This window comes from Thalassophryne amazonica, chromosome 3, assembly GCF_902500255.1.
Source record: "Thalassophryne amazonica chromosome 3, fThaAma1.1, whole genome shotgun sequence".
NCBI lineage: Eukaryota > Metazoa > Chordata > Actinopteri > Batrachoidiformes > Batrachoididae > Thalassophryne > Thalassophryne amazonica.
This window is the reverse complement of record NC_047105.1, coordinates 99842894-99987072: the sequence shown is the minus strand read 5'-3', so window position 1 is coordinate 99987072 and position 144179 is coordinate 99842894. Positions and strand designations below refer to the sequence as shown.

The 144179-nt window shown below is 42.3% G+C and overlaps 1 protein-coding gene and 1 long non-coding RNA gene across 2 annotated transcripts; both read right to left on the bottom strand.

Annotated features, from left to right (window-relative positions):
• Window positions 1-41142: 41142 nt before the first annotated feature.
• Window positions 41143-134955, bottom strand: LOC117507327 (monocarboxylate transporter 2-like). The gene is given in 6 exon segments (XM_034167171.1): window positions 41143-45600; window positions 73477-74286; window positions 78991-79080; window positions 79083-79135; window positions 113394-113610; window positions 134849-134955. Coding segments are annotated over 5 exon segments (1422 nt in total). The 5' UTR covers window positions 113606-113610; window positions 134849-134955; the 3' UTR covers window positions 41143-45343.
• LOC117507328 lies at window positions 50522-55264 on the bottom strand. Its single transcript, XR_004559683.1, has 2 exons — window positions 54758-55264; window positions 50522-50823 (listed from the first exon to the last, which is right to left on the bottom strand). It is a non-coding gene; the product is annotated as an uncharacterized LOC117507328 (long non-coding RNA).
• Window positions 134956-144179: the final 9224 nt, after the last annotated feature.

The window sequence follows — 144179 nt, the reverse complement described above, 5'->3', positions numbered from 1 at the left end:
TAAATTAAGCAAGAATGGGAAAGAATTCCACCTACACAGCTTCAACAATTAGTGTCCTCAGTTCCCAAACGCTTATTGAGTGTTGTTAGAAGGAAAGGTGATGTAACACAGTGGTAAACATACCACTGTCCTAGCTTTTTGAAATGTGTTGCAGGCATCCATTTCAAAATGAGCAAATATTTGCACAAAAACAATAAAGTTTATTGTTAAATATAGTTAAATTTCTTGTCTTTGTGGTGTATTCAATTGAATATAGGATGAAGAGGATTTGCAAATCATTGTGTTCTGTTTCTGATCTGGGTCTTCCCCGGGGCCTCCTCCCGATGGGACGTGCCCGGAACACCTCTCCAGCAAGGCATCCAGGGGGCATCCGGAAAAGATGCCTGAGCCACCTCAGCTGGCTCCTTTCGGCGTGGAGGAGCGGCAGCTCGACTCCGAGCTCCTCCCAAGTGACAGAGCTCCTTACCCTATCTCTAAGGGAGCGCCCAGCCACCCTGCGGAGGAAACTCATCTCGGCCACTTGTACTCACGATCTTGTTCTTTCGGTCATGAGCCAAATCTCATGACCATAGGTGAGGGTCGGAACGTAGATTGATTGGTAAATCGAGAGCTTGCCCCCCTACTCAGCTCTCTTTTTACCACGATGGTCCGATACAGTGACCGCATCACTGCAGACACTGCACCGATCCATCTATCGATCTCACACTCCATCCGTCCCTCACTCGTGAACAAGACCCCGAGATACTTAACTCCTCCACCTGAGGCAAGGACACCCCACTGACATGAAGAGGGCAAGGCACCTTTTTCCGGTCGAGAACCATGGCCTTGGATTTGGAGGTGCTGATCCTCATCCCGGACGCTTCACACTCGGCTGCAAACCACCCCAGTGCACGCTGTAGGTCCTGGTTTTGACGACGCCAACAGGACCACATCATCCGCAACAGCAAAATGAGATTCTGTGGTTCCCAAACCAGACCCCCTCTACACCCTGGCTGCACCTAGAAATTCTGTCCATAAAGGTAATGAACAGAACCGGTGACAAAGGGCAGCCCTGGCGGAGGCCAACGTGCACTGGAAACAGGTTTGTCTTACTATCGGCAATGCGAACCAAGCTCCTGCTGCGGGTCGTACAGGGACCGGATAGCCCTTAGCAAAGGACCCTGGACCCCGTACTCCCGGAGCACCCCCCACAGGGTGCCTCAAGGGACACGGTCAAACACCTTCTCCAGAATCCACAAAGCACATGTGGACTGGTTGTTGAACCCTCAAGCACCCGATGGAGGGTGTGGAGCTGGCCCAGTGTGCCGCGACCCGGATGGAAAACCACACTGCTCCTCCTGAATCCGAAGTTCGACTATCGGTCAAATTCTCCTCTTCAGCACCCTGGAATAGACCTTACCGGGGAGGCTGAGGAGTGTGATCCCCCTGTAGTTGGAACACACCCCCCAGTCCCCCTTCTTAAACAGAGGGACCACCACCCCGGTCTGCCAATCCAGAGGTACTGTCCCCGACTGCCATGCGATGTTGCAGAGACGTGTCAACCAAGACAGTCCCACAACATCCAGAGACTTAAGGTACTCAGGACGGATTTCGTCCACCCCAGGAGCCTTTCCACCAAGGAGCTTTCTGACCACCTCGGTGACTTCGGCCTGGGTGATGGATGAATTCGCCTCTGAGTCCCCAGTCTCTGCTTCCTCTTCGGAAGACGTGACGATGGGATTGAGGAGATCCTCGAAGTATTCCTTCCACCGCCCAACAACATCTCCAGTCAGGGTCAACAGCTCCCCACCCGCACTATAGACAGTGTTGGCGGAACCCTGCTTCCACCTCCTGAGGCATCGGACGGTTTGCCAGAATTTCTTAGAGGCCGACCGATAATCATCCTCCATGGCCTGTCCGAACTCCTCCCAGACCTGAGTTTTTGCCTCTGCGACCGCGCAGGCTGCAGCACGCTTGGCCTGCCGGTACCTGTCAGCTACCTCCGGGGTCCCACCTACCAACAAAGACAAGTAGGACTTCTTCTTCAGCTTGACGGCATCCCTTACCTCCAGCAGACCCTCATGATACGTTTGGGCCTGCCAGGTCTGACCGGCTTCCCAGGAGAACAATGGAGTCCCCGGTTGGAGCACTATTTAGTACCCCTCCCAGAGACTCCAAGAAGGTTGGGTACTCTGCACTGCCGCTTGGCCCATAGGCCGAGACAACAGTGAGAGACCTGTCCCCAATGGACACGCTCGTTCACCGGGGTGAACTCCAACACATGGTGACTGAGCTGGGGAGCAATAAGCAATGCTACCCCAGCTCGCCGCCTCTCCCCGTGAGCAACGCCAGAAAAGTGGAGCATCCAGCCCATCTCCAGGAGTTGGGTACCAGATCCCAAGCTGTGCGAGGAGGTGAGTCCACTATCTCTAGTCGGTACCTGTCAACCTCCCGCACAAGTTCAGGCTCCTTCCCCCCCAGCCTTCCCCCTCATTGTGTTGTTTTTCATTACATTTTACACAATGTCCCAACTTCATTGGAACTGGGGTTGCAAGTTTATCTTATTCTGATATAATTAATGTGTCCACTGGACTACACAAGGCCAATATTTGACAAAGTCATTGTCATTACAAGATCTAGGCACACTGGTGGCATGATTGTTGTGAAACTCATCATGGGGTTCAAACAGTAATATTCTAACGCTTTCATTTGGAGTCCGTCAATAATGCACTAGCCATTGTTCCTGAAGGGTGGGGATGGTTCAAGAAAGATGATGTCTGGCAGATATTCTGGACTGAACTTTCACCATTCGATGGAATCAAGATGAAATACCGTGGAAGGTGTAAAGATTTCCTATTTGTGCTTAACTGTATGTGTCCTGTAGTTGCAAATGCCTGGAATAGAGACTCTTTCACTGTAGTCTGGTTTAAAAGTCACATGTATGATGCTTAGTTGCACAGATCTTAGAAATTGTGTTGGATGTTACAAACAGATGAGAATAGTCCTGCAATATCTTCTGCCAGAAAGGAACATGCTTTATGGATTACTGGAACTTGATCTAATATGCTCCTATGTGAAGTCTCAAAATTGATAATTATCCTATTCCAAGGATAAGGAAATATGGATTTTTGTGTTTGGTAACCCAATATTCCCCAGTAAAATCTTTCAAAATGATCCAGTGTTCCTTGTTTATTCACTATATTATTGAGAAATACTTAATATTTTGAATACAAACCCATAAGCAATCCTCAATTCCTTTTAGAGTTAGAGAACGGGCTTTTCCAATCCCAAAAAAAAATAAAAAAACATGTTGATTTAAAAATGAGTAAAATCTGTCCAAAAACCAAGAAAATATAAAAATAATTTTTGGGGGGATCGGATATGATGACCATGTTGGAAATTGTGCCAAATTAAACTTTCTCATGCCTATGGCATTTTTTTTTCTTGCACATTCACTCTTGATGAGATTTACGCTGCGTTGCAGTTTCAGTCGTTCCCTCACAGGTTAAAGCAGCTCACAGGTTGGAAAACAATGCCAAAAACGGAGCCTAAGATTTGTGTTTGTGCAGTGAGCTGTCCTCTGATCCGGTCCGCTGTGGGAGAGCGGGGTCACCACCACAGACGCCTCAGCACCTGGCAGCGTCTGACTCCCGCTCGATCAGTCACCTCCTCCATATGCTGCCCATTAAAATCTGACACATGGGCACTTGGCTGGCAAAGTCCAAACACCTGGCAACCCTCTTCACATCTGCTGACGGACCCTTAAACGCACCCCGCTCAGAAAAGGAGGCGGTTCATCCAGGCCCGAGGCATCGGTGGCGGCGATACATCCAGGCCCGATGCGTCGGCTACATCTGAGGCTAACAGCGGCTACATCCGGGGCTGGCGGCGGCGGCAACCGAGGCTGGCGGCGGTAACATCTGAGGCCGCCTACGGCTACATTCCTGGCTGATGGCGGCTACATCCGTGGCTAGCAGCGGCTACGACCGAGGCTGGGGGCGCCTGTGAACAGGTTAGCAACGGGGAGGGTTGGTGTGCGGTGACCGGACCTGTGGTGGTGGAGGTTACGGGTGAAAATTGTTTTTTGCAATTAACAGTGGCCATACTAAGCCACGATAGTTAACATGGCACCACCCAAGAAAACGGAGAAACTTGAGGAAAATATAGAGGAGATAAAGACCTCAATAAACCAGATATTAAAAGACATGTCTAATTTAGACAAGCTGACGGTGGAGATTAAAGAACTCCAAAAACTGGTTAAAGAGAAGGACAAGATCATCAAGAAACTTGAACAACGTGTAGATGAACTTGAACAATTCACTAGAAAAGATGATGTTATAATATCTGGACTAGAAACAAGGCATCGGACATATGCAAGGGTGGTGGATTCTGGTGGAACCAGTGGGGAGAATGCACCACCTGAAGAACGACAATCATTGGAACAGCAAGTTACAAACTTTTATATCAAAATGGTGTTGACATCCATCAAGACACAATATCAGACTGCTATACTGTTCCAACTAAAGATAGAAAAATAAACTGTCTAACATTGTTATACGATTTACAAGCAGAAAATATAAAAATGAAGTATTAAGACAGGCAAAGAATTTGAAAGGAACAAGTGTCTATATAAATGAGCATTTAACAAAAAAAAAATGCAGATATTGCTAGGGAAGCAAGACTATTAAAAAAACAGAAGCACATTGTTGCTACATGGGTCTGGAATTGTAGGGTGTGGATTAGAGTAAAAGAAGGAACAAACGGTATACAAATCAAAAACATGGAGGACCTTACAAAATACAGACCTGAATAGACAATCAAATATGACATCTGTTGGTAATTGGACCAACAAAAAAAACTGATCAAACATGGAAACAGATGATAAAATATATGACATAGACACTAATATTGATGAAAGTATATTTGACTTAAAAACGATTGGTTGCGAGTATTATACGGTAGAACAGCTAAATAGTGAAAAAATTGCAGAAGATACCCTGTCACTCTTACATATAAACAGTCGAAGCTTGTATTGTAAAATGTTGCAAATAAAATTATTTAAATCAGTTTAAAAATAAATTTAATATTGTTGCAATCACTGAATCTTGGCTTAATGATGATCTCATGACTGATGTTCAAATAGAGGGATATGAGCTGTATTTTGTGAACAGAAGAGATAAAAGGGGCGGTGGTGTTGCTCTGTACATAAAGGCAGATCTGATATGTACAATTGTAGAAGAAATGACAACTGTGGATGACATCATAGAAATTGTAACAGTGGAACTTGTACATGAAACATCTAAAAATATTTTAATCAGTTGTGTATACAGAGCACCAGACACTTGTGTTGTGAAATTTACAGATAGAATAATAGAGCTATTCCATCAAATTAAAAACAAAACGCTTTTTATATGTGGAGACTTTAACATTAACATAGAGAGCTCCAGTTGCCAAAGAATAAGTGATTTGTGAATTCAGTGTATAGTTTGGGGTTATTCCACTTGATAACAAAACCAACCAGAATCACATTGCAAAGTGCAACGTAATCGACAATATATTTACAAATAGAACAGATGAAATTATCAGGAATGGGATCTTGATGACAGATGTTAGTGATCATTTACCAGTCTTTTCAATATTTAAATATAAAAATAGGTACAAGAAAAAAACTGTTATAAACTTTAAAAGAGACAAGTCAGTAAAAGCCTTAGAGGCATTAAAATGATCTTAAAAATCAAAATTGGGAAGAAGTTTATGTCAGTGATGTTAATGTAGCATATAACTCGTTTATGAAAATACTGATGAAATCATATAATAAAAACTGTAAATTAATAGAAATTAGTAAGAAAAGAGTAAATAAACCATGGCTGACAAAGGGAATAAAAAATGCTTGTGCAAAGAAAACTATTTATACAGGTGCTTTTTAAAAATGCAAACAAAGGAAACAGAACACAGATACAAAAAATAAAAATAAACTATTGACAATAATTAGGAAACAAAAAAATTATTATAGTGAACAATTAAATAAGAATAAAGATAATATGAGGGCAACATGGGGAATTATAAAAAGTGTGATGGAGCGAAAGCAACTTTTCCAAATTACTTTGTCAGAAAATAAAGAGATATATGACATAAAAGAAGTGGCAAATGAGTTTAATGATTATTTTTAAAATGTAGGATCAAGTCTGGTGGGAAATAAACCAGTAGTAGAAGATACATTACATACACTTGTAAATACGGTCAATAGTATTTTCCTGGACAATGTGGAAAAAGATGAAATAAGAAATATTGTAAAAAACTGTGTAAGCAAAAGATCAACTGACCATGAAGATTTAGACATGATGACTGTAAAAAGTATAATAGAAACTGTTATTGAACCATTTACTTATATTTGCAATCTGTCTCTGTCAACAGGGATTTTTCCAGATGAAATGAAAATTGCCAAGGTAGTCCCATTATATAAAAATGGAGACAAACATAAATTCTCTAATTACAGGCCAGTATCATTGCTTCCACAGTTTTCTAAAATTATGGAAAAAGTTTTTGTGACAAGGTTGGATAAATTCACTGAGAAACATCATATTTTAAATAATGCTCAGTATGGATTCAGAACAAAACATTCGACAGCTATGGCAATTATGGAATTAATAGAGAAAATATAAACAACAATAGAAAATAAGGATTATTTTGTAAGTATTTTTATTGACTTGAAAAAAGCTTTTGATGTTATTGACCACTCAAGATTGCTTCACAAGTTACAAAAATATGGAATTAGAGGTATTGCGCATCAGTGGGTAAAAAGCTACTTGGAGAACAGAAAACAGTTTGTTCAGATAAATAATATCAAATCAGAATTGTGTAATATTGTTTATGGAGTACCACAAGGATCAGTACTTGGACCCAAACTGTTTATTTTGTATATCAATGATTTTGTGAATGTATCTAATGTGCTTGGTAGCATTTTATTTGCTGATGATACAACGCTGTTTTACTCTGGATCAGATCTACAGGAAGTAGCACAAGTGATAAAAACAGAATTGGAAAAGGTTAAGCATTGGTTTGATATAAACAGACTGTCACTAAATATTAATAAGACAAATTTCATATTGTTTAATGACAGAGCAAAAAAAAAAAAAAAAGTGTCATTACAAATAGATGGAATGGTATACAAAGGGGGTCATAATTGATGAAGATCTTACATGGAAGTCACACATAAATTACATAAAAGGAAAAATAGCGAAAGCCATTGCTGTTTTGCATAAAGTAAAATATTATTAAATAGTTATGGTTTATTAACATTGTACAATTCATTGATTTTCCCATATTTAACTTATTGTGTAGAAATCTGGGGATCAACATATACAACTTATATACAACCTTTGTTTATTCTGCAGAAAAGGGCTTTAAGGGTGATTAGCAACAGTGGTTTTAGAGATCCATCTAATCCATTGTTCATTAAGTACAGGGTACTTAAATTTCGTGATTTGGTCGATTTGAAAATATTACAAACAATGTACCAAGCAAATAAAAATACTTTACCAACAAACATTCAAAATATGTTTGAGAAAAGAGTAAGTAGTTATAAAATGAAAGGAATAGAAGTCTTTAGAAAACCAAGATACAGAACCAGAGTAAAAGAACTATTGCAGTAAATGGTGTAAAATTATGGAACAATCTCAACAAAGAAATTAAAGAATTAAGGTCGCTTAAATTATTTAAAAAATGTATTAAACTAGATGTATTAAGTAAGTATGAAACTATAAAATAAGTTAGTGGGCTGTAAGGAAGTTAAAAAAAAACAATGTAGTTTGTTAATAATGTATAAAATGTTTTAAGTTTAAAAATGTAACCTGTCAGAGATGTAATCTATTTAATAATGGTCATAATTATGAAATAAGTCAGTGGTATGTGACAAGTTAAAGAAATACAATCTGTTAAATAATGTTGAAAAATGACACTGGATATTGAAAGATTGTATTGTAAAAAGGGGCAGAAAATATAAGACTTGTTCTTCTCTCTGCTCCTTTTCATTCTGGTAATGGAGATGCTTTATTTCTGCTTTTCTGTTTTTTTTTTTTTTCTTTTAAATGAATGAAATAAATAAGACCTCAAAAAGGGAAAGGACGGTCGGCACGCCGAGTTCAACCAGGTGAAGAACAGCACAGACGGAGGTTATTTTCTTAGTGTGTTAGCTTTAAGAAGAAACACAGAAGTTGTCATTTGCTGTGTTCACGCGAGTTCAACAATGACTTGTTTTAGAAACTTAAACCGCATGCCTGCAACACTGAATAACCACAAACTATAACAAGGATTTTGTCTCCAGCATGGAAAATAACATAAATGTAATACAAAAACAATCACGCATAATAACGCAACCTGAATTTATTCTGTTCTTTAGCACACCCTCTTCTCTTACTGCAGTCCAGCATGAGAGCTTTCCAACTGGCAGTGTTGCCAACTCCTCAGTAAGAAGTAAGAAGTAGCTATTTGCTGTCCAAAAAGTCACTAGAACTCATTAAATGATGCCATCATCTAATTTGCATATTATTTTCATAGTATGATGCTGTAGGAAAAAAAAACATAGGCGAGATCATTGAATACATCATTAGCCTTTTAAGATTGTCTGGTAAATTCCATATTCATGAATGCAGAGTATTGAAAAAGAATTTACACAGACTTCTGGCTGAATTTGAACAATATAATACGCGTGTCCTGTGGGCAGCACACCGCAAGACAGAGATTGCGTCATGTGGAACAGAGCTCACGTTAAATAAAACATGAATGCCACTTGCGGGATTCGAACCTGCAATTTACAAAAGCTGTGATTAACAGACGGAAACTTTACCACTGCGCTACCAACGCTGTCTTATAACTTGTTGTTCATTCGGCTGCTCCCAGTTTTTGTTCGGGATCGCCACAGCAGATACAGCTAGATCCGCATTGGTAATTGGTACAAGTTTTATGCCGGATGCCCTTCCTGACGCAACTCCAGTTTCACCTGGAGAAACACACACAGCCGCTGGTGTTCCAAAGAGGTCTCCCATCCAAGTACTAACCAGATCCTGCTCTGCTTAGCTTCTGAGATCTGACGGGATCAGGCTGACACAGAGCAGACCGGCTGCCAACGCTGTCTTATAACACAAGCCTAAAATGCCTAAAATCAACAATGACATAAACGTATTTAAAAAAAGAGGAATTAGATGATGTAGACGAAGAAGAAGTTTGTCTTTAATTATGGTGAAAAAAACACCATAATAACTGTCAAAACAGTGCTTGTTGCAGCTTGTTTTTAATGATACATGACCGAAAGTGGCATATTTGTGGCACTGTTGGGTTGTAGTCCTGCGGCGCACAGCTTACAGCACACGCGTGTCCTGTCAGACAGATGTGAGATTCAGATCGCCCTGCGTATTCACATGATCTGACGGTCCTTTTCACCTGAGACAGCCTGTCAATGGGCCTCATGTATCAACGTTGCGTACGGCGATATTTGAGCGTATATGGGGTGTAAGCCAAAATGGCTGCACTACTTGGCATTTATCAGTGTGGTCGTTGGCGTACGCTGCGCTGAAAATATACACCAGGTCGAGAGGTGGTGTAAATTATACGCCAAAATGAACCAGCATTGGAATTCACATAAAATGAAAATACACATGATAAACAGTGCCATTATACAAATCAATGCATATGTTAAATAAATAACACTTTCATGATTATACTACATAATAATTAATACAAATCCCGCTTTTGCGGGATTGTTGGTCTATCGAGCATGATCTGTGGTCACAGCGCTGACTGCAAAGAAAGCACTGCTCGCCTTTTTCTCCAGACGTCGAGCCTGGAGCCAGAGCAGCACTGAACTTAACTTTATGTGGTGTGATCGTTTTAGACAATGAAATTGATAATTACAACTGTAGTGGTTGTCCATTCCCTTCGCCCGTGCTGCAATCAGGTATTTGTCTTCTCCATTCGTTGTTACACATAAAATAAATAAAAAAAAAAAACAAAAAAAAGAATAAGATTAAAAATAAAGAAATCTGGAAAAATTAGGTGTGTCTATTATTGAGCTAGCAAATATCCACATGTCAAGTATTATTGACATGTGAAAGAAGAGAATACAGTGGGTCCCTCGCTATAACGCGGTTCACCTTTCGCGGCCTCGGCAGTTTTCGCGGAGTTTTTAGTCCAATTTTGCATGCTTTTTTTTTACAGTGACATTGTGGTCTGCGTGTCTGTTTATAGGAGAATCTCTTCTCGCCCAGACGAAAAAAGACACCATGCAGCGAGGTTTGACTCGGTAGAAAATGGCGGCGGCGTCAGGACGAAGAGGCGCGATCAGAGGAACTGTGAAATACTGGTCAGTCATTAATAATTTCTTATGTGTCCAACCTCGTACGTTGATCGTTAAAATTAATTCGTTAGTTCTAAAAGCCATCATAATTATTTATAGGAAAATGTTCTATTTTATTTCTCAAACAAATGTTTGGGCCTGAAAACAGGTTGGTCTTATTTCTCTACTGAGGTTTGAACTTTGAGAGTGTTTACACACGAGAGAAAAGTGAGAAAATGTTCATGCCTGATTGAGTAAGTGTATAAAGTGTGTAGTGAGGGGTTTACAGCTTTAAAACATCTATAATAATTAGAAAAAATAACGCTGACTACGTCGCGGATTTTGCGTATTACGCGCTATTTTAAGAACCACTGTAACACTTTTTGATTATACTATAAAACAACTGATACGACGGCCGCTTTTGACGCTCTATTGGCACGCGTTGTAATTGGTGGAGTTCCTTTTTCTTTGCTTCCTGGCTTCCATGTCGTAAAGTGAGGTGTGTCTAAAGCGCAGTCTGAATATTTATGGGCGTGTTTATTATAATTACGATTGTTTTCACCCACCGCATTTATCAAGGTCACGTCAGGCGTATGCCAGAATGGGCAGGTGCGCACTGCTTGATACATGTCACGGCAACTTTGGTGTACTTTAAATTTACACCGTAAATTTATGCCACAAGTGCACAACTTTGATACATGATGCCCAATGTGCGTGCCGTGCACTTGCTCTCTGTGTATTTCCACGTGAGGACAGCAAACAGACACGCGCGTCACAGTGGACAGTTGTAAGGCCATATCCATCAAAACACAGTACGTGTTCCCCAACTGTGACATCCAGAACCAGAGATCTCAACAGCTGCTGCTGTTGGCGGCCACACCCCCTGTCCTTTCAGCACACACCACTCTGTTCTGTGTTATGTGATCACTTTTTCAGTTATGTGTTATGTAATTGTGTACGTACGTTATTGTAGTACTTATTAATATACCTGTCCTGGCTGTGGCTTCTGTGTTTTAATGCAACACGTCGTGTGGACTGTCATGTTACTGTCATTTCCAGCTGTCAATGAGTCTCTGGTCAGTGATCAGATGGGAGGCTGCTCGCTGTGATGTGTGCGCTCAGACATGGCTGGCCACTCCCTATCTGTACATACATATCAGCAGTTCATGCAAGTCACCCCCACCCCCCCCGGCACAGCACGTGTTGCAGATAGGGAGAACGGGGGTGGGGTTGCAACACACACGCGACACACATGTACGCATGGCACATGTGCTGAGGGGGGGATCCGACACTCTGGCACGCCACGTGTGTTGCTTTGCAACGCCACAGTCGTGGGGGCACTTAGACAAATTTCACATCCAGATCGAAAGCGATCATCTGCTCACTATTTTTGTGCTGACAGCGTGAATGGCCACACATTTTCTAAGTGGCAAGCGAGCGGTGTTGGATCTTCGTGTATGTCACTTGGAATTTGGCCAACACCTGCCATGAGAGGGATCGAATGGGCTCTTCACAGGGCACTCTGTCTTTTGGCTGCTGGTGTGTGTGAATAATTGTAGTGACAGGTGTATGAGGCAGCTCCAAATTTCACGAATGGCATGCAATTTCTCCTTCATGCACAAGTCGGCTTCAATCGTGTTATGTGTGAAGGGGCCCTACAGAATCCTTTTAAATTTTAACAAAACAAAATACTTATCAATATATAATCGAAAGAATTAATACAAAATCTTTATCCAAAAAAAGTTATGTGAACTTAACCGAAGCTATATCTAACCTTGGCAGTAACTACGTTTTACAGACCTATGAGACAGCGGTCTCACTATAGGTTGCTTAAACTAAAGTCATCAAAACATATGAACTTATTTTCTTGAAATTCTACAATATTCTTAACATTTTAGTCCTGTCTCAGCTCAGACAGTGCCATATGGTAGAGGTGCAATGTATTTCATTGCGAGAAGCCTGCTTGCATCAACTCTATTCTCAGATAGGAGATCAACATTGAAGACCTAATCCTGCTGAAGGTTCTATTTCCATACCACCAGTGGCAGGCACGTTTCCGATAATCCGATAACAGATAATTACGAAGGTAATGTTTTCATTATCGGATTATCACTTTAGATAACTTTAAAAACCATTATCAGACTAATTATCTTCAGATAAATTTTTGTCTGATAACCTTTAGGCCGATAACGTAGTAAACAAAGCTGAACAGCGACAAATATTTTTAAAATTTAAAATTATTGAGCACCTACCTGTTAAAAGTTTCCTAACAGATGTATAATCTACCCTCTGCAAATAGAAGAGAGCTGCTTCTATGAGAAACCGCTCTATCCTCTGCAGGCAAAGGAGAACCGGTCACAAAAAAAAAATATATATATATATTTTAACACCAAACTGATATGCTGGCAATATCACCCAAGTCATCCAGAGGCATACATTTTTAACTTATGGTTCAAATTTTAACCAAACTAATTTCGGACAAGTTATTTAAAATTACTGTCACATCTGAAGTTTTATGAAGTGAAAATATCAGATATATGTTTTAGTTTTAAAGTAATGTGCTAATTTTTAAGGTTTAAGTGAGCACATGCTGTGCCCAGCAGTGTATTATGGGTAGGATAGGATAGTACGTTCACGACAGGACAAATGCATTTCAGACACTCTGTTCAGGCTCCACGGACAACAGCATTAAAATCTAGTGTCTAAACTCTTGTGAATTATTCTCTGGGTTTATAGACATTGTTATTGTCAACGAAAATGATCAACATGATAAACAGTGCCATTATACAAATCAATGCATATGTTAAATAAATAACACTTCTTGATTAAATTAAATGTAAATGTAGCAGACACGGATTATCTGGAATTTTGTTTAGGGCAAGTTTTCACGGTCTCTACTGCCAGCTACTGGCCAGTAATGTTCATGGCAGTTCATGGCAGTATTCGTCCTGAAGCTGGGCAGACACCGTATGATATTTTTAATCACTGTACTCTCGGTTTCAGTTCAAACTGTACCACAGAACCGCACGGTGTAATAGTTCAGAGTGCCCAATTTATGTTCTCACACACATTGTATGTTCAAAAACCACAGGTCAGACTCATGTTTCCAGAAGCAAAACATAAGCTTTTTTTTTTTCAAACTTAATTTACAAAAACACTCGATGGGAGACATCAAAGTTTAAAAACAAAACAACAACAAAAAAACATTACAAGATAGCTCTGCGGTGTTTGCCACATGCACAGTGCGAGCGGTTGGATGCTCTTCAGCAGCAGGATACCCTCGCGACGGCCGACCAGAATAATATCAAACAGGTTTGATTTTCAGTCGACCATATGATCGGCGATCAGGAGGTGGTCGTGAGATGTTAAACGCAGCTTGTTACTCCATGTACACTACATGATGCAGGACGCGCGATTAACCTGAAACTCGGTCCAAAAAATTCTCGCATGAATGAAAAATCATCTGAAAAGGGCCAAAACTCGCACAGTGTAAAGCCAACAATTATGTGTCAAGACAATATTGAGTGCATGTTTTTACAATATAATAAAACATGTGCACAATTATATAATAAAATGTGCACACAACATCATAAAACGTGCGCATCACACAATATAATAAAATGAGCGCACATTGTCTCCACATGCAAAACATTTTGCGATGACACTTCCAGGGCTTCGTAAAAATGCCTGTTTTCCCAAATAAAAAAACTGAATATTTTACAAAAGCACATTTATCTGTAAACACCAACACACGGCACACGTCACATTAACGTGTTGGTTTACATAATGAATGACTGAACCAATCAGTGTTTAGCAGAGGCACATTTTACCCAGAATCCTTTGCGATCTGTCTGTGTTGTTACAAAACCTCAGAATTAGTGCATTATTCAACATTAAAAGATATATGTTATATTTTAAATTTGTACAATGACAGAATTGACATTAACAGAGTTATTCTATCGGTATTAATGTTATTTATAAATCAAACCATAAGTCAGCACTGCTTTATTTTCCAAGACCTCCGCCTGACTGCAGCGTTGTGATTGGTAGAGCTGGGCTTTGGCTGCTTTCAGCTTGCTTCTGTGCTGGAAGCCATGTAGTAAACAAGAGCTTCCAGCAGGGAGCAAGATGTTCAAAGACAGAAGTGTCACACAGATTAAGGAGTGCTCCAGCCGGTTTAAAGACCGCCCACAGCGTCTGAGAGCGTGGCGCACTCTGAGCGCCGATCGACAGGCTCAAACCCCACTGAAACAACCAGATCATTTCCAAAGTGAAGTGTTGTGTGTGGGCCGCCAGAAGAGGAGGTACTGCTGGCCCACCACCAGTGGGCGCCCTGCCTGAAGTGCGGGCTTCAGGCACGAGAGGGCGCTGCCGCCACGGACACAGCCGGGGGTGACAGCTGGCACTCATTATCTCTTGACAGCTGTCACCCATCTACTCAACATCATCTCACTCCATAAAGACCAGACGTCATCTCCACCTCGTTGCCGAGATATCGTACTTCATTGGAGGTAATATACTCAGCTGTTTGTGTTTTACACATCAATCTGTATATTATGAGTGTTTGCAGGAGTACCTGTTATCCTCTGTCTGCGGGAGCTGATTGAGTGCTGGACTGCACTCTTTTCCCCTGAGGAATCACTGCGGTACTCTGCAGCATATTGAGTGAGAGGTGGAGGTGGCATTCCCACCGTTGTTGTTACGGGGTGTACACACACCCACACTTGACTGTCTTTGTTCTCGCCAGCAGTACCAGATCCGACAGTCGGGGACGGTGATCACCTGGGAATTCGGGACTTGGCGGCTCCAGTATTCACCAGTTTCGGTGGCGGCGGAAATCGTGTGGTTCCGGCTCTTCTCAGGACAGACATCTTCTATCCTCGAGCCTGCCCACACGTCACCTTTGTGGATTGACTGTAATCATATTCTGAGATTGTCTGTATGTTCGTTGTGCTCCTTCACAACATTAAATTGTTAATTTTTTGGCTCATCTATTGACCGTTCATTTGCGCCCCCTGTTGTGGGTCCGTGTCACTACACTTTCACAACAGGATATCTCGGCCAGCGTCATGGACTCCGAGGGGCGTCACCCGGCTGTTGAACGACCAATGGGAGAGCAGGGAGCGCAGGCGTCTGCAGGAGGCATGATTGGTGAGCTGCAGCACATTCTCACCGCCTTTACGGCTCGGTTGGATCAAATGACCGAGCAAAACATCCTCCTGAAACCGCAGGGTGGAGGCTCTCTCCGCGCAGGTGGCGGCGAGCGCTCAGGGCGCTGCTGCAGCTCCTCCTCCTGCCGACCCTGGAGAGACTGCTTCAACAATGCTGCTGTCAATGCGACAGGGGCGCCGGTGTGCAGCCGAATATGCAGTCGACTTCCGCATCGCGGCCTGCGAGGTCCGGCTGGAATAACGTTGTGCTCCGCGCCGCCTTCATAAACGGACTGTCATTGGTCCTGAAGGAGCATCTGGTAGCTAAGGAGGAACCGCGGGATTTAGATGGGTTTATCGATCTCGTTATACGGTTAGACAATCGGTTGGAGGAAAGCCGTCGGGAGCGAGGTGAAGGATGTGGCCGGATACGCGCCAGTCCCTCTCCCTTCCGGTTCGAAAAGGGGCCGCCCTCCCCACGCTCCACAGCCGCAGCGCTCCGTGGGGCAACAGCTCCCCCTGCTGACGTTGTTAGGGAAACGCACAGGGCCAAAATGAGGAGGCTGATCCGCGGGGAGTGTTTTCTCTGCAGCTCAAAGGAGCACACACAGAAAACTGCCCCAAACGGCCACAGCAACAACCGCCCTCAGAGAGTGGGCTAAGGGGGGGTCAAAACATTCACGTGAGACCACAACAGATTGCAACACGACTCCCAGTTACAATCCTGAGCGGGAATTTAACCCTTCAAGCCCCAGCACTGGTGGACACGGGGTCAGAAGGGAATTTGCTAGACAGCAGATGGGCAAGGGAGGTAGGGCTCCCTCTGGTGGCGCTTCCTTCGCCATTGCAGGTGTGGGCACTAGATGGCACCCTCCTCCCTTTAATCACACACAAGACACAACCAGTAACTCTGGTTGGTGTCTGGAAACCATCGGGAGGAGATTGAGTTTTTTGTAACTCCTTCTACCTCCCGCGTGATTTTGGGCTTCCCATGGATGTTGAAGCACAATCCCGGATTGATTGGCCGTCTGGGGTGGTGGTTCAGTGGAGCGAAACCTGCCATCGGGTGTGTTTAGGATCCTCGGTTCCTCCCGGTTTACAGGCTAAGGAGGAGGTCAAAGTCCCTCCCAATCTGACGGCAGTGCCGGTTGAGTACCACGATCTTGCTGACGTCTTCAGCAAGGATCTGGCACTCACCCTTCCCCCTTCACCGTCCGTACGATTGTGCCATTGATTTGGTTCCAGGCGCTGAGTTCCCGTCCAGCAGGCTGTACAACCTCTCACGACCTGAGCGCGAATCAATGGAGACCTACATCCGGGACTCATTAGCTGCCGGGCTGATCCGGAACTCCACCTCCCCGATGGGGGCAGGTTTCTTTTTTGTGGGCAAGAAAGATGGCGGACTCCGTCCATGCATTGATTACAGGGGGCTGAATGAGATTACGGTTCGCAACCGATACCCGGTGCCATTGTTGGATTCCGTGTTCACCCCCCTGCATGGAGCCAAAATCTTTACTAAGCTGGATCTTAGAAATTGCGTATCACCTGGTTCGGATCCGGAAGGGAGACGAATGGAAGACGGCATTTAACACCCCGTTAGGTCACTTTGAGTACCTGGTCATGCCGTTCGGCCTCACCAACGCCCCCGCGACGTTCCAAGCCTTGGTTAACAACGTCTTGCGGGACTTCCTGCACCGATTCGTCTTCGTATATCTGGATGATATCTCATCTTTTCTCCGATCCTGGGACCCATGTCCAGCATGTACGTCAGGTCCTGCAGCGGTTGTTAGAGAACCGACTGTTTGTGAAGGGCGAGAAGTGCGAGTTTCACCGCACGTCTTTGTCCTTCCTGGGGTTTATCATCTCCTCTAACTCCGTCGCCCCTGATCCGGCCAAGGTTGCGGCGGTGAGAGATTGGCCCCAACCAACAAGCTGTAGGAAGCTGCAACAGTTCCTCGGCTTCGCTAATTTCTATAGGAGGTTCATTAAGGGCTACAGTCAGGTAGTTAGCCCCCTGACAGCCCTGACCTCTCCAAAAGTCCCCTTCACCTGGTCGGATCGGTGCGAAGCCGCGTTCAAGGAGTTGAAACACGGTTCTCTACTGCGCCAGTTTGGTGCAGCCCGACCCTAGCTGCCAGTTCATGGTTGAAGTGACGCCTCTGACTCAGGGATAGGAGCCGTGCTATCCCAGAGCGGAGAGACTGATAAGGTTCTTCACCCGTGTGCCTACTTTTCACGCAGGTTGACCCCAGCTGAACGGAACTATGATGTCGGCAATCGAGAACTCCTTGCGGTGAAAGAGGCTCTTGAGGTGTGGAGACACCTGTTGCAGGGAGCGTCTGTGCCGTTCACGGTTTTCACTGACCATCGGAACCTGGAGTATATCAGGACCGCCAAGCGGCTGAACCCCAGGCAAGCCCGCTGGTCACTGTTCTTCGGGCGTTTTGACTTCCGGATCACCTATCGCCCCGTGACCAAGAACCAGAGGTCGGATGCCTTGTCCCGGGTACACGAAGAGGAGGTCAAAACTGCACTGTCGATCCACCGGAGCCCATCCTGCCTATCGTGGCCACCCTCACCTGGACGTGGAGAAGATCGTCCGGGAGGCCCTGGCACGGAGCCCGGACCCAGGAACAGGTCCGAAGAACCGGTTGTACTTCCCACCAGAGGCCAGAGCTGCAGTCTTGGACGTCTGTCACGGTTCCAAGCTCTCCTGTCATCCAGGGGTGCGAAGGACCGTGGCAGTTGTCCGGCAGCGCTTCTGGTGGGCGTCTATGGAGGCCGACGTCCGGGAGTACATTCCAGGCCTGCCACCACCTGTGCCAGGGGCAAGGCAGACCATAAAAGGTCCCAAGGACTTCTCCAGCCGTTACCTGTGCCTCATCGCGCCTGGTCCCACATCGGCCTGGATTTCGTCATGGGCCTCCCGCCGTCCCAGGGCAACACCACCATCTTCACGATAGTGGACCGATTCTCCAAGGCGGCCCACTTCGTGGCCCTCCCGAAGCTCCCAACAGCCCAGGAGACAGCAGACCTCCTGATCCACCACGTCGTCCGTCTGCATGGGATACCCACCGACATCGTCTCAGATCGTGGTCCCCAGTTCTCCTCACACGTCTGGAGGAGCTTCTGCCAGGAACTGGGGGCTACTGTGAGCCTTCTCGTCCGGGTATCATCCGCAGACCAATGGACAGGCAGAACGGGCCAATCAGGAATTGGAGCAAGCTCTACGCTGTGTGACATCCGCACACCCGACGTCCTGGAGTAAACATCTGGCCTGGATCGAGTATGCGCATAACAGCCAGGTGTCCTCTGCCACCGGCCTCTCCCCATTTGAGGTGTGTTTGGGGTATCAGCCCCCGTTGTTTCCCGTGGTGGAGGGAGAGGTCAGTGTGCCCTTGGTCCAGGCCCACCTGCGGAAGTGCCGTCAGGTGTGGCGCTCCGCCCGTTCTGCCTTGTTGAAGGCCCGGACGAGGGCGAAGACCCATGCAGACCGCCGGCGATCCCCGGCCCCTGCTTACCAGCCCGGGCAGGAGGTGTGGCTTTCCACGAAGGACATCCCCCTCCAGGTGGACTCCCCGAAACTTCAGGACAGATATATCAGACCATTCAAGATCCTCAAAGTCCTCAGTCCTGCCGCAGTGAAGCTCCAACTCCCGGCTTCACTGCGGATCCATCTGTTTTTTCACGTGTCACGAATCAAACCTCACCACACCTCACCCCTCTGTGCTCCCGGACCGGCGCCGCCTCCTGCTCAGATCATCGACGGGGAGCCGGCCTGGACGGTGCGCCGGCTCCTGGACTTCCGTCGGATGGGCCGGGGGTTTCCAGTACTTGGTGGACTGGGAGGGGTATGGACCCGAAGAACGCTCCTGGGTGAAGAGGAGCTTCATCCTGGATCCGGCCCTCCTGGCCGACTTCTACCACCGTCACCCGAACAAGCCAGGAGGCGCCCGTTGAGGGGGGGGATCCTGTTGTGTGTGGGCCGCCAGAAGAGGAGGTACTGCTGGCCCACCACCAGTGGGCGTCCTGCCTGAAGTGCGGGCTTCAGGCACGAGAGGGCGCTGCCGCCACGGACACAGCCGGGAGTGACAGCTGTCACTCATTATCTCTTGACAGCTGTCACCCATCTATTCAACATCATCTCACTCCATAAAGACCAGACGTCATCTCACCTCGTTGCCGAGATATCGTACTCATTGGAGGTAATATACTCAGCCGTTTGTGTTTTACACATCAATCTGTATATTGTGAGTCTTTGCAGGAGTACCTGTTATCCTCTGTCGGCGGGAGCTGATTGAGTGCTGGACTGCACTCTTTTCCCCTGAGGAATCACTGCGGTACTCTGCAGCATATTGAGTGAGAGGTGGAGGTGGCATTCCCACCGTTGTTGTTACGGGGTGTACACACACCCACACTTGACTGTCTTTGTTCTCGCCAGCAGTACCAGATCCGACAGTCGGGGACGGTGATCACCTGGGAATTCGGGACTTGGCGGCTCCAGTATTCACCAGGTTCGGTGGCGGCGGAAATCGTGTGGTTCCGGCTCTTCTCAGGACAGACGTCTTCTATCCTCGAGCCTGCCCACACGTCACCTTTGTGGATTGACTGTAATCATATTCTGAGATTGTCTGTATGTTCGTTGTGCTCCTTCACAACATTAAATTGTTAATTTTTGGCTCATCTATTGACCGTTCATTTGCGCCCCCTGTTGTGGGTCCGTGTCACTACACTTTCACAACAGTGAAGGCTTTGTTGATCCGGGACGTCCTCTGACTACCACAGAACTAGGAAGAAGACGTGGACATCAGCACTTTTTCGGCACATTCCACTGTTACAGGAGTTTGGCGCACGGTGCGTCACGCTCCGAGCTGCCATTGAGAGGCAGAAACCACCACATCATTTCTAAATGGATCGCTGTGTGGAGCCGGGACCATCGTGTGCAATTTCTCTGGTTATCACAAGAGCTGGACATCAGCCATTTTCCGGCAGATTTCACTTTTAGCAAGAGAGGACAAGTTGGGACACGCCTATCTCGGCTTTCAGTGCTTACCAGTCGAGTGAGTATAAGAGAAATTGTGGAGAGCTGGGCATGTCCCAACTTGTCCTCTGGCACTCCGAAACGGAGGTGTTCCTTTGTCTCACTTCATCAGCGAATCGGTCGTGACGCGCGAAGCCTCTGCGCAGCTTTCCATGACAAAATCTCTTGTTAAAAGTGAAATCTGCCGGAAAATGTTTTGAAAACAATGTGTAATGTTTTTTATGTTCTCCTTTCTACATTTGTATTTTGTTTTGTTATAATAATTTCTGTCATTGTTAGAATAGCCTAAGCAGTGGGTCACCCCTCTGAGTCAGGTCTACTTGAGGGTTCTTCCTTACCACTGATTCCAGTGTGCTTGGTCAAGGGGTTGCAAATGTTAGACCTTATCCATGTGAATCACCTTGTGGTGACTTTATTGTGATCTGGTGCTATATAAATAAAATGAATTGAACTGAATTAATAATCATTTATGGTTTTGCTATTTCCATTGAAACAGAAAAAGTGGTTACAGTGGTTACATTTATCAAATTCACCAGCATTACCATTATTGAAAGCTAGCAGTACAGTACAGCTAGCCAAATATTAAGTCAAAGCCTCCTTTGAAATGATGTGGCGCACTACTACCATCGTGAGAGAACATCAGCTGTGACACAATGGCCATCCGGTGAGCTTCCATGAGCATAATCAGTGTTGAGGAACCTTGAAACCAGAAAAGGCCAATACAACGTTGACTTAGTGGCTTCCAACCAGGACTCAGGGTTGTTCAGTAGTGGACACCAGGGGCTGAAGATCGCCACCAGGATGCCCATGTTTCAGCTGGCTAAGGCAGAAAAAAGGTTACTTTCCAGAGGTGAGGATGGATTGGTTGTCTACCTGGGTGTTTGCCATCTAGGATTCAGGGCAGGTCCGTGGTGTGGTGGATGCAGCAACGCACACCAACAGGCACAAGTGCTTATACTTATTTAGTTTTAGTTGCGCAGTCGTCTTGGGAAAATTTTTGTTGATGGACATTTTTCATTTTAGTTTTTGATGTTAAATGATTAAGTTAAATGGTGTTGGTTTATAAAAATATACCTCAAACTGTTTTTGCCTCCCAAACACCCCTTTCATATAAGAAACAAGGAAAATGTCCAATGAACACATTCAGATCAGAATACTGGGCATTCCTTAAACTACACAAACATGGCAGACAGGTCACAGTCACTGCAGGGCCTGTATGTGCATGAGCATGTACATCGTTTGTAGCTATTCATCATCATTCAGAGGGAAATCAGAGAGCAAATAGTGAACAAAAACCTACTGCATCTGAAAGGGATATTTATGTTCATTCAGAGTATGCTTATCATGACTCATTTTCTTTTTAAATATGGAAAACTGACATTCTGATGGAAAGCTGTCAGTATTTAATGAAAGTTGATGACAATCAATTTAAATATTTATGAACAAACCAATAAAACATTTTAAAGCGTGAATGACTAAAACTGCACTAAATGCAACAAAACTTTCACAGAGGAAAGATAGACATTATCTCAAACGTTCATCGACTAAAACAACAGTTGTAATGATTGTCCCCTAATGGGAGGCTCCTGAGCAGAAAACAATGTTCATGCTGCCAGCTGGACTCCTTCTTGGGAACTTCAATTACGTTCAACAAAGCTCTTATACACATAAAATATACATACACCATCTACACACACTCAACTGTCGCCAAATACCTCAGTTTATAAGCGCTCCCTCTGGAAAATGCAGGTTATAAAATTTAGTTCCATCAGGAATTCATGTGAGATGGAGGCAGATGGGCCATCATATGAAAGGTGGACAAAACCAACAATAAATGTATGATATTGCAGTTGTAATCACAATTACTTGCAAAGTGCTGCACCATCAACGATTGCTAGTTGTGGCAATACTGCAAAGTCACTGCAATAAATATAGACAAGTATCACATCATTTTTGTCGCATGTGTGAGAGAGGCATAAGATGAAAAATGGGTCAAAAATTAACAATGAATGGTTGTTTTGATGACCTCCAACCAGGGGTGTCATGTTGGATCAATGGCGTATAGCACAGCAGATAGTTGCAAATATCACGGGAATTGTTCATTTCCAAATACAAGCAACAAATTTGATATGTGTTCCTTAGGCCCAACACTTCTCAAAAACACCATTAGCCAACCTGAAATTCAAGACAATGAATGTTTCTGGGAAGGAAATCTTTGTTTTCCCATAAATCTATCAATATTTATCCTATCTGGATGATTTTTTTTGTCATATCCTATGTTTATGAACATGAACTATATGAATTCATAGCACTGATATTGCTAAAAGGCTTCCTAAAACCTAATTTGTAAATATCATAAATAAAGTAACCAGTTATTCCAGCTAACAATATGTGGTGAGTGTGCTTGATGTATATAAGGTGTATATGTAGTAATTGTGGTAGATTTTTTTAAAAACTTATATCCTACTGGACTACTGCTTAGCCAGCAATCATCAATCTCTAGAAACACATACTTGTACATGATGGTTTATGCATATCAACAGCCACAGACCAGTGTATGTGCGCCAGTGGTGGGCACAGTTCCGCTAATCCACTAACTGCTAATTTGCGAAGTTAACTTTCTGTGCGCGAATTAGCTTTTCAGATGTTTTTTTTTTTTTTTTGAATGAATGAATGAAGGGTTTATTCAGCACGCACGAACAAAATCTCTCATTTACAAAACAAGTCAAGAGAAAACAAAAATTAAAACTTTTAGAACAAAACTCAAACAATTTACCAATTTAGTGCGGCTGAAAGGGTGTGGGCAGAAGCAGAAGCTTATAAACGTCCACCCCATTGTACAAACAAAAAATAAACACAAAAAACATTTTTAACTTTATACATTATCTATAATGTAAAATAATCAACCAAGTCATAAAATTTCAAAAACTGAAGATGAACAAACAATGAATTTGTTGGTTCAAGATATGGTTTTTTACTTATCACTCTTATATCTTTTTTTTTTTTTTTTTGTAACAGAAATATTGGATTAGTATTTGTTTTATATGTATTTCCCCAAACTTCAATGCAGTAAGTCATATAAGGAACAAGTAATGAGTGATACAATTAAACCAACAGATGCTTTGTACAAGATACCAGTAACTTTTGATATTTTGGACTCAATATGTTTTATATGAGTTTTCCAACTGAGCTTATCATCAAGAAAAACTCCAAGAAATTTATTTTGAGATACATTACAATTTCAATGCCATTCAATGATAATTTACTGCTTAAATTTCTAGGCTTATTTCCAAATATAATACACTTACTTTTACCGAAATGAAGTGATAATTTATTAGAGTCAAACCAATATTTAAATTTTTGCAGTTCCCTTTCCACTGAGTCCAAGAGCTTGAAAACCATCAGCGGACCAATTAGCTTCCACTAAATTTAGTTCCACTAACTTCCAGTCTGCTAACTTTTTTTTTTTTTTTTTTTTTTGCTGGCACAGTGAGTAAAACTTAACAGTCAAAAACATTTGTAAATCCTAAAATCATACATGTTAGTTCCTGTCTGTTGCGTGTTCACTCATGTTTTCACTTATAAACAACTAATTCCGGACAGTTTATCGACATTAAAGATAGCTCTGTCATTTTTACAAAGTAAAATATCGCACATATCTTTTTTTTATTCTGAAGGTTTGAGCATTAACAGACACATGCGCCAACAGGCAGTATAGGAAATTCAAATGAGTCTCTTTCAATCATCCCCCCGTCAAAATGCATAGAACATTGCCATAGCAACCAACAGTGAATAGCGACCAATGTTGATCAGAATTCATTGTGAATTACACTTCACAAACAGAATTTTCAGTTTTGCAAATGCCTTTTTTTTTTTTTTATAAATTAAGCAGCGGGCAGGGTGCATAAAGACAGAAGCTCTGACTCATTTGTTTTGTGATCGCCTTTGATTTAACTCAGAAGCCTCGGCGTTGCTTAAACTCAAAACTGGGTTATTAGTAGCCGACAGTGTACTGAGCTAGTACTAAAAGTTAGCGGTTACCTGTAATGTGCGTTAAATTTGTTAGTGCTTTTTCGGTTTAGCAGCATAAAAGTTAACTTTTCAGTTAGCGGATTAGTGGTTATTGTGCCCACCACTGATGTGCGCTGCCTCACAGGGTAGATAAGGTGAAGTAGCACACAGACCTGTGTGTCTTACAACCCCAATTCCAATGAAGTTGGGATGTTGTGTAAAATGTAAATAAAAACAGAACACAATGATTTGCAAATCCTCTTCAACCTATATTCAATTGAATACACCACAAAGACAAGATATTTAATGTTTAAACTGATAAACTTTGTTGTTTTTGTCCAAATATTTGATCATTTTGAAATGGATGCCTGCAACACATTTCAAAAAAGTTGGGATAGGCCAAGAAAAGACAGGGAAAGTTGATGAATGTTCAAAGAACACTTAACTGGAAACGTGAATGTCATGATTGGGTATAAAAGGTGTATCCCAAAAGGCTCAGCCATTCACAAGCAAAGACGGGGTGAGGATCACCACTTTGTGAACAACTGCATGAAAAAATAGTCCAGCAGTTTAAGAACAATGTTTCTCAACATTCAATTGCAAGGAATTTAGGGATTCCATCATCCACAGTCCATAATATAATCAGATGATTCAGAGAATCTGGAGAACTTTCTACACGTAAACGGCAAGGCCGACAACTAACATTGAATGCCCGTGACCTTCGATCCCTCAGGCAGCACTGCATTAAAAACCGACATCATTGTGTAAAGGATCTTACTGTGTGGGCTCAGGAACATTTCAGAAAACCACTGTCAGTTAACACAGTTCGTTGCTACATCTACAAGTGGAAGTTAAAACTCTACCATGCAAAGCGAAAGCCATACATCAACATCCAGAAACGCTGCCGCCTTCTCTGGGCCCAAGCTCATTTGAAATGGACAGACGTGAAGTCCATGTTTCAAATTGTTTTTGGAAATCATGAACGTCGTGTCCTCCGGACAAAAAAGGAGAAAGACCATCCAGATTGTTACCAGCGCAAAGTTCAAAAGCCAGCATCTGTGATGGTATGGGGGTGTGCTAGTGCCCATGACATGGCCAATGTACACATCTGTGGTGGCACCATCAATGCTGAAAGGTACGTACATCTAGGTTTTGGAGCAACACATGCTGCACGTGTTACAACAGCATGCCTGCAGTTCAGACCTGTTGGCCATTGATAATTGTGTGGCGCATTATGAAGCACAAAATGCGAAAACGGAGACCTCGGACTGTTGAAGAACTGAAGTCATAAATTAAGCAAGAATGGGAAAGAATTCCACCTACACAGCTTCAACAATTAGTGTCCTCAGTTCCCAAACGCTTATTGAGTGTTGTTAGAAGGAAAGGTGATGTAACACAGTGGTAAACATACCACTGTCCTAGCTTTTTTGAAATGTGTTGCAGGCATCCATTTCAAAATGAGCAAATATTTGCACAAAAACAATAAAGTTTATTGTTAAATATAGTTAAATTTCTTGTCTTTGTGGTGTATTCAATTGAATATAGGATGAAGAGGATTTGCAAATCATTGTGTTCTGTTTCTGATCTGGGTCTTCCCCGGGGCCTCCTCCCGATGGGACGTGCCCGGAACACCTCTCCAGCAAGGCATCCAGGGGGCATCCGGAAAAGATGCCTGAGCCACCTCAGCTGGCTCCTTTCGGCGTGGAGGAGCGGCAGCTCGACTCCGAGCTCCTCCCAAGTGACAGAGCTCCTTACCCTATCTCTAAGGGAGCGCCCAGCCACCCTGCGGAGGAAACTCATCTCGGCCACTTGTACTCACGATCTTGTTCTTTCGGTCATGAGCCAAATCTCATGACCATAGGTGAGGGTCGGAACGTAGATTGATTGGTAAATCGAGAGCTTTGCCCCCCTACTCAGCTCTCTTTTTACCACGATGGTCCGATACAGTGACCGCATCACTGCAGACACTGCACCGATCCATCTATCGATCTCACACTCCATCCGTCCCTCACTCGTGAACAAGACCCCGAGATACTTAAACTCCTCCACCTGAGGCAAGGACACCCCACTGACATGAAGAGGGCAAGGCACCTTTTTCCGGTCGAGAACCATGGCCTTGGATTTGGAGGTGCTGATCCTCATCCCGGACGCTTCACACTCGGCTGCAAACCACCCCAGTGCACGCTGTAGGTCCTGGTTTGACGACGCCAACAGGACCACATCATCCGCAAACAGCAAAATGAGATTCTGTGGTTCCCAAACCAGACCCCCTCTACACCCTGGCTGCACCTAGAAATTCTGTCCATAAAGGTAATGAACAGAACCGGTGACAAAGGGCAGCCCTGGCGGAGGCCAACGTGCACTGGAAACAGGTTTGTCTTACTATCGGCAATGCGAACCAAGCTCCTGCTGCGGTCGTACAGGGACCGGATAGCCCTTAGCAAAGGACCCTGGACCCCGTACTCCCGGAGCACCCCCCACAGGGTGCCTCAAGGGACACGGTCAAACACCTTCTCCAGATCCACAAAGCACATGTGGACTGGTTGTTGAACCCTCAAGCACCCGATGGAGGGTGTGGAGCTGGCCCAGTGTGCCGCGACCCGGATGAAAACCACACTGCTCCTCCTGAATCCGAAGTTCGACTATCGGTCAAATTCTCCTCTTCAGCACCCTGGAATAGACCTTACCGGGGAGGCTGAGGAGTGTGATCCCCCTGTAGTTGGAACACACCCCCCAGTCCCCCTTCTTAAACAGAGGGACCACCACCCCGGTCTGCCAATCCAGAGGTACTGTCCCCGACTGCCATGCGATGTTGCAGAGACGTGTCAACCAAGACAGTCCCACAACATCCAGAGACTTAAGGTACTCAGGACGGATTTCGTCCACCCCAGGAGCCTTTCCACCAAGGAGCTTTCTGACCACCTCGGTGACTTCGGCCTGGGTGATGGATGAATTCGCCTCTGAGTCCCCAGTCTCTGCTTCCTCTTCGGAAGACGTGACGATGGGATTGAGGAGATCCTCGAAGTATTCCTTCCACCGCCCAACAACATCTCCAGTCAGGGTCAACAGCTCCCCACCCGCACTATAGACAGTGTTGGCGGAACCCTGCTTCCACCTCCTGAGGCATCGGACGGTTTGCCAGAATTTCTTAGAGGCCGACCGATAATCATCCTCCATGGCCTGTCCGAACTCCTCCCAGACCTGAGTTTTTGCCTCTGCGACCGCGCAGGCTGCAGCACGCTTGGCCTGCCGGTACCTGTCAGCTACCTCCGGGGTCCCACCTACCAACAAAGACAAGTAGGACTTCTTCTTCAGCTTGACGGCATCCCTTACCTCCAGCAGACCCTCATGATACGTTTGGGCCTGCCAGGTCTGACCGGCTTCCCAGGAGAACAATGGAGTCCCCGGTTGGAGCACTATTTAGTACCCCTCCCAGAGACTCCAAGAAGGTTGGGTACTCTGCACTGCCGCTTGGCCCATAGGCCGAGACAACAGTGAGAGACCTGTCCCCAATGGACACGACTCTCGTTCACCGGGGTGAACTCCAACACATGGTGACTGAGCTGGGGAGCAATAAGCAATGCTACCCCAGCTCGCCGCCTCTCCCCGTGAGCAACGCCAGAAAAGTGGAGCATCCAGCCCATCTCCAGGAGTTGGGTACCAGATCCCAAGCTGTGCGAGGAGGTGAGTCCACTATCTCTAGTCGGTACCTGTCAACCTCCCGCACAAGTTCAGGCTCCTTCCCCCCCAGCCTTCCCCCTCATTGTGTTGTTTTTCATTACATTTTACACAATGTCCCAACTTCATTGGAACTGGGGTTGCAAGTTTATCTTATTCTGATATAATTAATGTGTCCACTGGACTACACAAGGCCAATATTTGACAAAGTCATTGTCATTACAAGATCTAGGCACACTGGTGGCATGATTGTTGTGAAACTCATCATGGGGTTCAAACAGTAATATTCTAACGCTTTCATTTGGAGTCCGTCAATAATGCACTAGCCATTGTTCCTGAAGGGTGGGGATGGTTCAAGAAAGATGATGTCTGGCAGATATTCTGGACTGAACTTTCACCATTCGATGGAATCAAGATGAAATACCGTGGAAGGTGTAAAGATTTCCTATTTGTGCTTAACTGTAATGTGTCCTGTAGTTGCAAATGCCTGGAATAGAGACTCTTTCACTGTAGTCTGGTTTAAAAGTCACATGTATGATGCTTAGTTGCACAGATCTTAGAAATTGTGTTGGATGTTACAAACAGATGAGAATAGTCCTGCAATATCTTCTGCCAGAAAGGAACATGCTTTATGGATTACTGGAACTTGATCTAATATGCTCCTATGTGAAGTCTCAAAATTGATAATTATCCTATTCCAAGGATAAGGAAATATGGATTTTTGTGTTTGGTATAACCCAATATTCCCCAGTAAAATCTTTCAAAATGATCCAGTGTTCCTTGTTTATTCACTATATTATTGAGAAATACTGTATTTATATTTTGAATACAAACCCATAAGCAATCCTCAATTCCTTTTAGAGTTAGAGAACGGGCTTTTCCAATCCCCAAAAAAAAATAAAAAAACATGTTGATTTAAAAATGAGTAAAATCTGTCCAAAAACCAAGAAAATATAAAAAATAATTTTTGGGGGGGATCGGATATGATGACCATGTTGGAAATTGTGCCAAATTAAACATTTCTCATGGCCTATGGCATTTTTCAATAAAGGGGCCACAAATTGATGTACACGACCAGTCAAAAGTTTGGACACACTTAGTATCCAAACTTTTGACTGGTACTGTACATGCAATATAGGGTGTTTACATCCACAAGTGAACAATTCTTCTGTTACCTGCTAAGCTATAATGGAAAGTCACAGCCTCTTTTCTCTCAGAGCTCGGGCTCATCCTCCTCGACCTCATTGCAACACTTTTGACATTTGGGGAATTGTGCTGTGCTTGGTGGTGGAAATGCCTGTTATTCTGCTGTGAATCTCACTAAAAATAACCACAGACAGAAAATGCAACATCCTGCCTGTCGCTATACAACTGTCAAAGAGTACCTGGGTCATTTCAAAGTAACGGATTATTTTGTGTCCTGAGTCATAGAACCTTCAAAGGTGAGGGCACTTTTTCATTCTTCAGCTCAGTAATCAATATAAACAGTATCCTGAAGAATTAACCCAACAACGTCCCCTGTTCATGATTAGCAGTATTAATACGATGAAATAAATGAAGGTTGAATGAAAAATGGCAGTATCCCTAAGCCTTGGTCGAAAATGAAGTACTACTATAGAGTTCTCACTCACTCACTCACTCACTCATCTTCTACTGCTTACTCCAATTAAGGGCCACAGGGGGCTGAAGCCTATCCCAGAAGTCATAGGGCGTGAGGCAGGGTACACCCTGGACAGGATGCCAGTCTGTCACAGGGACACATATACGTAGACAAACACATTCACACCCACATGCACACGCACACCTACAGACAATTTAAAGTTTCCAGTTCATCTAACCTGCATGTCTTTGGAAGTGGGAGGAAGCCGGAGCACCCGGAGAGAACCCAAGCAAACATGGAGAGAACATGCAAACTCTACACAGAGAGCCACAAGAGGGGATCAAACCCATGACCTTCTTACTGTAAAGCAACAGTGTTAACTGCTAAGTCAGCATGCTGGCATTATAGAGTTCTATTTGGAGTAAATTCTTATATTTTCTGAAAATAATAATATTTATTGATTGAATAATGATGTTAATTCACAAAACTCTACAATAAGTATGCAGTTCCCCAATGAGATATACTTTTTCTATTGTTACCAATGTCCCCGAAGACATTGCGTCAGTGCTGTTATCAAATAATAGGTTTCCCATTGCTGAAAGAGTCCTATTCTCTTCGAACTTGGAGGGAGGATCAAAATGGTGTCCAGGAGAGTGTAATCTGTTGAATGTGGTTAGTTTCTGAGAAATTTTGACCAGTATGTTTAATGTGAGTCAGTACATTACAGAGATATTAAATTTACTGACATCCTGAAGTGCTGAAAAAAAAAATCAGATATCAGAGCATAGCGGCACAAATAATGTCCAGTTGTTAGCAAAAATCTACACACTAAAGCATATGGCTTATGTATGTTAAGAGCAAGGTTGGGTAAGATTACTTTGAAAGAATACATGTGGATTACATGTATGTATGTACATGCATTTGGATTACTTGTAATCTGATTACTTTTTAATTACATTTCAAAGTAATCCTACCCAACCTTGGTTAAGAGTTTTTCTAAGTTTTTGTCAGTGCTGTTACCATTAGTGTTGTTATGAGAATTCTATGTGATCATGATATATACAAATCTGCTAAAGGTACAATTTTCAAGTAAGTGCACTGTTTAGCTGTGGAATATTATAAATGTATTCCCTACATCAAAATCCCTACATGAATTGATTTTATATTCATGGACAGGAAACATGCCTGTATATAGAGGGGGTTCAGGGGGTTCAACCAACCCCCCCCCCCCCCCCCCCCCCCCCGCCCCGAGAATTCTGCTGATTTTTTTCAGCTGATTTTTTTCTGATCTGGATATCAACGTTATGTATTTTCTTTTCATTGATAATAAGCAACAAGCACTAACTGTTACACAGCTATTATCACACACCCTCAAGTTTCAGTTTCCTCTGCCAGAGTAATCCCTTAAGTGATGAAAGGGGAAACTGCAAGATAAACTTTTCCCATGGGGGTTGAGAATTTTTGCTCCCTGGTCCCTATCCTCCTCTGATATCAAACAGATTAGTAGGCTTGTAAATAACCATGTAGACACACAATTACACTTGTCTGGTTTGTAAAAACATGTTTGTATGTATAAGCTGAGAAATGAAGGGAGATTCTCCTTCCTGTTGCAAATACTGTAAAGGTGCAAATATTCGCGTGGGATTTATTATGCAAATTTCGCGAGTTAAACAAGGTCGCCAAATTAAAGATCGCTATTTTAATACATAACGTACATATACGTACATATTCATAATGTAAAAGCGAATATTAATATCATTAAATACAAGGTCTGTATCCGACCTTTTTATTTTTTGCAAAAACTATATGGATTTGAATCATGTGCGCTTGCATCAGCCAAGCTTGAACCTTCGTGCACATGCGTGTTTTTTCATGCCTGTCGGTTGCATCATTCACAACCGACAGGCAGGTATAAAGTTTGCATTAATGTTATCTTGGTTCTTCCTGGGTGGTTCTTATGGTAACTGATCCAATCCCAAGCAAGGACTATTTGTATATAAAAATGTATTTCCTAAAATGATACATTTTGGGTTTCAAATGAAATTTATGTAGCTTTTTACCCCTCGAAATCCTTAAAAAGCTTCTGCTTCGGGGAGCTTCGCCCCCCTGAGCCCCCCACAAGGGCGTCGCCCCTCGACCCCATCGGGGGCCCTGCGGTCCACTGGACCCCAAACTCAAGGATTTGAATCCCCCTTTCACATTCCTTCATGTGAATGTGAAATTCACATTTCACATTCAATGCGCATATTAAGCAAAAGTATAGGACTGCTTTTTTGCATTTGTGCAATATTATTATTCTAACTAAAATTAGAAAGGTCTTGTCTCAGAGTGATGCTGAAAAACTAATTCATGCATTTATTTCCTCTAGGCTGGACTATTGTAATTCATTATTATCAGGTTGTCCTAAAAGTTCCCTGAAAAGCCTTCAGTTAATTCAAAATGCTGCAGCTAGAGTACTGACGGGGACTAGAAGGAGAGAGCATATTTCACCCATATTGGCCTCTCTTCATTGGCTTCCTGTTAATTCTAGAATAGAATTTAAAATTCTTCTTCTTACTTATAAGGTTTTGAATAATCAGGTCCCATCTTGTCTTAGGGACCTCATAGTACCATGTCACCCCAATAGAGCGCTTTGCTCTCAGACTGCAGGCTTACTTGTAGTTCCTAGGGTTTTTAAAAGTAGAATGGGAGGCAGAGCCTTCAGCTTTCAGGCTCCTCTCCTCTGGAACCAGCTCCCAATTTGGATCAGGGAGACAGTTACCCTCTCTACTTTTAAGATTAAGCTTAAAACTTTCCTTTTTGCTAAAGCTTATAGATGGGGCTGGATCAGGTGACCCTGAACCACCCCGTAGTTATGCTGCTATAGACTTAGACTGCTGGGGGGTTCCCATGATGCACTGAGTGTTTCTTTCTCTTTTTGCTCTGTATGCACCACTCTGCATTTAATCATTAGTGATTGATCTCTGCTCCCCTCCACAGCATGTCTTTTTCCTGATTCTCTCCCCTCAGCCCCAACCAGTCCCAGCAGAAGACTGCCCCTCCCTGAGCCTGGTTCTGCTGGAGGTTTCTTCCTGTTAAAAGGGAGTTTTTCCTTCCCACTGTCACCAAGTGTTTGCTCACAGGGGGTCGTTTTGACCGTTGGGGTTTTTCTGTAATTATTGTATGGCTTTTGCCTTACAATATAAAGCGCCTTGGGGGGACTGTTTGTTGTGATTTGGTGCTATATAAATAAAATTGATTTGATTTGATTTGATTCCTATATACGGCCCTGGGAAAGCTCTCAGTTACTGTGAAATGTCCCACCTTCAGTGTTCACAAAGTGACGAAATGTCAAAATCACCGAAGGCCATATGATTAGAATCTGACCTGGTACACGTCTACATACGTAATGCAACCTGATCTCACACCAGTTCATGATAGCATCATGAAAAGTGATTTAATCTACTAGTTCATGACACTCATTTCATGATGGTATCACAAAATAATACATGATGGTAGCATGAGATTTGGGGTGAAGCTGGTGGTGGGGGGGGGGGGGTATGCTTAGAGATAGGGTTAAAAATAGTGAACTAAACGTGATGCATTTTGTGAAGGTATCATGAAAAAAATAGCATGGGACTGGGCTGAAATAATGATACTTTGTGAATGATAAATATAAGCAGCATGAGCAGCTCAGCCACTAGTAACCATTTGCCACAGACGGAAGTACAGCCAGAGGTTGGATGTGCAAGACAAATTCTCTCCCTTAAGCCAGTGACATTGCTGGAATATGAAGCGTGTGTGGGTGCATGTTTTTTTAGTGCAACTGTGTGTGTGTGTGTGTGTGTGTGTGTGTGTGTGTGTGTGTGTGTGTGTGTGTGTGTGTGTGTGTGTGTGTGTGTGTGTGTGTGCACTCATCATTTGCAGCATGTGTGCATAGTTGCAAGAGTATTTCTACATAAGCGTGTGAGTGTGGTGGAGTAAAAGCGAGGCAGAGGGCAGCATCTTCAAACGGTCTGTATTCAAAGAGCAGGGAGCTTCAAAAGGAGACAGCACTGAGGGCAATGCAGTTTGAACTCTGTTTGTGCAAAGCACTTTGCCTTTTAAAGAAGATGATAAAGGAATTCCTGATGTGCATTCAAGAGAGCTTTTTCTTTTATTTTATTTTTGGAGCAGGAGAGAATATTTGGAGATAGAAAGAGATGGAGCGAGACAGACTGGGAGAGAGGGAGTTGACTAACTGACCAAAGCAAAGTGAAAGAGAGAGAAAATCGTGACAAGCCAAAGAAAGAAGCAGAGAGAAAGGAAGAAGCAGAGAGAAAGGGCAGGACACATGGAGGGAGAACACTGGCCTGGGGCGCTTTTATGTGCCGCGTGTACTCTCTTAGCTCATCTTCAGGAGACTTGGAGAGAAAGGAGGAGAAAGAAGATAGAGAACAAAAACCTGCTTTCCTTCCTCAGCTATCGGAGCTGGTGAAATCATCTGACCTCGTCTCCTGCCGGAGCGATGGCGAGCGAATTACCACGTCTGCCGCTCGCTGCCCCATCACTCACACATAATAAACACACTCCATCACAAATTCAGCCCAACCACAACCACCCAAAGAGGGCATATTAATTATAGATGTACGTTAAATTACTTTCATTACCTCCCTGCTCAAGTGGACGGGGCACAAACAGGGATGATGGATGGGAAGGGGTTCGATATACCTCGCCAAGTACTAAACGCTTCTCTCCTGGCTTTCGTTAACTCTATTTTTGCCCTTTACTAGTTTTCCTCTTCTTCATCTGGATGTGGCTCCTGCTTCATCACAGCATGAACAAGAGAATTAGTGTCTCATTTTTCTTAACGGTGCCAAGAAGCACGTGTTGAGGTGTCACCTCTGCTGCTTCACCCTGCCTCCTGGCACAGATAAACAGGCCGATAAACATTTATTGGTTTGTCTTCACTGCTTAAAGTCAGCAGTATACTACAGATGTATGGTGTCATAAAGTAAACTGCAGGCTGCCTGCGTTTAATAGCTACACGTTTACAACATTCCAAGAACGCTTGAGTATTGTCGGGGATGTGTAACACTCCTGGAATTTTGCATTGTTATTAACATTATTATGACATGTTTGGAGACCTGTTTCATGCAATACAGCAACTTCTTTTAAACGGTTATGCTGTGCAAAATCAGTTTTATTGCACTTTTACAGTTAAGTATGGTTGGAGTTTCATTTAAACACCCTTAAAGTCCAACAATTCTTTGTTTATGGAGAAACTGCCCTGCCGTAAGTGAAATATTTCCCTTCAGTGGCATTTGTCACAGAACTCAATATACTGCCTTTATTTGGCTGCAACAGTTCTGATTCTTTATGTTGATCTGCAGTATATTTCAGGTGTTGACAAGCTTCATTTGTGGATGAAAGGTTTCATTAAGATCAGTGGTTTAGTTTTTAGGGAAAGAGATAATCAGTCACCATCATCAGAGCCACCTATCCCAAACTGCAGGTGTGGCCCTACAGACAAGCAGGGGGTCCCGCACCCACAGCAAGCACCACTGAGCGACCACAGGGACCACAGTAGCCACCCACCTACAGGGTGCATCCATCTACCCCACAGGCAGACGTGAAGCAAACTGTGGGAATGAGATGTAGGATGCAGGCCCACAGTTCCAACACAAGATAGGATTTGAAATCCCAAAAACAGAATGAGCATATGGCCCATGTGGGACTGCCCACTGGAGTGCGAGCCAGAGGTATCTTCAGGTACCACCACACCACCGAGGGATGAGATCCATCCTCCAGAGCCAATGGCGGAAAACTCCCTGTCTTGTATTGTAAAAGAAAGTCAGGTCAGGTCTCGGACCAGGAATCTGTGTGGTTCTGTAGGGTGGTGGATGACACCACCCTACAGAACCACACAGGGTCTCAATTTACATCCATACAGGCTGACCAACAATCCACTCCAATTCCTGAAAAATAGCTACATATAGTCAGATAAGTATTTGAATAATGACATAATTTTTGTAATTTTCTCTCTGTATGCTATGGAGATCAACAATGAAGTTGAAATAGAAAAAAAAAACCTGGATTCACTGGTTTTCAGTGTAATTATTATTATTTTGTTAATTACAACAGCTTTAGACTATGACATTTACAGGTTGTTCTCTAAAGGTATTTACATTTTTTTTTTTTTTTTTACTGTATTTGTTGAAGAATCATTCTGGCAACCACAGCTGCTAGCTTTTCCAACTATTTTTTAACAGTGTATGTCCATCAGCCATCCATATCTAACGGTATCTCCACTCTCCCATCCATATCTAAACATATTGCCACCCCATTTATATCAAACCATGTCATCACCTCCATCCATATATAACATGATCTCCACCCCGTCCATATCTAACCATATCTCCACTTTTATCCATATCTAACAATATCACCACCCCTATTCATATCAAGCAATATCACCATCCCTCCATCATTGCATTTCACTTTACCAGTTATCCAGCTTCATGAAATGGTATGGAGGATTTTCTTAAAAAGAATTGAAAGTTCAGCTACAGTTTGGCAGGAGGCACATGAGATATTCAAGCCTAGATTTGATGTTTTGTTGTATAAAAATCCGTCTCTGCTCAGCTCCGCTATGAAGCTGTGAGTGGTGCACTATACACAATTTCTCCACTTACATGCACAGAAGCTGATAATGTTGTATTGGGTGTCTCCCTTTACTAGTCACCTTCTTGCACAGTCACTCAGTTTTTGGGAACAGTCGCTTCCACACACATGTACCATAGTAAGTCCTTTTGGCTTCTCCCTGTTTTTTACTTGGGATCGCCACAGCAGATTGTGGTGGATCTGCATGATTTAGCACAGGTTTCACACCGGATACCCTTCCTGACTCAACTCCACATTACATGGAAAATGGGTAGGGGTGGCCTTGAAGTGGGAACCTTCCGCAGTGCAAGCAAGCACACTGAACCGCTTGGCCATCACCATTGCCCATTTACCATATAGCACCACTGTATTTCTTAATAAATGTAAAGACAAAAATCAGTGTCTTGAAAATGTTTATGCATTTATTCTCACCACCATTTTGGCTTTTAGATTTTTATTTCTTTCAATGCATAATGTAGAGATTATTTTTTACTGTGAGTTTAAAAGGCATCATTTTAGAATTTTAACTATAAAAAGCCAGATTTTTTTTCCCCCAACATTCAAACACGTAAAAGCTCAAGGGTGCACAAGCGTTTTCACATCACTGTGTGTGTGTGTATCTATCTATCTATCTACGAGGTCTGTCAATAAAGTATAGGTCCTTTTTATTTTTTTCAAAAACTATATGGATTTCATTCATATGTTTTTATGTCAGACATGCTTGAACCCTCGTGCGCATGCGTGAGTTTTTCCACGCCTGTCGGCGACGTCATTCACCTGTGAGCACTCCTTGTGGGAGGAGTCGTCCAGCCCCTCGTCGGAATTCCTTTGTCTGAGAAGTTGCTGAGAGACTGGCGCTTTGTTTGATCAAAATTTTTTCTAAACCTGTGAGACACATCGAAGTGGACACAGTTCGAAAAATTAAGCTGGTTTTTGGTGAAAATTTTAACAGCTGATGAGAGATTTTGAGGTGATACTGTCGCTTTAAGGGCTTCCCACGGTGCGAGACGTCGCGCAGCGCTCTCAGGCGCCGTCGTCAGCCTGTCTCAAGCTGAAAACCTCCACATTTCAGGCTCTATTGATCCATGACGCCGTGAGAGAACAGAGAAGTTTCAGAAGAAGTCGGTTTCAGCATTTTATCCGGATATTCCACTGTTAAAGGAGATTTTTTTAATGAAAGATGTGCGGATGGATTGCAGCGTTGGCTTGCAGCCGCTGCGACGCTCCGCCACAGGAAAAACACCTCCGTTGGAAGCCTTAAGGACAAGTTGGAACATGTCCAGCTGTTAAACAATTTCTCATATACTCACTCCACTGAAAGCCATCAAAAGCCGCCTGGATTTTACAAATGGTTATCAACACGGAGGTGTTTTTCCTGTGCCGCCGCACCGCGCCGGCTGCGTCCCGACGTGCAGACGGGTCCGCACGTCTTTCATTAAAAAAAATCTCCTTTAACAGTGGAATATCTGGATAAAATGCTGAAACCGACTTCTTCTGAAACTTCTCTGTTCTCTCACGACGTCCTGGATCAATAGAGCCTGAAATGTGGAGGTTTTCAGCTTGAAACAGGCTGACGATGGCACCTGAGAGTTAAAATCACACTGCACGACGTCTCGCTCCGTGGGAAGTCCTTAAAGCGACAGTATCACCTCAAAATCTCTCATCAGCCGTTAAAATTTTCACCGAAAACCAGCTTAATTTTTCGAACCGTGACAAAGGAATTCCGACGAGGGGCTGGACGACTCCTCCCACAAGGAGTGCTCACAGGCGAATGACGTCACCGACAGGCGTGGAAAAACTCACGCATGCGCACGAGGGTTCAGGCATGTCTGACGTAAAAACATATGAATGAAATGCATATAGTTTTTGAAAAAAATAAAAAGGACCTATACTTTATTGACAGCCCTCATATATATATATATATATATATATATGTGTGTGTGTGTGTGTGTGTGAAAAACTAAAAACTTACATTATTAAATTCTTTGTGAAATAAAAATATCACTGCCTGCATCTTGTGGTATTCTGAACTGTTTTGCAAGTTATTTAATGCCCTCGTGTGGGGATCGGCTGGTTCCCGATGAGGATGTGGCTAGTTTGTAAAGGATCCAGTCTTAGTACACATCCATATTCATCAGTGCCCCCACTGCACATGGGAAAACATCACATCTCTACATTAAACCAAAAGCTCATTCTCGGATGCTGAGTGTACATGTATGCCTCGAACACTCCATGTTTGGTAAGTTTGATCCCACTGTGGAGTGCACAGCTTTATGTGCACAGCCTGTGCTTGCTCAACAGCCTCGGCCTATCTAATCTCTGCTGCTCTGAAACATCCCGTTCAATTTTGCCTGCTGATAGATGCCAGCACTCTTTGAGCCCTCTGGGGGCACATTCTTGCTTTCCCGCTCGCCTCACACTCTTTGCTTGTGTAAGACCGCTCCAGATTTGCCAGGTCAGCTCACTATTGCAAACAACCAAATCTGATATTCACACAGATGCAAAGGTCGGGGAGAAGGGCTGACAGTCAACATTTATATGGTAGTTCATCATCACCGCTCTCTCCATTCATGCAGCTAGATGTTGAAGAACACATTTGCACCAGCAGGCAGGATGTTTTCATGAAGATTGATACCTAATTACTATGACACACTCCCAAGTTAGCCACTTGTTTAATGAGAACTGACAGCTAACTGAGAACTGTCAATTAGAGCGACTATATGGTGATATATTCTAATTGTAATTCTCATTAAGAGATAAGAGAACCTGCAGTGTCTCAGCGCCTCATCTTGTTTATGAGCTGACTTTTTAAATTTACAGACACAGATTCCACTTAGAGTATTCAATGCTGTTTTACAAATTAATTAGAATTTTGAAGTGCAGTCAGGAGACCAACTTTCAATTAAGCAAGCGCCCACTGCAAAACCTGGTCTGTAACAGCTGGTCTGATCTCCGAAATGTCAGAATTTTAAAACTGATGAGTTTCAAACAAGCCTCAAATACATATATACAGTGGGGGGAATAAGTACTTGATACACTGTTGATTTTGCAAGTTTTCCCACCTACAAAGAATGGAGAGGTCTGTAATTTGTATCGTAGGTACACTTCACTGTGAGAGTTAAAATCACACTGTATGATATTTTAAATAATTAATTTGCATTTTCTTGCATGAAATAAGTATTTGATCCCCTACCAACCAGCAAGAATTCTGGCTATCACAGACCTGTTAATTTTTCTTTAAAAAGACCTCTTATTCTGCACTCTTTACCTGTATTAATTGCACCTGTTTGAACTTGTTACCTATATAAAAGACACCTGTTCACACACTCAGTCAATTACACTCCAACATATCCACCATGGCCAAGACCAAAGAGCTGTCTAAAGACACCAGGGACAAAACTGTAGACCTGCACAAGGCTGGCATGGGTTACAGGACAACACGCAAGAAGCTTGGTGAGAAGGCAATTATTAGAAAATGGAAGAAACAAAAGCTTTCTTGCTCTGGGTCTCCATGCAAGATCTCGCCTCATGGGTAAGGATGATTCTGAGAAAGCCCAGAACTACACAGGAGGAACTATTCAATGACCTGAAGAGAGCTTGGTCAAGAACTACAGGAAATGTCTGACCTCTATAATTGCAAACAAAGATTTCTGTACCAAATATTAAGGTCTGTTTTTCTATCGTATCAAATACTTACTCCATGCAATAAAATCCAAATTAATTATTTAAAATCATACAATGTGATTTTCTGTATTTTATTTTTTTAGATTCTGTCTCTCACAGTTGAAGTGTACCTCAATAAAAATTACAGACCTCTCCATTCTTTGTAGGTAGGAAAACTTTGCCCCACTGTGTGTGTATATATATATATATATATATATACATACACATATACACACACACCAACAAACACAAAAACTACCTGAAGGCATATTATCCATAATTCTTTTTTTGCATTGTGTCGTCACCTGACTAAGCTACTCTGGAGACCTAAAAATCTGTAAACCGTTAAACATGGAGGACAACAGGCATGATGCATGTGTGAGGACGGGCATTACAGGAGGGTCAGTGGGCCAGAGAGGAGGAGGTGAGAGGAAATATAATAATGATAAACAGATTCCTGGCCACAACACCCTTTTTATGATCTCTGGGGTACCTTTCCACCTTGTCATGTCCAAAGTCCTTGCAAAATACTCAGCAAAGGAACAAGAGATGACATAGATGTGTGTTTCCCCATGCATTTCTAATTTATGGGCCCAATGATCTGCTGATGTAGGCAGCCACATGCAGCTCAGTGCACCAGCTCAGAACACCCGGGCTGCGCTTCATTAGGTGCTCACGCCCTTAAGTTGCTGACATTTCCATGCTTACACCCCAGTCTTCTAATTGTTGTAAAAAAAACAAAAACAAAAAAAACCTCAGATTCAGCCACAAACACTGAAAATCTCCATGATAGAGCTTGATTTAATCTTTCCACACTACAATCTTTAAAAATGGCATTCGTTTGTATGTTATCCTCTTCGTCCCAGTCCCCACCCAAAAAATTCATCATGTCCAACATGTCACATTGTATGTATGGTGCAAGACAAACACAGAGACAAGATCATTTAAAAAATCTATAATAAATCAAACTGCAGTAACGTACAACAAGAGCTGTTTGAAGTTTAACTATAATTCGAAGACATCATTCAGTCAGTGACATAATTAACATAAAAAGCTGCCATTAGTTTTTCACACAAATGTAAAAAGTGAAAATTCTATTTAATAAAACACATTCTGTGCATTTGCCTCTGACGTTCCTCATTCATACAAACATCCTGATGCAAAAGCACAAAGTCTTCACACTGCATTTAAATCAATTCACATTGGATGAAAATATGTTCTTGACAGATTCACAAACGTCACTGTTAAATGTCAGCAACTGATTAAAAGAAGTCTGCATTTCTGCAAACGTGTTCAAGTCAGTATTACACTTCAGGCATATAACATGTTCTTTAGATTATTCTTCTGGAATGTTTCTGAATATTCCATTTAACATTTGACCAAAAACATGATCAGATCATCATCAAGGTCATAAAACTAGATTAAAAAAAAAATCATCTAATTAAAGAGATAACATAAAAAATAGTTTTAATGCAGTTTTGAGTAAAATGATCCAATATTGATCACGTTGTTGGAAAAAGTACACGAACTCCTTGAAATACCAGTTCGTATAAAGTAGTACGGTAATTATCGTCGGGTCTTTTGATCAAAGGTGTGAATATGGGAGGCCTGGCCCTCTATGAAGAGCACAAACCTTCCTCTTCAATATTAAAATGTGACCTTCATCAAGCAGGCTTGTGAATGTGTGTCTCAATCAAGACATTCCTGAGCTCAAAAATTTGTGATCTTTATCAGACTGTGAAAGGTTATGCAACCAGTTAAAAAAATTAACTTTGGAAGTTTTCACCAAGTACTGTTGGCCGATCATGCGCAAATCTGAGAAATTGATCGCATTTATTACTGTCCACAGGAGTGGGGGTCCAACAAAAACCTCTCTACACTGTTCTCTGTCGATGTGTTCATGAGTTTACCATCTGATCAACACAGAACAACAATATCCATGGTCGAATGTCCACTGCTCTCCAAGAACATTTATATGTGAGTGAGGTTTGAAAAAAAAAGCCATGTGGATAAACCATAAGGCTACTGGAAGTATTTTCACTGGACAGGCGAGCCCAAAATTTAATTACATCAAAATTATTACATTCAGAAAAATTATGACACTCCAGCACTTGCCACCATTGATGGAACTACCAAATTAGCACGAGACCATCAACTACTACAGGAAAATCTCAGGGTTTATGTTCAGACACAAAAGCTCAGGAGAAAGGTGGTTATATAATAAGACAATGACCCTAAACACACAGGCCTGTTTACATGGAATGGTTAAAGGGGAAGTAACTGTGTTTTGAAACGGCAGAGTCAAAGTCTAGACATCAACCCTCCAGAAATGTAACTCAATGATCCCAACTGAGTACTTCATGCAAGGAAACCTACAACTATCAGAGTTGAAGCAGTTTTGTAAAGAGGAATTTGACAAAATTATTCCAAGTGAATGTACTGAAGAAATACATTAGAGGTAAGTCCTTTACAGGCCCTGAGGCCCATTGGCACCTATTCCCAAACTCCATAACGTGAAGCGAATGAGAGTCTAATACTTTCAATGGGTGGAAAAACAGTCTGATTAAAGTTGCTTCCACAGCCAAGGTCGGCATTCATTTCCAGCAAGGTGGACTTGGCCAATGTAGACAAACTGTTTTGTCCAATGGCACAGATGGACAGTATGAACAGGAATTGAACCCAGGTCTACATATTGATAGTCCAACTCCTTGCCACTGAGCTACCTGCTCCACAAACACAGGAAATGGTAATTTTCCCCAAAAAACACTTTCTTTTGGATAATTTTCCCTGTGATTAACAGCATAAGTATCAGATTAAAGGAGTAGGTCATTCAGTGAAATTTTACTCCATAAATACAAATTCAGGTGGCACGATGGCTTAGTGAATAGCACTGTTGCCTCACACCAAGAAGATCCTGAGATCGCTTCCCGCGTGGTCCTTCCTGTGTAGACTTTGAATGTTCTCCCCGTGTTTGAGTGGGTTCCCTCCAAGTGATCTGGTTTCTTCCCACTTCCAAAGACATGCTAGCTGAAGTGGAAACTTTAAATTGACTGTAGGTATGTGAATGTGTTTGTCTGTCTACATGCGGCCCTGTGATAGAATGCCGTCCTGTCTAAGGTGTACCCTGCCTCTTGCCCAATGACTGCTGGGATGGGCTTAAGCTACCCCACCCCTGTGACCACTGATTGTCATAAGCCAGATATTGAAAATTAATGAAGAATGACTGCATATTCAGCTCTGAAATTTTGGGTTCTAACAGATAATGGTGAGGAAAAGTGAACCTCCCATTTTGGGACAAGATGGTATATTTTACCATGAAAAATAAGTATAACATAAAATAAATAAAGACAGGCTGACCTATCAAGTTGAAACCTTGTTAATAACTGTACTGTCTTGGTTGCTAGCAAGGCCACTGGTGCTTGTTCTGTAACATAACTAAAACATAAAAATAAAAAATAACGGTGATATTTGTTTTAAATGGGGCATCTTTAGCAAGATTTACGACTTTGACATGTTCATGTTTTAAGTCAAATACACAGTACAAACAGTATGTAGAAACAGCAGAATTCTAAAGAACTCTAAATACTTGGTAGCACCACTGCATTGTATATTGTCTGCTCATTTAAAATGTAAAAAGATTACAGTTAAGTTCATATATATTTTGAGACGGCCAAAGTTTTGGGTTATTTCACTTTACACAGTATATTGTTTAATGCAAATCATGTAAACTCTCTGGGGCTTTCAAATCAGATAAACTGGAATGTGCAGCTACATTTACAGAAACAATGCCAATGTCCAAATATATATGGACCTAACTAAATATTAAAAACTAAGATGCAAAGATGTCTGATAGTTCACAGTAACAAAGAAATACACAAGTCAAGTGATTCATTAATACAGATTGATAAAATAAGCAATAGCAAGCATTTTAATTTCACATTCATTGTCTTAGTAAAGTTGTATTTAGTTTTCATTAAAGCTGAGTTGTTTTGTTTGACAATTACATCCTTCTGCTTTTATGGATAGAAAACTGCATCTGTAAGTTGTATAATTTATTTACAAATTGTCACATACATAGAGGTGACTACTGCAATTGATCATGGACCCGACTGTTATTGAAGATCGCAGTGTTTCACACCATATAAACGGTTTTAAAATAAGAGATCTTGATGAACATAAATTGTTTCATAGTATTCCTCAGCACACTACAGTACATTATCTGAAGAACATTAAATTACCACAAGATGTCGTGTTTATCAAGAAATATTTGTGCATGAAAATGTGACAAAAAAAGCCAAAGGAACAAATCTTTTAAGTGAGCAGATCTTAAAGACCCAGCTCCATAAAACAAATGACTTCTGTCAACAACAGCTGACACCAGAAAATTTAAAAGTATCTTTGGTGGTAACCACAGTGGCCCTGACTGTGCTGTGCCACATGAACCAATTAAGAATAAAATAAACTGACCAGTTTTGTAACAGTTATTCTTTTCTGTGTGGGAAAAAAAATGATGGTGTGTGCTTACAAATGTTTTTGTTCTTTATCTGTTTTCATAAACTGGATCAAACTCATTCCTCTCACTGATGTCTCTTCTGTGTTTTGTCACTGGGTGACCTGGAAACAGATCAAATCCAGCATTTCGACGGATTTTCTAATTTTGGCTCAAAGGAGGGAGGAAATTCAGTTTTTTCTAAACTCGCAGTGAGTGAGTGAAATAAAACCCTGCCAGTCAGACAAATCACCTTCACCCGTTTATCCCATTGGGTGCTACTGGAATTAGATTGATACAAAAATCACTAAATCCAGAAGCAAGTCTAGAATAAACTGCTAACTGCTAAATCAGTTTCTTCTGGTGTCTGATCCAGCTGGATGTGATTTGAATAAAGGGGAAACCCGCACAGCGTGACGTCGCACTTTCTGTTTCATCGTGTCAGTGTATCTTTAAAACAAAGTAATGATGCTGCAGTAAGTGTGTTCTATGATTTTTTAGATCAGGTGTCTAATCGGGATGACTCACCGTTGTCAGTAAGTGACGGTGATAAGGGGATTAGAAGGTGTCCCGTGTTCTCAGCTTTTCTTGCATCTCTTTCTTGTGAGTTTAGTAGGAGGAAATAAGATGCAATGGAAATACAAAAAAGTGTGGGACGCAATTAAGAGAAATACTTTAAGATCCATCCACTGTCTCCTAACGGCCCCTAGAGGGCAGACAAACTGACAGAGTGAGTCAGTCACTGGACACACAGACTCATCAAACACACTTTCTTAAAAGACTACACTACGTTATCTTCATCCGGACTCTTTGCTGGCTCCAGATCTTTTAGCATCTCCACCCCTGAGCCCTTCGCCTGGTCTTGGATGTCCATGGTTTTGTGGTTGTGGGTTCCTCCTCCCTTCACTGCCTTCTCCTTATTCAGCTTGTGGTAGTTGTAGATGTTCATGATGAAGAGAAAGACACCGCCAGTAGCAATCACAGAACCACACATGAAGTAGAGGTATTTATAGGATCCGAAGACATCCACCAGTAACCCTGAGTGGAGACAAAAACTGCTTACAAAGGTTGTGACTTCAGAAACCACAAATACAAACCACACAGTAAATTTTATAACATTTGGTCCCAGTCCAAATCACATTTTTCAACTCCAATAAGAGTCATTCACAGCATGATAGAGTTGATTTTATCCTGCGATAGAACTGATTGATTTAGCACTGTGATAGAGCACATTTAACTCTGTTTGGACTGGAACCAAATGTTATCCTGACAGAGTATATTTTACTCTACAAAATTTACTGTGTAGTATATTTTTTGTACCTTAGAATATTATTATCAACATTTTATGTTGAATGTTGACTATGTAACCCATGTTGCCACAGCTACTTTGAAAAAGTAATCCAATTACTGATGACTCCTTGAAAAAGTAACTTAGTTACTTTACTGATTACTCAATTTTAAAAGTAACTAAATTAGATTATTCGTTACTTTCAGCAGCTGCTGACAACACCACCCCACGCCACCTCAACATGACAATAACCAATTTTGCCAATACTCACTTTATAGTCACCCTTTCTTGACTTCAATGAACATACTTGTTTTATAAAAGAATAAAATAGAGACATCTTTCTTGACCTCATATTTAACTGTTGACAGCACTGTAACAATAAAACTTACAATTTCTAACCTACATTGTTTATAAATGTAATTGTTAAACTCTTTGTAACATTTAAATTCTTTCTAAACATGTTAGTTGTTGAAATTATTGTTATTCTAAGTAGTACTAGTATGAAAAAATGTCTTCAAAAGTGGACATTTAATCTAGGGCTGTTGTGGGGAGCCACGCCCCCCCTGTTAACCCCCAAAACATGAATCAGCTGCAAATCATGAATTATCCTCAAACTGTTAACTGCAAAACGTGAGTACTGAAAAAATATCTCCAAAATGTGAACGCGGGTCTCGCAAAACGTGAATATCATTCGTAATATACATATATATATATATACGTATATATGTGTGTGTGTGTGTGTGTGTTTTTTCAGTTTTTAAGTAGTTTATGGATTTCAGTTTATGGGTCAATTACTGCAGGAAATCTTGATCGCAAACCCTGTGACCGCAAATATTATTATTTTTTTTTTTTCTTGTGGGGGTCACTACAGCCTGAGGAGATGATCTGAGCAGCTTCCGCTTCTGGGGTCAAGTGCCCGGTCCCGCTGGGTGTGTCCTGCTCTGGGGACAGTGTCAAGTGAGGAATGTGACTGGGACGGTCCACCTGTCAAACTCTGGTTATACTACAGCACTCAGTTTAGAAAAATGTGCAAAAATTGAATTTTAGTCAATTTTATTGCTCATTTTATGACTTATTTTAATGATAAAAAAAATCACTAAAATTCAACTTTTGCACATTTTTCCAAACTGAGTGCTGTAGTACAGAGGTATGAAGTCACCATCAAGTTAAGTCTCAAGTCATAATGACCATCAACTGTTTGCAAGCTGACTTGAGACTTTGACATGGGGCTTGCAGGCTGATGACTTGAAAATGACTTGACAGTGACTTCGTCCCTCCCCTGCTGTAGTATAACCAGCAGGATCACACTGATGTGTGCAGTAAATTTTGTGTCACTACAACATATAACATTGACACTACTGAAAATTTAAACAATAAAAAATTCTCCAAAGTTTTTCACAATGACATTTTTTCAAACTGTGTGCTGTAGTATAACCAGCAGGAGACTGCTGATGTGTGCAGTGAATTTGGTGACACCACAACTGAATTTATTGAATGTTTCTGGTGTCTTGTTTTTGCACTTTGTAGAGTTTGTAGGTCCCTAAGCTTCCGTTCCTCCGCCGCCTGCTCGTTCAGATCAGTATTATTTTTCCAGCTCAGATGATGGCTCATATGGATAAAAATAAGGTTGTAGCTCGTTGTCTACCTTCCTGAGGTTAGAAACTAGTGCTGTTTGTTTTTCTACTGTACAACGTTTCTCTGAAGATCACTGAGGCGTTTACCGGAGGGGGAGGTTTCTGTCCTCTGTGAGTTTGACAGGTGGACCGTCCCAGTCAAACTCCTCACCTGACACTGTCACCGGAGTGGGACACGCCCAGTGGGGCCGGGCGCTTGACACCAGAAGTGACAGCTGCTCGGATCACCTCCTCAGGCTGTAGTGCCCCACCCCCCCATAAAAGAAAAATTATTTTTGCGGTCATAGGGTTTGCGAATAACATTTCCTGCAGTAATTGACCCGTAAACTGAAATCCATGAACTACTTAAACTGAAAAAAAACATATATATTATGAATGATATTCACATTTTGTGAGACCCACGCTCACGTTTTGGGAGACATTTTTTTCAGTATTCACACTTTGCAATTAACAGTTTGTGGATAATTCATGATTTGCAGCTGATTCACGTTTTGGAGGTTAACCCCCCTCCCCCCCAGCGCCCACATTGCCTTCCGCATGGATTCGCCCCTGGCTTGCTCTTTGAACACAAGAATGGATAACATTTATTTATGCAGAAAGCATGACCAGACTGACAATTAAAGTTTTTATCAACATTTTTACATCATGTCGTCCTCAGAAAGAGACTTGGGTGCATTTGGGTGGAAAAAAAGCGTTAGCATTTGTGCGTAACAGATCAGCTGTTTTTAACGAGGACACACAGAGCGGCACAGAGTTTTAAAGGGAAAAAAAAAAGCGTAAAAATGTGTTTGTAAAACCATAGCTCTGAGCGTCACCATGCTTTAGACAACTGTTTTTCACCTTGGAGCTGAGCAGCAAAGCGGGTGCGGCTCTGTGCAGCAGCTCGCTGAAAGTGGGCAGTTCAGACCTCCACATGTATCTCATTGGGACACCTGTTTTAAAGCTGCAATCAACCCACAATACAAAAGTAAAAGTAACGCAGAGTGACTTGGAGAAGTAACTTTAATTTGATTACTGATTTGGAAACATTAATGCGTTAGATTACTCACTACTGAAAAAAGCAGTCAGACTAAAGTAACACGTTACTAAGTAACACGTTACCGGCATCACTGTATGTAACACAAAAATGCACTGAGAAGCCAAACATTTTAGTTAAGAGTATGTTCATTCCATCACTATGTATTTGAAGGTGAAGAACAGCAAACTCAATTATGATGCATTTTAAGAGAGAGAGGGAGAGAGAGACAGAGATGATTTTGAGAAAAGTCCTGTCAGAAAAGACAAAGGTCATTCTGGATCTCTGTACGTCTACAAAAGCAATTTGGACATGTGCTACCCAGGGTGTTGTCTAGAACATGAGAAAAAGATGTTGTACAACCAAGCAGTGCAAGTTCCTAAATGTGCACCCAGTATAGGAGTGATGTGTCTATTTGGGGGTTCTGAGGACACGCGAAAACTGAAAATATTGAAGCAAATTTGGGGCCATCTGGTGCAATCTACAATATATGGAGAAACATACATATGCCTCAGTCAAGATCAGGGGTCAAACTTTCTCATTTTGTTGAAATAAAGCACAAATCATTCTAGATGCAAGTATTTGCATATTGTGAGCCTCAAGTTGTTACAGCATGTCACATTCCCCATGTCGAACTTTTTCAGGGTCAAATATCTTATTTCCATCATGAAATACATACCCAACTGCACTCACAAATGCAGGTAAAATTTACGTTATGGTGTCTCATTGGGAAACTGCAGGTTTTTGATGTTGACACTGTAATGTCTTGTTAAAGTAGATATTAGATTTGTAGACTGTGCTTTGTAGCAAATATTCTCCTCTTTCCTTTGCAGTTTACTAGATCCAGAAAGAGAAAAATTAAACATGATCCAAAGAAGAGGAAGGCGAGCTCAAAGAAGAATACTGAATGCTTACTCTGGGAAAAGTAACTAAGATTTCAATATATATTTTAACATATTCCTTGTTGAACAATTCTAACAATTCCATCTGTAGTCTGCGACACTGTAAATGCCCTCTAAAATAACAACAAAAGTAGTTTATTCAACAAAATTTTGCACAAACATTCCCTACATTGTGACCAAGTTGCATGAAAAAATCAGAACAATACAATGATTTTGGAATTTTCCCAAAAGTGAGACACAATTTGACCCCCTGATCTTGTCTGAGGCCATCGCTCAGACAAGATCAGGTCTTCTTAAGAGCCAGATTTTATAAGAATCAGGTAGGTTTCTATTAGTGGGTGATACATGACTCCTTCAGATTCGTTCCAACTTTTTTATGGGTAGATATATGTTAGAAATTAACAAAAATCACATCCAGTGTAAAATGCACCAAAATTAAAGATGCAGATATCAAATCGAACTTCCATACCGGATCGGTCGAGGCCCGGGTTAACAATGACCATCACCGGTGCTATTGCCCAACAGGGTGACGGTGTAAATTGGGATACTGGTGGGCAAAGAAGAAGAGGAGGGGAATGTGTCCACAGACAGCGGGAGAAGAAAACTAGAAGGGTGGAAGTGAGAGTCTGGACTTTGAATGTTGGCAGTATGACCGGTAAAGGGAGAGACCTGGCTGATATGATGGAGAGGAGAAAGGTAGACATATTGTGTGTACAAGAGACCAATTGAATGGGAAGTAAGAGCAGGAGCATAGGCAGTGGGTTCAAGATGTTGTATCATGGTGTGACTAGGAAAAGAAATGGTGTTGAGGTTATTTTAAAGAAAGGGTATGTTAAGAGTGTGTTGGAGGTTAAGCCAGTGTCTGACAGGGTGATGAGTGTGAAGTTGGAAACTGAAGGGGTGATGATGAATATCATCAGTGCATAAGCCCCACAGGTAGGCTGTGAGATGAAGGACAAAAAAGATTTCTGGAGTGTGTTAGATGAGGTGGTGGAGAGTGTACCCAAGCAAGAAAGAGTGGTGACAGAGTGGACTTCAGTGGGCATGGTGGCAAAGGGAGCAGAGGTGATGAGGAAGTAATGGGTAGATACAAATGGACTGCATTTATATATCACTTTTCCATCTGCATCAGACGCTCAAAGCACTTCACAATAGTGCCTCACATTCACCCCAGATGTGAGGGTGCTGCCATACAAGGTACTCACTACACACCAGGAGCAACTAAGGGGTTAAGGACCTTATTCAAGGGCCCGTAGTGATTGTCTGAACAGGCTGGGATTTGAACCAAGGATCCTCTGGTCTCAAGCCCAATGCTTAATCACTAGACCATCACCTCCCCAGATACGGTATCAAGGACAGCAATGTGTAAGGACAGATGGTAGTTGATTTTGCAAAAAGGATGGAAATGGCTGTGATGAACACCTACTTTACATCTCACCAAACGGAATGCCGACATCGCCAGGAAAGCACGCTTCTTAAAGAAACAGGGAAAAATCCAGCACACATGGACTTCAAACTGTAAAATATTCATCAAACTGAACGGATCACCAGAACAAGCAAAGGTTATGGCAATAAGGAACATCGAGGAGCTGGACAAATATGAACAATAGGTATGAGGACTCAAACACATCACAGCACCATGATGCAGACTGGAGCAACCCACTCATCCACATCATCTACACCCAGAGACAAGAGAGACATAATGACTAAGGATAATGATCCGTTTATTTCTGCCCAGGAGCTCTGTCTAGATACATTTAATTATAATAACTCTGCTAACCACCCCTTCGAATCTGAAAATGATCCTGATACCTTTTTCAGTGAGAATATTGTGAGACAGTGCAAATATTTTACAGAAGAACAATTCAAAAATTATAAAATCAATGATGAAAATTTTTCAATTATACATTTCAACAGCAGAAGTCTTTCTCGTAATCTGTCCACTATTAATGATTGTTTGAAAACATCCAAAAAACGTTTTTCAGTTATTGCAATTTCAGAAACATGGTTAAATGAGGATAATAAAGATCTGGTATATCTTGATGGTTATGAATTGTTCCTGGTTAATAGGCAGACGAGAAGGGGCGGAGGCGTTGCATTGTTTGTAAGGTCAGATTATAACTGTAAACTCATTAACAACATGTCATTTACAGTGGACAACATCATGGAATGTGTTACCATAGAAATTACATCTATAAACTCCAAAAACATAGTTGTTAGTTGCATTTACAGAGCTCCTGGGACAAATATTGACACCTTTGAAGACATTATCTTAGGAATGTACAACAAAATCAACAGAAATAAGCATTTATTTGTCTGTGGAGATTTCAATATAGATTTTTTAAACCCTCACAATCATCCACAAATTACCTCATTTATAAACACCTTGTACTGTTTAGGACTGTTTCCAACCATCATTCATCCTAGCAGAATAACTATGGATACAACAATCTCATTGACAATATTTTAACTAACGTTATATCCGGTAATCTTAGTGGGGGACTACTGGTCAGTGATATCAGTGATCACTTGCCAGTTTTCTCAGTCTTTGCATTGGAGGGTTGTTGCATGTATCGAAGCAATATCAAATTCATGAGTAGAAAAGTAACACCTGAAACAATTGATAATTTAAGGGAGGATTTATCAAGTCAGAATTGGTCAGATGTTTTTGTTGATGATGTTGACAGGTCATATGATGCTTTAATTTCCATTTTTTCCAGTTTGTATAATAAACACTGTCCATTTGTTGACAAAATATATAGAAATCAATATAGCAACAAACCATGGATAACTAAGGGACTTCAGAGGGCATGTAAAAAGAAAAACGTACTATATAAACAATTCATAAAACTACGAACTAAGGAAGCTGAAAGTAAGTATAAAACATATAAGAATAAGTTAATCAATATCATGAGACTCAGTAAAAAAACATATTATAATGAGTTACTTGTCAAAAATAGAAATAACATCAAAAACACATGGAACATATTAAATGAAATAGTAAAAAAGAATAGAGTAACTAGAGATTATCCTTCATTTTTTCAGAGTAACAACTACATCACGATTGATAACGACGAGTCTATTGCTGAACACTTTAATGAATACTTCGTTAATGTGGGTAAAAATCTTGCCAGTAAGATTGACTCATCAACTAATAACTTCTGGGTAAATAATTCAACGTTTAACAAATCTGTTTCAATGTTCATTGGTGGTACTCATGAAAGGGAAATACTTGATCTGGTTCATGGTTCAAAAAGTAAGAAATCGACTGATTTAATAATTTGGATATGGCTTTATTAAAAAAAGTTATTGATTGTATAGTAAAACCGTTCAATTATATTTGCAATATGTCACTAAGTACTGGTAAATTTCCTTCTCAAATGAAAATAGCCAAAGTAATTCCTCTGTTTAAAATTGGTGACAAACACACACATTTTCTAATTATAGACCTATATCACTCCTGCCACAATTTTCCAAAATTTTGGAAAAAATATTTGCTAAAAGATTAAATGATTATTTACTGAAGCATAACATCATTTGTGAAGAACAATATGGATTCAGAAGGTCTCGAACTACATCACATGCTTTGATGGACTTTGTGGAAAGTATAGCAACTGCAATTGATAATAAACAATACACAATAGGTGTTTTTTTTTATTTACAGAAAGCGTTTGACACAGTTAACCATGGAATACTATTAAGTAAACTGCAGAAATATGGAATCAGAGGTCTGGCATATGAATGGATAGCTAGTTATTTACAAGGCAGATTTCAGTATGTTCAATTCAATAATACAAATTCTGAACTCAGGGATGTCACATGTGGGGTGCCGCAGGGCTCAGTGCTGGGTCCTTTGTTGTTTATAATCTATATAAATGATATAAGTTGGGTGTCGAGTTCACTGAGATGTGTCCTTTTTGCGGATGATACAACTGTGTTCTGTAGCGGTGAAAATCTTGAACAGCTTCTGGACATAGTGGAGAAAGAACTGGAAAAATTTAAGGTTTGGTTTGACGCTAATAAGTTGTCACTCAACCTTGGGAAAACTAAATGTATTATATTTGGAAATAAACAGGCACCCAAATGTAAAAATTTAACTATAAACAATAAGGAAATTGAGTTAGTAACAGAGAATAAATTTTTAGGTGTTATAATTGATAATAAACTTAGCTGGAAACCACATATAAATTATGTGAAATCAAAATTGTCAAAAACTATAGCCATTTTGTATAAAGCCAAAGACCTACTGCCGCAAGAAGGGTTACTTACTTTATATCATTCTCTGATGGTACCATATATGACATATTGTGTTGAGTCATGGGGAAACACTTACAAATCAAATACCAATCCAATATTCCTTTTGCAAAAACGAGCCATACGAATCATCTGCAATAAACAATATCGTGAACCAACTCATTCTCTATTTGTGTCTTTAAATTTATTAAAATTCATTGATTTGGTCTATTACATTACAATTCAAACTTTATTTCGAGCGAAAAACCAAGCCTTACCGAGACATGTCCAGAGTCTGTTCCGATTGAGGGAATCCAGATATAGTTTAAGAGGTTGTGCAATTTTTATGAAACCACCAGTAAGAACAAATGTAAAGGGTTTTTGTGTGTCTGTGGTTGGGGTGAGGAAATGGAACAAATGTTCAACAGAGGTTAGAATGAGTAGTACCTTAGTGAGATTTAAGAAACTACTCAAAAAGAACATTATGTCTAACTATCATAAAGAAGCAAATATAATTTGATTTATATGGAATGTTCAATTTATAAGTGGGACTTATTGTATATTTGAATGTGTGGGTATGTATATGCGTATGCAGATATATAGATATGGGTAGGTGTATATGTATATAAGTGACTGTGTATTTGTATGTATATATTTATGTTTGTAAAGTATATACGTATGTATATAGGTATATATGGCACAGCCCAAGCAGAGGGTCACCCCCAAGAGCCTGGTCTGCTTGAGGTTTCTTCCTTATAGGGAGTTTTTCCTCACCACAGTTGCCTAATGCTTGCTCTGGGGGTTGGTAAGGTTAGTCCTTACTGGCGTAAAGTGCCTTGATTCGACTTTCTTATGATCTGGTACTATATAAATATAATTATAAGTGAATAGTATATTGATGTGTATGTCTGTGTGTCGACATGTAGTAGTGAATTTATATTTATGTAAATATGACTGATTAGAATTGTTGGACTTGTACTAGCAGGGGTGGGCGCTAATAAGCTTTGCTTCAGCCCACACCCTTTCAGACTCACTAGTTTTGTCTGTGTTTGTTTGTGGAATTGTTCATTTTTTTCTATTTGAATATTTTGTGTGCCGAATTAAAAACTTTGTCACTTGTCACTTACTTTAAGGAAAGGGAGGAGCACTGGGTAACATATAAGAGTAGAGGAAGATGCATCCAGGTGGACTACATCCTGTGTAGGAGATACAAGCTAAAATAAGTTAGAGACTGTAAGTTGGTGGCAGGAATGAGTGTATCTAGGCAGCATAGGATGGTGGTTTGTAGGATGACTATAGAGGTGAAGATGAAGAAGAGAGTGAGAGCTCAACAAAGGATCAGATGATGGAAGCTGAAGGAGGTAGACTTGTGTGAAATGCAGTGAACTGGTGAGAGAGGCACTGGATGGAGGGGAAGCAATTTTGGACAACTGGAAGAGTACTGCAGATGTGGTGAGGGAGACAGCTAGGAAGGTACTGGCTGTGACATTTGGACAGCGGAAGGAAGACAAGGAGACTTGGTGGTGGAACAAAGATGTCCACGAAAGCATAAGAAGAAAAAGGTTGGCAAAAAAAAAAAAGGGATAGTCAGAGAGATGAAGAAAGTAGACAGGCGTACAAGGAGATGCAGTGTAAGGAGAAAAGAGAAGTGGCAAAGCTTAGGAAAAGGCATTTAGTGAGCTGTACAATAAGGCTGAATCTCAATTCTACCCCTCAGCCATTCCCCTCCATTTTGCACGGGCATGAGAGACAGAGGGGTGTCTCAATTCTCTTTTGGAGCGAGGCGGAGTGGTAGGCGGAGGGCTACAAACCCCTTAAAACTGAGTGAATCTGGATGCACACACTGTTTAGAGGGGTAGGAGGAGCTTACTGTTGTCTCCAAAGAAACAAACATGGCGCCCAGAGCTGCACAAATGAAAGCAGCTTTCATTACAAATTACGCTGTTTAGAAAGTTATAGCTTGCCAAAAAACTTTACAGGCAATTGCCTATGATAGCAACGTCTATGCTGCTGGATGCATATTGTGTATATATATATATATACATATATATATATATATATATATATATATATATTGTCGTTCTGAAGAATATCGTAACTTCGCTTGTGCGCTGAGGCTTATAATGCATATACACACGAACGCTACGATAAGACACTTTTATATCTCACAATGGAGAAAATCATGATAAAGGATAAGCACATTAATTTGTATGTTCATAAATCTTTGGATAATAGCGATCCCTGCTGTTGGATTTCAAGGTCTGTAACGTGTATTTTGTAAACAAACAGGAAGCCCTGAGCACACTCTTCTAATAAGCGTCTCCTCATGAGGAGAAGTTTCATCAATGAGTAAGTTGGAAAATATACACACACACATGTATATGTGTAACACATAACCTCACGCCCTAATAGACTGCAATTATTTGTCAAGGAAATTTCTAAAAGAAATAGGGCTGGATGCAAAAAATTAATAATTAATTATTATCAGTATTATTAACATTAATTAATTATTAATACTATTAATTATTGCCGATTTTGCTCTGTGTAAGATCAGATCTCAGAAGCTAAGCAGTGCGGGACCTGGTTAGTACTTGGATGGGAGACCTCTTTGGAACACCAGCGGCTGTGTGTGTTTCTCTAGGTAACACTGGAGTTGCGTCAGGAAGGGCATCTGGTGTAAAACCTGTGCCAAATATAAATGCGGATCTGGTTGTATCCGCTGTGGTGACCCCGGACACAAAACAGGAGCAGCCGAATGGGCAACCAACCACAAATTAATTAAATGAATTATTAATACCACAAAATTCTCCGATGTGTCGAAGAAATCTGCGACTTCTTCTATTTCTTTGCATTTACGCAGAAAGGCGAGAAAATAAAAAGAGCAAACAGGCTACTGCAACAAGTTTTGCTTCGGTTGCAATGTTGACAAACACTGAAGACAGCAGTTTGAGACGGGCAGTTTTTTCCCCTAAGGCGGAATTCATAGGGCTACAGGCATACCCCTCGCTTTACCCCTTGTTTTAAAGGGGTAGGCGTAGGGGTAGGGCCAAGGGGAAGGGGTACAAAAGAGAATTGAGATTGGGCCTAAGACGAGGGGGTGGGACCACTCCTTCCACAAGGCGTGCTCACAGGCGAATGACATCACCGACAGGCGTGGAAAAACTCACACATGCGCACGAGGGTTCAAGTATGTCTGACGTAAAAACATATGAATGAAATCCATATAGTTTTTGAAAAAAATAAAAAGGACCGTTACTTTATTGACAGACCTCGTATACCCCATGTCATGCCCAATGAGTGCTCCAGTCCCACTGACCTTAACTGTAATAAGTATGTACGTATATAAATTGAAGATGGTAATATGCTGACGAGCTGACAAGAGTTCATTAATTTTGTGTACAAAGGATGAAAGAGTTATGTTTTTTCATTAGAGTTCTAAAGCCATTGTATGCACAATCAGCAATTATAACTCTCAATCACTGTGAAACTGTGTGCACATTCACAAACTGGGTTTCCACTCCCGTCTTTAGCCATGAATGAATGCAGCCAAACCCTGAAGCACTGTATTTTCTGGAGCATAAATCACACCGGAGTATAACATCCCCAGATTCCCAGACAACCCTAAGGCCAGATGCGGTATTGTGGTCTGAAGAGCCAAAAAAGATGATCCTCATAGCACTTAGTTTCATGGGAAGAGGGGTGTGAACAGGCCTTTGAAAGGAAGAGTGCCAAATATCAAGACCTTCTGCATGTTTGCAGGGGGAAAGGATGGCAGGCGTGGCCGTTCCTGGTTCAGGTCGGCTGTAGAGGATTCCCTGCTCAGTCATTGTGGAAAATGCTCACAGCCATTGGAATGACAGGGAAGGAAAGAAAGACAGCAGCTCATGTGATGGGGAGGCAGCAGAAAGAGCCTCTTGCTGGTTATGGAACAAGAGAGAGGAGTTATGTTGAAAGCCAGGAGGGGAAGATGGGCAGTGACTTGGCCACCACTGCTGACCCACCATCAGGAGGGTGTTGGGGATGAGGGTCGAAACACCCAATGAACGATGGGTACCGTTTGTTGACACTGACCCCTACTGGCCAAGGCTACATTCACCTATGGTGAGAAGCATCTTCAGATGTATTTGTAATCTAGTCGCACCTGTCCAAAAATGGCTCTTTAAGAGGAAAAAGTATATATAGCACCAGAGTATGTCTCATTTACCACTTCACGCAAGAAACGGCAAAATTAATTTAATCATCAATTTATTTATTTGTAAGGCACACACGGGCCTGTGTACAGTTGCATATAGTGCGTATCTAATAATGCAGGAATGTCTGCGCCAGTTGCACACAGCACTGGGGGAGAAGCCTGAGGAAATGAAAGCGCCGAGGAGCTGCAGGCAGACTGTAATGAGCAGGTGTGCGCTCCGATTTCTCTTGTACGTTATCTTTCTTCTTGTGCAGCGCTGCAGGTGTGTGCTCTGATTTCTCTTCTAGTTTCTTCCTGTGACCGCGGAGCTGCAGCCAGCGACTGCGCACACACGTGATCCGTCCGTAAGTGAACGTGGAGATGATCTCAAATTATGAGTAAAATTATGAGTAAAGCGGTCTGTAGAGTGGAGGACACGGCCCGCTTCAGGCGGTAGAACAGCTGGAAGCCACAGCGAGAACTGGACCAGGAGGGGAGCCGGCACCAGGTGGCCGCAGCGGAGTTGAGTTTCTGAGGAGGAGGAGAGGCTGAGGTGAGTCCAAACAATTTATAACGTAGACCGTTATTTTAAGAGTGTTCACAGTCAGATTTACACAGCAAATACTTCCAGGCTGAGTTTAGGATCAAACACTTCACCGGCAGGTGCAGAACAGAGAAAGTTCCAGATGCAAACTGTGGGTAAAAGCTGATCAAACAAATTGGCATAGCAGCTCAAACAGGGAGACGCGAGGGAACGCCAAAATTGCAGGCTCTATAACGAGAAATATAGAACCTGGATTACCTCAGGAAGTGTGCTGTCTGAAGGCTGAACAGTAGTCATCCTCAGCAAATCCTCCTCTTCACCAGAAACATGATCATCAAACACAAGTCGGCTTCAGCATCAATGTAACATCATCAAATGTCAAGTCTCTGGCAATGAACAACTGCATCACCAGGCTTTAAATGCAGCAGCTCCTGATCAGGTGGAAACGAGCTGCAGCTGAGGTTCCTGATCAGGTGGAAACGAGCTGCAGCTGAGGTCTCCAGATGCTCAGTTCTGCTTGCGCGCCACCTGGTGGGAAATAAAGAAAACAACAGCCAGACAAACAGCCCAGTCCATGACAGTACCCCCCCCTCACGGGGAGCCTCCCGGCGACCATACAGACCCGAAACAGGAAGCGGCACATCCCTCCAGGGTCCATGGCAGAGACAAGGGCGGAGCCAAGGGCTGAGCCATGCGGCCCGACGGTCCACGGCCAAGAACATGCGGTGCGACCATCCAGGGTCCATGGCGGAGCCAGGGGCGGAGCCATGCAGCCCGACGGTCCACGGCGGAGAACATGCGTTGCGACCATCCAGGGTCCATGGCGGAGACAGGGGCGTATCCATGCAGCCCGACGGTCCACGGTGGAGAAAATGCGATGCGACCATCCAGGGTCCATGGCGGAGCCAGGGGCGGAGCCATGCGGCCCAATGGGAAAGGCACATCCCAGAAACATAGGTCAGGCCAGCGAGGAGACAATAAGACATGGCTGTGGAGCGTTTGCTGAGAGGAAAAAAAAAAAAAATGCAGTCCAAACACCCAAAAGAGTCCCGTAAACCAGTTCAAAAATAAACCAACAAAAAGTAATCCAACGCCACTGGACAACATGCATGGTCCAACACCCCCCAGAGGACATTCACAATCAAACCCTGGGAGTAATAACCACAGCCGAGGAACAACTGAGGTCCAAAGTCACTTGTGGGAGCATCCAACGCCTCCCAGAGGACATCACAATCAAACTTCAGGAGACACCCCCACGACTAAGTCAGACCAAGCCCCGGCCACCCACAGCTAGAAGGACCAAACAGTCTTTTCCCCCTCCAGAGGACATTTACAATCAAACCCTGGGGGTGAAAACTGGGAGAAAAAAAAAATGAAAAAAAATGCCCCATAGCTCCCCCAGAGGACATTCACAATCAAACCCTGCGGGGAAAACAAAAAAACGAAAAAACGACCCATTGCCCCCCAGAGGCCATTTACAATCAAACCCTGGGGGGAAAATTGGGAGAAAACAAAAAATGATCCAACACCCCCCAGAGGACATTTACAATCAAACCCTGGAAGGAGAGACCAAAAAAAAAAAATCTTACAAGAAATAATCATGAGTACCCCTGAGTCCAAAGAGCTGCGTTTCCACCAGCCTGTGTCCACTCAAACAGACCACTAAACATGCTACAAAACTACACAAAAAGAACAACAAAGAATTCAACCCCTAAACCCCAAAATAACCCACACTAAAAAAACAGACAACAGACCAATGAAAAACTAGGTGATAATAGGTCTACATCGTCAAGTTCAGAAAAGGAATCTTTTTTTTTTTTGGAACGTTGACGATAATTTGGCCCTGATGAGCTGCTTAGGCTCGTCAGCAGGGGGAGCCAGAGTGCCGGATGGGGGAATACCTGTGGAGCCCGGGAAAAAAATCAATGTACACTGCATCAAAAATGATGAGCAGGTTTCTATGCTATCAGCATATGCTCTAAGTGACTAATTAAAGGTTCAGGAGCTGGAACTACGGATGTGGAATCTACCTGCATGGGAGGAGGCGGGGCCGCAGCTGGAACGGCAGGGAGCGGCACGACCCGAGCTGCGAGCTCCGAGCTCCACCATGCGAGCGCTGGCACATTCAACCTGGGCAGAGAGCGTTTGCAATTGATCCCAGATTGAATCCAACACCTGTTGCATCTTTCCCTGAAACCGGACCAACTCTGCTTCCGCTGGGTCCATTTTATGGCCAGAGACTTCTGTTACGGATTGGGTGCGGGACTGAAGCTGACCCAGGGTTTCATCTGGACCCAAATGTAAGGAGCAGAGAAGGAAAGAAGGAATGAATAACTGATATTTAATTTCACACAAGTCAACAGAACAAATTATAAATAAAGCGGTCTGTAGAGTGGAGGACAGGGCCCGCTCCAGGCGGTAGAACAGCTGGAAGCCACAGCGAGAACTGGACCAGGAGGGGAGCCGGCACCAGGTAGCCGCAACGGAGTTGAGTTTCTGAGGAGTAGGAGAGGCTGAGGTGAGTCCAAACAATTTATAACGCAAACCGTTATTTTAAGAGTGTTCACAGTCATATTTACACAGCAAATACTTCCAGGCTGAGTTTAGGATCAAACACTTCACCGACAGGTGCAGAACAGAGAAAGTTCCAGATGCAAACTGCAGGTAGAAGCTGATCAAACAAATTGGCATAGCAGCTCAAACAGGGAAGCACAAAGGAACGCCAAAGTTGCAGGCTCTATAGCGAGAAATAGAGAACCTGAATTACCTCAGGAAGTGTGCTGTCTGACGGCTGAACAGTAGTCATCCTCAGCAAATCCTCCTCTTCACCAGAAACATGATCATCAAACACAAGTCGGCTTCAGCATCAATGTAATATCATCAAATGTCAAGTCTCTGGCAATGAACAACTGCATCACCAGGCTTTAAATGCAGCAGCTCCTGATCAGGTGGAAAGGAGCTGCAGGTGAGGTTCCTGATCAGGTGGAAACGAGCTGCAGGTGAGGTTCCTGATCAGGTGGAAACGAGCTGCAGGTGAGGTTCCTGATCAGGTGGAAACGAGCTGCAGCTGAGGTCTCCAGATGCTCAGCTCAGCTTGCGCGCCACCTGGTGGGAAATAAAGAAAACAACAGCCAGACAAACAGCCCTGTCCATGACAGTTAGGCTGCAAAACTCTGCGGTGTCATGACGTCACATGATGCAACTCTATGCCCCGTGTGAAAGGGGCTATAAGGATCACAGCTAACAAGTTAATTAATGCCAAAACACAAAATTAGAGTAAACTGATTCTTTAAGTCACAGTACAGGTGATCATATGTGTATTTATACATGCAACTCAATGAAACGGTTTAAAAAAATGTATGTTTGAAAACTTTTCAGAATAATTTGTAAAAATTAATAAACTAACCATTCATTTTCTTGATATTCTCAAAAGAGCAAACAAGTCCAACTAAGGATTCTTCCAAATAGAAAATAAAACAAAAACCTGTGGTATTCCAGTTAAAATGCCCGGTTAAAAACAAAGAAAGATAGTTGTGTTTTTTTCTCTCTCTCTTTCTAACAGAGGTATAAAATGACCTGAATCAAGCTTGAATGTACTTGCAGCAGGACATGTTCCGGTATAGAATGCCAGCATAGAGCTGTGAAACTTCGAGAATGGTAACATAAAACTGTAAAATGTATATATAACCCAATATGTCCCAATATGAGCCATTTAACAGATTAAGACAAAACTACAGTACAAATGGATGCCAAGTATTCAATCAAATACTTTCAGGTGTTAATTAAGAATTTTAAGTATACTAATTGTAGGTGTAATGTAACAAAGTTGCTGTAACAAAGACAATGATGTTTGTGTTTACTGATTTTGAAATAAGGAAGGGTCACTGTGCATTTAGACCAGTTTCACCTGTGTTGGTGTCGGCTGCTTCATATGATTGATAGCACTCGTCTGCTGAGTGTACACCAGCCACCATCGCCCTCATTAAAACAGTCGATTGCCTGATAATTAAGTCCATCTGGTACAGTAACCTTTTTTATATATATTGCAGTTTAATTATGGCTCAGGTACAGGACTTTAGTGACAGGAGTTTGAACTGAGCGTCATTAAACACCCAAAGCAAAAGGCTAATTACGCCCACTTACTTCACTTCCTCCTAATTGGACTGACCTGAAGGTTTTGGGGAGCAGTAATGAGCAAAGTAGTTAGGGGTGACATAGTGATTGTGCCCTCTGGAGGAGAGCACTAGATATGCAGGAAGGCATTTATTTATCCTTTTAAATGAGAGCCTCAGAACAGGGTCACACCAGACAAACTGGGGGTCCTACAAATGTTCACCTCATTAAAACTCAGGTTGGAGCCACAAGGAACGTTTGTGAGAGGGGACTGGAGTGCACAGTGGGTTCTGCTGTGCAGCTACATGATTATCTCTGTGTCTTAAACACAATAAACAGACCTGCTAAGTGAACTTTGAAGTTGACATATTGATCAATACACATGTGAACACTGAATAAAAACTCAATATACTTAGTTCATTGGCTCAGTTGTCACCCATTAAAGGAGTGGGAGTATTTAGAGGCCAGAAAAAAGAGGAAGGGGGGAGCTAACACGTTACTGTCAAACATTGGACAAATACAAGTTACAATATGGAGAAACTGCTGATGTCAAGTCAAGTCTGGGAGAATGAGCTGCTGCTTCGCTTTTCTATATCCATGACACGATGGAACCGCCTTGGGTCCTTGATTGCAACCACCCAGGCAGACAACTGGTCCATTCCCACAACTCTAAAATTAACAGTTTATATGTTACAGCCAGGTGAAATGTCCATCTCCTTCGTCTACTCCAACTACTGGGGTCCTCAACACTCAGGCACGTGCCTGAGTGTCTACCACATTCCCAAAATGTGGTAGATGATGCTCACAATGCAAGTGATACTTCTCATCTTAGTCTCTCTTTTTAACTTCTCGTTTGATACAAAGTTATTCTAGCAGTGCCCAAGGATCGTGCGAAGTGGCATTGTATCAAAGACAATGGTTACTGGTTAGCCTCCAAGTGTCACAACCATACAGCAAGACAGGCAGCACCAGGACCCTAAAGACTTGGACCTTTCTTCGCCTGCAAAGATATCAGCATCGCCAAACACCTTTGTCCAGCGACCTTATGACTCCATAAGCTCTTCCTAGGTGCCTCTCAATCTCAAAGCCCAAGGACCCAGAAACATGAATGTCACAGTTGAGATAAGTGAAAGTCTCTCCAAGTTCAACACTTTAACCACATACAGATACACTTCTGATGGCTAAATCCAGGAAGTCGTTAAGTCTTGATGCAGGACAATCACAAACCCAGACACTCCGATTCCTCACTCAGCTTCTCAAGTACTCCAGTCAGAGTATCCATTGATTGCACAAAGATCACAACACTGTCTGTGAAGTCAAGGTCAGTAAACCTTTCCTCGCCAACAACAGCACCCATGTCACTGGTTTAAACAGCACTACCCAACACCCAGCTTACGAAAGCACTGAAGAGTGTAGGAGCCAAAACACACCCCTGATGAACACCAGTTTTCACTTGGAAAAACCCAGAGTCTTTGCCTCCATTCCATACAGTACTCATAGTGCCTGTGTATAGGCTGGCTATGATAATACAATAACATGCTTTTGGAGGGCGGTATGCATTTTCAAGAGGCTCGACGTCCATGCCCAGTCACCCAAAATGACAGCTATTCACCCGAGTTAGACGTAACGCGTACATAAACAGTTGGCTCACTTTAACTTTTGTCGTGTCGGCTGGCGCGCGCTGCTCTCCAAATTCGGCAATGCGTCCTCATCAAGCTGGCTGCTTTGAGTGCTGTTCACTGTCGTACTATCCATGAGAAAATCATCCAGAATATCCATATTGGGACCAACGCACACTTCTCGCCTTTTTATCTTTTCCTCTGCGGACAGTTTTTTTCCCCCTCTGCGGACAGTTCTTGGGCTGCGTGCTATGACATAATTTGTTTACGCACAGCGGGCGGGTATAGCCAGATAGCGTCGATGTAAATCTATGATACCAGCCCAGCAACGCCCCGATAAAGTGATAATAATGTCCAGTAGCTTCCCATGAATCCTCAGGATGTCCCAGAGAGCAGTCTAATTGACTGAATTAAACACTTTGCAAAAATCAAAACAGGCTGCAAAGAAGCACTGCTGATATTCGTGCTCATGTTCTATGAGTACTACCATAAGGCAGGTTTCACTGCATTTTGGTTTGGCCGGCAAAGAACTGTCCATCTTGTACTTCACATTTTGAATCAATGTCTTCAACCTGTGTACTGACAGCATATGATCTAAAAAGCTCTGAAGAAGACAGAGTAGACAGAGTAGCTCCATGACAAAAATAAAAGTACATACAAAAGCATGACTTATGCCCAGACAGTTTACCACCAGAAATGTGATCAAATTTAAGCGAAGCTTTGGTACTTTTCGTCTGGCATACAAAAAAAAAAAAAAAAAAGCTGTTAGATTTTCTCCAGGGTAAATGTGGCACTCAGCAGTATAGGTCTCAATGTTAAAAAATGTTTCTGCTCACGACTGTGGCAGCTGTTACAGGTTGTGACGTCGGTGGCAGAAAATGCAAGTGCATTAGTTCTCTGGGAGACAAAATTTACTGTGGCTCCTTCAAAAGTGTACCAGATTTAAAAACGTCAAGGAAGTATAGAGGACAAGCAATCTCTCTCTGATTTCACAGTTATTTGGCCAGTGCAAAGAAGTGCAAAACTTCAATTGAAGAACTATTGCAAAAATGCTGCTGTTGGAAGTCTTCAGATGAAAAAGAGTTTTATCCTGTGTGATAGTTGGCAAAGAACAAAAGTACAGTACAAGAATTAAAAGAGAAATGATGGAGAAGTCTGAGCAAAGAGGATTTGATAAAGACAGAGGAACAGCAGTAAACCAAAACAGAATTTCACTCTAATACAGTTTACTGTTTGTAAGTCCCTTCAGCTGCTCCCTTCATTCACGGTCACCACAGAAGAGGTGGATTTGTATGTTGGTTTGGCAAAAGTTTTATGCCCGTGTTGCCAACCGAAAGGTCCCGTCTAAAAATCGCCCCCCTCCTGCCTTCAGTGCGCATGCATAATTTCAGAGGGTTGCAGAAATTCACTGATTATTTCCTCGTTTCTGCTTCAAACTTCACTCCAGTCATCATCTATCTCAGCGACAGATATCTGATGCTTTTCTACAACAATCATTTCCACATAAATTCAGCATTATTTCATAATAAAAGATGGGAGAGTGATCACACTGCCAGAGCAGCGCATCGGTGACTGACTCACTCAGTTTGACTCACCCAAAGCAATCAAAGGGAATAATGTGATTATTAACCATCAGATGACAAATGAAAACCCCTTAAATCATTCTAAAGTCAGTTTTAAGCAGATACAAGTCCGTTTTAAGCACAAAAGAGGCGATAATTGGTGAGTCACTATTAATGCTCTGAAATGACGTAGGCGCAGCAGCATGTCATACTCAGACATGCTGTTGTGGTGCTCTGATCAGACCCCCCGTTTTTTATTATGAAATAATGCTGAATTTATGTGGAAATGATTGTTGTACAAAAGCTTTAGATATCTGTCTCTGAGATAGATGATGACTATAGTGCAGTTTGAAGAAGAAACAAGGTGATAATCTGTGAATCGCTGCAGACGCTCCAAAATGCTGCATGCACAGTGGAGGCAGGGCGGACCAATTTTAAGGGGAACAGTTCTGTTACCGACACCAGATGTCCTTCTTGATGCGACTCCACATTACATGGAGAACGTGCATGTGTGGGGTTTGAACCAGGAACCTTCCACGCTGGAAACAAACACACCAATACTGCTGTTTGCCATTTGTAAAAACAGCAAAACCTGAACTGAATATTTATTTGTGCTGTAACAGAGGACTGAATTCCAAGTGTGTGCTCATGCACTGCGTTCATTTTCATTGTTGTACAAAAGGCAACAGATGTCCCACACAGGGGTTGTTTTTTTTTTTTTGGCTTCATACCCCCAATCTTAGTAATTTAACACACCTACAATCAGCACTCTTTCTTAAAGTGTGTATCTTTGGTAAATGAAATACCAAATTAGCTGACTATTCTAAAAAAATAAATAATATTAAAATATTGCTGTACTGCGTTTTATTTTTTGGTGCCACATGCTCTGAGAAATTAAACCGTCCCCCTCAGACCCATTTGCTATTTTCATTTAAATGAATGGGAAAACTGGAATTTTTTGCAGTTCGAAATCTGTTTTTTGTGCATTTGGTGTGTGCATGACGGTGAATATGTCAAAATGGTGAAAGAGGTGTGTTTTTATAAAGGCCCAGCACCAGTTGTGATTTTATTACTTGTCCAGTGTTCCCATGGGTAAGATTTTTGAAGTTGAAGTGAAGGAGAAACTGCAAACAGAAGTGTGTGATCCGACCCACTGTGGAGATCTGTGGGCACGTCATGGGTCCACCTGCTCTGGTTCCTCGTCCAGAACAACAGAGGGATCATCTCCTTCATCAGAATCCTCACTGTCTGACAACATTGTCTGAGGACACGGTGCAAGCTCGGTCTTGCTCCAGCTGCAGCTGATCCACAATGTGAATTCTGCCTTCCAGAACAGCTCTTATATAATTAGGGATGGGTACTGATAACATTTTATCGATATCGATGCCATTATCGATTCTGCTTATCGATCCGATTCCTTATCGATTCCCTTATCGATACCTCTTGTGAATTTTGTACTAAAAGTAGGCTTTACAGTTTTTCTATGTATTTCATTGAGTCTTAAAGTAAATAAATATGAAATTGGTCACTGTATCCTTGATCTCTGGACATAAATAAAAATAAACAAAACGGTGTTTCGCTTTGAAGTTATTAATTCCGACTGGATTCTATCATTCAAACTTGACTCGTCAGAGAGCCGCACAGCATTTGGAGCTGTGTGAACAGAACGGAGGACGATTCTCGTTTCTTTCTCGCAACAAGACAGGAGTCCCAGTTAGTAACTTTAATCTGCACAAAAAGTGACTCACGATTGACATATTCAGGGATGAAAGTGGTGAAAAACAAAAAAAAGCTGAAACCCAAAATCCCCCCCCCCAACACCACCTGCATGAAAATGTTTGAATTCTAGAAGCTCTGAAATGCAGTCTGGGACTATTCCAGACGATAAACTGGAGTGAGTGCAGCATCCATTTAGGTGAGAGAGAGAGAAAAAAAAAACTTTCCTTATTCAAATTCATTCCAGTAGTAGTCTGCTCTTACTAGGATGCAGCAGTTTTCTAGTTTGGCAGATAGTTCTGGAGGAAATCACTGAAGAAATTAACAAACTGAAAATATGGTTTGACTGAAACAAACTGTCAGTAACTTAAATAAAACAGGGATGAAATGGAGGTGTAAGAGTCACTAGGTGTTCACAGGAAACATTGATTTCTGTATGTATGTATTTATTTATTTATGTATGTTCATTGTTACTTGGTTTTATATTTTCTGTTGTGTTTCTATTCAGGTTCTTTTTGTCTCTTTCTCTAAAACTGTATATAATAACTAATCATTAGATTATTAATATAGAAACAAAAATAAATTTAAAAAATATTACAATTTGTAATACATTTGACTCTTTTACGACAACAAACGCTTGACAGCTGCAACTGCTTAATGCTAACTTTATCACTGAAAATGCCACAGACATGCTAACGTGTTAGCATCGGTCCCGTTTTTAAGTTATAAAATACACCTATTAACTGTTTCAGAAGACCATAACAGGTCGCTTTAACATAAAAAAGGTAAATAATACTCACAGCCATATGCTCTTTAGGGTTTTAGCGGGGGAAAATTAAGATAAGCGAAAGAAAAAAATGAAACAAAGCAATGATCGAAGCACTGCTTCAATCTGTGAATCACTGCTTCGATCAGTTCAAGGTTCAAAGCAAAGCCGCGCTGCAGAAAAGTTGATTACAGACCCGCTGCTGGGTCTGTAATCAATGTACAGAAATTATAATTTTCCTGACAAACACCCCCAAAACAACAGCAACTCTGAAGGACCGATAAGGGAATCGTTAAGTAAAAAGGTTATTGATGTCGGTGGATCGAATCATTTCATAAACGATACCCGAAAGGAACCGGTTCTCAATACCCATCCCTGTTGCTACATGTACAGAAGAGTTGTCATTCCTACACTCATATTGTTATAGTTAATAAAAAATAAGCGAATGCAACAGGCGATGGCCGCTGCCGCTGCTGCTGCATTCAAGTACCGTCAGACATTACTTTTTTGTTGTTTCAAATGGAGAGTGGTTTTAATCTTATTTTGGTAAAATAATTAATTGTATCCACACAAAAGATTAATTCTGGCCTATATAAGGTGCCTGAGCCCAGTGAAGCTGACCCCCCCCACCCAGATAAAAAAAATCCAAGCAGGCTGAATTTGCCCTGTAATTTCCGACGGTGCCTGAACGCAGCAGCAGCGCCCACAAAACGGCTTCTGCACTGTATGAAAACATTCAGCTGGTTCAACGAAGTCAAACTAAACTCCAGTGTTACAAAAACTAAGCAAACGATAAAAAAAAAGTCAAGAACTACAGCAAAACGAAATACAGATGAATTGAGGTTTTCGGTGTCATTCATTCAAATTTTTCAACAGTTAAAAATCCTGACGAAGTGCCAGCTGCTGGAACAAAACTGCGCATGCCATGCAAAAAAACGATGCCAATGAAAGTCCAGATTTCTTGTTTTGTTAGGGCTTCGTTGTCCTTCGTTAAGTGCCGTGTGACTGGGCCATTACTGGATCAAAAACTGTGGATGACTGGCAACTGGATCTTTATGACAGTCACGTGTTCATACAATTTGGAGGTTTTGAAAGGAGATAATTTTGTTTTCATACAGAGCTGTGTGGAACTGGAGCAGGAACAATATTCTACATGCAGGAATGAGAATGGGAAAATAAAAAAACTATGAAAATGGGCGGGGGTCTGGGGGCCGCAATAGAACCCCAGCGGACTTCACAGGGGATTGCCCCTTGTGGGGGCCCAGGGGGTAAAGCCCCCTGCAGCTCGCAGGTTTTGAGCATTTTAGAGGCATTTTGTGCCCTCTGCAGAGGCCTAATTTCATGAATTTCCATTTTTTGTATGTTGGGGTACTTTACTTTAATAAAGAATCTGTCTATGTAGTAGGACTGCCAAAACTAGTTGACTAGATGAGTCAGATGGTCAAATGGTCAGATATCCTTATAAAAATCCTTAAAAAATGAGAATATATAAATGAACTGAGCAAACATTATGCATACTCAGGTTAAAAAACCCTGATGTGGAGAGGCTGTGCAGTGATGTTCAGAGGCACAGATCACAAAAAGCAGGTGAGAACTCTGAACTTTAACAGCTGTTATTTTCCAAAGGTATTTATTTGTTCAATCTTGCGCTTAATGTAGTGTTCAAGCACAAAACGTGACTGATGACAAAAAAAAGGATGACTTCATCACACTAAAATGAACTGGAGTCAGAATAAAAATACAAGCTGCTGATTTTTGTTATTTTTTAAAGTTATTAAGCTGCAGCTATATGTTTGATTCATTTCAAAGTGAGTTACCTCTTATTTTATTCTGATTTATTTATAGAAAAAACATGGGGAGTCAATTCAGCCTGCATTGTTCTGTTCAGTTTATATCAAAGATTGCCTGCACGTGTCCATGTAAGAGCAGATGTTTGTGTGCAAAAAACAAACAAACAAACAAACAAACAAAAAAAAACATACATGCTGAGGTGCTCTCTGGAGTTTGGCATGTTCTCCCCGGGTTCCCTCCAGGTGCTCCGTTTGCTTCCACTTCCAAAGACATGCAGGTTAGATGAACTGGTAACTAACTGTGTGTGAGCAAGAGTTTAAATGAGTTTGTCTGTGTGTGTGTGTGTGTGTGTGTGTGTGTGTGTGTGTGTGTGTGTGTGTGTGTGTGTGTGTGTGTGTGTGTGTGTGTGTGTGTTGGCCCTGTGATAGACTTAACTGGAATAAGTGCGTTCTGAAAATAGATGGATGGATAAATGCTGAGGTGATATATTCTAACAAACTTTGTCACTGCAAATCATGATACTTCTCGTGACATCATGAATCTGGTCATGTGGGTTTGTTGACTAGCGTGGTTGACAAAGAGCCACAGCACGACAGGAGTTTTTAACAGTTGTCGTAGGGTTGCCTATGGCATTCCATAATAATGCCAGTCAGTTGCTGTGTTATTAACTGCACCAATCGTTTGTGAAGGGTTCAGAGATATACTTCCTGAGGATTCCTGATCGGGAACCGAAAAGATCTGCATGGGTTAATATAATTCGACATAAGAACTGGGTGCCGTCGGCTCACTCACGTGTTTGCAGTATCCACTTCCTGTCGGGTAAATTGTAAGCAAATTTAAAACATTTCTTTGTCCTATATTTCTTTATTTTACTGCTCAGAAATATCAATAATTAAATAATTTTCTATTTTTGTTTTGCACGCCAAATGAGGCAAATTAACCTTCCATTGTCAGCTCAATTTAAAATCCTTAGACTGATCAATTCCCCAGTTCTCATAATGATAATTTACTAATTCATCAGTTAGCTTGACAATTGCTGAAAGGAAAAAAATGCACTCTGATCACTTGTGGTGAGTAAGTTACTGTAAAGTGGTTAGGAAGCATTCAAAATATTTTTCTTTCAAGTTTAATATGGCTTTCAGACATGAGATATTATAGCCAGTCAGAAGTAAAATTACACTTACCCTGCCATACATGTGCAGTGAGCACAGTAAACAAAAGCATTACATTTGTGTAAGCAGACCCAAGGATCATGTGGTCGGTCATTTATCCTCTGTGAAGGAATCATTTTCCCCTTCAGGAAACAGAACGAGCTGTTTTCTCCAAAAGGATGGTACCACAGGACTTTAACATGGCCACTTACAAAGAACTGGTACGCTTCAAGTGACTTAAAAGCTTTAAGTGACTCCTTTACGTACCATCCCACCGTCTTAACCAAGTACGTGTAAGTATCACCAAAGGTCAAGTCGGGCCAAATAGACAGGTCATTCTTCCAACCACTGAACGCATACGGATCTGGAAGCCTACAAAGACCTTCGTTATAGGTTAGCTTAGAGAAATACCTTGCTTTTGCGGTATTAACTAGGTTTCGAACATATTCAGAGACTGCTGAATTGCTTCCTAAAATTGAAATAAGCATTTACTTTTACCATAAATAGCTTGTCAGCACATGCCATCATTTAATAAAAGGGGTTTCACAATGTATGGATTAATAACTACGATGTTTTGAAAACACCATTTATTAACACAGGGACGTCGGTCTAACAGCAGTCAATGCCAAGCCTTGAACTTGTGCCCAGCATGTGACCTGATGCTTCTCTCTCATTGGCTGCCTCAATTTTGCTTTCAGGGTGCACAGAACTGCAACCTGGACACTTCCATTGTTTACTGACAATGGATTTTATTGTTTAAATGTTTTTTTTTCTCATGAGACTGGACAACTAATGCTATCAATCATAGACACGTCATCACCGCAGCAGGTCATTTCCTCATGTGCAATGATCGTACGTGCCAGCTGGTGGCAGTAATTCACCATCTTGGTTTGCAAACCGCCAATAAGTATGACAGAAGAAGTCCTTTCTCTCTCCTACTGGTGTCCACCAGTGGAGCCGCAGAAAACGTGGTTATTTCATTACAAAATAAACAGTTCTCAAAACGTTCACTGGAAGAGAAAACGAAGATAAAATGAACCTGACTGACCCGACTTACAGATACAGCAGCAGGCAAGTTATCAGTGGCGAGCTTACACCCAGGGCTTCTATACTATACTAAGCTGAGTTGAGACTTAGGAGGTAAAATGAACTGAGAAGTTCTTCCTGCAAGTTTTAAATCGCATCATGCCACATGTGGACCTCGTCACTACAAAAGAAAACCATTGATTCGGTCCATGTCAATGGCTGCAGATCCAATTAACAGGATATCCAATTGATCAGGTTATTATGATTATTATAAATTTTCTTCTTCTTATTATTATTATTCACTTTCTGCCTTTATTATTAATCCTCATTTTTGTTATTTTTGTAAATATTTTGTCATCTGTAAGCAGTTTGGAGAGCAGCAGCTCCCATCTAACAAAAAAGACATCAGGTCCTGAGTCCAGAGAACCATTAGAGGATCGCAGAAAAGGTGAGATTGTATTAAATAAATATTTTTGTTGTGAGAACAGGTCTGTTGGTGTGAGTCTGCCTTTTTGTGATGCATGATTGTAAATTTTTTTTTCTTTGTTTTTGTTTTGTTTGTACTTTTTTTTTTTTTTACTGTAAATCTATACAAAAAATGGATTGCATAGTTTTACCTTTAGGTTTAAAGCATTGTTTTAATTGTAGATAAGATTATATTTGTGCTTAGAATCTTAATCCATGAGACATCAAAATAGGACACTGTTCAGTTGGAACAAGAAATGTTTTTAAAATGGTGAAAATGACAAAATAAAGCTTTATTTTATGGGAGGAGGTTAAACTTTGGTTGTTTTGGTACTAAAAGCTGCTCTACTCTTTACACAGTTTGCTTTTTAAATTCTTCTCTGAGAGGTGCTTCTCCACCTTGAAAACTTTTCTCAAAAACACCATAAACCAGGACAGGCTGAATGCACTGACCGTCAATGGAAAAGAAACTGGTGACGTAGTTGATGGGCAGCAGTAAAGTAGGTTATATTGTGATTTTTATTTGTCTTTAGTTTGTTCTTTTGTCACTCCTGTATGAAGTGCTTTTTTATTTTTTGTCATCCAAGGGTGCGCCCCTGCTTAAAATTTTTAGCACCAGCTGCCAATCCTGTGAATACTTATGCACATATGATTTCTTAGTTTTTTATTCTTAATATATTAGCAAAAATGTAAAAAACAAAACAAAAAAACTTTTTTCAAACTGTCATTATGAGGTACTGTGTATAGAATTTTGAGGAAAAATTAATTTAATCCATTTTAGCATAAGGCTGTAACATAAAAAATATGTGGAAGAAGTAAAGTGCTGTGAATACTTTCCAAAGGATCAACTTTGCCTCATACTGTCTCTGTAAAAGTGATTGTCAGAATGGATGTGTCAGCAAAAGGAAGGTTTGTTACCTGCAGCAGGTGGTCCCAGCAGCATTGGGAAGCACTCAATGATGGTGACCAGTCCAACTGCACTGGGGAAATGCTGACTTCCCATGAGGTCCATGAGGCATTCAAATATGAGAGCGAATACCATGCCAAAGCTAATGCCAAAAAATACAGCATAGGTCACAAGGAGGGTGTAGCCCTTGGCCAGAGGGCACAATAAATGGCATAAGCCATTAAAAAGCACAGCAAAGCTGAAGAAGTACTGGATTCTGGGTCTAATCCACTTGCAGTTGGCTACTAGGCCAGAGCCAGGACGAGCAAACATATCCACAAAGCCCATGATGGACAACAGATAGGCAGCATAGTATTCATCTACACCTTGATTGACAGCATAAGCTGTCAGGAAGACGATGGGTGCATAGGCACCAAAAATGAACATCACACTACCTATGAGGTAAATCACAAAACCTCTGTCCTTGAAGAAGGAAAAGTCCAAGGGTGTAGTAACATTACACTTGCAGCTTCGTTTCAGCATGGTGTTGTAGTTATTTGGCTTTTCCTCCACCTTCTTTTGTGCTACATGAATTGACGTATTTGTCAAAATGGGCCTCATCAAGGATCCAGCAACACAGCAGTTAAGCATCAAAGCGCCGAGGATAAAAAGACTTCCTCTCCAGCCGAAGTTGTCAATTAAGTATTGGTTGAGAGGAGCCAGGAAACAGAGGAATACTGGACTCCCAGCCATCGCCAGTCCATTGGCTAAAGGACGCTGAGCCAGAAAGTACTTGCTGATGATGGTGAGGGAAGCATTGAGATTGAAGGCAAGCCCAAAACCTGTGTAGAATAAAAGAACATGTCACATTCCCAAACTCTCACATACAGTAAAATTAAAGACACCTTGACACTTGCACAAATTTGATCTCCGAACTGCCGCCCAATTTGTTGTGCCAATGTGTCCCGCTTTGTCCCGCAGGATGCCACGCTATACAAAATATTTTGTAACCGATGACGCATTTGCTCTCTGAACTTGGCTGATGAAACCATTCTCTCATCACTCCCAGAATCACAAAGGTATTATCTACAGCTACAGGTTGTCTCGTGCTCGTCGCGCGGTGGAGAACGCATTTGGAATCTTTTCTCAAAGGTAATTTATAATATATATATATATATATATATATATATATATATATATATATATATATATATATATATATATATATATATATATATATATATATATATATATATATATATATATATATATATATATATATATATATATATATATATATATAGTAATGGATTGGTAAAACATTTGCATTTTCATTCCTTCTTATGAGTTAGATAATGTATCTGTAAAATTATGTTTATTATAGATGTAACATCTTATCTAATTGTTCGGATGCCCTGTGCGCAATGACACGTAATGACATGTAGTGACATGCAGTGTTTTCAAAGAGGTTGTGCAATGTTCACTAAATTAATGCATGTCAGAAGTTTTGAACATTTCTAAATATTCTTTGCACACTGGCACACAGCCGCGCAGTTTACTGCATTTTACAACAGGTTTACTCATTGATACGCCAGACTGCGTGCCAGTGTGGGGATCAAATTTGTGCAAATTTGTGCCTTAACCTTCAGAATTTATAAAGTCCAAATGTTATACATTTCAAATTTCACAAGTAAACTATCATTGCAGATTATGAAACATTTCCAAGAAAAACATATATTTTTCAGTGATTTAAAAATGAATTCCAAGGGAATTGGTAATATATCTACGTATGTCGTGATAAGACAAGTGTGGGACATTCAGTGGTGTCATGTGTCGCTGCATCCACAACACCACAAAACCACCTTGGGTCCTGGATGGCAACCACACAGGCAGACAACCGACCCATCCCCACCTCTCAAAACTAACAATCTCTCTGTTGCAGCCAGGTGAAACACAGGTGTCTCCTTACCCAACTCCAACCACTGGGGTGCTCAACACTAAGACAACTCCGTGTTGGGTCACACACAGCAAAACATACCACATGTCCAAAATGTTGAAGATGACGCTCCTTCACAATGGAAGGGATCCTCCTTATTTGAGTGTCACTCAGTAACCGCTCATTTAACACAAATCATTCCAGTGGTAGGTCAAAAGGATTGGAAACGTGGCTAAAAGATATGCTATGCTTGGCAGAGGAATGCACTCCACTCATTGGACCTGTTTTTTTAACCATTTGTGAACCTGATCATCCAATACAAGGGCCACTCTGCCTTAAATTAATGAGCTCCTTGTACGCAGTATGAAGACAGTAAAATTCACTTTGACTGTTCACTACTACTTAAAACTGATATACCCTTACAAAAGACATTCAGAGAGACAAAAACAGGTAAGATCTTGTCACAGCGTTTGCACAATTAAGAGCCTAGTTACTCGCTGAAAGAGACTGACAAAGACAGAGATTGCTTATCTATGTACTGTAATTGTGTGCACGCACATACATACTATATCTGTATGTGAACTCGGTAAAAGTGCCTGATGACTAAGTGTCAGCGTACCAGAGCACAGGGGAGCAGAGTATGACGCACACATGCCTCAAGCACCACACGTGAAATAGACACTTGTCGGGCTTATTAATCCTTCACAGCAGTCCTTGGTAGGGTAATGAGCCTCAGAGGGTGGCAGCGTGCCCCATGCGAGAGTTGTGATGGGAGCCTACGGGAGAGTACAGAGGTGCACAGACCATGCTCTCTGGGATAAGAGACAGTTCTGTGTTAATTACAGTCCTGGTCCTGGTCCCTGTGGTGCTCTAACTGCACCCCAGAAGCAGGGACAGATGCCCTGGACCCAGACAAATTGCACTGCATTGCATTGCCAGACAAATTCCTCTGTAAGAGGAAGCAGATCTGGTGGCCTTCATATTCTGAAAGGAACATCCTTTCAGAATATGAAGGCCACCAGAGCTGCTTCCTTGCAGAGCTGCAAACTCCAAAGTTGGCAACTGTCAACTATGGCCCCTCCAGAGGGATATTAAGTGGACAAGCTTGATAAACAAGAGTGGCTAAAGTCTGTTTCATAAATAGACTTTAATGGCCTGAGCTTACACCTGGTGCAAAAGGGCACACAGCACAATGCAAGTATCATTGCTAGTGGCCAATCAACACAGTAGTCATTTTCACACCCAGTGCCCGCATTCATTAAATAGCAGGTGCACTTGTGCTTATCTATGCATCCATGGGCGGGTTGGTCATAAAATTAATTGTTTTCGGGTTAAGTGCTGGTGTGTCGCTATCGTGAGGCAGCTTAATGCAATTGTGCCAAAGATCACCAAAAACATGATCTAAGGTTGGGTACAGAGTTTTCCTGCTATAAATACGGTGCAATATTCAGGTATGGGCGGCATGGTGACTTAGTGGTTAGCACTGTTGCTTCACAGCAAGAAGGTCCTGGGATCGCTTCCCACTTGGTCCTTTCTGTGTGGAGTTTGCATGTTCTTCCTGTGTTTGTGTGGGTTCCCTCTGGGTGATACGGCTTCCTCCCCCTTCCAAAGACGTACAGATTAGGCAAAGTGGTGACTCTAAATTCTTTGTAGGTGTGAGTGAGAGTTTAAATGTGTTTGTCTATGTGTCGGCCCTGTGACAGACTGGAGGACTGTTCAGGGTTGAACCCTGCCTCTCGCTCTGTGACCGCTGAGATAGACTCCAGCTCCCCTGTGACCCTTAACTAGAATAAGCAGGTATGGAAAATGAATGAATGAAATGAACACATGATATCTGATATCCCTTCACAGGCAGGTACACTACGAGTGTACAGGCTGTTTGTGTACACAACAAATTAAAGTGAAAACATAAACACTAATGAAAAAATACAAAACTTCAGCTCACTGTTTTGCTTACTGCTTACAGTTTTGGTTTTCTTGCGCTTTGACTTGAAGTATGCACATCCATTAACAAATCCCTCTTGAGTCTACTGTAAATAGGTCTGCACAAGGTTCCAGCACACCCTGGCTCTTAATAGGGATAACAGATTACAATTTGACTAGTTTATTTCATGTTGTGCCTAAAACACACCTATGACTCATTAACTAAACACAACCCATTTACACCCAGTGCCAGACACTGCCCTCAGATTATGTACCGTGTAAATAAAGTTGATTTGGACATGCCCCAAACACACTTGCTATGTTCAAAATTATGATAGACCTTTGTGTTGTCAGGATAATTTTTAACCTCACAATCTACAACATCAGGTAAGTCATTTCTAAATAGTAAGAACAGGAGTGGGCCAAGAATACTCCCTTGTGGTAATGAAATTCTATGAACCACATCATGCTTTATAGTGGTGCAGCTTAGCTAAAACTTCCGTAACAATTGCGCATTTTGTGATAAAAGCATAGAATTTGGTACATATATACTGAAGCTAAATGTATCCCAAATAAAACTGGATATTGGGCCATTATGAATTTTCAGTGTCACCAATGGCAGCTTTTTACAAAATGGAAATTGAAATCGCATTGAAAAATATACCACATTACTTGTCTGATCATAAAGGTTCTAAAAATGTATAGTTTGGACTATCTATAAGTGAATGTTATGGATTTATGAAAACAGTAAAAAGGATGACAAAGGTCAATTTCCATTTGTACAGGGGTCAAAAGTTAAAAGTGCTCAAATTTTGGTAAAAGGTGATGCAAACTGTTTTAGTTAATATGGTTTTTAAAAGGGATATTTTGCACCATCTGTCATGCTTACCCCCCTTTACACAGGATGATGGCAGTTGTTAGTCCACAATGAAATCAATGTACATACTTGTATATTAAAACATTCCACGTGAGGTATTTCAGGCAAGTGAGACCAACATGCTTATGTTGTTGTTGTCCATTTGGCTGCTCCCCTTTTCATTCGGGGTCACCACAGTGGATACAGCCAGATCCACATTGGTATGTGGCACAAGTTTTACGCCGGATGCCCTTCCTGACACAACTCCAGTTTTACCTGGAGAAACACACACAGCCGCTGGTGTTCCAAAGAGGTCTCCCATCCAAGCACTAACCAGATCCTGCACTGCTTAGCTTCTGAGATCTGACGGCATCAGGCTCACACAGAGCAGACCGGCTGCTGAGACTAAAATGCCTATGAGTACCTTGCCTATAAGAGCAAGCAAATTGCTGTTTAAAAAAACATAGGTGCATGTGATGGACTGCTGTCGCAATCAAAGGGAGTTGTAGACATCAATGTGCTCCACAGTACAGTATCTGGGGAAAAGCACTGGTACTAGCGGGCTAGGTGCCAGGTGTAAAAATGACAACTGCTGGAGCAGAAACGCCTGGTGGAAGTCTTTGAAGACACTTCAAAAAGAAACATGGTACAATAATATCTGTCTCTTTCTCATCCATTGTCATGCTTTATTTACATCTGCCTTAGACTTCAGCACATGGTAAACCTACACCTTTGCATTGGGGAGTTTCATGTCAAAACCATATAAACACAGGTTTCATATGTGGCTGACTTAAAGAGGATGTAAATACAAAAAAACAATACAAAACGTACCTCCAACAACACCAATGCAAAAGTAGAGGTAAATGATGGAAGTCCCAAAAGAAGCGCGGACCATTGAAAAGCCAAACATCAGCCCACCACGATGACGACTGGCCGGCTTCCAAAGCGACTGACCAACATGCTGCTAATCGGGGTCCTGCACAGAGGAAGAGAAAGCCAATGCAAAATCATAATCTGAATAATGGAATGTTTCATCTCAACATGAACTGGTTTAGTAATTAACTACTCTGAGTGATCAAGCATTTTCTGAAGCACACACAACAGCACCAGAAAGTCTTAATGAAAGCAACAAAAAAACAAACAAACAAACAAACTGCACAGCAGGTGACTGAAATGTCTCCACTTTTGCGTCCACTGAGATTCGTCATACACTCCATGGAAAATGTAAAATACAACACTTGGTGATCAATTACCAATTAAACCATGTGTTTCCACATCCACCACACCACAGAAACGCCTTGGGTTCTCGATGGCAAGCAGTTAAGCAAGTAACCAGTTCATCCCCACCTTGTGAAAGTAGTCTTCCATCCACTGCAATCAGATGAAATTTGGGTATCCCCTTGGCCTTCTCCAGCTGCTAAGATCCTCATCACTGAGGCACAGGTGTACTAGATCACTCACAGAGATGCTGCCAAAATGTCACAGCTGAAGTACCCTCAAAATGCAAGGGACACTCTTCAACACAGTAAACCTATGTAACCACTTATTAGGGTCATTCCAAGTGCATGCAAAGATCTTCTGAAGGGACCTAGTGCCAAAGGCATCCAATCATCCTCACTCACTCTCACAACCATACAGTAGACCTATTATCGGGCTCATATGTGTGGATGATGTGTGTTGATTTTAAGTCTGCATTAACCGCCATCATCCCCAGCAGAATGGTGTCCAACTTTACAAATTGTCTGTCAGACAAGACACATGCAGATGGATCAAGGACTTTTAAATAGACATCTGCGTTCAGTGAGGACACTCTATACACCCAAGACTGTAAGTACACCAACCCACATTAAGAAAACACTCATTCAGTTTGCGCATGACATATCTGATACAAATGATACAATCTGATACAAATCGATGAATCTGCTGACAGGGGTGCAATTCGAAAACTAACTGCGTAGTACCAGGTTAAACGACATGTCTCATATTGTTTGATGTTCCATACAAAATGAGACTGGATTAGATTCCACTTTATTGTTATTGTGCAGAGCATAGGTAGGTACAGGGCTAATGAAATGCAGTTGACATCCAACCAGAAGTGGAAACAAGCATTAAATACCAAGTTCCAAAACAAATATGTACAGTTAAGCGTGAGGTAGACACATGGGAGATGAATAGTATACAGATGGATCAGGACCATAATGTATAAATAGAAATACAGGATTACAGATGTCTACACTCACTCATTCATCTTCAACTGCTTACTCCAATTAAGGATCATGGGGGGCTGGAGCCTATCCCAGCAGTCATAGGGCATGAGGCAGGGCACACCCTGGACAGGACACCAGTCTGTCACAGATGACTACAGTGGCATACAGATAAGCAGTATATACAATTAGGGAATAACCCCATTGCGTCTGATGATTTGCGGGTGTTCATGCTGGTTATACGGTCGCAAATTGACCTTTAAAAAGGAGTTTTACGGCATGAACATCTGTAAATCATCAGACACAAAGGGGTTATTCTCATTCTAATCCAATTCCATCGTTTGCACGTTTTTTTTCTGTAGGTAATTCGGCCAGCGAGGCTTACTGTGAAGCAGCGTCACTCCAACAGCGGTCAGGGCGCGGAGTAATCCATCAAATCCATCAAATGTGAAACGGTAATTTTGTGTCAGAATCCACATCAGTACTTTCGTATGGTAGCTTAATTCACCCATTTCGGCGGTGGCGGTGTACAGGACTTTCGCTCACTCTCAGCTAACAGTGCCATTATGGCATCTGCGTATGACAGCACGCGCAGCCGCTGTTCTGTCGAACTGTGTGTCTCGTCACATAAACTGCAGTTGTGCGGAGGGCTGACCTGTCGACAGGAATGACATCTCATCACAACACCAGTCAGGGCGCAGAGTAATACATCCAAATGTGAAATGTGAATGGTGGCAAAATATTTTGCCACCATTACCCCAATATTATAAGGTCTGAAATCTCAAACGATTAACCAATCAAATTTGTGGAAAAAAATGTAACTGGATTGGAATAGTGTGTGAATAGACATTTACAGGAGTGCAGAGGAATATAGTGAGGTAACTACAGGATAAATTAAATATATTGCATAGGATTTGTGTAAAGGACTTCAAGGTGTGCAGAAACAGATGATGGACAGAGGTACATATACTGTGACAGTGCAATGAAAGTGTGACAAGCACTGCACGGAAAGTGTATGTGCTACACAGGAGGTGGAGTTTTGTTCCGCAGTGTAACAGCCTCTCGGAAGAAGCTGTTCCTGAGCCTGCTTGTACGGGTGGACAGGTACCTCTATCTCCTGTCAGATGGGAGGAGGGTGAAGAGACTGGATACAGTGAGGGGCATCCTTAATAATGGATCTGCATTTATGGTAAGTGTTATGGATGGAGGGGAACTGGGTGCCAATGGTCCTTTGGGCAGATTTTACAACCCTTTTTAGTGCTTTGCATTTGGCAGCAGTGCAGTTGCCATACCACACAGAAATACAGTCAGTAAGAATACTCTCAATGGTACAGCGACAGAAGTTAGTCAGGATCCTAGGACACAGACAGGCTTTCTTTAGAGTCCATAGAGAGTGCAGGGCGCGGAGGAGTTGAGCGACCAAGATAGATCTTCTGTGATGTATTTCCCAAGGGACTTGAAGCTTGGCGTGCACTCCACTACAGCTCAATTGATGTGAATGGGTGTGCGTGCTTTGCTTTTGGTCTGCCTGAAGTCCACAATGATCTCCTTGGTCATCTGGTGTGTTATTGTCTGAACATCATCCCTGTATGCTGTCACATCCTCCCCTCTAATCAGACCCAGCTCTGTGGAATCATCTGCGAACTTGACTATGGAATTACAGCCATTAACAGGGGACAGTCATGGATGAAAAGAGAGTACAGCAAACACAGCACACAGCCTTTTGGCACGCCAGTGTTCAGTGAAATTGTGGAAGAGGAGATGCTTCCCAATTTAACGGCCTGGGGTCTGCTAGTTAGAAAGTCCAGAGTCGAGTTACAGAGTCGCTTGCTGATGCCAAGCTGTCCGAGCTTGGAGATCAGCTTGGAGGGGATAACAGCTTAAATGCTGAACTGAAATCAAAGAAATGCTTCCTAATGTATGTGTTAGGGCTGTCCAGGTGGGTGAGGGCAAGGTGGAGTGCTGTTGAGATGGCATTCTCAGTTGCTCTGCTGGGAAGATAGGCAAACTGACATGGGTCCAGGGAAGCAGGCAGGCAGGATTTCAGTTGTGAGAGGAGCAGACTCTCAAAATATTTCAAAATGATGGGGGTCAGGTCAACAGGATGGAAGTTGTTCATTTCTTTAGCTGTGGAGTGTTTGGGCACTGGAACAATGGTGGCAGAGTTAAATTTGGAGGCAACTGTAATTTGGGCTGGAGACCTGTTGAAGATGTCAGTAAAGACACCAGCCAAGCACAGACCCTGAGCACACATCCAGGAATACCATCAAGGCCTGCCGCCTTCTGCACATTCACCCTGCACATGATGTCTGAGACATCAGAGTTGGACAATTGGAGAGTGACCTCGTCCACTGAAGCGGCTGTCTTGGTGGCTCCCTCATTTTCCCGGTCAAAACAAGCATAGAAGTAGCTCTGCTCATCCGGGAGGGAAGTGCCTCTCGCTCTGTGACCGCTGAGATAGACTCCAGCTCCCCTGTGACCCTTAACTAGAATAAGCAGGTATGGAAAATGAATGAATGAAATGAACACATGATATCTGATATCCCTTCACAGGCAGGTACACTACGAGTGTACAGGCTGTTTGTGTACACAACAAATTAAAGTGAAAACATAAACACTAATGAAAAAATACAAAACTTCAGCTCACTGTTTTGCTTACTGCTTACAGTTTTGGTTTTCTTGCGCTTTGACTTGAAGTATGCACATCCATTAACAAACCCCTCTTGAGTCTACTGTAAATAGGTCTGCACAAGGTTCCAGCACACCCTGGCTCTTAATAGGGATAACAGATTACAATTTGACTAGTTTATTTCATGTTGTGCCTAAAACACACCTATGACTCATTAACTAAACACAACCCATTTACACCCAGTGCCAGACACTGCCCTCAGATTATGTACCGTGTAAATAAAGTTGATTTGGACATGCCCCAAACACACTTGCTATGTTCAAAATTATGATAGACCTTTGTGTTGTCAGGATAATTTTTAACCTCACAATCTACAACATCAGGTAAGTCATTTCTAAATAGTAAGAACAGGAGTGGGCCAAGAATACTCCCTTGTGGTAATGAAATTCTATGAACCACATCATGCTTTATAGTGGTGCAGCTTAGCTAAAACTTCCGTAACAATTGCGCATTTTGTGATAAAAGCATAGAATTTGGTACATATATACTGAAGCTAAATGTATCCCAAATAAAACTGGATATTGGGCCATTATGAATTTTCAGTGTCACCAATGGCAGCTTTTTACAAAATGGAAATTGAAATCGCATTGAAAAATATACCACATTACTTGTGTGATCATAAAGGTTCTAAAAATGTATAGTTTGGACTATCTATAAGTGAATGTTATGGATTTATGAAAACAGTAAAAAGGATGACAAAGGTCAATTTCCATTTGTACAGGGGTCACCTTAAAAAGCCAGGGGTTCGGGGGCCACCTAGATGGCACCCCGGTGGGAGGTGACGCTCCCTCTGAAATCTTTGCAATATGGGCTTATAAAGGGCCTTCCTTGTCTGTCTAAATATATCAAATACAGTAGCTCTGGAATTAATTAGACTATGATATTTTTTCCTTTTACATACCATGTTTCCAAAATATTGGACAATGCGGTACTTAAGCTTACAATAACACCCAAATCACGAGCTCACAACATTTATTGAAACGAAAACAGTTACATGCACATTTCTACCATAGATTTGACTAAACAATGTCCAGGCAGTAACGCCACTTCTTCTTTTATTCATCTTGGCCCAGTTGTTGGAAGCTGACTCAAAGCTGAATATTTCTGCCTCATCTCCTTCAATAGAAATCATAAGGAAGTTGTCCAGGGTTTCTTCTTTCTGTCTGTTTTGGAGGGGGGTCTTGACCCTCCATAGTGGAAAAGCCCCTTTCACAGTCTGAAAATATAAATTACTTGAAACCTCAGCCTTGGGCTGACAGTCTCATCACAATGCATGTGTATTGAGGTACTACAAATACAACGTAAATGCATTTAATAATTTTTGTTTCAAGATATAATCATGTCTACAATCGAAATTTCTTCAAATTAATAGTATACAAACACCAGGTATAATATAATACCAGGGTAAATAAAAAAAAATTATATATGAAACTCCCAAACAAAAGAAGCCGGTGTGATGTCATCGTTGCATGATTGTCATGGTAACAGCGGCGCCATTTCTGCATTGGTGAATGTGTGTGTTTCATACGTTTTCACATGGTCGGGGAGTTTTTGCAAATTTCAAATTGAGAGTTTTCAGTTGAAAAATGAGCTACTAGTACCAGCATAATTTCGTTGGTGAGGAGTTAGCAAACAGCATGTTGTCACGATCACGTAACTGTTGTTTTCTCATAGTAAGAGCGTTTGTATTTGTTAGTGATTTCCTATGGCAATCTTCAAACATGCTCCAGCAGATGGCCAGAAGCAAACAAACACTTGGACAATTGGAACTGGGCGAGAAGAGCAGCAGGAGCGAGTAGAGTGGAGAGGGAGCATCTCATCGGTCAAGCCTGCAAGCTGCGTGAAGGAGATCACTGCCCCGGGCAGGAGCGGAAACGCGCAACTGGTAGCAAATGGTGACAGCAGCAGAGAGCAGTAGCATTTGGAGGAAAACTGCTTAATCAATGAAGTCCCACAAAAGCAACACACAAAGGATATTATTATTGTTTTTCCCTTACACGAGGGACCGTAACTTCAGCTTGCTGGCGAGCAGGTAACAGAGGCAACATTTCCTTTACATAAGGGACAGTAACTTCAGTTTACGAACCGGCGAAGCAGGAGATATTAATGGTCCAGTCCACACCTGAGTACCGCTGTGGCCTGCCCCACAAAAAGGCATGTGAATGAGGAAGGAATAAAAACTGTCCATTGTGAAATGGCAAACGATTCTCGTTGCTTGCCCGCAACAATAGACAAGATTCCCAGTTAGCAACTTTTATCAACAGAAAGGTGAGTCAGGATTGATATCTTTAAAGGGCTTTGACTAATGTTGATGAATGAAGTGACAACAGAGCTATGAGAGCATTGCAATGTAGAGACACGCATGACGAAGCTGATCCCGGGCTGCCATTTGTTATAAATGAACCTAGATAACCCACATAGGAAGCAAACAAACACACACACAAGGACAGATGTCAAAACAAGCCAAAGCTCGCATCGCCGCTTGCTGTTAAGTATTTGCCTGAATACATGAAAGTTAGCCAGGTATAATCAACATAAAGAAATGATCATTTTCCTGCTACACACCCTCAAAAACAAGGTAATGGCCCAATTTGCAGCATAGCTTTTTCAGGCAGAAACGTAACGGCAATTACTATGTTATAATGCTGCAGAGAATTATGCACTAACAGCATAATAGCAGTCCAGAGCCATTATTACCACTTTGTTCACAAACGTGGACAGAGAACCATCTCAAGTTCTTGAAAGTAACCGATCTATCTGCTGCAGCCAGGTGAAAAGTGGGCAAACCTTGATGTTCATCAGCCTCTAAGGTCCTCAACACTGAGGCACCTGTATGCTGGATCAGGCCCAGAGAAATGTGCCATGTGGCTAAAATGTCACAGCCAACACAATGCAAGTCAGGGGTGGGCACCGAGGACCAAGAGAGTGCAGGTTGTCCTTCCAACTAGTCACCTCAGCAGATGGGTTTACTGATGAGCTTCTCCACTGAACATAAACACCTGTCCGTCAATGAAATCACCTGCTGAGGTGATTGGTAGGAAGGAACCCTGCACTGTCTTGACCTTTCATGGAACAGTAAAAGGGTCCCTTTATTCAGAGTAGCATCTACTGAGAACATGGTGCCATTTTGGGGCCAACTAGCCAAGCTATTGAACGAACCTTTTATGTTTCCAACCTTCTTTTTTTTTTAATCATTTAACCAGATACAGCAACACATCCAGGTACAGGTACCCTGAAAATAATATAAAAATTCATCATTTTCCAACTCCTTTTCTGCCAAACATACAACCCCAATTCCAATGAAGTTGGGACATTGCGTAAAATGTAAATTAAAACACAACACGATTTGCAAATCCTCTTCAACCTATATTCAATTGAATACACCACAAAGACAAGATATTTAATGTTCAAACTGATAAACTTTATTGTTTTGTGCAAATATTTACTCATTTTGAAATGGATGCCTGTAACACGTTTCAAAAAAGCTGGGACAGTGGTATGTTTACCACTGTGTAACATCACCTTTCCTTTTACCAACACTCAATAAGCGTTTGGGAACTGAGGACAGTAATTGTTGAAGCTTTGTAGGTGGAATTCTTTCCCATTCTTGCTTGATGTACGACTTCAGTTGTTCAACAGTCCGGGGTCTCTATTGTCATATTTTGCGTTGGGTGACAGGTCTGGACTGCAGGCAGGCCAGTCTAGTACCTGCACTCTTTTACTACGAAGCCATGCTATTGTAACACGTGCAGAATGTGGCCTGACATTGCTTTTGAACTTTGCGCTGGAAACAATCTGGAAGGTCTTTCTCCTCTTTTGTCCGGAGGACATGACGTCCATGATTTCCAAAAACAATTTGAAATGTGGACTCATTAGACCACAGCACACTTTTCCACTTTGCTTCTGTCTATTTCACATGAGCCCGGGCCCAGTGATGGTGGCAGCGTTTCTGGATGTTGTTGATGTATGGCTTTCACTTTGCATGGTAGAGTTTTAACTTGCACTTGTAGATGTAGCGACGAACTGTGTTAACTGACAATGGTTTTCTGAAGTGTTCCTGGGCCCACCCAGTAAGATCCTTTACACAATGTTGTCAGTTTTTAATGCAGTGTCGCCTGAGGGATCGAAGGTCACAGGCATTCAATGTTGGTTTTCGGCCTTGCCGCTTACGTGTAGAAAGTTCTCCAGATTCTCTGAATCTTCTGATTGTGTTATAGACTATAGATGATGGAATCCCTAAATTCCTTACAATTGAATATTGAGAAACATTGTTCTTAAACTGTTGGACTATTTTTTCACACAGTTGTTCACAAAGTAGTGATCCTCACCCCATCTTTGCTTGTGAATGGCTGAGCCTTTTGGAGATGCTCCTTTTATACCCAATCATGACACTCACCTGTTTCCAATTAACCTGTTCACCTGTGGAATGTTCCAAACAGGTGTTCTTTGAGTATTCATCAACTTTCCCAGTCTTTTGTTGCCACTGTCCCAGCTTTTTTGAAACATGTTGAAGGCATCCATTTCAAAATGAGCAAATATTTGCACAAAATAAATAAATAAATAAAGTTTATCAGTTTGAACATTAAACATCTTGTCTTTGTGGTGTATTCAACAGAATATAGGTTGAAGAGGATTTGCAAATCGTATTCTGTTTTTATTTACATTTTACACAATGTCCCAACTTCATGGAGTTGTATGTGATCCCAAAATGTAATCAGTGTGCGCACTGCAAAAACTATTAAAATATGATGGGATATGAATGAGTGAAACCAGAAAAGTGTCAAATCACAGCCTTTTGTGGTATCTGATTTAACAGGTGCACGTCAGGCTGCGGGTCCAAGTCTGAGCACAGTTTGAAAAAAAAATAAACGGCCAGTCTTTTAATTACGGAAAGACTCCAGTCCCACGTGTGAGGGGTTTTTAATGGAAATACATTGTGATCAGATGGGACATTTTATCCGATGTGAGCAAAAAAATCTGTTTCACAAAATATGTTATATACAGTGTTTATTACATGGAAAACAATACAGAAACATTTGGACTTTTTCTGTCCAGTGACTGTGAATATCTGGTTCATACAATAACGGTTTAGGTGAGTTTTACTGTACATGGGACTGAACAATAAATGTACCTATCTCGCAAAGCTTTGATGATGATGTTGGCTTCCATCCCACATGGCTGACTTTATTTTCCCAAATTTTTCTTCTGTTTGGCTCTGAAGGGAATCTGTACATCTTGAAGCCCTTGCTGTGTCTATTTGCGCATCCAAATGCACAGCAAACCGGCATTTTCAGCGAATAAATAAATAAAATAGCTGGATTTACATGCAGACAAATTAACAGCGAACAGTATTTTGGAACCAAGATGGCACCACGAGTCACGTGACCATTTTTGTTCGACTTGTCATCTCGCTACTCTCTGAATAAAGGGACTCCAGACACTATTGTCCACCCCAGAGTGATACTCCTCATCACATCCTCCACAAATAGCTGTTCGTTTGCTGTTCTAGTTGTCACTGATTAGCATTCAAGTCTCACAACCATACCAGGACCCTAAAAACTTGGATCCTCAATGTCCTGAAAAGATAAAAGGATTGCAACATCTTTGTCCAGTGATTTCATGATGGCATAAGCTCAAAGTCACTAATACTTATATAAATACAAGTGCACAAAATCCTAAAGCATGCATGCATGTTTTTTTGTTCTGTACATTAAATAAAATATCCATCCTCCTGTTTATGCAGTTAAGCAGGGTCACAGATGCATCATCTTTCTGACTGTGGCTGTGTCACAAGAGGGCATCTAACGCCCTGCCACCATTTCCACTTCCATTATAACTTTATCATTCAGACTCCTTGAGTCAGAGGTTTTCTGAAAATGCTGTCATGTCTCTCCCATGGGGACACAGTGTTAGACCCCAATGTGCTGAACCTTCCTCTGATATATTCCCCCTGTCTGTTTCCTCCACTAGGTGACATTGCTGAAGCCTTGCCAAGGACAATATGATAAAGCCCTGTGCCTGAGCCACAGTGGAAAGGAATATTTCACCAGTTAGGCTTCTCTTAGTCAACTGCAGGTGAGTCAAACATCCTGTTGTCCTGTAACCTTGAAAGCAGCCACTGATGAATTTGTGGAAAGCCTCTGTGGGACGTTTATTTTGTTACACATTGTGTCATCTAATGAGTTTTCTGAGGTCAATTAAAAACGGTAACACCTTAAAAAAATTCTGGTTCACAGGAAATTAGGCTAAAGACCCAAAGCAGAAAATCAGTCCTAGTTTGTGGTTTGTGTTGCTGTTTTTCCTGTAATGACAGCAGCACTACAGACCGTACAGACATTCACTGACCTCACCCATCACATAAACCAGCGAGTTCCACCACGTACCTACAGGGTGAAATGTTGAGGGCTTCCTGAAGTAGAAATAATTCATTAGATCCAAATAAAGTACACACTCAAATAAAACATTGCAAGGTGGACTGGCTTTGTATATACAGTGAGGCAAATAAGTATTTGATCCACGTTCAATTTTGCAAGTTTTCCCACCTACAAAGAATCGAGAGGTCTGTCATTTTTATCATGGGTACACTTCAACTGTGAGAGACAGAATCTAAAACACAAATTCCGAAAATCACATTGTATGATTTTTAAATAGTTAAGTTGCATTTTATTGCATGAAATAAGTATTTGATCCAATAGAAAAACAGACCTTAATATTTGGTACAGAAACCTTTATTTGCAGATACAGAGCTCAAGTTTGCACACTGCAACAGGGATTTTGTTTCACTCCATACAGATCTTCTCCAGATCTTTCAGGTTTTGAGTTTCAGCTCCCTCCAAAGAGTTTCTATTGAGTTCAGGTCTAGAGACTCACTAGGCCACTCCAGGACCTTGAAATGCTTCTTACGGAGCCCCTCCTTAGTTGCCCTGGCCGTGTGTTGGGGAGGGGGGGGGGGGGGGTCATTGTCATGCTGAAAGACCCAGCCATGACCCATCTTCAATGCTCTAACTAAGGGAAGGAGTTTGTTTGCCAAAATCTCACAATACATGACCCCATCCATCCTCCTTCAACACAGTGCAGTCGTCCTGTCCCCTTTGCAGAAAAGCACCCCTAAATTTGATGTTTCCACCCCCATGCTTCACGGTTGGGACTTTGTTCTTGGGGTTGTTTTCATCCTCCAAACGCGACAAGTGGAGCTGATGCCAAAAAGCTGGATTTTGGTCTCATCTGACCACATGACCTTCTCCCATGCCTCCTCTGGATCATCCAGATGCTCACTGGTGAACTTCAAATGGGCCTGGACATGTGCTGGCGTGAGAAGGGGGATCTTGCCTGTCCAGCAAGATTTTAAACCATGACGGCATCGTGTGTTACTAATGTAATCTTTGTGACTGTGGCCCCAGCTCTCTTCAGGTCATTGACCAGGTCCTCCTGTGTTGTTCTGGATGTTCTCAGAATCATCTTTATCCCACGAGGCAAGGATGATTAGGGGAGGTGATGGTCTAGTGGTTAAGGCGTTGGGCTTGAGACCAGAAGATCCTCAGTTCAAATCCCAGCCTGACTAGAAAATCACTAAGGGCACTTGGGCAAGGTCTTTAATCCTCTATTGCTCCTGGTGTGTAGTGACCACCTTGTATGGCAGCACCCTCATATCGGGGTGAATGTGTGGCATTATTTGTAAAGTGCTTTGAGCGTCTGATGCAGATGGAAAAGTGCTATATAAATGCAGTCCATTTACCATTTCTTTACGAGGTAAGATCTTGCATGGAGCCCAAAACCGGGGAAGATGGACAGTCATCATGTGTTTCATTTTCTAAGAATTGCACCAGCAGTTGTTGTCTTCTCACCAAGGTGCTTGCCTGTTGTCCTGTAGCACATTCCAGCCTTGTGCAGGTCTACAGTTTTGTCCCTGGTGTCCTTAGACAGCTGTTTGGTCTTGGCCATGGTGGACAGGTTGGAGTGTGATTGATTGAGTGTGTGGACAGGTGTCTTTTATACAGGTAACAAGTTCAAACAGGTGCAATTAATACAGGTAAAGGAATTCGACCGATGGTCGAACCTCGGATTCAGGAGGAGCAGTGTGGTTTTCGTCCTGGTCGCGGCACACTGGACCAGCTCTACATCCTCCATCGGGTGCTCGAGGGTTCATGGGAGTTCACCCAACCAGTCCACATGTGTTTTGTGGATCTGGAGAAGGCATTCGACCATGTCCCTCGGGGCACCCTGTGGGGGGTGCTCCGGGAGTACGGGGTCCGGGGTCCTTTGCTAAGGGCTATCCGTTCCCTGTACAGCCGCAGCAGGAGCTTGGTTCCCATTGCTGGTGGTAAGTCAAACCTGTTTCCAGTGCACGTTGGCCTCCGCCAGGGCTGCCCTTTGTCACCGGTTCTGTTCATTATTTTTATGGACAGAATTTCTAGGCGCAGCCAGGGTGTAGAGGGGGTCTGGTTTGGGAACCACAGAATCTCGTCTCTGCTGTTTGCGGACAATGTGGTTCTGTTGGCTTCGTCAAATCAGGACCTTCAGCGTGCACTGGGGCGGTTTGCAGCCGAGTGTGAAGCGTCCGGGATCAAAATCAGCACCTCCAAATCCGAGGCCATGGTTCTCAACCAGAAAAAGGTGCTTTGCCCTCTTCAGGTCGGTGGAGTGTCCTTGCCTCAAGTGGAGGAGTTTAAGTATCTCGGGGTCTTGTTCACGAGTGAGGGACGGATGGAGTGTGAGATTGATAGAAGGATCGGTGCAGCATCTGCAGTGATGCGGTCGATGTATAGTAGGGGCAAAGCTCTCGATTTACCGATCGATCTACGTTCTGATCCTCACCTATGGTCATGAGATTTGGCTCATGACCGAAATAACGAGATCGCGAGTACAAGTGGCCGAGATGAGTTTCCTCCGCAGGGTGGCTGGGCGCTCCCTTAGAGATAGAGTGAGGAGCTCGGTCACTCGGGAGGAGCTCGGAGTCAAGCCGCTGCTCCTCCACATTGAAAGGAGTCAGTTGAGGTGGCTCGGGCATCTTTTCCGGATGCCCCCGGACGCCTCGCTGGAGAGGTGTTCCGGGCACGTCCCATTGGGAGGAGGCCCCGGGGAAGACCCAGGACACGCTGGAGGGACTACATCTCTCGGCTGCCTTGGGAACACCTTGGGGTTCCCCCGGAGGAGCTGGGGGAGGTGTGTGTGGATCGGGAGGTCTGGGCGGCTTTGCTTGAGCTGCTGCCCCCGCGACCCGACTCCGGATAAAGCGGAAGAAAATGGATGGATGGAATTTCACTGACGGTGGTTCAGCTGGTGCAAGAACCGACATATCCGCTAGGTGGCGAGTATACTTTGGCCGAACACAGCCTTATGATACAAGGAGAAGTTTCATTTCCCAACTTTCCCCAAACTTTTACTGTATTGTTTGTTCTTTTTCTGATGTCAAGGACAATAATATATATATATATATATATATATATATATATATATATATATATAGGCAACTTTGTGACTGAGTGACTTCCTGTTCCGGAGCACAGCGGTGTTCTGCTGTATCTGTTAGCTGTTTGAACTGAGCTGTTTGAGTTCTTTGAATTAACAGTCTTTTTCAAGACTTTTTTTACTTTTTTTTACTTTTTTACTTTTTTTTTACTTTTTCACCGTGCTCCAACGCCTAAAGAAGACCTCTAACGGTCGAAACATCGCGACGGAGCACTTTTATCAGCTAACTTTCATCAGCGTTGGCAAGCTAACTAGCTTGCTAACGCTTTCGTTTTTATTTTTATTTTATTTTTTAGCACTGTTGTCGTGCTGCTCCACAGCCTGTCTAGTGGATTTTTATTTTATTTTAGCGCTGTTGTCGTGCGTTACCTGTGCTGCTCCACAGCCTGCCTAGTGGATTTTATTTTATTTTAGCACTGTTGTCGTGTGTTACCTGTGCTGCTCCACAGCCTGCCTAGTGGATTTTTATTTTATTTTAGCACTGTTGTCGTGTGTTACCTGTGCTGCTCCACAGCCTGTCCAGTGGATTTTTATTTTATTTTTTAGCACTGTTGTCCGTGTGTTACCTGTGCTGCTCCACAGCCTGCCCAGTGGATTTTTATTTTATTTTTTAGCACTGTTGTCGTGCGTTACCTGTGCTGCTCCACAGCCTGTTCAGTGGATTTTTATTTTATTTTTTAGCACTGTTGTCGTGTGTTACCTGTGCTGCTCCACAGCCTGTTCAGTGGATTTTTATTTATTTTTTAGCACTGTTGTCGTGCGTTACCTGTGCTGCTCCACAGCCTGTCCAGTGGATTTTTATTTTATTTTTTAGCACTGTTGTCGTGTGTTACCTGTGCTGCTCCACAGCCTGTTCAGTGGATTTTTATTTTATTTTTTAGCACTGTTGTCGTGCTGCTCCACAGCCTGTCTAGTGGATTTTTATTTTATTTTAGCGCTGTTGTCGTGCGTTACCTGTGCTGCTCCACAGCCTGCCTAGTGGATTTTATTTTATTTTAGCACTGTTGTCGTGTGTTACCTGTGCTGCTCCACAGCCTGTCCAGTGGATTTTTATTTTATTTTTTAGCACTGTTGTCGTGCGTTACCTGTGCTGCTCCACAGCCTGTTCAGTGGATTTTTATTTTATTTTTTAGCACTGTTGTCGTGTGTTACCTGTGCTGCTCCACAGCCTGTTCAGTGGATTTTTATTTTATTTTTTAGCACTGTTGTCGTGCGTTACCTGTGCTGCTCCACAGCCTGTCCAGTGGATTTTTATTTTATTTTTTAGCACTGTTGTCGTGCGTTACCTGTGCTGCTCCACAGCCTGTTCAGTGGATTTTTATTTTATTTTTAGCACTGTTGTCGTGCGTTACCTGTGCTGCTCCACAGCCTGTCCAGTGGATTTTTATTTTATTTTTTAGCACTGTTGTCGTGCGTTACCTGTGCTGCTCCACAGCGTGTTCAGTGGATTTTTATTTTATTTTTTTTAGCACTGTTGTCGTGCGTTACCTGTGCTGCTCCACAGCCTGCCCAGTGGATTTTTATTTTATTTTTTAGCACTGTTGTCGTGCGTTACCTGTGCTGCTCCACAGCCTGTTCAGTGGATTTTATTTTATTTTTTAGCACTGTTGTCGTGTGTTACCTGTGCTGCTCCACAGCCTGTTCAGTGGATTTTTATTTTATTTTTTAGCACTGTTGTCGTGCGTTACCTGTGCTGCTCCACAGCCTGTCCAGTGGATTTTTATTTTATTTTTTAGCACTGTTGTCGTGCGTTACCTGTGCTGCTCCACAGCCTGTTCAGTGGATTTTTATTTTATTTTTTAGCACTGTTGTCGTGCTGCTCCACAGCCTGTCTAGTGGATTTTTATTTTATTTTAGCGCTGTTGTCGTGCGTTACCTGTGCTGCTCCACAGCCTGCCTAGTGGATTTTATTTTATTTTAGCACTGTTGTCGTGTGTTACCTGTGCTGCTCCACAGCCTGCCTAGTGGATTTTTATTTTATTTTAGCACTGTTGTCGTGCGTTACCTGTGCTGCTCCACAGCCTGTCCAGTGGATTTTTATTTTATTTTTTAGCACTGTTGTCGTGCGTTACCTGTGCTGCTCCACAGCCTGTCCAGTGGATTTTTATTTTATTTTTTAGCACTGTTGTCGTGCGTTACCTGTGCTGCTCCACAGCCTGTTCAGTGGATTTTTATTTTATTTTTTAGCACTGTTGTCGTGCGTTACCTGTGCTGCTCCACAGCCTGTCCAGTGGATTTTTATTTTATTTTTTAGCACTGTTGTCGTGTGTTACCTGTGCTGCTCCACAGCCTGTCCAGTGGATTTTTATTTTATTTTTTTTAGCACTGTTGTCGTGCGTTACCTGTGCTGCTCCACAGCCTGCCTAGTGGATTTTTATTTTATTTTAGCACTGTTGTCGTGTGTTACCTGTGCTGCTCCACAGCCTGTCCAGTGGATTTTTATTTTATTTTTTAGCACTGTTGTCGTACCTGTGCTGCTCCACAGCCTGTCCAGTGGATTTTTATTTTATTTTAGCACCGTTGTCGTGTGTTACCTGTGCTGCTCCACAGCCTGTCCAGTGGATTTTTATTTTATTTTTTACCACTGTTGTCGTGTGTTACCTGTGCTGCTCCACAGCCTGTCCAGTGGATTTTTATTTATTTTAGCACCGTTGTCGTGCGTTACCTGTGCTGCTCCACAGCCTGTCCAGTGGATTTTTATTTTATTTTTTAGCACTGTTGTCGTGCGTTACCTGTGCTGCTCCACAGCCTGTCTAGTGGATTTTTATTTTATTTTTTACCACTGTTGTCGTGCGTTACCTGTGCTGCTCCGCAGCCTGTCTAGTGGATTTTTATTTTATTTTTTACCACTGTTGTCGTGCGTTACCTGTGCTGCTCCTCAGTCTGTCTAGTGGATTTTTATTTTATTTTTTACCACCGTTGTCGTGCGTTACCTGTGCTGCTCCTCAGTCTGTCTAGTGGATTTTTATTTTATTTTTTACCACCGTTGTCGTGCGTTACCTGTGCTGCTCCACAGCCTGTCTAGTGGATTTTTATTTTATTTTTTACCACTGTTGTCGTGCGTTACCTGTGCTGCTCCACAGCCTGTCTAGTGGATTTTTATTTTGTTTTTTTGCCACCGTTGTCGTGCGTTGTCTGTGCTGCTCCGCAGCCTGTCTAGTGGATTTTTATTTTATTTTTGCCGCCGTTGTCGTGCGTTACCTGTGCTGCTCCACAGCCTGTCTAGTGGATTTTTATTTTATTTTTTACCACTGTTGTCGTGCGTTACCTGTGCTGCTCCACGGCCTGTCTAGTGGATTTTTATTTTATTTTTTTTACCACCGTTGTCGTGCGTTACCTGTGCTGCTCCGCAGCCTGTCTAGTGGATTTTTATTTTATTTTCTACCACTGTTGTCGTGCGTTACCTGTGCTGCTCCACAGCCTGTCTAGTGGATTTTTATTTTATTTTTGCACCGTTGTCGTGCGTTCGCTGTTGCCGTGCGTTACTTGTGCTGCTTCATGGCCTGTCTGGTGCCTTAACTAAAGCACTCCTTCTGCTGAATCACCTCTAAATTATTTACACATTATTCACTTTGCGTGTTTTTAGGAATCCACTAGGTTGCGTAGCTACTAGCTTTTAGCCGATTTAGCATGGCGGCTTCTCCTGTCTCTCCCGCACTTTTCTGCTCTGGTTGTGAAATGTTTAGTTGTTCCTCGGCCTCCTTTAGCAGTAACGGTACTTGTAATAAGTGCAGCTTATTCGTAGCTTTGGAGGCCAGGCTGGGCGAATTGGAGACTCGGCTCCGCACCGTGGAAAATTCTACAGCTAACCAGGCCCCTGTAGTCGGTGCGGACCAAGGTGGCTTAGCCACCGTTAGTTCCCCCCGGCGGATCCCGGGCAGTCGGGAAAGCAGGCTGACTGGGTGACTGTGAGCAGGAAGCGTAGCCCTAAACAGAAGCCCCGTGTACACCGTCAACCCGTGCACATCTCTAACCGTTTTTCCCCACTCGACGATACACTCGCCGAGGATCAAACTCTGGTTATTGGCGACTCTGTTTTGAGAAATGTGAAGTTAGCGACACCAGCAACCATTGTCAATTGTCTTCCGGGGGCCAGAGCAGGCGACATTGAAGGAAATTTGAAATTGCTGGCTAAGGCTAAGCGTAAATTTGGTAAGATTGTAATTCACGTCGGCAGTAAATACACTCGGTTACGCCAATCGGAGGTCACTAAAATTAACATTAAATCGGTGTGTAACTTTGCAAAAACAATGTCGGACTCTGTTGTTTTCTCTGGGCCCCTCCCCAATCAGACCGGGAGTGACATGTTTAGCCGCATGTTCTCCTTGAATTGCTGGCTGTCTGAGTGGTGTCCAAAAAATGAGGTGGGCTTCATTGATAATTGGCAAAGCTTCTGGGGAAAACCTGGTCTTGTTAGGAGAGACGGCATCCATCCCACTTTAGATGGAGCAGCTCTCATTTCTAGAAATCTGGCCAATTTTCTTGGATCCTCCAAACTGTGACTGTCTAGCGTTGGGACCAGGAGGCAGAGCTGTGGTCTTATACACCTCTCTGCAGCTTCTCTCCCCCTGCCATCCCCTCATTACCCCATCCCCATAGAGACGGTGCCTGCTTCCAGACCACCAATAACCAGCAAAAATCTATTTAAGCAAAAAAATTCAAAAAGAAAAAATAATATAGCACCTTCAACTGCACCACAGACTAAAACAGTTAAATGTGGTCTATTAAACATTAGGTCTCTCTCTTCTAAGTCCCTGTTGGTAAATGATATAATAATTGATCAACGTATTGATTTATTCTGCCTAACAGAAACCTGGTTACAGCAGGATGATATGTTAGTTTAAATGAGTCAACACCCCCGAGTCACACTAACTGTCAGAATGCTCGTAGTACGGGCTGGGGCGGAGGATTAGCAGCAATCTTCCATTCCAGCTTATTAATTAATCAAAAACCTAGACAGAGCTTTAATTCATTTGAAAGCTTGTCTCTTAGTCTTTTCCATCCAAATTGGAAGTCCCAAAAACCAGTTTTATTTGTTATTATCTATCGTCCACCTGGTCGTTACTGTGAGTTTCTCTGTGAATTTTCTGACCTTCTGTCTGACTTAGTGCTTAGCTCAGATAAGATACTTATAGTGGGCGATTTTAACATCCACACAGATGCTGAGAATGACAGCCTCAACACTGCATTTAATCTATTATTAGACTCTATTGGCTTTGCTCAAAAAGTAAATGAGTCCACCCACCACTTTAATCATATCTTAGATCTTGTTTTGACTTATGGTATGGAAATAGAAGACTTAACAGTATTCCCTGAAAACTCCCTTCTGTCTTATCATTTTTTAATAACATTTACATTTACCCTGATGGACTACCCTGCAGTGGGGAATAAGTTTCATTACACTAGAAGTCTTTCAGAAAGCGCTGTAACTAGGTTTAAGGATATGATTCCTTCTTTATGTTCTCTAATGTCATATACCAACACAGAGCAGAGTAGCTACCTAAACTCTGTAAGGGAGTTAGAGTATCTCGTCAATAGTTTTACATCCTCATTGAAGACAACTTTGGATGCTGTAGCTCCTCTGAAAAAGAGAGCTTTAAATCAGAAGTGTCTGACTCCGTGGTATAACTCACAAACTCGTAGCTTAAAGCAGATAACCCGTAAGTTGGAGAGGAAATGGCGTCTCACTAATTTAGAAGATCTTCACTTAGCCTGGAAAAAGAGTTTGTTGCTCTATAAAAAAGCCCTCCGTAAAGCTAGGACATCTTTCTACTCATCACTAATTGAAGAAAATAAGAACAACCCCAGGTTTCTTTTCAGCACTGTAGCCAGGCTGACAAAGAGTCAGAGCTCTATTGAGCTGAGTATTCCATTAACTTTAACTAGTAATGACTTCATGACTTTCTTTGCTAACAAAATTTTGACTATTAGAGAAAAAATTACTCATAACCATCCCAAAGATGTATCGTTATCTTTGGCTGCTTTCAGTGATGCCGGTATTTGGTTAGACTCTTTCTCTCCGATTGTTCTGTCTGAGTTATTTTCATTAGTTACTTCATCCAAACCATCAACATGTTTATTAGACCCCATTCCTGCCAGGCTGCTCAAGGAAGTCCTACCATTATTTAATGCTTCAATCTTAAATATGATCAACTTATCTTTGTTAGTTGGCTATGTACCACAGGCTTTTAAGGTGGCAGTAATTAAACCATTACTTAAAAAGCCATCACTTGACCCAGCTATTTTAGCTAATTATAGGCCAATCTCCAACCTTCCTTTTCTCTCAAAGATTCTTGAGAGGGTAGTTGTAAAACAGCTAACTGATCACCTGCAGAGGAATGGTCTATTTGAAGAGGTTCAGTCAGGTTTTAGAATTCATCATAGTACAGAAACAGCATTAGTGAAGGTTACAAATGATCTTCTTATGGCTTCGGACAGTGGACTTATCTCTGTGCTTGTTCTGTTGGACCTCAGTGCTGCTTTTGATACTGTTGACCATAAAATTTTATTACAGAGATTGGAGCATGTCATAGGTATTAAAGGCACTGCGCTGCGGTGGTTTGAATCATATTTGTCTAATAGATTACAGTTTGTTCATGTAAATGGGGAATCTTCTTCACAGACTAAAGTTAATTATGGAGTTCCACAAGGTTCTGTGCTAGGACCAATTTTATTCACTTTATACATGCTTCCCTTAGGCAGTATTATTAGACGGTATTGCTTAAATTTTCATTGTTACGCAGATGATACCCAGCTTTATCTATCCATGAAGCCAGAGGACACACACCAATTAGCTAAACTGCAGGATTGTCTTACAGACATAAAGACATGGATGACCTCTAATTTCCTGCTTTTAAACTCAGATAAAACTGAAGTTATTGTACTTGGCCCCACAAATCTTAGAAGCATGGTGTCTAACCAGATCTTTACTCTGGATGGCATTTCCCTGACCTCTAGTAATACTGTGAGAAATCTTGGAGTCATTTTTGATCAGGATATGTCATTCAAAGCGCATATTAAACAAATATGTAGGACTGCCTTTTTGAATTTACGCAATATCTCTAAAATCAGAAAGGTCTTGTCTCAGAGTGATGCTGAAAAACTAATTCATGCATTTATTTCCTCTAGGCTGGACTATTGTAATTCTTTATTATCAGGTTGTCCTAAAAGTTCCCTAAAAAGCCTTCAGTTAATTCAAAATGCTGCAGCTAGAGTACTGACGGGGACTAGCAGGAGAGAGCATATCTCACCCGTGTTGGCCTCTCTTCATTGGCTTCCTGTTAATTCTAAAATAGAATTTAAAATTCTTCTTCTTACTTATAAGGTTTTGAATAATCAGGTCCCATCTTATCTTAGGGACCTCGTAGTACCATATCACCCTAATAGAGCGCTTCGCTCTCAGACTGCAGGCTTACTTGTAGTTCCTAGGGTTTGTAAGAGTAGAATGGGAGGCAGAGCCTTCAGCTTTCAGGCTCCTCTCCTGTGGAACCAGCTCCCAATTCAGATCAGGGAGACAGATACCCTCTCTACTTTTAAGATTAGGCTTAAAACTTTCCTTTTCGCTAAGGCTTATAGTTAGGGCTGGATCGGGTGACCCTGGACTATCCCTTGGTTATGCTGCTTTAGACGTAGACTGTGGGGGGGTTCCCATGATGCACTGTTTCTTTCTCTTTTTGCTCTGTATGCATTACTCCGCATTTAATCATTAGTGATCGATCTCTGCCCCCCTCCACAGCATGTCTTTTTCCTGGTTCTTTCCCTCAGCCCCAACCAATCTCAGCAGAGGACTGCCCCTCCCTGGGCCTGGTTCTGCTGGGGGTTTCTTCCTGTTAGGAGGGGGTTTTTCCTTCCCACTGTTGCCAAGTGCTTGCCCACAGGGGGTCATTTTGACCGTTGGGGTTTTTCATAATTATTGTATGGCCTTGCCTTACAATATAAAGTGCCTTGGGGCAACTGTTTGTTGTGATTTGGCGCTATATAAAAAAAAAGTTGATTGATTGATTGATTGATATATATATATATATATTTTTTTTTTTTTAATTGGGCCTTAAGAATTCTGAACTAAACGGTTATCATACTATGTTCGACACTTTCATCAGGAAAAAGCAGTGTACAGGCATGATGTGTGTTTGCACAAACCTGGGACAAAATGACCCCCGTTCCCTGCTTTAGATGTTGTACTTTTTGTGAATCCAAGTCTAAAACGTTATAGCACGAGAACTGAAAGGCAGTGATTTGTTATTTGCGACTTATAAGTAAGCAGGGCTATTTTATTTGTTGCTGCAGCACTCTTACTGGTTTTTAACTAACAGAGACAGAAAACCTAATTTCATCCAAAAAGCAAAAGGTACAGTGGAGTGTTCATGAATTGCAATGGAGGACAGAGACCACCTGGGGACTCAGGACTTGGTGGCTCCGGTGTTCTTCAGGCCGTTGGTGGTGGAAGCGGTGTGGGCTCCGGCTCTTCGATCATCAGAGGTCTCCTATCTTCGAGCCTGCCCACAGTCCTCTTGTGTACAATTGGCACCCATTATTTCTGTTTGTATTCCGTTGTGTACTTTCACAACATTAAACTGTTACTCCTTTTCTTATCCATTGTCCGTTCATTTGCGCCCCCTGTTGTGGGTCCGTGTTACGACACTTTCCCAACAACAATAATGATCTTTAAGAAGAAAATAGACATATGAGGCAGTGATAGACATTTGTTTTTAAAAGTGATCTATTTTAGGGACATACCGTAATTGAGTCGGAACGCCCTCCACTCCATATATTTAAAGAAAATGTCTGATTTCATCACAAATAAAAAATAAACCACAAATAACTCACCCATTTTGTGCCAGACGGTCCCTGACCTGTTCTGCTTTGTATGCAACTCTTATACTGCAAACTCTCAAATTGAAGTTAATGTCATAACACCACTACCAGTGCACAATGATATGGAAGCGATGAGAAAAGCATTGAGAAAACTTTAGTTTTTGCTCTTTACAATGTGTTGGGGTCATGAAATGTATTTATTTTACAGTGGGCATTTAATCAACTTAAATAAAAATGTATTTAATTTAGGATGTGTTAATTAAATTGAATTTTTAAAAAATTATTTAATTTAGTTCATTTAATTTGGGTATTTCAATAAATCAACTTTCAATAAAAAAAATGGGGCTGACGGATGCTCGAGGGGGGTGTCATTCCAACGTGTGAATATGGTAAAATCCTAATATTTCATTTGACATATGTGCATGCTGTGTCTTTGATGAATACAAAGGAAATGAGGAATAATGTCAGGACAGGAAATCCTTGAAATTCCAATATGACAACTCACACATCAGTGGAATCAACAGAACAATCTCATGTTCCTTCATGTGAACATTCTTGAGTCAATTCTGATCAATTTGGTACCAGTTGTGGTGTCAAACATGGCATTGCCAGCATTTTGTATCCATCATCTGTTCAATTCAATTTCAATTTATTTTCATTTATATAGCGCCAAATCACAACAAAGTTGCCTCAAGGCGCTTCACATAAGTAAGGTCTAACCTTACCAACCCCAATAGCAAGCACACAGGCGACAGTGGTAAGGAAAAACTCCCTTTGATGATTTGAGGAAAAAACCTCAAGCAGACCAGACTCAAATAGGTGACCCTCTGTTTGGGCCATGCTACAGACACAATTGACAATACTAATATACAGGAAATTTTGGGAGTCCATGTTAGTGCACAGGACGGGAGCCGGGAGGCCTGCAGAAGAAAACACCCACTCCCACCTCTGGATCGAGCCTCACCTCCAACTGAGAAAAAAAAACAGAATCAGCCAATAATTTGTCAGCATTAAGCATCAAGAAAAAAATAAGAAATACTAAAGTGATTGCCGGCCACCAGCCCTAAGCTTCACTAAAAGACCCAGACTGTAGATAAAGTTGAGGCCGTGGCCCACTCCGTTTCCTAATAAAATTAATTTAAAAGGGTAGAAAGCATAGTACCATACTATGCCAGTATGCCAGCCACACAAAAGGGAAAATAAGTGTGGGGTTGAAAGTCTTTACAGAATCTGACTTTTAATGATGCAGGGAGATCATTCCACAGAACAGGGGCATGATAAGAGAAAGCTCTGTGACCCACAAACTTTTTATTCACCCAAGGGACACAAAGTAATCCTGCACCCTGAGAATGCAGAGCCCAGGCCGGTACATAGGGTTAAATTAGGTCAGCCAAGTAGGGAGTTGCTAGTCTGAATAATTTTATAAGCTAGTAACAGAACCTTAAAATCTGATCTCACAGAGACAGGAAGCCATTGAAGAGATGCCAAAATGGGTGAAAGGTGGTCAAACTTTCTGCTTCGTGTCAAAAGTCTGGCAGCAGTATTTTGAACCAATTGGAGACCTCTAATGCAGGACTGTGGTAAACCAGAAAATAGAACATTGCAGTAGTCCAATCTAGAAGAAACAAATGCACGAATCAGGATCTCAGCATCAGCCATAGACAGGATGGGACGAATCTTTGCTATATTTCGCAGGTGGAAGAAAGCAGTCCTTGTAATATCTCTAATGTGGAGGTCAAGATCAAAATTTACACCAAGGTTCCTCACTTTGTCATTATCTGGTCAAATTGATGCCGATGTCTCACTGGACCAAAACCATCATTTCAGTCTTGTCAGAGTTTAAAAGCAGGAAATTGCTAGACATCCAGCTTTTCATTGATACAAGGCAATCTTCTACAGATTTTATGTGGATGAGATTACCAGCAGTTATCAACATGTACAACTCACTGAGTATCATCAGCATAGCAATGAAAAGTAATCCCAAAACACTGCAATATGTGCCCAAGGAGTGCTATATAAAGGGAGAAGAGCAGACGGCCTAAGACGGACCCCTGTGGAACCCCAAATTTCATGTCACTAAGGTTAGAGGTTGTGTTGTTGTACAAAACACAGTGAGAACAACTGGTTAGGTATGATGTCACCACCGTTTCCAGAATTGTAGAACAAAATGATAGATTTGATATCAGCCAATACTGTTTCAATATACTAGGGTCAAGATTAGATTTCTTAAGTTATGGTTTAATCACTGCAGATTTGAAACAGGAAGAGATCCAGAGGTTAATAACTGATTAATAATTTCCACCACAGTCGGCCCAAGAGTGGGCCACAGGTCCTTAAACAGTTTTGTTGGTATAGGATCAAATACACAGGTTGTGCTTTTTGCAGACACATTACAAGTTTCCTCAGCACACCCAGAGAAATACTATCAAATTCTGTAAATCTAGGTAATACCTCAGTGATGACACCCACCTCAATAGCAGAGTGTAGTGGTTGGGTTAAGGCATGCTGGGATATGTTTAACTTAATGTCGTCTATTTTCTTCTCAAAGTTATCTAAGAAATCTTGTGCTGTAAAAGGTGGTTGTCCATGAATAAGTGTTGCCACCGTGTCGAACAAGAACTTCGAGTTATGCTTGTTTTTGTTGATCAAATCAGAGTAATGGGCCCGCTTTGTAGCCAGTGGTGCATGCTTACAGTCTAAGATAGCATCACACCAGGTGAGATGGAAAACTTCTAGTTTGAACTATGCCATTTTAGTTCTAGACATCATCTGCCTTGTTTCATTCCCTTTGGACAGATTACACCAAACTGAAAGTCTTGCATTAAGCAGTGGAGGTGCACTGATATTATGATGATTTCCGGTTCCGGTTGAGTGAACGCTGGCGCGTTTTGGCTGCCGCTGCTCAGTGGGTTTAATGCTTAAATGCTTAAATGTACATTTTCTGGACATTGAAAGTATGATTTATGTGTGGGCTATCAACCCATCTATTCATCACGCTTAGTATGTAAAACTGTCACTGGAGTAAGCATGCAACTGAGTGATTAGCTTACCTGCTACCAGAAGCCATCTCCTGCTGCAACCCAGCCTAGCTATGTGGATCTGCTATGTGTGGCTCGTACTTTGCTGGTTCATCCTGTCTGTTATCCACCAGACATCAGCACTTTTTCAATATACAGCCACTGAGTTCAAACTCCATTTTAATCCACGATTCACCAGCGCCTGCTCTGCTTCCAACACCCGGACATCCTTTACCTGCCCCGGTGGAGAAGCACATACTGGGGCTCACGGGGACACTTCCAGTATGACAATTCCAGTTCAGTAAAGTAATTTTGGTCCACCGCACGCCAAATGCTGAAGAACACCGGACGCCACGCTAATCCAACTGTGCTGACCTGCGTCCCGTGGCCGGCTAACGCAGCACCCAGTCTCAGAAGCACTACGATCAACATTGGCCTCTTAAACATCCGCTCTCTCACGAGTAAGGGCCATCTCGTCCAAGATCTCCTAACGGACCGTAAGTTCAACATCTTGTGCCTGACTGAGACCTGGCAACAGCCAAATGACTTCTCTGCTCTCAATGATGCTACTCCAGCGGGGTTTGTTTACCTCACTGAACCTCGAGGGACCGGCACAGGGGATGGTCTCGCGATGATCTACCGGGAGACCTGGAGGGTGGCGCTTGTGAGTGTGCCTGCCTGTCACTCATTCGAGGTCACCGTCTGCCAGCTTTCTGGACCTGTTCCCACCATCATTGCAACTCTGTACCGACCGCCAAAACCAAACAAGGATTTTATCACTGACATCTCTGCCTTTCTCACCCACTTATCCACACTCTCACCTAGTATCATATTACTGGGTGACTTCAATATTCATATGGACAATGCTATTAACTCTCTCACAAAAGACTTTACATCCTGTTTGGACAGTTTGTCAACTTTCCCACACACAACAAAGGTCATATTCTTGATTTAACCTGCTGCTCAGGACTTGCTCCTATGGACTGTAAAGCTGCTCAACTCCCTTTCACTGACCATCTGCTCCTGTCATTCAGTATCACATTGTCTTTTTCAAAATCCAACCCTCCACATACAATTTATTTCCGTAACATTAAGGATATTAACTTGGACAATTTAAATTCTCACATTAATAACATCCCCAGTGCTGATAGTCTTTCTACAACAGATGAGTTTCTTACACACTACAACACCCATCTCCATAACATTCTTAACACTTTGGCTCCACTCAAAACCCGCTCAGTCTCTTTCACGCACACTGCACCTTGGTTCACCCCCACTCTCAGCCAGTTAAAAACTAAAGGCCGTCAGCTGGAAAGACTTTATCGCAAAACTGAACTCACCATTCATAAGGAAATGTACTCAGCCCATTTCATCCACTACAAGGATTCCATATCTATAGCTAAATCCAAATACTACTCTGGTTTAATCTGTGCAAATGAAGGAAATCCTAGAGCACTTTTTTCACTCCTCTCACACATCACAAAACCCCCGGACTTACTACCATTTCATTATATTGTACTGACTTTTGCAATACCCTGGCTTCATTTTTCACCACGAAAATCCAACACATCCACCAGCAACTCTCCTTTCTGCTCCAAACCCACCCCTCCCATGTCCTCCTGCCCTGTCCCATCTATTCTCTACATTTACCCTCCCTACAGTCAACCAAATCTCCACACTTATTCAAAAATCTAAATCTTCTTCCTGTCAACTTGACCCACTCCCCACTGTCCTTGTTAAAGCTTCTCTTCCTGTGTTGTCCCCTTTCATCACTACCATAATCCATGCCTCCCTCACCTCTGGAACTATACCACCTTCACTCAAGACTGCCGCTGTTACGCCTGTCCTTAAAAAACCTGGTTCCGATCTGTCTGACCGCAATAATTTTCGCCCCATTTCAAATCTTCCTTTCATCTCAAAACTTCTTGAAAAATCTGTTGCCGCTCAACTACAAACCTACCTTTCCTCCAATAACTTTTATGAAAAATTTAAATCTGGCTTCTGTTCCCTCCATAGTACTGAAACTGTTCTTCTTAAAATTACCAATGACCTGCTCCTTTCTGCTGACTCTGGTTCACTATCCATCCTCCTTCTGCTAGATCTCAGTTCAGCCTTTGACACCATCTCACACCCCATCCTTCTGGACCGTCTTGCCTCCATTGGCATTACTGGCACACCCCTTACCTGGTTCCATTCTTACCTCTCAGACCGCACTCAGTTTATCCAGCTAAAATCTTTCACCTCACACCCCTTTCCCCTCACTTCTGGTGTTCCTCAGGGTTCTGTCCTAGGCCCCCTCCTGTTCATTATCTACTTACTCCCCCTTGGTCACATCTTCAGAAAGCATCAAATAAATTTCCACTGCTACGCGGATGACACCCAGCACTATATTTCCAGTAAACCTAACACCACTCTTCCACTATCATCCCTAACCAACTGCCTCTCTGAAATCAACTCCTGGTTTACCTCAAACCTCCTTAAATTAAACAGCAATAAAACTGAATTCCTACTCACCGGCACCAAATCCACCCTTAACAAAACCCAACCATTCTCCATTTTCACTAACGCCGTCCCCATCTCCCCTTCCCCTCAGGTAAAGAGTCTGGGTGTCATCCTCGACAGCTCCCTCTCCTTCACCTCACATATAAATAACACTGTCCGCTCCGCTTACCTTCACCTCCGAAACATCCACCGCCTTCGTCCCTTCCTCAGTCCTCACTCCACCGCTGTCCTCATCCACAGTCTCGTCACCTCCCGTCTGGACTACTGTAATTCCCTCCTGTTTGGTCTCCCCCACAAAACTATTGATAAACTTCAACTGGTCCAGAATTCTACCGCCCGCATCATCACACACACACCCTCCATAAATCACATCACCCTGGGTCTCCAGCAGCTTCACTGGCTCCCCATCTCACACCGCATCCACTACAAACTTCTGCTCCTTACATTTAAAGCCATCCACAACCTCGCTCCCCCGTACTTGACTGATCTCATCCACATCAACTCAATTGCCCGTTCCCTCCGCTCCCTCCCCCCAGCTTTCCGTCCCCCCACCCGTCTTGTCACTGTGGGGAGCAGGGCATTCAGCCGCTCTGCTCCCCAGCTCTGGAACTCTCTCCCCCCAGACCTCCGCAATACCATTTCACTCATTGACTTCGAATCAAAACTCAAAACTCATTTGTTTAGACAAGCCTACTCACTACAACCATAACTGCTGTGTCCTGTTTAATTTTAATCTTAACTGTTTTTAACTTTGTTTTAATGTCATTTTATATTGTTGTTGTTATGTTGTATTGTTGTAAGGCAACCTTGAGTGCCCAGAAAGGCGCCTAGCAAATAAAATGTATTATTATTATTATTATTATTATTAATTAGCATCTTTTACTTAAGAAGTAGTGCATGAATGGTTGAAATAATAAATAAATAAATAAATAAATAAAAGAAACTGCAGGTATAGTGGGGCAAAAAAAAGTATTCAGTCAGCCCCTGATTGTGCAAGTTCTCCTACTTAGAAAGATGAGAGAAGTTTGTAATTTTCATCATAGGTACACAGGTACAGGTTTTTTTTGGTGGAAAATAAGTGGTCAATAACAAAAGTTCAACTCAATACTTTGTAACATAATCTTTGTTGGCAATGACAGAGGTCAAACATTTCCTGTAAGTCTTCAACAGGTTTGCACACACTGTAGCTGGTATTTTGGCCCATTCCTCCATGCAGATCTCCTCTAGAGCAGTGATCTTTTGGGGCTGTCACTGGGCAACACAGACTTTCAACTCCCTCCACAAATTTTCTATGGGGTTGAGGTCTGGAGACTGGCTTGGCCACTCCAGGGCCTTGAAATGCTTTTTACGCAGCCACTCCTTCGTTGCCCAAGCGGTGTGTTTGGGATCATTGTCATGCTGGAACACCCAGCCACATTGCATCTTCAATGCTCTCACTGATGGAAGGAGGTTCTGGCTTAAAATCTCACGATACATAGCCACGTTCATTCTTCCCTTAACACTGATCAGTCGTCCTGTCCCCTTTGCAGAAAAACAGCCCCAAAGCATGATGTTTCCACCCCCATGCTTCACAGTAGGTATAGTGTTCTTGGAATGCAACTCAGCATTCGTCTTCCTCCAAACATGACGAGTTGAGTTTTTACCAGAAAGTTCTATTTTGGTTTCATCTGACCACATGATATTCTCCCAATCCTCTTCTGGACATATGCTCTCTGGCAAACTTCAGATGGACCTGGACATGTACTGGCCTAAGCAGGGGGACACGCCTGGCACTGCAGGATTTGAGTCCCTCTCTGCGTAGTGTGTAGCCTTTGTTACTTTGGTCCCAGCTCTCTGCAGGTCATTCATCAGGTCACTCTGTGTAGTTCTGGGATTTTTGTTCACCGTTCTCATGATCATTTTGACCCCACGGGATGACATCTTGCGTGGAGCCCCAGATCGAGGGAGATTATCAATGGTCTTGTAGGTCTTCCATTTTCTTACAATTGCTCCCACAGTTGATTTATTCACACCAACCTGCTTGACTATTGTAGATTCACTCTTCCCAGCCTGGTGCAGGTCTACAATTTTCTTCCTGGTGTCCTTCGACAGCTCTTTGGTCTTGGCCATGGTTGAGTTTGGAGTCTGACTGTTTGAGGCTGTGGATAGGTGTCTTTAATACAGCTAACAAGTTCCAACAGATGCCATTAATACAGGTAACAGGTGGAGGACAGAAGAGCTTCTTAAAAGAGAAGTTACAGGTCTGTGAGAGCCAGAAATGTTTGTGGGTGACCAAATACTTATTTTCCACCATAATTTACAAATAAATTCTTTAAAAATCCTACAATGTGATTTTCTGGATTATTTTTTCTCATTTTGTCTCACATAGTTGAAGTGTACCTATGTTGAAAATTACAGACCTCTCTCATCTTTCTAAGTAGGAGAACTTGCACAATCAGGGGCTGACTAAATACCTTTTTACCCCACTGTATTAGGTGTAGGAATAGAGTTGAGCCGTCTTAGTTTTATCATCATATTAATATTTACAATCACTATGTTATGTAGTTCCACTGATACTGGTATGGGAAGTCAGACTTCTCAGCTCATCATTGAGCCTAAGATAACGGTTCTACAACCCCTAGCAAAAATTATGGAATCACCGGCCTCGGAGGATGTTCATTCAGTTGTTTAATTTTGTAGAAAAAGAAGCAGATCACAGATGACACAAAACTAAAGTCATTTCAAATGCAACTTTTTGGCTTTAAGAAACACTATAAGAAATCAGGAAAAAAATTGTGGCAGTCAGTAACGGTTACTTTTTTAGACCAAGCAGAGGGAAAAAAATATGGAATCACTCAATTCTGAGGAAAAAATTATGGAATCATGAAAACCAAAAGAACGCTCCAGCACATCACTATGAGTGACAAACAGTACTCTTCATCAATCTGGCTCCAACTTTCTCTGATTGCTGTTGCCAGATCAGCTTTGCAGGTTGGAGCCTTGTCATGGACCATTTTCTTCAACTTCCACCAAAGATTTTCAATTGGATTAAGATCCGGACTATTTGCAGGCCATGACATTGACCCTATGTGTCTTTTTGCAAGGAATGTTTTCACAGTTTTTGCTCTATGGCAAGATGCATTATCATCTTGAGAAATGATTTCATCATCCCCAAACATCCTTTCAATAGATGGGATAAGAAAAGTGTCCAAAATATCAATGTAAACTGCATTTATTGATGATGTAATGACAGCCATCTCCCCAGTGCCTTTACCTGACATGCAGCCCCATATCATCAATGACTGTGGAAATATACATGTTCTCTTCAGGCAGTCATCTTTATAAATCGCATTGGAACGGCACCAAACAAAAGTTCCAGCATCATCACCTTGCCCAATGCAGATTCAAGATTCATCACTGAATATGACTTTCATCCAGTCATCCACAGTCCACGATTGCTTTTCCTTAGCCCATTGTAACCTTGTTTTTTTCTGTTTAGGTGTTAATGATGGCTTTCGTTTAGCTTTTCTGTATGTAAATCCCATTTCCTTTAGGCGGTTTCTTACAGTTTGGTCACAGACGTTGACTCCAGTTTCCTCCCATTCGTTCCTCATTTTTTTCTTGTGCATTTTCAATTTTTGAGACATATTGCTTTAAGTTTTCTGTCTTAACGCTTTGATGTCTTCCTTGGTCTACCAGTATGTTTGCCTTTAACAACTTTCCCATGTTTGTATTTGGTCCAGAGTTTAGACACAGCTGACTGTGAACAATCAACATCTTTTGCAACATTGCGTGATGATTTACCCTCTTTTAAGAGTTTGATAATCCTCTCCTTTGTTTCAATTGACATCTCTCGTGTTGGATCCATGATTCATGTCAGTCCACTTGGTGCAACAGCTCTCCAAGGTGCGATCGCTCCTTTTTAGATGCAGACTAACGAGCAGATCTGATTTGATGCAGGTGTTAGTTTTGGGGATGAAAATTTACAGGGTGATTCCATAATTTATTCCTCAGAATTGAGTGAGTCCATATTTTTTTCCCTCTGCTTGGTCTAAAAAAGTAACCGTTACTGACTGCCACAATTTTTTTTTTCCTGATTTCTTATAGTGTTTCTTAAAGCCAGAAAGTTGCCATTTGAAATTACTTTAGTTTTGTGTCATGTCTGTAATCTGCTTTTTTTCTACAAAATTAAACAACTGAATGAACATCCTCCAAGGCCGGTGATTCCACAATTATTGCCAGGGGTTGTAAATGCAGTGCCACTTTATAAGAAGTTACTCAAGTTTGTTTTACAACTGTACATTGTAAGCGAGTCCACATTATTTGTTTATTGGTGTCATAGGAACTTGTCGCAAGGAGTGCTGATAACCCTGGAAAGAAAGTGTTTGTTGGGTGCTCACTCAGCACTTTTCCGCCAGGAAAAGAAAATGTCACATGGGCTCTGTTGCAATGTCAAATGTTGTAGAGATTATCTGCCTTTTTTCACATTTTATCCCTTTCAGAAATGCTTTCTATTTATTAGGGACAAATACGGATCACCTTTTACATAACACGTTACACATTTTATTCACATATAACACCAAAACAGAATATTCCAAGATGACACAGGGCTGTCAGCCCAAATGTGAAAAAAGTATACTGTATTTTCCAGACTATAAGTCCCCCTTTTTTAACTTGTTTGGCTAGTGATACAACATATAATGTGAAACAACTTTCTATCAAAAGATAGCAATGTACGAGGTCTCTTAGAAAAGTAACGGACCTTTTTATTTTATGCAAAAAATATATGGATTTGATTCATATGTTTTTACGTCAGCCAAGCTTGAACCTTCGTGCGCATGTGTGAGTTTTTTTCACGCCTGTCGGTTGCGTCATTCGCCTGTGGGCAGGCTTTGAGTGAGCACTGGTCCACCCCTCTCGTCGTTTTTTCATTGCGAGGAAATGGCGGAATGATTTGGGCTTTGTTCCATCAGAATTTTTTCAGAAACTGTTAGAAACAGGCAGCTGGAAACCATTCGGAAAATTCACATGGCTTTCAGTGAAAATTTTATGGGCTTCACAGAGATTAAGGAGTGTTACTACCGCTTTAAGGACGGCCCACAATGGCGCACGGCGCACCGTGCTCTGAGCCGCAATCAACTGGCAGAAACCACCACATAATTTCTAAATGGATGGCTGTGTGGATCCGGGACCGTCGTGTGCAATTTCTCTGGTTATCACAAGAGCTGGACATCAGCCATTTTCCGGCAGATTTCACTTTTAACAAGAGATTTTGTCATGGAAAGCCGCACGGAGGCTTCGCGTGTCACGACGGATTCGCTGATGGAGCGAGACAAAGAACGCCTCCGTTTTGGAGTGTCAGAGGACAAGTTGGGACATGCCCAGCTCTCCACAATTTCTCTTATACTCACTCAACTGGTAAGCCACTGAAAGCCGAGATAGGCATGTCCCAACTTGTCCTCTGACGCTCCAAAACGGAGGCGTTCTTTGTCTCACTCCATCAGTGGCTCCGTCATGATGCGCGAAGCCTCCGCGTGGCTTTTCATGACAAAATCTCTTGTTAAAAGTGAAATCTGCCGGAAAATGGCTGATGTCCAGCTCTTGTGATAACCAGAGAAATTGCACACGACGGTCCCGGATCCATACAGCCATCCGTTTAGAAATGATCTGGTGGTTTCTGCCTGTCGATCGCGGCTCAGAGTGCGGCGCACTGTGCGCCATTGTGGGCCATCCTTAAAGCGGTAGTAACACTCCTTAATCTCTGTGAAGCCCATAAAATTTTCACCGAAAGCCATGTGAATTTTCCGAATGGTTTACAGCTGCCTATCTAAATAAGGTACTGTGTGATCCACATGCCAGCGCAAACCATGGTGGTGATAACACACCATTAAGCTGGGTGCTAACTTCCATAACACAAGAAGAAGATGTGAATGTGGACATGCTGGGTTTTAGAGAACAAGCAAAAATAATAAATTATGCTCTCAGACTGAAGAACCATGCTCCTGAATAAAGAGAAAGAATAAGCTTCATACAGTCTTTGATAAATAGAGGGATTAACTTTCATACTACACAACACTCAACTTGTTTACACTTTGTGGACAGCCAGAGGACAATAGGGAGGGTGGCTAGCAAGAAAAAGGTGCACTGATTTAGGTGCTTCTTGACATTTTTGTCTTTTCAGTGGCAACAAGAAGCAGTTCTTGGTGCTTTGTACAAAAACATTAACTAGCCCATTTGCTTCTGCTCACTAAAATGGTATTTGCATTTCTGTTACTGTATTTATATTTCACTATAACTCAAACACAAACACCATTCTAGATTTACACAGAATTTTATGTATATAGTCAATAATTAAGACACTGAGATAAAGTAACAGAAGGTAAAAATATAATGCAGCACTATATGGTAAATATGGAGTGATTACCAGCACAGTCCAAGTCTGCATAGGACCCAAGTCAGTGATCTGTGTAATCATTTATATTCAAGACAACAGCAGAAGAATGAAAATCCTTTGGTACTGTATGATACACACAAAGATGTGAATCCTCTGTTGAACCCAACTCACCGCCTGCATACATGATGGCCAGCATGATGGAGGAAATCCATGCTACATCACTGGAGCTGATGAGAAGGTCACTTTGAATCTCATTGAAGAAAACCGATAGGATTTTGGGTGTAGAGTAGGCGAAACCAATGGAAATGTGGGCACCAAACACCACCATCCAACCCCATCCTCCATCAGGAGGTTTTGAGCTGACAGGCGAATGGGACATTTTTCCTGTTAAAATAAATAAATAAATAAAATAAAATGAAATAATATCTGTTGGTCAAAGAACAACAAACAAAACATACAGGAATTCAACTCCAAAAAGTGGACTAAAGTGTCTGCTGTACAGATGTCAGACTGTCATCAAGGGTCTAAAATTGGAGAAACATGAAGTTATGGAATGTCTTTAAAAAAACTGTAAACACATGAGGGTTGGCATGACACTAGAATTTGAAAATCAACACCAACACCATTTTCGATACCACAGTGGGATGACAAAAAAATGAGAGGCTTTTTCTTTTACTGATATGCATATGTCACGGATATGAATGAGCAAAGCTCGTCAGCATCTTACTGTGTCATTTCGGTCCTTCAGACTTTATTTTGAGTAGATGCTTCAGGGGACCATTAGCATGGCAAAAACCTTTCAGCTTCTGGGGAGCTTCCCCCCCCCCAGGACTCCCCCATCTTTTTCAGCATTTTTCTTTATTTGCCTCTCACATGCCTGGAAAAGCTCCTCGCCATCTAACCATGTCCTTTAGGTCCTTCAGAGGTTTTTTTTTTTTTCAGTAAAATGGTTCTTGGGAGCATGAGCATGACTAAAACCTTTCAGCTTCTGGGGGGCTCCACCCCCGCCCAGACCCCCCGCCTTTTAAGCATTTTCCTTATTTGCCTTTCAGCTTCTGGAGGGGCTCTGACCCCCATATTCCCCACATTTTAAAGCATTTTTCTTTTTTTGCTTTTCAGCTGGCTCCCCTAATTACAGCCCTCTTAACCCCCTGCCACTTTAAGCATTTTTATATAGATGTAAATGTAAATTAATAATCAAAGTTTTCAGCTAGTTGACAGTAGGGCTGTACAATATGGCCAAATTATCATATCTCAATACTGTCATATAAATTGTCATGTAAATGTCACTTATATACATGCTGTCCATATTCCTGAGCCGCTTAGGTGGGTAGGGAGAGTTCCCATAGGATAAATAAGCTTTTCAACCTACCATCCATGGTTCTCAAGACCAGGCACCTAAGTGGCTCTACTCTTTTTTTTTTTTAAAGATATTTAGGTGTACCTTAGTAAACACTAGTAGAGTTCCAGATTTGGAATGTATAATAGAAGATATAACTTACTGAATTTTCATATCAATATGATATACGATATGACTATGATTTGACACAAAGTGCAGCAACAGTGAAAATTAAACATTCTTAAAGTAGACCTGCATTGAAATAAATGCAGTCAGATCTTTGGACCAAAAAATGACTTATATTTACACATAAGATCCTTCTGAATGTAGTAAAGTAAATCTGCAAGCCCAGATCTGTCATTCAACGGAGAAATCTTCATTTAAAAATGACAAATTTACAGCTAAAATTTTGCCCTTCGCAAAACTGTCATCACATCCGGGACGCTGCCGAGACGTCAGGGAAAAGACCCTCTCCCAGTATGCATTGCGCGCGCCATCTGTAATTTGTGGATTTACGTCAGTTTGCATCTGTACCTTTTTCTTGTCTTATACGGAAGGATCTACTTTTTTTAAAACTTCATATTGTCTTGCGGCACGTTTGGTATTTACATATTTCTTTTATTTGTGCTTGAAAATTATTTTGGGGGACTTTTTCATACGCCCATTTGATTGAGTGGTATCGCATTGAAAATCTACTGTCTTTCGCCTCCGGTACCGTCGCGGGGTACGGAGGCGAGACCCGCAAAGAATCCAAGTCATTAAAAAGATATAAACCTCTCTCAGCCGATTACCGAGACGTGCGGCGCTGCGGAAAGTCTGTCCTTGCAGCAACAGGCATCACCGGCCGCTGCGCATCAAAACAGCGAGCGTATTCTCTGGACTTGTGCCAAGTTGGCTGCACCTCCATTCAGTACACAGAGAGGCGATGCCAGCTGCACAGCAGACACGGGGGCGGTGTGAGTGGCCCGCTTCAGCGGTTACCGAGCACGACTCGGTAAGCGCAGCGGAGGCAGAGAGCGAGGCGTCGGGGAAGAACGGCACCCGCTGTCGATGTCGCTCGCCGCTGATCTGAGCATGCAGAGCTGTATCTCACATTCATTGCAGTTTACTTTTGGATGCTGAAACCAGGATGTGTATAACAGTAACATTACTAAGAGATAAAATTAATTTCAATGCGGGATCGGACTGAAGGCGCGAGCGCGCCGTCTTCTGCCGAACGTCACTGCAATGACCCGGATGTACAAACAGTTTTCGCTGAAGGCCAAATTTTAGCTGCAAATTTGTCATTTTTAAACGAAGATTTCTCCACTGAATTACAAATTTGGGCTTGCAGATTTACTTTACTGCATTCATAAGGGTCTTATAAATACATATCAGCTATTTCTTTCTGAGATCTGACCACATTTATTTCAGTGCAGGTCTACTTTTAACAAAACAGTAATAATACCACACTCATTTTGTACTCATCATAAGCTTAGGATACTGTGCCCTCCAAAAGTATTGGAACACTTGGAATTTCACATATTTTAATTTGTTTATGCCATTTTAAATACAAGAAATACAAAAAAATAAAGAATAAAAATTTCTAAAATGATCTTCCTCAAACTGAAACTGAAAGCAAAGCTCTAAAACTTGATAAAACCTGGAAATAATAATATGTTTTATTGCCAGTTTTCTTCAGACAAGAAAGGGGATGGAAACATGAACATTTCCAAGTCACTGAATATGTCTTGGACTTTATTTACATCAATTATGAAGAAATACAAACGTTTCTTTCACCAAAACATCAAATCTAGGCTTTCATCTCAAATGTATTTTCTGTCAAATTGTAGATGAACTTTCAGGAAGCTGGATTTTCTATTTTTAATAAATTTATATCAAGTTGTAGCGATTTGCTTTCAGTTTGAGTTAAGGAAGATAATTTTAGAAAAAATGTATTTGAAATGAAATAAACAAACTAAAATGTGTGAAATACCAAGTGTTTCAGTACTTTTGAGGGCAACTGAGAAAAACTGAGGAGCAGTGTTACGTATGTTGGTTTTGCCTTGCCTCCACGTCTCAGATCCGCCCAGCTGATCAGCAGCACCTGCCAGCTGATGCCTACCTGGGAGTATAAAAGTCCAGTGTGCCACATGCCCAAGAAGCATCTGGGTTTTCTTTTGCTGCAGCATGTTTTTAACTTTTTTGTTGTATTTTCTTTTTATGTTTTGTTAATAAAGTGTTATACTTTTGAGCACCTTCCACTCGCACCTTTTCTTTTCTCTTTTTTTTTTGTATTTGTCAGTTGCGTTGCCAGTGCCCTAGACTGTGGCATGTAACAGATTTGGGGGCTCGTCCGACATTGCCATCAGGTTGGATTGGATCGGGGGCTGGTTTGTACGGCATTTTTCTGTCTGTGTGTGTGTGCGCGCTCCGGTGTGGGCATTTTTGTGCTTTTGTGGCTTTGTTTTTTTGTTGTGAATCCCAGTTTAGAATAGGGGGGTGTCCAGCTTGGTGGATTTTTGTTCACCATTCCGTCGGGCGCCCGTTTTTTGTTTTAGTTTGTTATTTTCGGGGCGAATCCTGGGCGGTGTGTATTCACTGGCGGGGGCTTTGGCCTCGAGCCCAGCAAGCTCCAGAAGATAGATTAGGGTTTTTTTTTTCTTCTCCTTTTTTCTGGGATTCTTTTATAATTGTGTGGGCTGCTGAGTGGTTATAGTGTACTGTTTCTGTCTTTTGTGCTTTTGTGTGAGTGGAGCGCGGGTGTGCGTAATTGGCGTGATTGGATGACTTCGTGGCTTTGCGCGCAGCGTTTTGTGAGTCGGATGTGTGCGTAATCAGCTGTGAGTGGGATCAGCTGTGTGGTGATTAGCTGTGGAGACGGTTTGGTGAGTGATGGCTACGTTTAACTTGGAGGAGTTTGTGGCTCAACTGTCAATTTCTGTGTTTAACGCCTGTAGAAAGTGTGATTTACTTGAAATCGCCCAGCATTATGATGTTCCCGTCTCCTCTGGTTTACGTATGAGTGAGGTGAAGGAAGCTGTGCTGCCTGTGCTGGTGAACAGAGACGTTTTTGTTTTGTCGGCGGGTGATGAACCCGTGGGTGTTGAAGTGACTGCGGGGGGAGCAGTGGTGTCCCCGGTGTGTCTTGGTCAAAAGAGTGCACCGCTGCTGCAGGTGAGCTCAGGCGCGGGTGTATCTGAGGTGAAGGACAAGTTTAGCCCTTCTCCTGGGGGAGTTGGTGCAGAAACCTCTGCTCGTGATGTGCGGGTGGACGTGCGCATGGCACGTCTTAAAGTTGAAAGAGAGGAAAAAGACCGAGAGTTTCAGCTCAGACGTGAACTGGAGTTACAGCACATCGAGGTAGAAGCTGCCACCACTAGAGAGGTGGAGTTGAGAAAGTTGGAGGCAGAGTCGGTTTTTAAAATGCGGCAGCTGGAGCTGCAGGTTCGGGGTGTGGTTATGGAACCTCCCCCGGTCAGTCCGCATGATGCGTTTGATGTCACTAAAAACATTCTGCTTGTTCCAGTTTTCCGTGACGGTGAAGTGGAGTCGTATTTTGGGGCTTTTGAGCGCATTGCAATCGCATTACACTGGCCTCGGGATGTGTGGGCTATTTTACTGCAATGTAAACTGAGCGGTAAAGCGTTAGAGGCGTGTGCATCATTGTCTGTCTCAGAGAGCCTAAATTATGATAAACTGAAGGGCGCTATTCTTCGCGCATATGAGTTGGTCCCAGAGGCGTACCGACAGCGTTTTAGGGGGCTAAGGAAATCTTCTACCCAAAGTTTTGTGGATTTTGCCCGTGAAAAGAGCTTGTTATTTGACAGGTGGTGTTCCGCCAGTAAAGTGTCCACTTATGCGTCACTGCGTGAGTTGCTTTTGATTGAAGACTTTAAAAACTCTCTGCCTGAGCGTATTATCATTTATCTTAATGAACAGAAAGTAACTACGCTCCAGCAGGCTGCGGTTTTGGCAGATGAGTTTGCGCTTACGCACAAAGCAACTTTTACACGCGATTCTGTTTTTAAACCAGTTGACAAGCCACCACAAACTCATTTTTCGGTCAGTGCCAGGCCTGAAAAGCAAATGCAGTGTTTTTATTGCCATAAAATTGGTCAGCTTGTGGCTGATTGTGATGTCCTAAAACGGAAGCAACAATTTGTGCCAAAACCTAAAGGTGTGGGTTTAACTAAAACTGTGCTTCCGGCTGTAATGCGGTCTATTTGCGCGCCCGTTGTTACTCCTGATGAGTGTTTTAAGCCTTTTATTTTGAGGCGTTTGTTTCTGTACCAGGAGAGGTGAAGCGTCCTGTTAAGGTCTTGCGGGACATGGGTAGGTCTCAGTCTTATATCCTTTCTGGGGTGTTGCCTTTTGGCTCAAATACTGACTGTCACTCAAGCATTGTAGTGAAGGGCATTGGTTTAACTTATGTCCCGGCTCCACTGCATAATGTCCGTCTTGAGTCTAAGTTGGTTAGTGGCGTATTTTCGGTGGCTGTTCGTGACCAATTTCCCATTGAGGGAGTAGATTTTATCATGGGAAATGACATTGCAGGTGGAAAAGTCTACCCGGTTCCTGAAGTTGTCAGCCAGCCTATTCCAGGATCTGAAAACGATGAGTTGGCCACAAATCACCCTGGCGTGTTTCCTGCGTGCGTCTTGACACGAGCCCAGGCAAAGAGAACACCGGAAGGTGATGTTGGTTTAGGTGACTCTGTGCTCGCCCCTGTTTTGTATGGGGATGGTTCGCCATCTTCTGGCCGAGGTGAGAAGGACACGAAGAGTAATGTGCACATTGGGGAGTTCTGGACAGGCTCGTTTATGTCCACTCCACTAACACGGGAAGCTCTTACTGAAGCTCAAAAAGCTGATTCTACTTTAATGAAATGTTTTTCTGTTTTAGAGAGCTCAACGGATAACAATCCCTACTTCCTGGATCAGGGAGTGTTGATGCGTAAGTGGGTTCCTTGGTCAGAGACCAGTGATGATTCCCATAGTTGGTGTGTGTGGTGTTCCAGATTGTGGTGCTTAAATGTTATCGACCTCATGTGCTATCTCTAGCCCATGAACATTGGTGGTCTGGTCATCTTGGTGTGACTAAAACTTATAATCGTGTTCAATCAATCAATCAACTTTTTTCTTATATAGCGCCAAATCACAACAAACAGTTGCCCCAAGGCGCTCCATATTGTAAGGCAAGGCCATACAATAATTATGAAAAACCCCAACGGTCAAAACGACCCCCTATGAGCAAGCACTTGGCCACAGTGGGAAGGAAAAACTCCCTTTTAACAGGAAGAAACCTCCAGCAGAACCAGGCTCAGGGAGGGGCAGTCTTCTGCTGAGACTGGTTGGGGCTGAGGGAAAGAACCAGGAAAAGACATGCCGAGAAGGGGGGCAGAGATCGATCACTAATGATAAATGCAGAGTGATGCATACGGAGCAAAAAGAGAAAGAAACAGTGCATCATGGGAACCCCCCACAGTCTACGTCTAAAGCAACATAACCAAGGGATGGTCCAGGGTCACCCGATCCAGCCCTAACTATAAGCTATAACTATAATAATATAGATAAAGCTGGGTATCATCTGCGTAACAATGAAAATTTAAGCAATACCGTCTAATAATACTGCCTAAGGGAAGCATGTATAAAGTGAATAAAATTGGTCCTAGCACAGAACCTTGTGGAACTCCATAATTAACTTTAGTCTGTGAAGAAGATTCCCCATTTACATGAACAAACTGTAATCTATTAGACAAATATGATTCAAACCACCGCAGCGCAGTGCCTTAATACCTATGACATGCTCTAATCTCTGTAATAAAATTTTATGGTCAACAGTATCAAAAGCAGCACTGAGGTCCAACAGAACAAGCACAGAGATAAGTCCACTGTCCGAAGCCATAAGAAGATCCATTTGTAACCTTCACTAATGCTGTTTCTGTACTATGATGAATTCTAAAACCTGACTGAAACTCTTCAAATAGACCATTCCTCTGCAGGTGATCAGTTAGCTGTTTTACAACTACCCTCTCAAGAATCTTTGAGAGAAAAGGAAGGTTGGAGATTGGCCTATAATTAGCTAAGATAGCTGGGTCAAGTGATGGCTTTTTAAGTAATGGTTTAATTACTGCCACCTAAAGGCCTGTGGTACATAACCACTAACAAAGATAGATTGATCATATTAAGATTGAAGCATTAAATAATGGTAGACTTCTTGAGCAGCCTGGCAGGAATGGGGTCTAATAAACATGTTGATGGTTTTGGATGAAGTAACTAATGAAAATACTCAGACAGAACAATCGGAGAGAAGAGTCTAACCAAATACGGCATCACTGAAAGCAGCCAAAGATAACGATACATCTTTGGGATGGTATAGTAATGTTTTCCTCTAATAGTCAAAATTTTGTTAGCAAAGAAAGTCATGAAGTCATTACTAGTTAAAGTTAATGGAATACTCAGCTCAATAGAGCTCTGACTCTTTGTCAGCCTGGCTACAGTGCTGAAAAGAAACCTGGGGTTGTTCTTATTTCTTCAATTAGTGATGAGTAGAAAAGATGTCCTAGCTTTACGGAGGGCTTTTTACAGAGCAACAAACTCTTTTTCCAGGCTAAGTGAAGATCTTCTAAATTAGTGAGACGCCATTTCCTCTCCAACTTACGGGTTATCTGCTTTAAGCTACGAGTTTGTGAGATATACCACGGAGTCAGACACTTATGATTAAAGCTCTCTTTTCAAAGGAGCTACAGCATCCAAAGTTGTCTTCAATGAGGATGTAAAACTATTGACGAGATACTCTAACTCCCTTACAGAGTTTAGGTAGCTACTCTGCTCTGTGTTGGTATATGACATTAGAGAACATAAAGAAGGAATCATATCCTTAAACCTAGTTACAGCGCTTTCTGAAAGACTTCTAGTGTAATGAAACTTATTCCCCACTGCAGGGTAGTCCAACAGGGTAAATGTAAATGTTATTAAAAAAATGATCAGACAGAAGGGAGTTTTCAGGGAATACTGTTAAGTCTTCTATTTCCATACATAAGTCAGAACAAGATCTAAAATATGATTAAAGTGGTGGGTGGACTCATTTACTTTTTGAGCAAAGCCGATAGAGTCTAATAATAGATTAATGCAGTGTGAGGCTGTCATTCTCAGCATCTGTGTGGATGTTAAAATCGCCCACTATAATTATCTTATCTGAGCTAAGCACTAAGTCAGACAAAGGGTCTGAAATTCACAGAGAGACTCACAGTAACGACCAGGTGGACGATAGATAATAACAAATAAAACTGGTTTTTGGGACTTCCAATTTGGATGGACAAGACTAAGAGACAAGCTTTCAAATGATTAAAGCTCTGGTCTAGGTTTTTGATTAATTAATAGGCTGGAATGGAAGATTGCTGCTAATCCTCCACCCCCGGCCCGTGCTACGAGCATTCTGACAGTTAGTGTGACTCGGGGGTGTTGAACTCATTTAAACTAACATATTCATCCTGCTGTAACCAGGTTTCTGTTAGGCAGAATAAATCAATACGTTGATCAATTATTATATCATTACCAACAGGGACTTAGAAGAGAGAGGACCTAATGTTTAATAGACCAAATTTAACTGTTTTAGTCGTGGTGCAATTGAAGGTGCTATATTATTTTTCTTTTGAATTTTTTATGCTTTAATAGATTTTTGCTGGTTATTGGTGGTCTGGGAGCAGGGCACCGTCTCTACGGGGATGGGGTAATGAGGGATGGCAGGGGGAGAGAAGCTGCAGAGAGGTGTATAAGACCACAGCTCTGCTCCTGGTCCCAACGCTAGACAGTCACAGTTTGGAGGATCCCAAAAAAATTGGCCAGATTTCTAAGAAATGAGAGCTGCTCCTCTAAAGTGGGATGGATGCCGTCTCTCCTAACAAGACCAGGTTTTCCCCAGAAGCTTTGCCAATTATCAATGAAGCCCACCTCATTTTTTGGACACCACTCAGACAGCCAGCAATTCAAGGAGAACATGCGGCTAAACATGTCACTCCCGGTCTGATTGGGGAGGGGCCCCAGAGAAAAACAACAGAGTCCGACATTGTTTTTGCAAAGTTACACACCGATTTAATGTAATTTTAGTGACCTCCGATTGGCGTAACCGAGTGTCATTACTGCCGACGTGAATTACAATCTTCCAAATTTACGCTTAGCCTTAGCCAGCAATTTCAAATGTCCTTCCGATGTCGCCTGCTCTGGCCCCGGAAGACAATTGACACTGGTTGCTGGTGTCGCTAACTTCACATTTCTCAAAACAGAGTCGCCAATAACCAGAGTTTGATCCTCGGCGAGTGTATCGTCGAGTGGGGAAAAACGGTTAGAGATGTGAACGGGGTTGACGGTGGTACACGGGGCTTCTGTTGTAGGGCTACGCGTCCTGCTCACAGTCACCCAGTCAGCCTGCTTTCCCGCATGCACGGGATCTGCCAGGGGGGAACTAACGGCGGCTAAGCTACCTTGGTCCGCACCGACTACAGGGGCCTGGCTAGCTGTAGAATTTTCCACGGTGCAGAGCTGAGCCTCCAATTCGCCCAGACCTGGCCTCCAAAGCTACGAATAAGCTGCACTTATTACAGTACCGTTACTGCTAAAGGAGGCCGAGGAATAACTAAACATTGTCACCCCAGAGCAGAAAAGTACGGAGAGACAGGAGAAGCCGCCATGCTAAATTGGCTAAGAGCTAGTAGCTGCACTAAGCTAGCGGATTCCCAAAACACACAAAGTGAATAATGTGCAAATAATCCAGAGGTGATTCAGCAGAAGGAGTGCCCAATCAAGGCACCAAACAGGCCATGAAGCAGCACAGGCAACGCACGACAAACAGCGAACGCACGACAACGGTGCTAAAATAAAAAAAAAATAATAAATAATAAAAAAATAAAAACGAAAGCGTTAGCAAGCTAGTTAGCTTGCCAACGCTAATGAAAGTTAGCTGATAAAAGTGCTCCGTCGCGATGTTTCGACCGTTAGAGGTCTTCCTTAGGCGTTGGAGCACAGTAAAAAAGTTAAAAAAAAGTAAAAAGGTAAAAAAGTAAAAAAGTCTTGAAAAAGACTGTTAGTTCAAGTCCAAAGCAGCAGGTAGCAGTCTCTGTGTAAACAGTCCCAACAGAGAGCCAAAATTCTGATGCAATCTCACCAATCAGTCAGAAACAGTGCCAAAAACAACAACAAATTGTGCATAGCAGAGATAACCAATGTTCTGTGAAAACTATCTGAAATAGAATCCTGTAGCACCTGCCAGATTGTGGGAAAACCAAACCAGGTGGTACCGCCGGCACCACTTCGTCCTGTGCCTGCTGTTGGTGAGCCTTTTGAGCATGTAATTGTGGATTGTGTTGGCCCCTTACCAAAAACCAAATCTGGTAACCAATTTCTGTTGACCATGATGTGTTACCACTCATTTTCCTGAAGCTGTTCCTCTACGAAGAATCACTGCTTCCTCTATCATAAAAGCACTTAAATTTTTTACTACATTTGGTCTCCAAAGATTGTTCAGACTGACCAAGGAACAAACTTTTTGTCTCGAGCATTTGAGGAGACCTTACAGTCATTTGATGTAACTTACTCCGTGTCCAGTGCTTATCATCCAGAGTCACAAGGTGCATTAGAAAGATGGCACCAAACTCTCAAGTCTATGTTGAGGAAGTTTTGTTTTGAGGACTGGCAAAGATTGGGATGAGGGCCTTCCCTTTATGTTGTTTGCTATTAGGGATGCCACTCAAGAATCCACTGGTTTTAGTCTAGCCAAGCTTGTGTTCGGTCATAACCTTCGTGGCCCCTTGAAAACGCTCAAGGAAAAATTTTTGTCCGGGAAAATACCAAAGGGGGACGTGTCAGAATTTGTCTTTAGGACTAAGGAACGGTTACAGCGGGCCGCTAAACTAGCTAAAGAAGCTCTTTCTTTTTCCCAAGCCAACATGAAGGAGCGTTTTGATAAAAAGGCTGTGGTTCAACATTTCCAGCCCGGTGATAAAGTGTTGGTGCTGCTTCCTACGTCTGGTCCTGCTCTCTCAGTTCGTTTTGCGGGACCTTATGTCATTGACAGAAAGGTATCCGATACGAATTATCTCGTTCTTACTCCTGAGAGGAGGAGGAAAACCTGTCTATGTCATGTAAATATGTTAAAGCCTTTTTATGTGCGGGATGAGAAACCAGCACAGTCCTTACTGGCTGTGTCTTGTCTTTCTCCTATGTTCTCAGATGTGCCGCTCGAGGGAGACTTGGAAGAGCCTAGTGTGGCTCAGCAATGTGGTCAGCTGTCCAACTCTGAGTTTATGTCCAGTATAGGTGTCAATCTGTCATATCTCAGTGAGGATCAATTTTGTGATATCTTGGCTCTGCTACAGTCTTACCCTTCTTTATTTGGTGACATTCCTTCTCGCACTACTGTACTTGAGCATGACATAGATGTTGGTTCCACTGCTCCTATTAAACAGCATGCACATCGTTGCCCTCTGATGAAACGTGAGGCCATAAAGAAGGAGGTCCAATATCTTTTGGACAATGGCCTTGCAAAGCCCAGTCGTAGCCCTTGGAGTTCCCTTGCCTCCTTGCCCCCAAAGTCTGATGGGACCCCACGCTTTTGTATGGATTTTCGGAAAGTTAATGCAGTCACGGTACCAGATTCTTTTCCCTTACCCCGCATGGAGGACTGTATAGACCGTATTGGTCCGGCAGTACACATTACGAAGTTAGATCTGTTAAAGGGCTAATGGCAAGTTCTACTCACAGCTAGAGCTTTGGAGATCTCTGCCTTTGTGACGCCTGATCATTTTTTGCAGTACACAGTGGTGGCGTTTGGCGTGAGAAATGCCCCAGCTACTTTCCAGCGGCTTATGCATTTAGTGTTAAGTGATGTAGCTCACTGTAATGTGTATTTGGACGATATTGTTGTCTATGCAGATACTTGGGCTGAGCACATTCATACCCTACATGAGGTTTTTGAGCATCTGTCTCAAGCTAACTTGACGCTAAACCTGGCTAAATGTAATTTTGGCAGGGCTACCGTGTCTTATCTTGGGAAAATAGTCGGTCATGGACAGGTACGGCCTGTAAATGCGAAAGTTGAGGCTATACTTTCCTACACCACTCCTACTACTCGTCGGGAGTTGCCCCGATTTTTGGGCCTTGTCGGTTACTACCGGTGTTGTTTTTGCAACAATTTCTGTGTGCTAGTTGCCCCTCTCACTGCTCTTTGTAGCCCGTCCGTACCATTTGCTTGGACCGGAGAATGTGAAAAGGCTTTTCTGGCAGCTAAGTCACTTCTGTGTAGTGCCCCGGTTCTTTTAGCCCCAGATTGTTCTAAACCTTTCAGTTTAGAAGTTGATGCTAGTGCCATTGGTGCTGGTGCCGTGCTTGTACAGGAGGACGAGGCTGGAGTTCCTCATCCAGTCTCATATTTTTCTACCAAATTTAAAAAGCATCAACTCCATTATTCAACACTTGAAAAAGAGACATTGGCTATGCTCCTAGCCCTTCAGCATTTTAATGTGTATGTTGGTTCTACTAATGTTCCAGTTTCTGTGTCAACAGACCACAACCCTCTTGTTTTTTTTAGCCCAGATGTACAATCAGAACCAACGGCTGATGCGGTGGGCCCTCCTGGCTCAGAGCTACAACCTGCGCATCGTACACAAGAAGGGGAAGGATAACATCGTAGCTGATACTCTATCGCGAGGCTGAAGACCACCATCACCATTTTGTTGTGAGTGGTGGTGGGCATCTATATCCTTTTGGTTGAGGCCTTAAGACCGGGTGTTATGGTAACTTTTACTTTGGAGAGTGTAGGCTCGGCTTTTATGGGGGGAGGTGTTACGTATGTTGGTTTTGCCTTGCCTCCACGTCTCAGATCTGCCCAGCTGATCAGCAGCACCTGCCAGCTGATGCCCACCTGGGAGTATAAAAGTCCAGTGTGCCACATGCCCAAGAAGAGTCTGGGTTTTCTTTTGCTGCAGCATGTTCTTAACTTTGTCGTATTTTCTTTTTTCTTGTTATGTTTTGTTAATAAAGTGTTATACTTTTTGAGCACCTTCCACTCGCGCCTTTGTCTTTTCTCTTTTTTTTGTATTTGTCAGTTGCGTTGCCAGTGCCCTAGACTGTGGCACGTAACAGGCAGCATCTTACATCTCGTATATAGTGCAGCAGATAAGAGAATATTTAGAGTGGAATCCTGCAAATGGTCATACAGGCATCAAATTTGCACAAATAATCCATAACATGAACTATTTAAAAAACTGATTGCCCACTTTAATTTTCAATAGGCAGCCAGGTAGGGGTAATTTGAAGAATTACACAGGGGTCAAATTAAAAGGTGCTCCAATCATATAGAAAACTACACCACATTATTTGCCTGATGCATAAAGATTCCAAAAAGGTATGGACAATCGTGGACTGAATGTTATGGAGTTATGAGGTAAAAGCAGCAACAATGGTGACAAGGTCAATTTCAGTTTGTACAGGGGTCAAAAGTTAAGTTGCTCCATTAAATTTGCTCCAGCTGTATTTGTGCTGAATTGATGCTTGCCTCACCATTTGGAGGCTTGTTTCAGTTATCTGCTGCACTAATAAGCCAACAGAGCATGAACCAGCTGCTGTCTGTATATAAGACAACCCGAATTCCAGGAGAAATGCTGCTTTTAACAACCTGGATCTCATTTCTGGCATAAAATACGGTTGTTTACTCACCAATAGGGTTGGGTATCGAGAACCGGTTCTTTCGAGTATCGTTAAGAAATGATTTGATCCACTGATATCAATAGCCTTTTTGCTTAACGATTCCCTTATCGATCCTTCAGAGCTGCCGTTGTTTTTGAGGGTGTTTGTTGGGAAAAATGATCATTCCTCTATGTTGATTACAGACCCTGCAGCGGCTCTGTACTCAACCGTTTCTGCACACGACACCACTGTGAAGCGTGAACCAATGAAGCAATGCTTCAATCCACTAGAACACAGAACCAGTGATTCGGGTAAGTGCAGAGGTGGAGGGCTCTGTGTTTATGTGAACCGCGAGTGGTGCTGTAGCAGCGGAGTCATTGATTCTCACTCTTCCCTGATTTAGAGGTGCTGGCAGTCTCGTGCAGACCTTTTTATCTCCCAAGGGAGTTTCACAGTAGTCGTCGTGTTTGCTGTTTACATCCCACACGATACTAACGTTAGCACAGCCCTTAGCCTCTTGCTTGCCTGTGTGAATAAACAGCAGCTGACCCACCCGGATGGCATTGTATTGTTACTGGTGACTTCAACCAAGCGTGTTTAAAGACTGTGCTCCCTAAGTTCGTCCAGTATGTGAAGTGTGCCACCAGAGGGAAAATACTTTGGACCATGTCTACTCAAACATAAAATGTGTATAAAGTCACTCCCCTCTCCCATCTCGCTGGATCAGACCATCTCTGCCTGTCCCTCACCCCCACCTACACCCCCCTGCTGAGGTGAACAAAGCCACAACGAAAGACAATCCAAACCTGGCCTGAGAGAGTGCTCTCCCAGCTACAGGACTGCTTCTCACGAACTGTATGGGATTTATTTTCCAGCCACAACCTGCAGGAGTACACTGACACCATACTCTCTTACATTAAGAACTGTGTAGACACTGTCACTGTCAACAAAAGGGTCAGGGTTTTTACAAAAAGCCACAACACCGCCTTTAAATCAGGGGACAGGGCTCTGTACAGCGTGGCCAGGTCCGATCTGAAAAGAGGCATCAGAGAGGCCAAGGGTGCCTACAAGAAAAAGATAGAGGACCACTTTACTGTAAATGACCCCAGAAGGATGTGGCAGGGAATAAATCATATAACCAACTACAGAAGCAGCAAACCAGGAAATGTCAAGTCTGACGCCTCACTGGCAGAGGAGCTGAACTGCTTCAATGCCCGCTTCGAAGCAGACAGACCAGCAGCAACTCCACACCCCACCACCCTCCAGCACTCGCATGCTAACACTTCAGGAACACGAAGCGAGAGGTGTGCTGAAGGTGGTGAACCCCAGGAAGGCAGCTGGCCCCGATGGTGTACCTGGAAAGGTACTCAAGCGTGTGCTGACCAACTGGATGGAGTTTTCACCCCATCTTCAACCTGTCCCTGTCACAGGCCATCATTCCACTCTGCCTCAAATCCTCCACCATCATTCCAGTCCCAAAGAAGTCAGCGGTGGAGAGCATAAATGACTACAGGCCTGTTTGCAACTTACGCCTGTGTCATGAAGTGCTTTGAAAGACTGGTCTCTCAGCACATCAGGGCCTGTCTGCCTCCCACTCTGGACCCCCACCAGTTTGCCTACCAGGGCCAAACCACTCCACAGAGGATGCTATCACCACAGCTCTCCACACTGCGCTGAGCCACGTGGAGCACCAGGGGAGCTATGTGAGGATGCTCTTCCTGGACTTCAGCTCAGCCTTCAACCACATCATCCCGGAGATCCTGGTCCAGAAACTGACAACATCTGGGCATCTCCACCCCATCTGCCAGTGGATCAAGGACTTTCTCACAAACTGCCCACAGTCCATGAAACTTGGCCCCCACCTTTCCTCCACCATCACACTCAGCACTGGTTCCCCTCAAGACTGTGTACTGAACCCCCTCCTCTTCACCTTTACATGCACGACTGCTCTCCGACCCATCCCACAAACACCATCATAAAGTTTGCGGATGATACCACCGTGATTGGGCTCATCTCAGGGGATGAGACTGACTACAGAGACAAGGTGAATCGACTGACAGTGTGGTGTTCAGCTAACAACCTGCCACTGAACACCACAAAAACAAAAGAAATAATCCTGGACTTCAGGAAGAACAGGGCTGACCAGCCCGCTCTACATCCAAGGGGCCCTGTGTGGAAAGGGTCAGCTCCATCAGGTTCCTGGGAGTGCAGCTCTCTGACAGCCTCTCCTGAACTACCAACACCCCAGTGGTAGTGAAGAAAGCCCAGCAGCGACTCCACTTCCTGAGGGTACTCAAGAGAAAACAATCTGGAGGAGAAGCTGCTGCTGTTGTTCTACAGAGCCACCACTGAGAGCATCCTGACATACTGTATCACAGTGTGGTACGGGGGGTGCTCAGCAGCAGACAGGAGAGCACTGCAGAGGGTGATCAAAACAGCCCAGGGGATCACTGGTTGCTCTGTGCCCAGCCTGGAAGACATTGCCAGCTCTCGCTACCTCAGCAGAGCTGCCAGTATCAGCAAAGACACATCCCACCCCAGCAACCACCTGTTTGACCTACTACCCTCCGGCCGACAGTATAGGTCAATCAAAACTAGGACAAACAGACTCAGGGACAGCTTTCTCCCCAGAGCGATCACTGCACCGAACAATAACAAATCACTCTAATCCGCACCTTTCAAGTTTTTTGTGCAATATCTGCAAACCATGTGCAATATTCCCGTGCAATACGATTCCACAGTTGTATATAATTCTTGTTTTACATTTTACTTGGTCCACATTTTATTTTATTTTACCTTATGTTTATATTAGTTGTACATATACTCTAAATAATTCACCGTTAAATTTCACTATCTTTTATTTGCTAAAAATTACTCGCACTGCAGAAAGCACCTTTTTGGAGTTGCACTCAAATCTCATTGCAATGCAAATTACAATGACAATAAAGGCGATTCTGATTCTATCTCATTGGTTCTTTGATTCGCTGCTCTTCAGAAATGGCAAGTCCCCTTCTTAACCCCTTCCAAAGCCATTAAAATAATGTGAGTCACTTTTGTGTGGATTAAAGTCACTAACTTGGACTCTTGTCTTGTTGCAGTCAAGAAACAAGAATCGTCCTCCGTTCCGTTGGCACAGCCTCCAAACGCTGTGTGGCTCTCTGCTGAGACAGAGTCCAGTCGGAATTAATAACTTCAACAACGAACTGCCGCTTTAAATAAATGACACCTCTTACAAACGTTGTAATACAGACAAGAAACTACAATCAACTAAAACTTTTTTGTCCTCCCAAAATGAGACATCCTACATTCTTTATAAATTACATCCTGACGTGGAGCGCAGCCAGCTGCAAGAGCTCAGCTCCGATGTATGAAATAATCTGTCGGCCTGCCAGAAAATGTATACGTCTATGATAGCGAGTGTTTTTTTATGGCGACCCTATTCGCCACAGCGGCTGTGCTCCATAACTCCCATTCCACTATTCGCCCGGCAGTACCTCTCAGCGGGTATGCTTGCATGTAAAAATAACAAATATTAATGATAATCATGATAATAATGATCTTTATTTTTATTGAGGGTTTACAGTTAAGAGTCGATGTAGATGCCAACAAACCAGTTAATTAATACTAATCTTTCCACCTGGCCCTCATTTTGTGATGAAGGAGGGTATATACAATATGAAATGGATGGTTAATATTACAATTAACATGCAATTTACATAAGATATGCACAATATACCTGGTGGCCAAGTGGTTAATGCACTGGTTTCAGTTCAGAAGGCTTCTCGTTGTCAGAGTATCAAACGACAAGTGTAGGCCTATCTTAGCCCTTTCTTACAGGACAGGGGTCAAATACATTTTTTAACCTACTTGCACTGGTGCTAGTAACAAAAAATTACTTGCAAAAAAAAGTTACTTGCACAACCACAAGTCAGTCTTATATCAACCTTAAAACTCCTCTGATGTGTCAGACTCTTCCTCTCTAGGCCCGTAAAGCCCCTTTTACACCGGGGCTGCTTCCAGTTGCGTCGTGTGTCATTATGACGACGCCACGTGGAAGCAACTCAATGTAGAGACAAGCAGTTCGACGCCACAACAGCAGGAGGCACGCAAAGGACGAAGCAAATCGGACACCAAAAATTAAACGTTTAATTTTTGTTTGTGTCCTGTGTTCGAAGCAGAAATTAAGTGGTTTCAGCGCAAGTCAGAGCAACAGGACGGTACTCAGCATGACTGGAAGCCACACCCTCACAAGACAACATTACCCAACGCCAATTTATGATTCCTGCTGTGTTTCATTGTTCCTGAAGTATAAATCATGCAGGATTGTTTTATACCGTGTACACAATGCAGTAAAAACACGTTCAAAAAAGAGCACAGAAAAAAAAATGCTGATTGTAGCTGCTGCACCTCACTCTTCTCTCACAAAAGTGTTTAAATAAAATCCATAAAAGTCCTGCTCAGAGATTGATTGGCAGAGACAGAACATGTCCACATGCAGTAAAAAGTCCGGACATCTCCAGTCCACTCACGGACAATTTGTTCACACGCGCACATGTGAACAATTAAAAGAAAGGAAAAAAAAACTGTCTGGCTGCAGGCAGTTCCTTGCTCTCCCCTCAAACTCTCTCATCACTGTTAAAAATGACATAAGTCCTGCTCACAGACTGATTGCCAGACACAGGACATGTTCACATCAACTCTAACTCCAGACATCTCCACATTTACGCACTGACGGTTGGTTCGCGCGCATGCGTGCGCATCTCGCGGTCAAAGGAGGAAAGAAACTGTAACAGAACTCAGAGTGCAGACCTGCAGCTCAGCACAAGAACAAATATAAACTAGAAGAGAAGTCAGAGTGCACAGTCTGGCTGCAGCGAAACTGTGCACTCTGACTTCTCTGTGCAGAGAACCTGCAGGCTGCGTTCTCACCTCCTCTCTGCCCCCTGCTGCACGCACCTGACGCAGATATTCCTGCATCGTCATGACGCCACAGGAGGCAACTCGAAGCAGATCCGGTGTGGTTATGACAGCGTTTGAGGGAAAAGCAGCAGCAGCGGCAGACAAATTTTTTATTTCACGTGCACGCGCAAACAAATCATCACACCAACTCGCTCTGTGTGTGAGTCATAAAACGCAGGGAAGACGAAGACAACACACTGGAAATTGTTTTTTTCCTTATTTATTCCTTTATTGGTTCATTCTACTGGTGCTTATAGTTGATAAAACTTGGATAAAGTTACTTGCATCAGTGCAAGTGCAGTAGAATAACACGTGCACAAACTAGCACATGCACGTACTATTTCGAGCCCTGCAGGATGTATGATATTTAAATAATTTTTACACCAGTGTAATCCTTAGGGATATAGTAAGTCCTCTTTTAAATATCATTTTGTGATGCAGACTGTAGACTAGATCTACAGACATTTTTGCTTTGACGCTTCGCCACGCTCTTTTTGTTGTATGTATGATGAAATTGCTTAATGTATTGTAAAGAAGACATCTTCAGCTTCTAAAATTAAAAAAAAAAAATCATCAAACTCGGACAAATATTAAAGGAGTTATGACATATTGAATGCAGAATGTTTGTTTATACAAGTAGTTCCAAGTTTTGCCATCAGTCTTGCTGTGCAAATACCCATTTCCTTATATATAAATACACTCAACAAAAATATAAACGCAACACTTTTGGTTTTGCTCCCATTTTGTATGAGATCAACTCAAAGATCTAAAACTTTTTCCACATACACAATATCACCATTTCCCTCAAATATTGTTCACAAACCAGTCTAAATCTGTGATAGTGAGCACTTCTCCTTTGCTGAGATAATCCATCCCACCTCACAGGTGTGCCATATCAAGATGCTGATGGGCACCCATGATTAGTGCACAGGTGGTGCCTTAGACTGCCACCAATAAAAGGCCACTCTGAAAGGTGCAGTTTTATCACACCGCACAATGCCACAGATGTCGCAGATTTGAGGGATCGCGCGCAATTGGCATGCTGACAGCAGGATGTCAACCAGAGCTGTTGCTCGTGTATGAATGTTCATTTCTCTACCATAAGCCGTCTCCAAAGGCGTTTCAGAGAATTTAGCAGTACATCCAACCAGCCTCACAACCGCAGACCACGTGTAACCACACCAGCCCAGGACCTCCACATCCAGCATGTTCACCTCCAAGATCGTCTGAGACCAGCCACTCGGACAGCTGCTGAAGCAAATCGGTTTTCATAACCAAAGAATTTCTGCACAAACTGTCAGAAACCGTCTCAGGGAAGCTCCTCTGCATGCTCGTCGTCCTCATCAGGGTCTCGACCTGACTCCAGTTCGTCGTTGTAACCGACTTGAGTGGGCAAATGCTCACATTCGCTGGCGTTTGGCATGTTGGAGAGGTGTTCTCTTTACGGATGAATCCCGGTTCACACTGTTCAGGGCAGATGGCAGACAGTGTGTGTGGCGTCGTGGGGTGAGCGGTTTTCTGATGTCAATGTTGTGGATCAAGTGGCCCATGGTGGTGGTGGGGTTATGGTATGGGCAGGCGTCTGTTATAGACGAAGAACACAGGTGCATTTTATTGATGGCATTTTGAATGCACAGAGATACCGTGATGAGATCCTGAGGCCCATTGTTGTGCCATACATCCAAGAACATCACCTCATGTTGCAGCAGGATAATGCACGGCCCCATGTTGCAAGGATCTGTACACAATTCTTGGAAGCTGAAAATGTCCCAGTTCTTGCATGGACGGCATACTCACCGGACATGTCACCCATTGAGCATGTTTGGGATGCTCTGGACCGGCGTATACGACAGTGTGTACCAGTTCCTGCCAATATCCAGCAACTTCGCACAGCCATTGAAGAGGAGTGGACCAACATTCCACAGGCCACAATTGACAACCTGATCAACTCTATGCGAAGGAGATGTGTTGCACTGCATGAGGCAAATGGTGGTCACACCAGATACTGACTGGTATCCCCCTAATAAAACAAAACTGCACCTTTCAGAGTGGCCTTTCATTGTGGACAGTCTAAGGCACACCTGTGCACTAATCATGGTGTCTAATCAGCATCTTGGTATGGCACACCTGTGAGGTGGGATGGATTATCTCAGCAAAGGAGAAGTGCTCACTATCACAGATTTAGACTGGTTTATGAACAATATTTGAGGGAAATGGTGATATTGTGTATGTGGAAAAAGTTTTAGATCTTTGAGTTCATCTCATACAAAATGGGAGCAAAACCAAAGCAAAACCGTTTAATTTTTGTTGAGTGTATATATATATATATATATATATATATATATATATATATATTACGTGTTTCTTACGTCGTGTTGGACACCCTTTCTGTACAGTGCGAGTAACCGACGTGAAGACACGCATGCATTAAACGTGGTCAAAAGATTATAAAACGTATTTTAATGTAATGTATTTAACAAACAACATACTGTTATTTTTGTCTGGGAGCAGAGGAAACCGTCTGTGAGCGATGCACTGGGTGAGCACGCGCTCACGCGCCAGGGGATACAAATTCTGTCGTCACTCAAAAAAAAGTCTGTACCAAAGAGGAAACTCCACGCTGGGGTGGGGAAATAAAGTTTAAATTAGTTTTTTGTCTTACCGTTCTTACGAATGCTTTACCACCAGTTTTCTCTCTGCGAACTTATTGATCACAGATCAAGTCCCGCGCTAGTCACCGTCTGGCCACAAGACATACCGAAGACTCCAGCTTCCAGTGACGTCACGTCACAAGGCGCGCTTCCTTCACGCCGAGTGGCGATATGACGAGTCGGATAAAACGGTCACGTGACTCATGGTGCCATCTTGGTTCCAAGATAGCGTTCGCTGTTAATACATCAGCATGTAAATCCAGTTATTTTATTATTTATTCGCTGAAAATACCGGCTTGTTGTGCATTTGGATACACAAATAGACACAACAAGGGCTTCAAGATGTACAGATTCCCTTCAGATCCAAACAGAAGAAAAATTTGGGAAAATAAAGTCAGCCGTGTGGGATGGAAGCGACTTCATCGTCAAAGTTTTGAGAGGTAAATTTATTGTTCAGTCCCATGTACAGTAACACTCACCTAAACCGTCATCGTATAAACCAGATATTCGCAGTCACCGGAAAAAAAGTCCAAAAACTTTATATTGTTTTCCATGTAATAAACACCATATATAACAGATTTTGTACAACAGATTTTTTTGCTTACATCGGATAAAATGTCCCGTCCGATTGCAATGTATTTCCAAAACCGGAGCATGTGGGACCGGACTCATTTCCGTGATTAAAAGCCCGACCATTTTTTTTTTTCACACCGTGCTCAGAGTCGGACCTGCGGCCTGGATGTGTACCTTTTAAATCAGACACAGCAAACGGCTGTGATTTGGCACTTTTCTGCTTTCAATCCTTTGTCTTCCATCATATTGTAATAGTTTTTGCAGTGCGCATGCTGATTAAAAATGGATCAGAAAAGTGTACATTTTTAGCACGAAGTTGGTAAAGAGGACAATGTACATCTTACCTTTGAATTGGAGGTGATGATTGTAGAAAGAAAAGCTTGTTGAGGGTCAAATTAGTCCAGAATAAAGCATACAGTAATCCAGCAATGGAGAACTTTAAAACTGTCACACGCGTCACTGCATGACACGGAGTTACAGAGTTGCAGAAGCATAAATCAGGCTTTACAGGACATGTCACACTGAAATCATAACAATTTAGATTTAGGCTGTTAGTGCCCATCCGATATCTACCGGGATTACTTTGTTACTCACAGCAAACAGCTACGGAGACTTCTGAAAACAAAGTACTTGTGAGTACTCGTGTTTCTGACAGGTGACGTAGATATTAGAAGCATCCCAGCATACGCTTCAAAGAGCTGAGGCACAGCTCAATTCCAAAGTTTACACAAGTGTGATGTTGTGTTATGATTCGTTTTTAAGTGATAACTGATCATTTTGATGCAGTCACAGTAAAAGCAGCAGCTGTGAGGTTTGTGCACCTGCTGCAATTAAATGCAGCCTGTTAAAAAAGCAAATAAGTGTTGTAAGTGTGAAAAATCTAATAAATATGTGTCATTACAGAGACATTCCACGTCCCTTAAACAGCAATAAACAGCTGTCAAAAAACTGACATGCTGGTTAAAATAGCTGTTACGCTATTTTAACCAGCATGTCAGTTTTTTTTATTAAGGGACTATTCAACATTAATTCTCTTTTAAAAAGTTCCTTATAGAGATTGACAGTTTTAAGACATTTGAGAGAGTCTACAAGCTTAATACTTATTATTGTTCAAATTCAGCCAGACGTCCATCTAAATTGGGGGTTAAAATAGTTGCTGTGCGCGCACACACACACACCGACATTCTCAAAGTAAAAAAAAAAAAAAAAAAAAAAAAAACTTTCATTGAAAGCTCCATTAAAAAGAACACAAAGTAAAAGATGAAAAAAAAGAACATTCCACTTACACCAGTGTAAAGATTTCCAAATTAGTCCACAACAAAAATAAGCCCCCATACACACACACGGCACGCGATCGCCAGTCATGGGACGGTCCACTCATCCTCACAGCTAGAGATCATTTTCAAGTTCCATTCGGCCAGAGACTAATGTCCAGGTCCACTCGATCTCGGGTTCTGGTCGCGCGCATAATGTCCGATCGCTGCTCTGCCTTCAACTCAACTTCTGTCAGGATCGTGGCACATTAGATAATCCATTAGCTCCTGAAAATAGCATCTTCTGAGTTTTTCCCAATAGGAGACATATCTGCGTGTCCAGGCATGTCCACAGCAGTAAACCAGTAGCAGTGGCACAAACGGCAGCATCACAACACTTTAAGTTCCAAAATCTGACAGACTGAAAAAGTTAAGAGTTTTGGGTTGAAGTGTTGTCTCCTCTGTAAATCCCTGCCACTGCTTTCAAAGAAAAGCTCCGAAGCTTCATAATTGGACATAACCGCATTCATTTTGCTATCTCTGCCTGGGATGTTTCTGTTTTGCTCTCAACTACGTCACACGCAGAGAAATGCCGAGAATTGCTGAGTGAGACATTTTCCAGAAATACACCCGTTTCCTTGCTTCGGGAGAGGAAAAATAAAAAAAAAACACTAATTATAACCGCATGTGCTCAGGGAGATTTAGTCATGAATACTTTGTTATATTGCTAACGGGATGTTAAAGCACATGCGACATTTAAGTTAAATAAGTCATAAATTGTAAATATACGTAAATTTGATAGCTTAACTATTTTAATATCACCTGTACCTGGATGTGTTGCTGTATGTGGTTAACTGATTTAAAAAAATGTTGAAAACATAAAAGGTTCATTCAGTAGTTCAGTGCAGTTGGAACCAAAATGGCACCATGTTCTGAGTTGATGCCACTCTCTCAATTAAGGCACCTTATCCCCCCCTATTTGTTGAACAACAGCTGGACCAGCAATACTTATCTACTGTAACCAAAAAGATGTGAAAAAACTGAGGGAGGAACAAAATACTGATTTGCATTTTAACAAGTTTATTTTCAAATTATGTGCAATGTGAATTTCACAGTTGAGCTCAACAACCACTAAACCCAAAGTAGACAAACCAGCAAAAGGGAGGGGGAGAGCCTGAACACAATGAAATAGCACCCTTAAGCAATGCATACATAGGAGCCATGTATTGCAGCACACAGCTACAGAATGCAGTTTGCTAGCTTGTTGTACTACCAGATTGGTGTATGTAATGGTGTCACTATTAATCTGTAATGCACTTTCAGTGACATGTTACAATAAAGAAATACTACTATACTACAAGGGGGGGATTAAATGGAACCCACGTGCAGGTAATCTTTTTCTTTCCTCCTTACTCTAACTAAAACAGGTAAATGCATAACAAAAAAAAAAAAAAGCCATTGAAGACAACAAAAGATCACATCTATTTTTTTCAAGTTATAATAGAAACAGGAGTTCAAAAACTGTGCAAGTACAGCAAACATATAGTACAGTATATTACACATAACCAAAACATTTAAATACAGTACTGTGTATCAGTAGAAATCCTGAGAGTTACTGAATGAACATCCTCCAAGGCCGGTGATTCCACAATTATTGCCAGGGGTTGTAAATGCAGTGCCACTTTATAAGAAGTTACTCAAGTTTGTTTTACAACTGTACATTGTAAGCGAGTCCACATTATTTGTTTATTGGTGTCATAGGAACTTGTCGCAAGGAGTGCTGATAACCCTGGAAAGAAAGTGTTTTGTTGGGTGCTCACTCAGCACTTTTCCGCCAGGAAAAGAAAATGTCACATGGGCTCTGTTGCAATGTCAAATGTTGTAGAGATTATCTGCCTTTTTTCACATTTTATCCCTTTCAGAAATGCTTTCTATTTATTAGGGACAAATACGGATCACCTTTTACATAACACGTTACACATTTTATTCACATATAACACCAAAACAGAATATTCCAAGATGACACAGGGCTGTCAGCCCAAATGTGAAAAAAGTATACTGTATTTTCCAGACTATAAGTCCCCCTTTTTTAACTTGTTTGGCTAGTGATACAACATATAATGTGAAACAACTTTCTATCAAAGATAGCAATGTACGAGGTCTCTTAGAAAAGTAACGGACCTTTTTATTTATGCAAAAATATATGGATTTGATTCATATGTTTTTACGTCAGCCAAGCTTGAACCTTCGTGCGCATGTGTGAGTTTTTTCACGCCTGTCGGTTGCGTCATTCGCCTGTGGGCAGGCTTTGAGTGAGCACTGGTCCACCCCTCTCGTCGTTTTTTTCATTGCGAGGAAATGGCGGAATGATTTGGGCTTTGTTCCATCAGAATTTTTTCAGAAACTGTTAGAAACAGGCAGCTGGAAACCATTCGGAAAATTCACATGGCTTTCAGTGAAAATTTTATGGGCTTCACAGAGATTAAGGAGTGTTACTACCTTTAAGGACGGCCCACAATGGCGCACGGCGCACCGTGCTCTGAGCCGCAATCAACTGGCAGAAACCACCACATAATTTCTAAATGGATGGCTGTGTGGATCCGGGACCGTCGTGTGCAATTTCTCTGGTTATCACAAGAGCTGGACATCAGCCATTTTCCGGCAGATTTCACTTTTAACAAGAGATTTTGTCATGGAAAGCCGCACGGAGGCTTCGCGTGTCACGACGGATTCGCTGATGGAGCGAGACAAAGAACGCCTCCGTTTTGGAGTGTCAGAGGACAAGTTGGGACATGCCCAGCTCTCCACAATTTCTCTTATACTCACTCAACTGGTAAGCCACTGAAAGCCGAGATAGGCATGTCCCAACTTGTCCTCTGACGCTCCAAAACGGAGGCGTTCTTTGTCTCACTCCATCAGTGGCTCCGTCATGATGCGCGAAGCCTCCGCGTGGCTTTTCATGACAAAATCTCTTGTAAAGTGAAATCTGCCGGAAAATGGCTGATGTCCAGCTCTTGTGATAACCAGAGAAATTGCACACGACGGTCCCGGATCCATACAGCCATCCGTTTAGAAATGATCTGGTGGTTTCTGCCTGTCGATCGCGGCTCAGAGTGCGGCGCACTGTGCGCCATTGTGGGCCATCCTTAAAGCGGTAGTAACACTCCTTAATCTCTGTGAAGCCCATAAAATTTTCACCGAAAGCCATGTGAATTTTCCGAATGGTTTACAGCTGCCTATCTAAATAAGGTACTGTGTGATCCACATGCCAGCGCAAACCATGGTGGTGATAACACACCATTAAGCTGGGTGCTAACTTCCATAACACAAGAAGAAGATGTGAATGTGGACATGCTGGGTTTTAGAGAACAAGCAAAAATAATAAATTATGCTCTCAGACTGAAGAACCATGCTCCTGAATAAAGAGAAAGAATAAGCTTCATACAGTCTTTGATAAATAGAGGGATTAACTTTCATACTACACAACACTCAACTTGTTTACACTTTGTGGACAGCCAGAGGACAATAGGGAGGGTGGCTAGCAAGAAAAAGGTGCACTGATTTAGGTGCTTCTTGACATTTTTGTCTTTTCAGTGGCAACAAGAAGCAGTTCTTGGTGCTTTGTACAAAAACATTAACTAGCCCATTTGCTTCTGCTCACTAAAATGGTATTTGCATTTCTGTTACTGTATTTTATTTCACTATAACTCAAACACAAACACCATTCTAGATTACACAGAATTTTATGTATATAGTCAATAATTAAGACACTGAGATAAAGTAACAGAAGGTAAAAATATAATGCAGCACTATATGGTAAATATGGAGTGATTACCAGCACAGTCCAAGTCTGCATAGGACCCAAGTCAGTGATCTGTGTAATCATTTATATTCAAGACAACAGCAGAAGAATGAAAATCCTTGGTACTGTATGATACACACAAAGAGTGAATCCTCTGTTGAAACCCAACTCACCGCCTGCATACATGATGGCCAGCATGATGGAGGAAATCCATGCTACATCACTGGAGCTGATGAGAAAGGTCACTTTGAATCTCATTGAAGAAAACCGATAGGATTTTGGGTGTAGAGTAGGCGAAACCAATGGAAATGTGGGCACCAAACACCACCATCCAACCCCATCCTCCATCAGAGGTTTTGAGCTGACAGGCGAATGGGACATTTTTCCTGTTAAAATAATAAATAAATAAATAAAATGAAATAATAGTCTGTTGGTCAAAGAACAACAAACAAAACATACAGGAATTCACTCCAAAAAGTGGACTAAAGTTGTCTGCTGTACAGAGTCAGACTGTCATCAAGGGTCTAAAATTGGAGAAACATGAAGTTATGGAATGTCTTTAAAAAAACTGTAAACACATGAGGGTTGGCATTACACTAGAATTTGAAAATCAACACCAACACCATTTCGATACCACAGTGGGATGACAAAAAAATGAGAGGCTTTTTCTTTTACTGATATGCATATGTCACGGATATGAATGAGCAAAGCTCGTCAGCATCTACTGTGTCATTTCGGTCCTTCAGACTTTATTTTGAGTAGATGCTTCAGGGGACCATTAGCATGGCAAAACCTTTCAGCTTCTGGGGAGCTTCCCCCCCCCCCCAGGACTCCCCCATCTTTTTCAGCATTTTTCTTTATTTGCCTCTCACATGCCTGGAAAAGCTCCTCGCCATCTAACCATGTCCTTTAGGTCCTTCAGAGGTTTTTTTTTTTTTCAGTAAAATGGTTCTTGGGAGCATGAGCATGACTAAAACCTTTCAGCTTCTGGGGGGCTCCACCCCCGCCCAGACCCCCCGCCTTTTTAAGCATTTTCCTTATTTGCCTTTCAGCTTCTGGAGGGGCTCTGACCCCCATATTCCCCACATTTTAAAGCATTTTTCTTTTTTTGCTTTTCAGCTGGCTCCCCTAATTACAGCCCTCTTAACCCCCTGCCACTTTAAGCATTTTTATATAGATGTAAATGTAAATTAATAATCAAAGTTTTCAGCTAGTTGACAGTAGGGCTGTACAATATGGCCAAATTATCATATCTCAATACTGTCATATAAATTGTCATGTAAATGGTCACTTATATACATGCTGTCCATATTCCTGAGCCGCTTAGGTGGGTAGGGAGAGTTCCCATAGGATAAATAAGCTTTTCAACCTACCATCCATGGTTCTCAAGACCAGGCACCTAAGTGGCTCTACTCTTTTTTTTTTTAAAGATATTTAGGTGTACCTTAGTAAACACTAGTAGAGTTCCAGATTTGGAATGTATAATAGAAGATATAACTTACTGAATTTTCATATCAATATGATATACGATATGACTATGATTTGACACAAAGTGCAGCAACAGTGAAAATTAAACATTCTTAAAGTAGACCTGCATTGAAATAAATGCAGTCAGATCTTGGACCAAAAAATGACTTATATTTACACATAAGATCCTTCTGAATGTAGTAAAGTAAATCTGCAAGCCCAGATCTGTCATTCAACGGAGAAATCTTCATTTAAAAATGACAAATTTACAGCTAAAATTTTGCCCTTCGCAAAACTGTCATCACATCCGGGACGCTGCCGAGACGTCAGGGAAAAGACCCTCTCCCAGTATGCATTGCGCGCGCCATCTGTATTTGTGGATTTACGTCAGTTTGCATCTGTACCTTTTCTTGTCTTATACGGAAGGATCTACTTTTTTTAAAACTTCATATGGTCTTGCGGCACGTTTGGTATTTACATATTTCTTTTATTTGTGCTTGAAAATTATTTTGGGGGACTTTTTCATACGCCCATTTGATTGAGTGGTATCGCATTGAAAATCTACTGTCTTTCGCCTCCGGTACCGTCGCGGGGTACGGAGGCGAGACCCGCAAAGAATCCAAGTCATTAAAAAGATATAAACCTCTCTCAGCCGATTACCGAGACGTGCGGCGCTGCGGAAAGTCTGTCCTTGCAGCAACAGGCATCACCGGCCGCTGCGCATCAAAACAGCGAGCGTATTCTCTGGACTTGTGCCAAGTTGGCTGCACCTCCATTCAGTACACAGAGAGGCGATGCCAGCTGCACAGCAGACACGGGGGCGGTGTGAGTGGCCCGCTTCAGCGGTTACCGAGCACGACTCGGTAAGCGCAGCGGAGGCAGAGAGCGAGGCGTCGGGGAAGAACGGCACCCGCTGTCGATGTCGCTCGCCGCTGATCTGAGCATGCAGAGCTGTATCTCACATTCATTGCAGTTTACTTTTGGATGCTGAAACCAGGATGTGTATAACAGTAACATTACTAAGAGATAAAATTAATTTCAATGCGGGATCGGACTGAAGGCGCGAGCGCGCCGTCTTCTGCCGAACGTCACTGCAATGACCCGGATGTACAAACAGTTTTCGCTGAAGGCCAAATTTTAGCTGCAAATTTGTCATTTTTAAACGAAGATTTCTCCACTGAATTACAAATTTGGGCTTGCAGATTTACTTTACTGCATTCATAAGGGTCTTATAAATACATATCAGCTATTTCTTTCTGAGATCTGACCACATTTATTTCAGTGCAGGTCTACTTTTAACAAAACAGTAATAATACCACACTCATTTGTACTCATCATAAGCTTAGGATACTGTGCCCTCCAAAAGTATTGGAACACTTGGAATTTCACATATTTTAATTTGTTTATGCCATTTTAAATACAAGAAATACAAAAAAATAAAGAATAAAAATTTCTAAATGATCTTCCTCAAACTGAAACTGAAAGCAAAGCTCTAAAACTTGATAAAACCTGGAAATAATAATATGTTTTATTGCCAGTTTTCTTCAGACAAGAAAGGGGATGGAAACATGAACATTTCCAAGTCACTGAATATGTCTTGGACTTTATTTACATCAATTATGAAGAAATACAAACGTTTCTTTCACCAAAACATCAAATCTAGGCTTTCATCTCAAATGTATTTTCTGTCAAATTGTAGATGAACTTTCAGGAAGCTGGATTTTCTATTTTTAATAAATTTATATCAAGTTGTAGCGATTTGCTTTCAGTTGAGTTAAGGAAGATAATTTTAGAAAAAATGTATTTGAAATGAAATAAACAAACTAAAATGTGTGAAATACCAAGTGTTTCAGTACTTTTGAGGGCAACTGAGAAAACTGAGGAGCAGTGTTACGTATGTTGGTTTGCCTTGCCTCCACGTCTCAGATCCGCCCAGCTGATCAGCAGCACCTGCCAGCTGATGCCTACCTGGGAGTATAAAGTCCAGTGTGCCACATGCCAAGAAGCATCTGGGTTTTCTTTTGCTGCAGCATGTTTTTAACTTTTTTGTTGTATTTTCTTTTTATGTTTTGTTAATAAAGTGTTATACTTTTGAGCACCTTCCACTCGCACCTTTTCTTTTCTCTTTTTTTTTTGTATTTGTCAGTTGCGTTGCCAGTGCCCTAGACTGTGTGCAATGTAACAGATTTGGGGCTCGTCCGACATTGCCATCAGGTTGGATTGGATCGGGGGCTGGTTTGTACGGCA